This window comes from Lygodium microphyllum, chromosome 8, assembly GCF_053477565.2.
Source record: "Lygodium microphyllum isolate KBCC chromosome 8, Lygodium_microphyllum_v1.1.10, whole genome shotgun sequence".
In the NCBI taxonomy this organism is placed as follows: domain Eukaryota; kingdom Viridiplantae; phylum Streptophyta; class Polypodiopsida; order Schizaeales; family Lygodiaceae; genus Lygodium; species Lygodium microphyllum.
Window position 1 is genome coordinate 59,075,405 of NC_141142.1, and position 144,179 is coordinate 59,219,583.

General features: G+C 41.3%; 2 protein-coding genes and 1 long non-coding RNA gene across 14 annotated transcripts; 1 reads left to right on the forward strand and 2 right to left on the reverse strand.

The window, feature by feature from the left end:
* The first annotated feature begins 20,574 nt into the window (after positions 1-20,574).
* Positions 20,575-25,315, forward strand: LOC148032349 (uncharacterized). Of its 2 annotated transcripts, none has more exons than XM_087682981.1 (3): positions 20,575-20,869; positions 21,007-21,110; positions 24,927-25,315. In XM_087682981.1, exons 1-3 carry the CDS (start codon positions 20,638-20,640, stop codon positions 25,140-25,142), a joined length of 552 nt encoding a protein of 183 aa, XP_087539107.1. In that variant the 5' UTR covers positions 20,575-20,637; the 3' UTR covers positions 25,143-25,315. The 2 variants fall into 2 exon arrangements, with proteins under 2 accessions (XP_087539107.1, XP_087539108.1); XM_087682982.1 differs by lacking the exon at positions 24,927-25,315 and adding an exon at positions 21,235-21,782 and having other exon boundaries at positions 20,590-20,869.
* LOC148032350 (uncharacterized) lies at positions 23,279-113,091 on the reverse strand. 2 transcript variants are annotated; one of them, XR_015691617.1, is made up of 4 exons: positions 112,180-113,091; positions 23,864-25,837; positions 23,666-23,767; positions 23,279-23,570 (listed from the first exon to the last, which is right to left on the reverse strand). It is a non-coding gene; the product is annotated as an uncharacterized LOC148032350 (long non-coding RNA). The 2 variants fall into 2 exon arrangements; XR_015691618.1 differs by lacking the exon at positions 112,180-113,091 and having other exon boundaries at positions 23,864-25,997.
* Positions 113,092-117,211: 4,120 nt separating this feature from the next.
* Positions 117,212-118,388, reverse strand: LOC148032351 (uncharacterized). Of its 10 annotated transcripts, none has more exons than XR_015691616.1 (3): positions 118,147-118,388; positions 117,917-118,017; positions 117,212-117,714 (listed from the first exon to the last, which is right to left on the reverse strand). XR_015691616.1 is itself a non-coding variant. In XM_087682988.1 (3 exons), exons 1-3 carry the CDS (start codon positions 118,316-118,318, stop codon positions 117,632-117,634), a joined length of 291 nt encoding a protein of 96 aa, XP_087539114.1. In that variant the 5' UTR covers positions 118,319-118,388; the 3' UTR covers positions 117,212-117,631. The 10 variants fall into 10 exon arrangements, 7 of the variants coding, with proteins under 7 accessions (XP_087539114.1, XP_087539111.1, XP_087539115.1 ...); XR_015691614.1 differs by having other exon boundaries at positions 117,212-117,708; positions 117,917-118,020; positions 118,147-118,387; XR_015691615.1 differs by having other exon boundaries at positions 117,917-118,020; positions 118,147-118,387.
* Between the last annotated feature and the right edge of the window lie 25,791 nt (positions 118,389-144,179).

A 144,179-nucleotide genomic window follows, 5' to 3' on the forward strand; every position in this document is an offset into this window, starting at 1 on the left:
ATCATATGTTACCACTTGCAAATACCATGCCTGAGTCTCGTGATGATACATGATATGTTTTACGAAAGCTTGGCATGGACAACAATAGCATCCATGCATGTATCAACAATTGTATAATGTTTCAAGGAGAATATGAGACTATGGAGACATGTCCAAAGTGTGGTGCTCACAAGTATCGATAGGACTTACAAGGGTAAACCATCCCTCAAAAAGTTCTTAGACACTTTCCGCTTATCCCCCACATAAACCACATGTTTCATATGTCTGACATGGCGAGCTTGACAACGTGGCATGCGCAGAATAGGTCCACAGATGGAGTTCAACGAATATCAGTGGATTCACGCGCATGGATCCACATTGACTCTACCTTCCCAGGCTTTGCTCGAGAGCCAAGGAATCTTTGGCTCGGTCTTGCAATGGATGACGTGAACCCATTTGGTCTGCGCTCAACTTTTTACAGTGTGTGGCCTATAGCCCTTGTCAACTACAATATCCCTCCATGGCTTTCTACGAAGAAAGGACATCTCATCCTTAGCTTACTCGTGCCCGACCAATACAAAGTCAAAAACACTACAAGATATAGGCCTTATACAAACGTTAAAAGCGACGAAAATGCAAATAACAAAATTTTCCCTCGTCGTCACAAAAAGCTTCGTTATTGGCGACGCCATAGAACAGTTGGTATTAGCGTCGGTATTAGTGACGGTTTGCGATGAAAATAACGATGCGAGTAGTAAAATTTGCGACGCTAATAGCGACGGTAACAAGGAATTTTTTTTTGTGGCAGGGCAGCAAGCTGCCTTGCCACATATAGCACTATGTGCTTTATTAGAGCCATACAAAATAGTTTTTGCACTTTGTACAATGTGGTTGCAAACAAAAACAAAGTATACTGAAATCATAACACTGATACATGAAATAAATACATGATCGCATAATAAGCGATTGGTACAATCATGACAAGATATCACTAATATATAGAAAATGTCTACATAGATTAGGCGACCAAAAAATAAAGGTGTGTGAGCTCCAGGGATCCAAGGGCGAGCTACATATCCTCGCCTTCCGAAAGCTCGTCCCGCCACAAAGGAGCATCGAATGGACTTTGCAAAAAACGAAACAAAAATACATTAGTCCACCATACAATAATGCATTCTAATTAAACATGGTAACTACGGACAAGAAAGATGAGTGACTTACAGGGCTGCCGCGTCTATACAATCGGTCGATCAATGAAGTGAGATCGTGCCTCTCTGCATATCGAGTCTCAAGGTCGGTCGGATCACAATTTGTAATGGAGTGCTGCAAAGAAAACAAAATGCTAATTGTTAGAAACATGATTGTCAGTACAAAGGATATTGTAAAAAAATAAACAAGTAAAACAAAAGAAAAACTTACAAAGTCCTCCAAATATGTCATGTGGCCACCACTCCCAAGATGATGGATCACTCCAGCCTCGAGTCGTGCCCTCGCTGCCTTGTGCTGCTGACTCCAACGTCCTAGAGAATCTGTAGCCTCCTCCCTCAGTCGGCGCCAGTCATCCACATCTAACCACTCGGGCTTTGCAGCCCCACTCTTGATTACCTTGCGTGCGTTGGATCGTCTGTATGACATATATGCACGCATGCAATCCATCATCCAGCTCGTAGAAAATCTATCTACTGAGGTTGGAACCGGAAACTCCTCATGCAAGGATGCTACTATGTAGTCCTTGCTCCCCTCCAATATGTTCTTCCAATGATCTAAGACGTGTTGAAAAACGTGTTGGCACAACTCTCTCATGCGAGTCATCACCCTCCTCCTCTCATCATTCATGATGATGGCTCCTGACCTATCATCGACTAGATATCCATATCCCCCTAGGGTTTGCCTAAGATGGATCCTCTCCCATCTGTGTCCACGCTCCTAAGCATATCAAAGAGACCCCTGTGCATCCGGTGTACCGACCGGGGTAATATCTCTCGGAGTGGCATCCATAGGGGTGCCACTTGTTGAGGGCTAAGCAAAAGCCGGAGTAACCAGAGTAGACGTCCCCATAGGTGTGACAAATCTTGGAGGTGACGCAACTCCAGCTGAATGACGAGATGGAGATACCTGTCTGTGCGTCAACAACATCCACCTGAGCCTGAGCCACGCTCCCTGGAACCGCCACGAGAGCGAGGAGTTGCACCTGTATCCCGTGTCGACCGTGGGCTCACTGCATCTATATCTCTGTAGCATCCCCCTGACCTTGAAGCACTCCCTCCCTCTGGCCCAAGTCTAGAGCGTCGATCTCGTCTGCTCGAAACTGAAGCATCCGATTACGCTGAAGTAGATCTAGCAGAGCGCCCTCACGAAGACCGAGATAGCTCCTGGTCTGCCATATCTCTGAATCTCGTGATCGAGTCTGGAGACATGCGTGTGAAGATATCTTGTAACTCCTCATCACTCATCCCTCGACTCATCTTGAAAATGTCACTTGCACAGACAAAAAATGATGTTAGAATAATCAATTTAAATCATACAAAGCACAGTAATATAAAATCTAAAAAAAAACCTCACTTAAAATGTATATCTTATGTACCCTTATGAGCGATTGGTCAACAAATTGAGTAAGTGGATGCTCCAAGTGTGAAGTATCCTATGGTCCCATGTCAATCTCCTGACACAACTTCGTATACATTGGAAGGTCAATAGACATGTTACCACAAAAGGATGAGTCCACCTCGTTCTCAAAGAATTCTTGGACTCTTGTATTTTCATCATTGTTAGCCGATGCTAGCTCTAAGCTTTCGGTGGCCTCCACCCCTTGCAATATCGACCTCTCTATTTGCATATTATCTTCATCTATACTCGGAACATTGCTTTGATCATATACTCTTGCACTTCGGGGAGTTGAAGGTATAACATACCACCATCGAGGTTGTTGGGGGTTTGGATAGAAGATTACATGTTCACAAATACGTACAAGAGAGTTTAAACCATTGTGACATAAACCATGTCGTAATACAAGTAACAAACAAATGAGTCTATGCACCTGTTCACAATGGACCGGCAACACAAAGGTGTCGCGCAAATCTATCCATTTTTTTTCAGAATCTATTTTGAGAAATCCAGATGGACCTCGTCGAACTATTGCTCCAACTTTTCCAAGTACCACTTTGAACCATTTCACATCGAATTGTATCATGGAGAAGCTATAGTAATCCGCCATAACAATACTTTGCAAGTTTCCAAAATACTCCATCTCATCCACAACCGTATTTGGATCCGTTCCTCGTCGCCAGCTCTCTTGCTGAACCTTGCCATGATACCACAGTCCATTGTGGAGCGCGTTTTGTTAATACGCTCCACGCAAAAATATCGTCCGCGCGACTATGCTGCACTATATATTTTGTACTGTACATTGAAACACTCAAATTAGATGTCGCATATAAAATTTAGATGCGACAAATTCTAAATACCTCATCACCTTTGGACAACATCTCCTTGAGAATTCCCACTTCTCCATTGAGATCTCTGTCCCTTCGCGAGACGCTGTAATCAAAGCTCCATACAACCATCGCGTTGACATAAACCACGGTATCTCCTCCATACCCTCGGGATATAGAATTGGTTTCAATGATGCGTACTATGTCAAAGTTCAGCTCGCGCTTCCTCTCGATCTTGCCTAGCAATCTGGTACTTGGCAAGCCACATCTCCATAGAGGCATGGTGCAACATACAAAAGCGATTGACCTTCTCCTCCATTGAGGCATCCATTTTTTTTTCCACCCCATTTCCAACCACCATATCTCTAGTCAGTCTATCATTGTCCTTCAGTGACCATAGCATTTCGTTATCTGGCTGGATCCACCGTTGGTAGCCATTGTGAAATGTACACTAGTGCCTCAGACACCAACCAATCTTCAGCCATGCTACCTTCTGGCCAAGCTCATTGTCACACAAAGCCTTTCAGGGTTTTCATGAAGCGCTCCAAGAAGAATATCCATCGTGTATGGACATGTCCAATAATCTCCACTTCATCTACAAGATGCACAAGAAGGTGGATTTGTATCATGAGTATGTTGATGGGCAGGTATTTCTCAAAGAGACATACCGTCTCCACTGCTCCCCGTCTTGCGGATTCAATAGAGGATGTCTTAATCTCCTTCTGTGAGATCCATTGCATCAAAGTTGACAACCTGTAAATGGCCCCATGTATTTCTAGAGTAAGACATCTTGCGATCGCGATCGGTAGTACAAATTGCCATAGATGAGAAAGCATTATGAATAATGGCTACACTCCAAATAGCAAAATGCGCACGCCAATTACAATCCATTCGTAGTACAAACTTGACATATCTTATGCCAGTCATGGGATTTTAGCCTTGGGTCGTATTTAAAAAATGTAGACCTGAGAGAACGCATCATACCCGTCGGAGTGCGGATAGACTTGACTACTTGCTTCACAATGCACTCTTCTTTAGTGGACAAAACCCAAGGAGTGCGAGGTAGCTGCACACGACCATTAGCACTCGACTGGGGCCAAAGCGCCTCCATCTTACCTACCTCCAAATCCATTCGCGCCCCTATAGTGTTTCTCTTTCCTGTGATGTGGTCCCATAGCAAGCTACCCACATTCTTGAAAATATGCATGGGATCCAACAAGTGGTTGATCTATAAGTGGGTCCAATATGGCAACTCATAGAAAACTGAGAACCGCCACATTCCGCTTGGATGTGATTCTGCGTGGACCATTTTCAGCTCATATCAGCTTGCGGAGTTCATACGCGTTGGAGGTGATCCAAGAAAACCTTCCTTGAGTTCATGATCCTCTGGCAAGAAAGCAGTGTGTCCTTGATATACCATCTTCTTCATGGTTCGTGACCTTCGGGAGTCTAACTGTGGCCCACACAATGGACGTGCATGATAATTTGAGGTAACCAGACCTGTTCCAACACCATGACCCAGTGAATACAAGCTTGAATGATATAAAATATAGATATTACCAACGAGAACGAAGGCCTGTTCACCTGAGCACTCTCCGAATCCCGGAAAGTCATGCATCGTCCATATGAGAATGGCTCGAATATTGGCTGACCGTTGACCATCGCGTCTGCTCATATCTTGCACGATGATCCTCTCGTCCCACAAGATCTTAAGCTCATCGATAATGGACAAAGATACACGTCCATATTTTTGACATTGTAGCGGTCGGGGACGAGTAAGCTAAGGATGAGATGTCCTTTCTTCGTAGAAAGCCATGGAGGAATATTGTAGTTGACAAGGACTATAGGCCACACACTGTAAGAAGTTGAGCACAGACCGAATGGGTTCATGCCATCCATTGCAAGACCGAGCCGAAGATTCCTTGGCTCTTGGGCAAAGCCTGGGAAGGTAGAGTCAATGTGGCTCCATGTGTGTGAATCCGCTGATATTCGTTGAACTCCATCTGTGGATCTATTCTACGCATGCAACGTTGTCAAGATCACCATGTTGAACGTACGAAACATGTGGTTTATGCGGGGGATAAGCAGAAAGTGTCTGAGAACTTTTTGAGGGATGGTTTGCTCTTACAAGTCCTGTCGATACATGTGAGCACCACACTTTGGACATGTCTCCATAGTCTTGTATTCTCCTCAAAACAGTATGCAATCGTTGATACATGCATGGATATTGTTGTAGTCCATGCCAAGATTTCGTAAAACATGTCGTGCATCATTACGAGACTCAGGCATGGTATTTGCAGGTGGTAATATATGATATTTCAATAACTTAAAAAAAATCATAAACACCTTGAAAAAGCACAAATGTTTTTAATAATAGTGCCGAAAAAAAAATTAACGTAGTATATGTACAAGGTACCCGAACAACTCGGTCACACTCGTATCACTCCACCCATATTTTGCTTGTACACTTCAGAGTGCAAACAGTGTTTTCAAGCGAGATACTCGCCACCCATCATATAATGGTATGGATGCTTCCTCTCAAGCAGATTAGAAGTCTCGATATCCATGGGAATCAATGCATCGATCATTGCCTTCATCTCAAGCTCCAAGATCTACAATCGCCTGATCAATGATCTCAAATTGAAACTTGCCAAATCGTCGTATGTGTTTTATAGACAATTGACGTTTTCGTCTAATTTCCAGCTTGCATTGAGAGCAAGGACACGGGATACGCTGATTAAGATACGCCTCGTGATCTTGAACAACAGGACCTTCATCGTTTTCCATTTTGTCTACGTTACAACAAACAAATTGTTTTTGTTATCATTCTTTTTTTTCTTAAATTGTTATCCTCTCCTTCCATCTCTCTCACATTTTCTACGCTATGACTACGACCACGACCATGACCACGACCACGACCACGACCACGACCACGACCACGACCACGACTATGACCATGACCACGACCACAACCATGACCACGACCACGACGACCATGAAGACGACTATGACCATGACTATAACTACGACCACGACCACGACCATGACCATGACCACGACGACTACGACCACGACCACGACCACGACTACAGCTACGACTACAACCACGACCACGACCACGACCACGACTATGACTACGACAACGACTATGACCACGACTACGACTACAACTACGACCATGGCCACGACCACAACCACGACTACGACTACGACTACGACCATGGCCACGACCACAACCACGACTACGACTACGATGACCACAACCACGACCCACGACCATGACCACAACCACGACCACGACCACGACCACGACGACCACGACTACGACGGCCACGACCACGACCACGACCACGACCACGAATACGACCATGACTATGACTACGACCACGACCACGACTATGACTACGACTAGGAGTACGACGACCACGACCATGACTACAACCACGACCACGACCACGACCATGACCACAACAACCATGACTATGGGTAGGTTGCACTCACTAAGAATAGGATTGGCGATTCACCTCATCTTCTCTCTATCATCAATAGAATTCTCCTTTACCATTTACAGCTCACCCATCTTCTCTCCACACTATTGCACACTACAATCTCTATGAAGGCATGAGATTGGGATCTCCACGATACCAAAGCATGATCTCTAGCTTGATGCTTGCATATATACTACTACTACTCATGGAATAAACCTTAAAATAGTTATTATGCTCAAATATATGCTTGTTAGAGCATAAATTTTTTTCTAAGACTATTCTAAGGAAGAAAGAGGGTTAATGATAAAAGAGCGTTCTTCCTTGTAAGTGATTTTATATTATATTTATTAATTAAAATTGATAGTTGAAGATGAGTTTCCTAAGAGATCTTGTGGTGATGTTGTTTTAGTTTTGCGAAGCATATATATGAATGATGTTGTTTTAGTTTTCTGTATTTGTCTTTTTAAGAAGAGATTGATTTTTATGGAATATCCAAAGTTATTTTTGGGATTACGTTATAAAAAATGAATGTTTTTCATACTGATAGGCTGATTGCCTTGGTTGTATATTTGCGTGGTGGAGGCTAGGACAAGCCCCATGTATGAGAGGTCTCTTTGCAACAAAAACATTATGCTAGGAGGCACAAGTATGCTAGGGCTCTCTAGCTATATATTCCTTAGGTTTGTTGAGGATCGGCCAAACCCCTATGAGCCTAGGATGAGCTTATTGTAAGGTCCTATTTACTTTTCTCTCTTTTTCTCCCTCTCTCATTTCCTCTCCCTCCCTCACCCTGACCCTTTCTTTCTCTCTTTCCCTATTAGGTTTAATGATTTTTCTCTTTTTCTCTCTCCTCTCTCTCTCTCTCTCATTTCTTTTTCTCTCTCCTCTCCCTATCTCATTTCCCTTTCTCTCTTTCTCTCCCTCTCTCATTTCCTCTCCCTCCCTCACCCTGACCCTCTCTTTCTCTCTTTTCCTATTAGGTTTAATGATTTTTATCTCTTTCTCTCTCTCTCTCTCATTTCTTTTTCTCTCTCCTCTCCCTCTCTCATTTTCTTTTCTCTCTTTCTCTCTCTCTCTCTCTCTCTCTCTCTCTCTCATTTCCTCTCCCTCCCTCACCCTGACCCTCTCTTTCTCTCTTTCTCTATTAGATTTAATGATTTTTTTCTCTTTTTCTCTCTCCTCTCTCCTCTCTCCTCTCTCATTTTTTCTCTCTCCTCTCCCTCTTTCATTTCCTCTCTCTCATTTCCCTTTCTCTCTTTCTCTCCCTCTCTCATTTTCTCTCCCTCCCTCACCCCAACCCTCTCTTTTTCTCTTTCTCTATTAGATTTAATGATTTTTTTCTCTTTTTCTCTCTCCTCTCCCTCTCTCATTTTTCTCTTTCTCCTCTCCCTCTCTCATTTCCTCTCCCTCCCTCACCTTGACCCTCACCCACACCCTCTCTTTCTCTCTTTTCCTATTATGTTCAACATTTTCTCTCTTTTTCTCTCTCCTCTCATTCTCTCTTTTCCTTTTGCTCTCTTCCTCTCCTTCTCTCATTTCTTCTCCCTCCCTCTTCCTCTCCCTCTCCCTCCCTCTTCCTTTCCCATTTCCTCCCCCTCTCCCTCTCCCTCTCTTTCTCTCTCTTTCTCCCTCCCTCTCCCTCTCTCATTTCCTCCCTCTCCCTCTCTCTCTCTCCCTCTCTCATTTCCTATCCTTCCCTCTCCCTCTCCCTCCCTCTCCCTCTCTCATTTCCTCCCCCTCCCTCTCCCTCTCTTTAATCTCCCTCTCTTTCTCTCTCTCTCTCTCTCTCTCTCTCTCTCTCTCTCATTTCCTCCCTCTCCCTCTCTCAATATACACAAATTATACAAAAAAAAGAGAGAGAATACACTCTCCCTCCCTCTCATTCTCTCATTTCATCCCCCTCCCTCTTCCATTTCCTCCCTCTCCCTCTCCCTCTCCCTCTCTCTCTCTCTCTCTTTCTCATTTCCTCCCTCTCCCTCTCTTTATCTCTCTCTCTCTCCCTCCCTCCCCCCTCTCTCACATTTCCTCCCTCTCCCTCTCCCTCTCCCTCTCCCTCTCCCTCTCCCTCTCTTTCTCTCTCATTTCCTCTCCCTCTCTCAATATATATACACAAATTATATAAAAAAAGGTAAAAGAGAGAGAGAATGTACTCTCCCTCCCTCTCCCTCTCTTTCTCTTTCTCTCCCTCCCTCTCCCTCTCCCTCTCCCTCTCCCTCTCCCTCTCTTTCTCTCTCATTTCCTCTCCCTCTCTCAATAAACACAAATTAAACCCTAAACAAGTAAAAGAGAGAGAGAATGGACTCATCTTAAAGATTTGTAGGAGGGTTTGGCAGCTCCTCTTCGCGACGGCAACTCCTCCTCTTCTTCACGAACAGTGGCAGTGGCGGCGGCAAGCCTTCTTCCTCTCCCTCTCTCACCCTCTATGCAAAACGGTCTCTCTCTCTCTCTCTCTCTCTCTCTCTCTCTCTCCCTCTCGAAATGTTTCACAAATGCACGAAATAAAATGCGCTCGGGTTTCGGACCGGTTTTTTTCTCTATGGGGCGTCACTACCTGCCGTCGCTATTTCTGCGTTTCCTTGTAGTGAAATATGGACGTGTATCTTCATCCATTAGTCAATGAGCTTAAGATTTTGTAGGAGGGGATCACTGTGCAAGATATGAGCAAGCGCGATGGTCGATGGTCCGTCAATATTCGAGCCATTCTCATGTGGATGATGCATGACTTTCCGGGATTCGGAGAGTGCTCAGGTAAATAGGCTTATGTTCTCGTTGGTAATATCTATATTTTATCTTGTTCAAGTTTATATTCACTGGATAGAGGTGTTGGAATAGGTCTGGTTACCTTAGGTTATCATGCATGTCCATTGTGCGGGCCACAGTTAGACTCCCAAAGGTCACGAACCATGGAGAAGATGGTATATCAAGGACACACTGCTTTCTTGCCAGAGGGTCATGAACTCAGGGAAGGTTTTCTTGGACGACCTCCAACACATATGAATGCCACAAGCTGGTACGAGCTGAAAATGGTCCACGCGGAGTCACATCCAAATGGAATGCGACGGTTCTCAGTTTTGTACGAGTTACCATATTGGACCCACTTACAGATCAACCACTTGTTAGATCCCATGCATATTTTCAAGAATTTGGGCAGCTTGCTATGGGACCACATCACAGGAAAGAGAGACACTATAGGGGCACGAATGGATTTGAAGGAGGTAGGCAAGATGGAGGCACTTTGGCAGTAGTCGAGTGTTGATGGTTGCATGCAGCTACCTCGCGCTCCTTGGGTTTTGTCCACTAAAGAAGAGCACATTGTGAAGCAAGTAGTCAAGTCTATCCGCACTCCGACGGGTATGATGCGTTCTCTCAGGTCTGCATTTTCTAAAGACGACCAATTATCAGGGCTAAAATCCCATGACTGGCATAAGATATGTCATGTTTGTACTACAAGTGGATTGTAATTAGTGTACGCATTTTGATATTTGGAGTGTAGCCATTGTTCATAATGCTTTCTCATTTGTGGCAGTTTGTACTACCGATCGCAATCGCAGGATGCCTTACTCCAGATATACGTGGGGCCATTTACAGGTTGTCGACTTTAGTGCAATGGATCTCACAGAAGGAGATTAAGGCGTCCTCTATTAAATCTGCAAGGCGGGGAGCAGTGGAGACAGTCTGTCTCTTTAAGAGATACCTGCCTACCAACATACTCACGATAGAAATCCACCTTCTTGTGCATCTTGTAGATTAAGTGAAGATTGCTGGACCTGTCCATACGTGATGGATGTTCTTCTTGGAGCGCTTCATGAAAACCCTGAAAGGCTTTGTGCGACAACGAGTTCAGCCAGAAGGTAGCATGATTGAAGGTTGGTTGGTGTCTGAGATGCTAGTACATATTTCACAATGGCTACCAACGGTATATCCAAACAACAAAATGCTATGGTCGCTTAAAGACGATGATAGACTGACCAGAGATGTGGTGGTTGAAAATGGGGTAGAAAAAAGAATGGATGCTGCAATGGAGGAGAAGGTGAATCGCTTTTGTATGTTGCACCATGCCTCTATGGAGATATGGCTCGCCATGTACCAGATCGCTAGGCAAGATCGAGAGGAAGTGCGATTTGAATTTTGACGTAGTACGCACCATCGACCGATTTGATATTCCGAGGGCATGGAGGAGATGCCGCGGTTCATGTCAATGTAATGGTTGCATGGAGCTTTAACCGCAGCATCTCTAGCAAAGGGGCGAAGATATCAATTGAGGAGTTGAAATTCTCGAGGAGATGTAGTCCAAAGGTGATGATGTGTTTAGGATATGTCGTATCTATATTTTATATGTGACAACTAATTTGAGTGTTTCAATGTACAGTACAAAATATATAGTGCAGCGTAGTCATGTGGACGGCATTTTCACATGGAGCATATTGACAAAATGCGCTCCACAATGGTCTGTGGTATCATGGCAAGGTTCGAGCAGGAGAGCTGATGATGAGCAACGGATCCAAACACGGTTATAGATGAGATGGAGTATTTTGGAAACTTGCAAAGTATTGTTACGGTGGATTACCGTAGCTTCTCCATGATACTATTTTATGTGCAATGGTTCAAAGTGGTACTTGAAGGAGCTGGAGCAACAGTTCGATGAGGTCCATCAAGATTTCTTGAAATAGATTCCGAAAAAAAATGGACGGATTTGCACGACACCTTTGTGTTGCCAGCCCATTATGAACAGGTGCATAAACTCATTTGTTTGTTAATTGTATTATGACATGGTACATGTTACAATAGTTTAATCTCTCTTATACGTATTTGTGAACATGTAATCTTTTATCCAAACCCTCGACAACCTCGATGGTAGTATGTTATACCTTCAGCTCCCCGAAGTGCGAGAGTATATGATCAAAGTGATGTTTTGAGCATAGATGAGGACAATATGTAAATAGAGGAATCGATATTGCAAGGCTCGGGTAAGTTACTCATGAATATATGTGTGCATCACGTGGATTCAAAACAAGGTATTTTTAAAATACAATTTTTCACTTACTCAATTCGTTGACTAATCGCTTATAAGGGTACATAAGATATGCATTTTAAGTGAGATCATTTTTTAAAGATTTATATTACCGTGCTTTGTATGATTTAAATTGATTATGCTAATATCATTTTTTGTTTGTGCAGGTGACCTTTTCAAGATGAGTCGAGGGATGAGCGATGAGGAGTTGCAGGATATCTTCACTCACATGTCTCCAGATCAGATGGCGAGATTCAGAGACATGGCGGACTAGGAGCTGTCTCGGACATCACCAGGCTGCTCTATTAGATCTACTTCGGCGCGATCATATGCTTCAGCTTCGAGTAGACGAGGTCGACGCTCCATACTTGGGCCAGAGGGAGGGAGTGCTTCAAGGTCAGGGGGATGCTATAGAGATACGGAGGCAGTGAGTCTGCGCGGTCGGCATGTCATATAGGTGCGACTCCTCGCTCTTGTGGCGGTTCTAGGGAGCGTGGCTCAGGTGGTTGCTGTGGAGGCACGGACGTGGTTTCTCCGTCTCATCGTTTTGCTGGAGTTGCGTCACCTCCAGGATTTGTCACACCTGTGGGGGCGTCTACTCCAGTTACTCCGGCTTTTGCAGCCATCTACAGATGGCACCCCTATGGATGCTACACCGATAGATACTACCCTGGTCGGTACACTGAATGTACAGGGGTCTCCTGGATATGCCCAGGAGCGTGGACGCAGGTGGGAGAGGACCCATCTTAAAGCATACCCCAGAGGGATATGCCTATCTTATTGATGACAGGTCAGGAGCCATCATCATGAATGATGAGAGGAGGAGTGTAATGGCTCGCATGACAGAGTTATGCCAACAAGTTTTTCGGCATAATGTCTTAGATCATTGAAAAACATACTGGAGGGGAGCAAGGACTACATAGTAGCATCCTTGCATGAGGAGTTTTTGATTCCAGCCACAACAGATAGATTTTCTACGGGCTGGATGATGGACTGCATACATGCATATATGTCACATAGATGATCAGATGCACGCAAGGCACTCAAGAGTGGGGCTGCAAAGCCTGAGTGGCTAGACGCGGACAACTGGTGCCGACTGAGGAAGGAGGCTATAGATTCTCTAGGACGTTGGAGTCAGCAGCGCGAGAGGTAGCGAGGGCACGACTAGAGGCTGGAGTGGTCCATCATCTTGGGAGTGGTGGCCATAGGACATATCTGGAGGACTTTGTAAGTTTTTCTTTTGTTTTGCTTGCTTATTTTTTTGCAATATCATTTGTACTGACAATCATGTTTCTAATAGTTAGTATTTTGTTTTCTTTGTAGCACTCCATTACAAATCGCGATCCGACTAGCCTTGAGACTCGATATACAGAGAGGCATAGTCTCACTACATTGATCGACCGATTGTATAGACGCAACAGCCCTATAATTCACTCATCTTTCTTGTCCGTAGTTACCATATTTAATTAGAAAGCATTATTGTATGGGGGACTAATGTGTAGTTGTTTCTTTTTTTATAGAGTCCATTCGATGCTCCTTTGCAGCGGGACGAGCTTTCAGATGGTGAGGATATATAGCTCGCCCTTGGATCCCTGGAGCTCACACACCCTTCTTTTTTGGTCGCTTGATCTATGTAGACATTTTCTATGTAGTAGTGATATCTTGTCATGATTGTACCAATCACTTTCATTATGCGATCATGTATTTATTTCATGTATCAGTGTTATGATTTAAGTACACTTTGTTTTTGTTGACACGAGCATTGTACACAGTGCAAAAACTATTTTGTATGGCCCACAATTTTTTTCCCCTGTTACCATCACTATTAGCGTCGCAAATTTACCCTGCATGTGTCGTTATTTATGTCGTTATTAGCATCGCAGAGTGTCGTTATCAGCACCATTATTTGCATCGGTATTAGCGTCGCATTTGCGATGCTGATACCGACACTGATATCGGCTATTCTATGGTGTCACCACAATAACGATGCTTTTTGCAATGACGGGGGAAAATTTTGTTATTTACATTTTCATCACTTTTAATGTCGGTATAAGGCCTTTATCTTGTAGTGTTTCTAGATTGGGCACCATGTATTTACCCATTGAAAATGACTTTACTTCTTTCGGGAGTTGGCTTAGAGTACCCACCGCAAGGGATTGTGCCTCTTTTTTCTTGGGAAATATCTGTTTGACATCTTATTCATCTTCTAATGTGCCATCCATTACTTGATTGGAGGAGTTTGCTAAGACTTCAATGGAGCTAGATCCATTACCGTTTTGCAAGCCATATAACTTCATTACCACTTTGTTGGATTCTCTACTTGGGGTTATGGTTCCTTTGAACCAATCTGTACTTGCTCTTGCTTCAAAAAGCTGTGGTCTTTCCAAAAGCAAAGGATATGAGGTCTTGTAGAAATTTGGTTTTACCACCAAATAGTATCTTGTTCTTAGGGTTATATTTACATATGGAAGAATTCCCAAAGGCTTAATTCTGCTATGGTGTTTGCTAGTCATATAAACCATTGTGTAGGTTGCATATCTTGCAATCCTAACACTACAAGAGGGGGGAGGGGGGGCTAGCGATGTTGACGAGTGTCGCATATGCAATGCCAAAACATCGCTATACGCATCGTTATATGCATGCTGCATTGCGATTCGCTTAAGGATACAATATGTGACATTTTTGCATCGCTTATATGACATATTATGCGTCACATATGCGTTAGCAAGCGTCGTTTAAGCGACTCAAAAAAAGGCATCACTTAAGCAACACTCAGATGTTTTTAAAAAAAAATTTGCATGGCACTCCTCACACGCTCTCACTCACACACATAACTACTTTCTCTCTCTCACTCACACATATTTGGACTATCTTTCTCTTATATACACATACAATTTCTCTCTCTCTCTCTCTCTCTCTCTCTCTCTCTCTCTCTCTCTCTCTATCTCTCTCACTCACACACATACTTGCTCTCTCACTCTCTCTCGCCCTTACGCACACATACACTTATTCACACACACACACACACACACACACACACACACACACACTCTCTCTCTCTCTCTCTCTCTCTCTCTCTCTCTCTCTCTCTCTCTCTCTCGTGCATGCAAACACAACATTGAGTATAAAACAGACGTGCTCTCATACAGAATGACACATACATCGATCACTTACGCAAGACACAACATGGATCATGATATGTACTTTCTTTTTTATTTTTTAATTAGGGATTAAAAAAATATCAAACATGAGAAAATTCACAAAACTTTAAAAAACACTTTATCAAACATGAAATGATTCACAAGACCAAAACTAAACAGATATATATATATATCAATATATATACAATGTCATGGAATGTGTTACATGAATCTGATCAAGTATGTGGGAAAGAGTGGGAGAGGGGAGCTAGTGATTAAATGCACTATCCGATGATGTGCTGTCTGCATCTCCATGGGGCCTCAGTGGCTTTAGAGGTACTCGTGCGGCAACAGCTCGGGTCCGCTTCTCATCTATCCTCTTGCCCCTCTGCCTCCTCTCAGGCGACAACATCCATATCTCTCTCACCATGAATCTCTTGCATCAATAAAGATCAAGTATTGAAAAAAGTAACAAATTGAAGTATTTAAAAAATACTTGAAAAAGTATCTAAAAGTAATAGAATGGATACTCACAAAATGGCGTGTTGGAGGAAGCCTCCTCTGAAGGGCTATGTACCCCTCAGAAGTTGTTGTGTGAATTTCTGCTGCCATCAGGGGGATGACTGTAATCTTTTGTCTATTCAAAAATAGATCCAAAGTTAGATTATTTTGGTTATTTTTCTTTCTTCTATGCTTCTAATTTCATAAAAAATAAAAACCTATGGCATATACTTACAAAATTAGCAACAAAACCATCTCTCCCCATGCAACCCAGATGAGATGTATGTCTGCTCGAGACTTTGGCCATTGTTGCCTCCTATATCAATTCATTGAAATCAAAGGACAAATGATATTATACAATTTTAACTCTATAGAAAATTTGAAGTCAAAATACTTCGATAAAGCGATTAAAAAATATACTCTTTGTTGTGGATATGTCACTCGTAAACAGTACTCCCGACAGAAGTATGTCCATGACTCCTCGAGAAATCCAATATGCCTCTTGTTGCTGGGATCATGTGTATACCTCCTAGTTGTGTTTAAAAAAAGAATGTCAATATACTATTTTGATTTTATATTTCTTACATTAGTACATGCGCTCTATTTGTGAGTCAATGAATAAAAAAGATCAGCACCAAGTTTAATCTCTTTTATCTCTATTTATGCAGATTCAAATTCCTCTCGTACACCATCACCTCCCATTATAGTCATGGTGGTCATGCGGCATTCATAATTCTAGAGAGTGCTCCTTCACGTGAATTAGATTCTTCATCTTATCATGAGGAGGAGCGAATTCTATGTTGGTGTGATATATGTTTAGGCTTGTATTGGAGGCCGTGACACTAGTGTCATTCCCATGAACCAGAATATGGTGTTTTGTTCATGCACCAATGCCAGCACAACAAGATCGGCCTATGATTAGTGTTCTTTACATCCTATTTACATTATTTTCATTTTTTTTGAAGATACATATTAGTAATCATCACGTTACATATGTAGGAATATGCAACTTCATTTGATGGTGAAGATGACATCTATGACCGAGATGCTCATCATTCTCGTACACGGCTTGGTCAAGAAATCCAATTGCTGCAACTTGATATCTTACAATAGCCCCTACCTCGTGGCTTTGAGAGTGTGATGTCTCATGATTATGCATTGCCTGATCATCTACGATCTCTTGTGCAAACGTACGATCACATGCTCTACAAAGGATGGTAAGGAGGATCACTTCCTAGAGATGGAGAGACTTTTAGCTTTTGGGGCACTCACTATATGATAGCTCCTTCTAGTATTCCAGATGGAGGGCGTGGCCTCTTCATTGCACAATACCTACAAGTTCCACCTGATTTAGAGGTGACACTTATGTGCTTTTGCGAACTCATATATGGATGGGGTCCATGGCACCAACTAGTGCGGTATACTTTGAGCATGAGCACTTATGGTATGTGCATCAATGCAATGTCTCTTTCAGATAGAGGCATCACTCATGCTCAAGGACATAAACTTTATGTAGATGGGAGACCATACACACAAGGAAACATGACAGGTCTAATTAATAGCAGTCAAGGAAGAAGCGCAAGAACCAATTGCATATTTGTGGAATGTGAAAATGTTCATGAACTAGGATACATGAGTAGAGATGTTCTAAGACATATTCTCGTCAATGCCATTAGATCATTGCGTGTCGGTGATGAACCACTGGCGAACTATGGATTTCGCAGACCTGCAAGAGTATCTCCACCTTTGGATTGAAGTTTGGATTATTTACTTCTCTTAGGATGGTCCTTTTCCTTGGATCATCCCTTTCTATGTATACTCGTTCAACTCTCTATATATGGAAGGATGAATTGTGTTCTAATTTGTTTTTTCCAGCTTCCTCAATCTTTACATGTATATTTGAGAATAACGAGATCTTTGTTTAATCAGATTGTCTCCTTGCTTAATGATGAATATAGAGAATGATGTGACAGGTTCTAGCTTATGATATAGAGAATGATGTGTGCCTACCTCTCATGGCACCTCTCAAATGCCAAATTAGTATATGAGACTCCTTCGCAAGAGTGATCCAAAAAGTTATGATAGTTTGAATAAACTTTATGACACGGATTTTGGAAAAGTGCACGAAGACTTCAACAATGATGATGACATGGCATGGACGGGTTTATTAATGATTATTATAAAGAAGGTGAAGTAGGGGAGGATGAAAGCTTTCTTAGAGCTGAAGCACTTTAGCAAATCTACGAAGGCTCAAAATTGTCACGATTTAGTGCAACTTTACTTATCTTGGAGTAACACATCCGTTTCAGCACTATTAAAGTAAGCTACTTCTCAATGTTTAGTGCGTTATTTAACAAAATCTAAGAGTTATGTTTGCTTGAAATGCTGCAGGCTACTATCAAAAAAGTTTTTACCTACAAACAATGTCCTTCCTACATCAAGAGACGAGGGGAAGAAGATGATCATTAAGCTTGGATTGGACTACAACACGATTCATGCATGTCCCAATGATTTTATTTTATACAGAGGTGAATATGAGAATGAGGAGAGATGCCCAAAATGTGAAACATCACATTACAAAGATGTAAGTGGAAAGATCCCTCGCAAGGTGGTTTGACATTTTCCATTGGCTCCCTGTATACAACATATATTTCAAACCCCAGAGTTAGCAAGACTTATGGATTGGGGAGCAAAGAATGTAAGTACATATGGGATTATGCAAATTTCCTTGGATTGTCTTGCCTTCAAGAATATCAATTCAAAGTGGCCAAAATTTGAACAAGATCCGCGACACATTAAGATGGGTGTTGGATTGGATGGTGTGAATCCTTTCTCCATGCATTCAAGTAAATGGTCCACTTGGCCAATAGTTCTTGTGAACTATAACTTGCCACCATTTATTTGTTTTAAGAAACAACACCTAATTTCGTCCCTCATAATCCCAGGAAAACATCGTCAAAGACCTTAATGTTTATTTGGCTCCTCTTATCGATGATCTCATAGTCTTATGGAGAGGCATAGACGTGCTTGAGGTGTCAAAACAAGATGACAAAAGAAGGTTCAAGTTCGTGGAATTCTAGCATGGACTATACATGACTTTCCTGGCTATGGATTTCGTTCAAGTATTCGATTGTGATTTAAGTAGCACATGTGGGACTATTTTCATATCAATTTAATCTTTCATGATCATGCTAAATATTTTACTATGGATGCAAGGTGTTCAACCAAGGGTTATAAAGCTTGTCCCTTATGCACTGATTGGTTGAAATCTACGTATAGTAAGCATCTCAACAAGAACATATATCTTTGGCATAGACGATTCTTGCCTAAAGATCACACACTACGTCGAAAGACAAAAGCTAGACACTTCAATGGAAAGGTTGAGAGTGGCCGATGTCCAATACCGATGATGCCTATAGATTGGTACAAAAAGTGGACGAAAGGACCTATCATCGAACGATCCAAAGTCAGATCTTGCAAGTGATGAAGATGATGAACGTGGTCAAGGACAAAGTTCTCTAGCTCCCTCTATCTCTATATGGTTTCTTCTAGAGTATTGGAAGGATCTAAAGATTTTTCATCTTCTTGATCCTATGCATATATTTAAGAACGTAGGACACTCTTTATGGAAACATCTCATTGGTTTGAAGGACACGGAGCTAGCCAGAAATGACTTAAACGAGCAAAATTGCAAGGGTGCTTTATGGCCTCGAGTCGATGAAGAGACAGTAAGAAAAGAGTATGCACATGCACCATGGGTGTTTACCCCCACAAAGATTTCAATGATCAATCGTCGGATAACGGTCTATTCAAACACCCACATGATATGGTACATCATTGCAAAACATATTTACTGTGGATGACATGAGTCTTCCCAACTTGACAACACATGATTGGCATAATTTCTTCAAGGTAACTCTTATTTTTTTCGGTCCGTAGCTCATTGTTGTCCTGATAAGTCATCTGACTGTATTGTAAAACAGATGTATGCAGCATGTCCTCCCTCTTGTCATCAATGGTTGTCTGATGAGGGGTGTTTGCGATGTTATCTATCACTTGGGGAAGCTCACAAGGTATGTCTACACTTTTCACATGCCTATATCTATGCTTGGAATGGGATTTCACTTATTGTTCATCTATTTTTTTAGATGGATCACATCTAAGGTACCTATAGCCATATTTGGCGATAAGAGGTGATTTTTTGCATGAATTATAGCCAAACTTTTGCCTTTTCGACCTCTTTTATTGTGAAATTTTAGCCTTTAAAAAATTCACTATTTGTGATGCCATAGGGCTTGGTTTTCAATCATGAATAAGGAATATTAGGTGCCTTCTCTTGTTTTGGTGACTTTGAAACTAGCTTTTTCCCCAAGTGTGCAGCAAAATGAAAGTGACCCTCCTACAATAGAAAGTGAATAAAAAATCAAGGAAAAAGCACACAAAGTCTATGTGTATGGTTATACAAGTACATATACTTATGACGTGTACCATTGGCTTTATTGGTATGGTCCCATGTCCATGCATTCAAACATAAATTTAGATATTTTCCATAAATACATGATATGGATTGATTGAGAGATTGCTGATATAGACCATTTTTGCACCTTTGTTTTACTCATATCAAGGTGTGATCGCTTTCGTTCCTTGCATCTAGTATTAGTCCTTTTTCCATGAGCTTGTTTAAGTTGGGCATGAGTTGAATATTGGGGTACGTGAAATATTTTTATATTAACATGGTTCCTAATTAAATTTGCATGGACTTTGAAACAGACAGGGAATCCAAGTGGAATCAATGGTGATTGGCCTTAAAAAAGCCATTACCTCCACGATAATAAACAAGGGTCCTTTGTCGATCTAAATAGAGCGTAGAATTGGTCTTAGCCTTAAAAACAAATAAATCCAAAGCTACTTACAAAACTAATAATGCCAAAGCCATGACTCGGTCTTTTGAGCCCATTTTTGTTTGTGGGGTTATTTATTAATTACATGTGCGACTCTTAAAAATGAATGACGGAGAAGCGAACCTTACATATAATATATACATGCAGAAGTCTCTGTAATATGTATTGCCTGTTGAAGTATTGATAATGGCGCATCCAGCTCCGTGTAAGGGTCTCTTGGTGATCACATTCTCTGTAGCAATTATGGAGATTGCGCTACTGCCAATCCTCCTAATGATCTGCAGTACCTGCGCGGCTGCTCACGACGCGCAGATGCTGAACGTTGCCATGGCCGGCGGGCGGCACCCTGACTCTTATCAGGATATCCGATCGCTCGTGGTACCACAACACCATGGCAGGCACCGGCCGATCACTCGTGGTATATTGTGTATTTCTCCTCGCTGATCTCTAATTTCTACACGTATAATATAGAAGCTAGTGCTGCTGCAGCAGGTGCTGCGCCTTCTAACCTCTTCCTTTTCTCTCTGTCGCAATGATTTTGTACGCTTGCGGCAGGGCATCATCACTATCAATATCAAAGCCATGATGATGATCGGCTCATCACGATGAGCTTCAAGCCTCACAAAAGGCGTCAGCTGGAGCGTTCGTTGGGCACTAAGGTAATCGTCGACTAAGTGTCGTAAGGATTAGTGAAGGAGGATCGGGTTCTTTGATTTAATTTCTAGGTTATATTATTGTGGTGACGTTGATACGTTACGTTGTCTGTATGATATCGCGATACAGGAAAGACGACTAGTCACTAATGGCCCCCCAATTCGGAATGCAATCCCTCCAGCAACCCCCCCACCCCCCATTTCAGAATGAACTTCCAGGATGAGCATACTTGAGGGAGGGCCGCCCAGTGTTCGGAAAAATATCCCTCAGAAACATGACTCTTCTTAAACCGGCAGATCTAAGAAACTTGGGCAATTTCCTTTTTTTTAAATAAACTAAATTATTTTAGAATATTTCAAAAGTTTATTTTACACGATAAAATCCCTCTAAGTTTAAGGCTACTTAGGTTCAGACATAGGGGCAGGCTCTACCCAACCAGCCTCTTCCCCCCCCCCCCCCCCCCAAGTGCGCCTAACCACTTCCTACTATGTGACATAGCATGTCCACATATCGTGGCAAAACTTGCTCTTACTTGGTCCCAGAATGCAAACAAGATTTTCCTTAAATGTTTGGTGGCCTGCTTTTAGGCCTAATGCACCGACATGTCACCTCACTCTTTGTTCTTTTTTCTTCTAATAAAATAATAGATTGCCAATCATCATTCTCTTTCTAATCAATTTGCTCTCATAATTTCTTTTCGACTCTTTACAAATCGTCCGCTTTTGTCATAAAAAATCTCTTCCGCATATCTCGTGTGAACTTAAGGGCGGCGGGGTAGGGATACCGTTGGATCATAGGCACTTGGAAATGCATTCCCGAACCATCAACTTCTAGCACCATAATGTGATCGGCCCAAGTTCAATAGGAAATTCTCAAAACCAACTCGCTCGGTGATATTAAGCAGAGTCATCCACTCACTTTCCTAAATAGTGCTTGAGGCTCCTTTCAATTCCTACAATCTTTGTTTGACGTACATAAAAGTATACTAAGAGTGCTCACTAGGGCCAAATAGCTTTGAGCCAAAATTTTTGATCCTTTTCTTAATGCAATGTGTTTTATTACTATTTATTTGATGGATGTAACACCCATATTTCACCTGAAGGTAGAAACACCCCAAAGGGTAATGCACTGCAAAACCACCCAACTAGTTAGTAGTTAGGAGAGTATTTGAGTCTCAAGGGGCTCATTGCATGCAAACTCTCTACATCATGTGAGTTCAAGGTATATTTTAAAATATCCTTATTCGTAAATTTTCTCTAAATAAAGCACATTCCTTTTCAATTGAATCTATGAAGAGCCCTTTTATATGAGACTCTTTTGCATGTCAAATATGTGTACAAAAGGTATTCTAAAAGTCCATTCCTTTGGATCCGCATTATATATGTAGATATTTTCGAGTGACCCCCCACGACTGAGTTCTACTATTCTTAAATGACTTATTCCTTCCTTACTAACTATAGTCACTTTAAAACCTGACCATAAAATAACTATAGTCACTTTAAAACATGACCATAAAATAACTAGTAAATTTGTGAAGGATGTATTTCCATTAAATTTCTAGTCAAAACTAGAATCTATTCTTTTGTGTCAGAGGATTGATATGACTCTATTTTTGACTTTTTTCTTTGGATTTTGGGTGATTTTCGTATGATTTGAACGATGATTGATTGGTTTGGAAGTGTTTGAGAGAGTTTTAGATCATGTTAAATCGGTTTGAGAAGCTCATGATATTTTTCAATGGACACTACAAGATATAGGCCTTATACCGACGTTAAAAGTGACAAAAATGTAAATAACAAAATTTGCCCCCGTTGTCACTGATACCCATGCAAATAGTGACACTAATAATGACACTGATATCGACTGTTCTATGGCGTCGCCAATAACGACGCTTTTTGCAATGATGGGGGCAAATTTTGTTTGACGCAAATAGCGACGCTGATAATGACGCTCTGCGATGCTAATAACGACACCAATAACGACGTGTGCAGGTAAATTTGCGACGCTAATAGCGATGGTAATAGGGATTTCTTTTTGGTGGCACATATAGCAATGTGTTCTTTATTTGGGCTATATAAAATAGTTTTTGCACTGTGTACAATGCTCGTGTAAACAAAAAAAAAGTGTACTTAAATCATAACACTGATACATGAAATAAATACATGATCGCATAATGAAAGTGAATGGTACAATGATGACAAGATATCACTACTACATGGAAAATGTCTACACAGATCAGGTGACCAAAAAAGAAGGGTGTGTGAGCTCCAGGGATCCAAGGGCGAGCTATACGTCCTTGCCATCCGAAAGCTCATCCTATCAAGATATCACTACTACATAGAAAATGTCTACACAGATCAGGTGACCAAAAAAGAAGGGTGTGTGAGCTCCAGGGATCCAAGGGCGAGCTATACATCCTCGCCATCCGAAAGCTCATCCTATCACAAAGAAGCATCGAACGGACTCTGCACAAAAAGAAACAACTACACATCAGTCCACCATACAATAATGCATTCTAATTAAACATGGTAACTACGGACAATAAATATGAGTGACTTACAGGGCCGTCGTGTCTATACAATCGATCGATCAATACAGTGAGACCATGTCTCTCTACATATCGAGTCTCAAGGCCGGTCGGATCGTGATTTGTAATGGAGTGCTACAAAGAAAACAAAATACTAACTATTAGAAACATGATTGTTAGTACAAAGGATATTGCAAAAAAATAAGCAAGCAAAACAAAAGAAAAACTTACAAAGTCCTCCAGATATGTCCTGTGGCCGCCACTCCCAAGACGATGACCACTTTGGCCTCTAGTCGTGCCCTCGCCGCCTCGCGCTGCTGACTCCAATGTCTAGGAGAATCTGTAGCCTCCTCCCTTAGTCGATGCCAGTCGTCTGCATCTAGCCACTCGAGCTTTGTAGCCCCACTCTTGAGTGCCTTGCATGCGTCGTCCGATCGTCTGTGTGACATATATGCACGCATGCAATCCATCATCCAGCCCATAGAAAATCTATCTGCTGTGATTGGAACCGAAAACTCCTCATGCAAGGATGCTACTATGTAGTCCTTGCTCCCCTCTGGTATGTTTTTCCAATGATCTAAGACGTTGTGCCGAAAACTTGTTGGCACAACTTTCTTATGCGAGCCATCACCCTCCTCCCCTCATCATTCATGATGATGGCTCTTGACCTATCATCGACAAGATAGTCATATCCCTTTGGGATATGCCTAAGATGGGTCCTCTCCCACCTACATCCACACTCCTGGGCATATCTAGGAGACCCCTGTACATTTGGTGTACCGACTGGGGTAGTATTTATTAGTGTAGCACCCATAGGGGTGCCACCTGTAGACGACTGAGCAAAATCTGGAGTAATTGGAGTAGACGTCCCCACAGGTGTGACAAATCCTGGAGGTGACTGATGCCAGGAGACATATTTCACGGTGGATTCCATGCCACGGTGGATTCCATGCCACGGTGGATTCCATGAGGTTTTACAGTGGATTTCGCAAACTTTGATGAGACTGGGGCTCATACACAAAGTGGATTCTTTGTGCGAGAAGTTGATGGGGACGCCTGTCCTTTTCGGACGTTTCATTAATTTAGTGTATACATGGGTGATTCCGTAGCGGGTGATTCCGCAAAATGCATATTAAATTAATAAACGTTTATGAGTTTAGAGTGCGCACTCGTAATAAATTAAGGTTAGGATTGATTTCTAACCAGTTGATTTATTTATGTAGCTGAAGACTGCTAGGTATTCACTTTTGTTGGTTTAATTGTATTATTTTACTAACGATTGTGAATGCTTCAGTTGATGTGTAGAGATAGCAGCAGTGGCAGAGGAAAGCATTGGAGGATAACGACTATTCGATTTATTGACTATATTTTGATGGATGCATACCTTAGGCATGGCACCTATATTTTATCACGCCTATTTATTGAGGTGTTGGATATTTATTATTATTTTGTATGTGCATGGGCGCACGATTATGTTATTTCTACTTGGACATTGTATTGGGCATGCTAGACTCTTTGGGCACCGCCCATTAGCTTTATTCCTATTTTGTGTTAAAGCAAACTCAAAAGCTAAAAGCTTGCTATTTTGTAATTTGGGCTATTATTTGAGCTTGAATATAATTAATACATAAAACACATGCTTTGTGTAGCGCTCACACAAGGCATGGGGGGAGATTGCACCCAATTGGTCTCTTGTTCATATCGTTCATGTTTTTTACATTGAATTTTGTGCAAAAAGTAGAGTTCTATTGTTCTTGGGGACCTTCCGGCATTCACTACGTGAGCATACAGCATCCGATCTGCGCACCAGTGATGCAACTCCAGCAGAACGACAAGATGGAGACACCGCGTCCGTGCCTCCATAGCAACGACCTGAGCCACGTTCCTTGGAACCGCCACGAGAGCGAGGAGTCACACCTGTATCCCATGCTGACCGTGGGCTCACTGTCTCCGTATCTCTACAGCATCCCCCTGACCCTGAAGCACTCCCTCCCTCTGGCCCAAGTCTGGAACGTCGACCTCGTCAGCTCGAAGCTGAAGCATTTGATCGCGCCGAAGTAGATCTAATAGAGTGGCTTGACGATGTCCGAGATAGCTCCTGGTCCGCCATGTCTCTAAATCTCACCATCTGATTTGGAGACATGCACGTGAAGATATCCTGCAACTCCTCATCACTCATCCCTCGACTCATCCTGAAAAGGTCACCTGCACAGACAAAAAATGATGTTAGCATAATCAATTTAACATCATACAAAGCATGGTAATATAAATCCTAAAAAAATGATCTCACTTAAAATGTATATCTTATGTATCCTTATAAGCGATTAGTCAACAAATTGAGTAAGTGAATGCTCCAAGTATGAAGTATCCTATGGTCCCATGTCAATATCCTGACATAACTCCACATACACTAGAAGGTCGATAGACATGTCACCACAAAAGAATGAGTCCACCTCGTTCTCAAAGAATTCTTGGACTCTTGTATTTCTATCATTGTTAGCCGATGTTGGCTCCTCTATATGCTCCAAGCTTTCGGTGGCCTTCACCCCTTGCAATATCGACCCCTGTATTTGCATGTTGTCCTTATCTTTGCTCGGAACGTCTCTTTGATCATATACTCTCGCACTTTGGGGAGCTAAAGGTATAACATACCACCATCGAGGTTATCGGGGGTTTGGATAGAAGATTACCTATTCACAAACACGTACAAGAGAAATTAAACTATTGTGACATGTACCATGTCGTAATACAATTAAGAAACAAATGAGTTCATGCACCTGTTCACAAAGGGCCGGCAACACAAAGGTGTCACGCAAATCCGTCAATTTTTTTTTGGAATCTATTTCGAGAAATCCAGATGGACCTCGTCGAACTGTTGCTCCAGCTCCTTCAAGTACCACTTTGAATCACTGTACATCGAATAGTATCATGGAGAAGCTATTGTAATCCACCGTAACAATACTTTGCAAGTTCCCAAAATACTCTATCTCATCTATAACTATGTTTGGATCCATTGCTCGTCATCGGCTCTCCTGCTCGAACCTTGCCATGATACCACAGTTCATTGTGGAGCGCATTTTGTCAATACGCTCCATGCGAAAATGTCGTCCCTATGACCATACTGCACTATATATTTTGTATTGTATATTGAAACACTCAAATTAGTTGTCGCATATAAAATATAGATACGACAATTCCTAAAGATGTCATTACCTTTGCACTACATCCCCTCGAGAATTTCCACTCCTCAATTGAGACTTCCACCCCTTCGCGAGACGCTGCGGTGAAAGCTCCATGCAACCATTGCGTTGACATGGACTGTGGCATCTCCTCCATGCCCTCCGGATATTGAATCGGTCGATGGCGTGTACTATATTGAAATTCAGATCGCGCTTCCTCTCAATCTTGCCTAGCGATTTGGTACCTGCATGGCGAGCCACGCCTCCGTAGAGGCATGGTGCAACATACAAAAGCGATTCACCTTCTCCTTCATTGCAGCATCCATTCTTTTTTCTACCCCATTTCCAACCACCACATCTCCGGACAATCTATCATTGTCCTTTAACAACCATAGCATATTGTTTTCTAGATCCACCGTTGGTAGCCATTGTGAAATATGCACTAGTGCCTCAGACACCAACCAACCTTCAGCCATGCTACCTTCTGGACGAGCTCGTTGTCGCACAAAGCCTTTCAGGGTTTTCATGAAGCATTCCAAGAAGAACATCCATCGCATATGGACATGTCCAGCAATCTCCACTTCATCTACAAGATACACAAGAAGGTGGATTTGTATCATGAGCATGCTAGTAGGCAGGTATTTCTCAAAGAGACAGACCATCTCCACTACTCCCCACCTCGCGGATTCAATAGAGGACGTCTTAATCTCCTTTTGTGAGATCCATTGCACTAAAGTTGACAACCTATAAATGGCCCTGCGTATTTCTAGAGTAAGGCATCCTGTGATCGCGATCGGTAGTACAAACTGCCACAAATGAGAAATCATTATGAACAATGGCTACACTCCAAATAGCAAAATGCGCATGCCAATTAAAATCCATTTGTAGTACAAACCTGACATATCTTATGCCAGTCATGGGATTTTAGCCTTGATAATTGGTCGTCTTTAGAAAATGCAGGCCTGAGAGAACGCATCATACTCGTCAGAGTGTGGATAGACTTGACTACTTGCTTCACAATGCGCTCTTTTTTAGTGGAAAAAACCCAAGGAGCGTGAGGTAGCTACATGCAACCATCAGCACTTGACTGCGGCCAAAGCGCCTCCATCTTGCCTACCTCCATTAAATCCATTTGTACCCCTATAGTGTTTTTCTTTCCTGTGATGTGGTCCCATAGCAAGTTGCCCACATTCTTGAAAATATGCATGGGTTCCAATAAGTTGTTGATTTGTAGTGGGTCCAATATGGCAAGTCGTAGAAAATTGAGAACCGTCGCATTCCATTTGGATGTGACTCCGCATGGACCATTTTCAGCTCGTGCCAGCTTGCGGCATTCATATGTGTTGGAGGTCATCCAAGAAAACCTTCCCTGAGTTCATGACCCTTTGGCAAGAAAGCGGCGTGTCCTTGATATACCATCTTCTTCATGGTTCGTGACCTTCGGGAGTCTAACTATGGCCTGCACAATGGACATGTATGATAACCTGAGGTAACCAGACCTGTTCCAACACCTCTATCCAATGAATAAAAATTTGAATGGGATAAAATATAGATATTACCAATGAGAACGGAAGCCTATTTACCTAGGTACTCTCCGAATCTCGGAAAGTCATGAATCGTCCACATGAGAATGGCTCGAATATTGGCAGACGTCGACCATCGCACTTGCTCATATCTTGCATGGTGACCTCCTCCTCTTGCAAAATCTTAAGCTCATCGACTAATGGATGAAGATACACGTCCATATTTTTGAGCCGGGGACGAGTAAGCTAAGGATGAGATGTCCTTTCTTCCTAGAAAGCCATGGAGGGATATTCTAGTTGATAAGGACTATAGGCCACACACTGTAAGAAGTTGAGCGCAGACTTAATGGGTTCACGCCATCCATTGCAAGACCTAGCTGAAGATTCCTTGGCTCTCGGGCAAAGCCTGGGAAGGTAGAGTCAATGTGGCTCCATGCGCGTGAATCCACTGATATTCGTTGAACTCCATTTGTGGACCTATTCTGCGCATGCCACGTTGTCAAGCTCACCATACTGGACATACGAAACATGTGGTTTATGCGGGGGATAACCGAAAAGTGTCTAAGAACTTTTTGAGGGATGGTTTGCCCTTGCAAGTCTTGTCGATACTTGTGAGAACCACACTTTGGACATGTCTGCATAGTCTCGTATTCTCCTCGAAACAGTATGCAATCGTTGATACATACATGGATGTTGTTGTAGTCCATGCCAAGCTTTCGTAAAACATGTCGTGCATCATCACGAGACTCAAGCATAGTATTTGTAGGTGGTAATATATGATATTTCAGTAACCTGAAAAAAAATCATAAAGCACCTTGAAAAAGCACAAATGTTTTTAATGATAGTGCCCAACGAAGCATACGTACAAGGTACCTGAACAACTCGGTCACACTCGCATCGCTCCACCCGTATTTTGCTTGCACACTTAAGAGTGCAATTAGTGTCTTCACGCGAGATACTTGGTACCCATCATATAATGGTATGGATGCTTCCTCTCTAAGCGGATTAGAATTCTCGACATCCATGGGAATCAATGCATTGATCATTGCCTCCATCTCAGACTCCAAGATTGTAGGTAGGTTTGGAAGGTTGCTTGTCTCCTCTAGTATTGATGGTATAGATTGGCCTTCCAAGTGGTGGATTGGCTCAGGCACTTCATCCATCGCACGCCCACGAACTCTTCTAACTTTTCGCAAAGGGTGCACTCCTCCTTGGGACGAGATGTCACCTCCTTGGATAGAAAATTTGCCAGCCACACCCAATCTTCTTGTATATGGTATTCAATTAGCTTGCGAGTATAATGCATGATTGATATTAACTTTTCTTACCGTTTGCTGAAAATCCAAGATTGCATGATCAATGATCTCTGTTTGAAACTCACCGAAGCATCGTACGTGTTCTATAGACAATCGACGTTTTCGTCTAATTGCTAGCTTGCATTGAGAGCAAGGAAATGGGACACGCTGATTAAGATACGTCTCGTGATCTTGAACAACAAGACCTTCATCGTTTTCCTTTTTGTCTACGTTACGATAAACAATTTGTTTTTGTTATCAATATTTTTTTCTTTCTTAAATTGTTTGAGAAGGGATTTCTTCTCTTGTAACTCAGCAAAAATTAACGTATGTAAAGTCTCCACCCACCCACCCACCCACAGATTAATATATATATGTCGGAGTGTTTCCCATCTTGTGGTGTTGCACCGGACCTCGCCACCACTCTCTTGTTATTTTTTATCTATTCATTATCTCCTCTCCTTCCATCTCTCTCTCTTTTTCTCTTTCCTTATTATGCTGTATGTTGATTCACTCTCTCTCGTTCCTTCTTCTTTTTTCTCTTCCTCCCCTTCTCTCATTTTCTTTAACGATCATGGCTACGACTACGACCACGCTATGACCATGACTACGACTACGACTATGACGACCACGACCATAACTACGACTACGACCACGACCATGACTACCACTACCACTACCACGACTACGACCACGACTACGACCACCACCACTACCACTACCACTACCACTACCACTACTACTACCACTACCACTACCACGATTACGACCACTATAATAAACAAGAAAAGAAGAAGAAGAAGAAAAAAAACTACTACTACTACAACAACAATAAACAAGAAAAGAAAAGAAAAAACTACTACTACTACTACTACTACTACTACAAAAAACAAGAAAACTAAATAACAATAAATAAGAAAAGAAAAAAAACTACTACTGCTACTACTACTACAATAACAAACAACAACAATTAATTTCCTTTTCTCTCTTCCTCTCCCTCTCTCATTTCCTCTCCCTCTCTTTCTCTCTTTCCCTATTATGTTTAATATTTTTTCTCTCTCCTCTCCCTCTCTCATTTTCTTTTCTCTCTTTCTCTCCCTCTCTCGTTTCCTTTCCCTGCCTCACGCTCACCCTCTCTTTCCCTATTAGGTTTAATGTTTTTTCTCTCTTTTTCTCTCTTCTCTCCCTCTCTCATTTCCTTTTCTCTCTTTTTCTCCCTTCTCGTTTCCTCTCCCTCCCTCATCCTTACCCTCTCTTTCTCTCTTTCCCTACTATTAGGTTTAATGTTTTTTCTCTCTTTTTCTCTCTCCTCTTCTTCTCTCATTTCCTTTTGATCTATTCCTCTCCCTCTCTCATTTCTTCTCCCTCCCTCACCCTCTCCCTCTCTTTCTCTCTTTCCCTATTATGTTTAATGTTTTTTCTCTCTTTTCCTCTCCCTCCCCCTCTCTTTCTCTCTTTGCCTATTATGTTTAACTCCCTCTCCCTCTCCCTCTCTTTCTCTCTTTCTCTATTATGTTTAGTGTTTCTATCTCCCTCTCCCTCTCTCATTTCCTCTCCCTCCCTCTCCCATTTTCTCCCTCTCCCTCTCCCTCTCCCTCTCCCTCTCTTTCTCTATCATTTTCTCTCCCTCTCTCAATACACACGAAGTATACCAAAAACAAGTAAAAGAGAGAGAAAACTCCCTCTCCCTCTCCCTCCCTCTTTCTCTTCCTCTCTCTCCATCTCTCTCTCCCTCTCTTTCTCTCTCATTTCCTCTCGCTCCCTCTCCCTCTCCCTCTCCCTCTCTTTCTTTCTCATTTCCTCTCCCTCTCTCCATACACACGAATTATATAAAAAACAAGTAAAAGAGAGAGAGAAAACTCCCTCTCCCTCTCCCATTTCCTCCCTCTCCCTCTCCCTCTCCCTCTCCCTCTCTCATTTTCTCTCCCTCCCTCTCTCTCTCTTTCTCTCTCATTTCCTTTCCCTCTCTCAATACACACGAATTATACCTCATTTCCTCTCCCTCCCTTTCCCTCTCCCTCTCCCTCTCTTTCTCTCTCATTTCCTCTCGCTCTCTCAATACACACGAATTATACCAAAAACAAGTAAGAGAGAGAGAGAAAACTCCCTCCCTCTCTCTCATTTTCTCTCCCTCCCTCTCTCCCTCTCCCTCTCCCTCTCCCTCTCCCTCTCCGTCTCCCTCTCTTTCTCTCTCATTTCCTCTCCCTCTCTCAATACACACGAATTATACCAAAAACAAGTAAAAGAGAGAGAGAAAACCCAAAAGTAAAGCAAGAATGGACAATGCACTCACCGTAAAGGCTCGAAGAAGGGTTTGGCGGCTCCTCTTCGCGACGGCGACTTCTCTTCACCCTCCGTACACCTCATCTTCTTCTTCGTGAATGATAGCGGTGGTGGTGGCGGTGGTGGTGAGAAGCTTTCTTTCTCCCTCTTTCTCTCTTTATCTCCCTTTCAGCAAGATGTTCGCTCTCCCTCTCACTTTCCCTTTCGCTCTTTCTTTCATGAATGCGCGTAAAATGACGTGCTCGGGTTTCGACCCATGTTTTTTTCGTCTGGATACCGTCGCTATTTGCATTGCTATAAGCTATTAGCGACACAAATAGCAACGCTGCTATTTCTCATCATAAATGGCCATTGCTTTACCATCATATCCTTGTAGTGGGAGATATGATATGGTGAAAGGTTCTATTAAGTGCTTGATAGGTTCTGTTTAGCTTATATTTTGTTTTAATTTCTTTATGTATGAAAGGTTGGAATGATGATTGATGGATTTTAAGGGTTTTGAAAGCTTATTGAATGATTCTTGATGGTTTTGAATGGTTTTAGTTGAGTTCAATGCTTTCTGATGACCTTTTGTGTAGTACTATAGACCTTTTGTTAAGCTTCTTCTGTAGAGTTTTTGTAGATCCTTTGTATGCCTTTGTAAGTGTTTTGTGCGATGAATGTGTAGCTTGGAAAAGTTTTCTAGCCTTTGAAAGAGATGAATACAAGTTCAAAATATCTCATAGAAGCGAAAGAAGTAGTTGATGTTGAAGACTCAAGTAGAGACTAAAGTGATAGACTAAAGTGACAGTGACATTTTTGAGCTATGAAAGGATAATGTAATGTCTTTGGTGACCCTTCATATTAGACATATCTCTTGGGAGGGGTATCCATGACCAAAGGGAGATTATGGAGTGTTATTCTTCATTATGTCATTGTACTATTGAGAGGGATCATGTGTGAGAGAGATAGAGAGAGAGAGATAGCCAATTTTCCATGAGAAACCTTGTATCTACATCAGAGAGACTATGAAGACTATAAAGATGATGAAGAAGAAATATATGTGATGCTTTCCATTCAAAGTTGATCTTTATTTTGTGTTATCTTGTTCTTTTTATGGATTTGATGAATAATATGAAGAATGTGTTGAAGTTCTTTTGTGATAAGTCGGTGGGAGAATTGCTATACGATGTTGCGTGAAGATTTGAGAAGATTGGTGTTGTTTTTCTTATTGTGGTTGCTTAAAATATGAATAATATGCTTGTTGATGATACAAAATAGATTTTCTTATAGTAGATTTCCCATTTTTCTTAGATACACCTTGGGACTCTATGTTTTTTGTATGCAACAGTGAGGGAAAATAGCCATCAATAAGCACCAATATAGACGAAAAATGGAAGAAGTGGCACTGTTGAAAAGAAAGAAAAGCAATGGAAGATTGGAGAATCCATGTAACTATTAAAGAATTGTCATTTCTCACTAAATTTAAGCATGAAGGTTTTGAAGAGCAAATGCAAGAGGAGTTCATGAACTTAAGTCAATCTCCCAATGAATGAGTGAAAGCATATGTCTCTAGAATGGAATCCATAAAGGAGAGATGGACAAATGCTTCAACCACCCTGTAAGTATACTGTGTCCAAATTCGGGACAACAACCAGTTCACTATTTCTAGTCTGCAAATAAGCTCCAAAACTGAGCATTTAACACTCCCATATCATGATCATGTATATATAAGTGTTGCTACAATATTTGCCAAGCATCTAGTATGATTGTCTCTGCCGAGTTGTCTGCATCATTCCCAAGCATTTCTTGGCCAAATAATGCCTTGTTTTAGTGTTGAAAATTCTAAGACAGATTTTAGCTTGCTATTACCATTTAAATATGAGTGTTTATGGATGTCAATGTTTGAGTTATAGAGGAGATGACCAGCAAACTGGCGCAATTTATGTAGGTCATATTTTTTATCTTCCTGCTATTTTTTCCCTCAATGCTTATGCAACAGAGCTCATTCAAGCAACAGAGAATTCCTCTAGGAAGCCTCAATAGGTTGTGAGCTGATAAACCACAAGAAACATACCTTCCAACTGATCTAATGGCTGCCAACACATGAACTTCTGCAAGTCAGAGTGCAACTCTTGATTTCAGGCTCTAGCTCTTGCAAAGCCGTTGCCAATGCCACCACCAAGCCTTCAGGCTTCATGCTTTGATACCATCTTCAAGATTCAGAGGGAGAGAGAGACAAAGACATGGAACTATAATAGAGAGTTGTGAACTCCCATTTTTCTCTGCTTCTCATTATTCCATAATGCTTACTAAAGTCTAATCACACATAAGTGAACACACACTAGGTCACTAACTGACCGTACCACTAATTGTGGTTGAGTCTGGCTGACTCGGTTATTACAACATACATCTAGAGTGACAGCTAAGATGACAACTATCTAGATAAGGTTGGTCATGTTGGTAATACTAATCACGAGTTTGATTCTCAACAAGCTCTAGGAGATCTAATGCTTGGAGATTGCTTTCTGAGTAGTGCCAGACAATGAATTTGCTTATTTTCTTAGGTTCTATTAATACATAGTGCTTTGATTCATTGAGCTTTGTCTTTATCTTGTGTGCCTCTCATCTATTCTTTTTCTTATATTCCATCTCCTATTCTCTACTTCCTTCTCTCTCTGATCCCCGGTGGATATGGTCTTTCGACTAAAACCCCTCTCGTACCGCTACGTGGACATAGTGTGAAAAAACTCTAGAGTGCATTATCATTCAACTTTCTTATTGATCTAGAAAGTCAATGCAATATTTGTCATTAGTGTCAATGTCCATAGTGTGGATGGTTAAAAATTACTAGATTTTTTAACAAGTTTAGCCTATTTTTGATATTTTGGATGTTTTTTCTTGTAAATATTCTAAAAAGTTATGAAAACTTCTAGAATAGGGTGGCATGCAAAATGCAAGTTGCTTTTTCAATCAGTTTTGGAGATCTCATGCAAAAAGAAGGGGCTTTCTGTTGAGAGAGAGAGAGAGTACGAGAGAGATACACAAGACATGCTCCCAAAGAATGATTCATATTGATGTAGAGTTAGTATATATAGGTGAGACCCAAGTCAAGTGAGAGATGATATATATAGTTGTAACATCCCCACTCAAACAAAGGTCTCTAGCTGCGAGTGAAAAAACCCTTGGGGAGAACAAGGGAAAAACCCGAGCCCCTACACATACCTACGATACAAAAATAATTTACTATAAAGTTTTCTTGAATACAATGATACATGCCTCAACCAGTGAGACAAGAACTTGGAACAATACCAAGTGCATATCTTAATGAGCTAAAGCGAGCTTCACTAAGAGCTTTTGTGAAGATGTCTGCAACCATTTGATCACTAGGACAATGCTCCACCATAATGGAACCTTTCTTGACTTCATGTCGAACATAATGATAATGAATAGCAATATGCTTTGATTTACTATGTTGTATATAGTCTTTGGTAAGACTAATAGCACTTTGGTTATCGCATCGAAGAGGTGTACTAGATGATGAAGGATGTCCCAAATCTGCAAGTAGTTGTCGAAGCCAAACTAGCTCGCGAGCTGCTAATGATGCAGCAACATATTCAGCTTCAGTTGTAGAAACCGCAACACATCGTTGTTTCTTGCTGGACCAAGAAACCAAACATCCATTTACAAAGAAACAATTCCCACTTATAGATCGCATGGATAAGTGTGAACTTGCCCAATCAGCATCTGTATATCCAATAAGGTCAAGAGAAGTTGAAGAAGATAAAGAAGAATCCTCTCGACGACGATAAATAAGACCAAATTCCTTAGTACCCTTAAGGTACTTAAGAATACGTTTTGCAGCACTCCAATGAATAGTGGAAGGGGAAGAAAGATACTGTCCCAAAAAGTTAGCTGCAAATAAAATATCTGGTCTTGTGTTTAAACCAATAAATTGAAGACAACCAACAAGATTAGCAAAAGGTTGATGAATGGCTGATTCTTCATTGTGTATTGTAGATGTACCCTTGGTAGAGCTTGAAAGAATGGGAGTGTTGGCAGAGTGCGCATTTGTCAACCCAAACTTCTTAACAATATCATTAATAAACTTTGTCTGGCGAAGAAGAAGAATGCCTTGTTGTCAGTGTCGTTGAACTTGAATACCCAAACAAGAATGTATCTCACCAAGATCCACCATTTCAAATGCAGTCGATAATAGCTTCTTCATAGCATCCAAGAAAGCAATATTATTTGACACAAGAATAGTATCATCAACATATAGAGCAAGAATAATAAAATATTTGTCCTCCCTTTTGATGTAAAGATTTGGATCAGCAAAACATGCAACAAAACCTTTAGATGTGAGGAACTGATCAATCTTAATATACCAAGCACGAGAGGCTTGCTTCAATCCATATAATGCACGATGAAGCTGGCATACAAGATGCTCCTTTCCTGCAATCATAAAACCTTCAGGTTGCTCCATATAGATTTCTTCTTTAAGATCTCCATTGAGAAAAGCCGTTTTAACATCCATTTGGTGAATTTCTAGATCAAATAGTGTTGCAAAAGCCAGAATCATACGAACAGTTGTGGAGCGCACAACGGGAGAAAATGTTTCTTGATAATCTACTCCTGCAATCTGTGAGTAACCTTTTGCAACAAGTCGTGCTTTGAACTTATCAAACGAGCCATCAGCTTTAGTCTTGGTTTTATAAACCCATTTACATTTGATAGGAACACGATTTGGGAGGAGTTCAGTAAGAATCCATGTACCTTTGGAGATTAAAGAATCGTACTCAGCTTGCATAGCTTCTTGCCATTGATCCCTTTGAGATGAATTGATAGCTTCCATATATGATATTGGATCCTCTTGGATAGACATAGCATCATCAAAGACATCATATTCAATAGAATAGAATCCATGCTCTATCTCAATAGGAAGATCAACATAGATCTCCAAATTTTCATCAATCCTCTTTGGAGGTGAAGGAGGTTTATGATCATCAGAATTAGTAGAATCACAAAGCAAGTAAGGAAATGCACTAAGCAAAGACTGTGTATCATCTGAAACATCTGACGACCATGTGCCACCCATAGTCTTCTCATCAAATATAGCATCACGACTAATGATAACCTTTTGAGAAGAAGGATCATAAAATTTGTAACCTTTGGAATGATTTGAATAACCAAGAAAAATAACCTTCAAACCTGGAGGATCCAACTTATGTTGAGTGTCCTTGGGCACATGAATATAAGCAATGCAGCCAAATGTGCGAAAGTGAGAGACTGAAGGTGTCTTCCCTGTCCAAATTGTTATAGGAATTTTACCAGCAGGCGCAGTAGTTGGAAGATGATTTTGAATAAAAACAGCTGTTAGAAGTGCTTCAGTCCAAAACTTTCGAGACAAACCAGAGTGTATAAGCATGCAACGTATAGCATTAAGAATCGTGCGGTTTTTGCGCTCAGCAACACCATTTTGCTGAGGAGAATAAGGAACTGTAAACTCATGATGAATACCTTGATCCTTACAGAAGTCATCAAATAGATTGGATACATATTCACCGCCATTGTCACTGCGAAGCGTCTTTATAGAGAATCCAGTTTGAAGCTCCACACTTATCTTGTATTGTTTAAATATAGGTAAAGCCTCAGACTTATGTCGAAGAAGATAGACATGTGTGTACCGTGAGAAATCATCAATGAAAGTTATAAAATATCGATATTGAGACTTTGAGGCAGGAAAAGGACCGCAAATATCGGTATGAACCAAATCCAAGAGAGCACAGGAATGTGATGAAGTAGAAGTGTGGAAAGGCGAACGATGGTATTTTCCAAGTGCACAATACTCACATATTCCCATACGTGGATGAGATTTAAGATCCATACCTTGCACAAGACCATGACGATGAAGATCAAGAATTTTGGCAAAATCGAAGTGTGCAAATCGTTGATGCCATAATTTGCAATCTACATCTCCAGGGGCAGTAACAACATTTGCAACTGTATCGTTCAATGATAGCTCAAATAGATTACCATGTCGAGGAGCCACTGCTATAGTATCCCCGTCTTTCTCTATACGACATTGATTATGATCAAAGCCAACAAACAAACCAAGATCAACTAGACGAGCAACAGAAAGAAGATTTCTTTGCAAATCTAGAACATGAAGAACTCCTCTTAATATTCTAGTGGATGAAACAGTCCCCAGATATAAATCACCCACTCCTTTGACTTGACAAGTCGTATCATCCGCAAGGTAAACAAACTTCTTGACAGGAAGAGAATGATAATTGTGAAGCCACTGCGATTGATATGTCATGTTTCCAGTGGCACCTGAATCAACGATGAATAAAGAACCATCATGAACATGAAGTACCTTTTCTGGAGAGATATCATAATGGACGAAATTGAGCTCCTGATGAGTATGATCATCATCAGTTGAAGTTTGTTGAACAATATAAGCTCGAGAACGTTCTTCATCATATCTTCGTTTATAACAACGACGAGATGGATGATCTGTATGTGCACAATAATCACAAGAAGGAAAACTTTTGGACGAGCGAGGTTGCTTTGTAGTAACTCCATGCTCCTCATCATATTGACGTGCCCAGCAATCAGAAGCCACATGACCTTTCTTATCACAGTAAGAACAATGTTTGTTAGAATAAGCAAGACGAGAAGATTTACTACCTGGATTAGAGCGTCCACCCTGCTGAAAACGTGAAGCAGGACGCTTGTGAGCAACAAAAGCAGCATCAAAATCCCTTTGTTCGCGAGTGACCAAAACAGCATCAGATTTTTCCAAATGATGCTCATGACGTTGAGAATATTCAATAAGAGATATACATGCTTTATCAAAGTGGATATCATCCTTGTTAGACAAAATAGTGATGATATTGTCATATAAAGGATCTTTGATGGTATGAAGAAGTTGAGTAACAATCTGATTTTTAGCAACAGGAGCGCCGGCAGCACCGAGCTGATTGATAATGTCTTTAAAAGCCTCGATATGAGAGTGCATAGAAGTATCAACCTTATATTGAAGATTCTTCAAACAAGTTTGGAGATATAAAATTTCGGTGACCGATTTCTTCTCAAACGTTGAGATAAGATACTCCCAAATAGCATGAGAGGTTTCCAGATGAAAGACATCCAACATAAGTGAGTCAGGAAGTGCAGACAATATATAACGACGAGCCGCTTTGTCACGACGAATCCAATCAGTATGATCAATTTTCCATTGTTCAAATAATGGACCATCAGTAATCACATAATTGTTATTCATCACATCAATAGGTTGAACTGGGCAAGACAGGTCGCCCAAAACAATATCAAATAATTCGTCACCTTCAAGAATTAGCATCATCTTTGCTTTCCACCCAGGAAAGCCTTGTCCTTGAAAGAAGGGAACCGAACGTTGGCCAGACATATATCCATTAACAATTACGCAATTGGCCATGCCTGTATGTCGAGAGAAAACAAATAAGATGAGATTGCAGAATCTGCAAACCATGATCAAGACGAGCGTAGTTGAGACGCATGACAATCAAAATAGGGATATGCACGTAAGAACGGCGAAAAGTATTGAGTGACTAAAAAGAAAGCCCGAAATAGAGAGGCGTAATGTGCAATACGAGATGACGCATATAAGAAAAGTGTTATTTCGGTCGAGCAAAGAACGTGAACGATAATAAAACATTGCTAAAAATAGCAAGATGTTTGCTTGTCGTAATCAACATCATTAACGAAGATGAGCGATTAATAAACTGTAATTGGGGATTAACGAACTGTAATTAGAAATACAGTTTTAAATAAAGAATCGCAGATTCGAGCAAAATTGCTGTCTTGAATCCTGAACTGTCATAACTTTTGATCCAGAACTCCGATTGACAAGCGGTTTTGACAGGATTCGAGAGCACGACGAGAGCTACGCAGCTGGATTTGGTTTTGTTTTTAAAGACAAAATTAACTAATACTTCTAATTTGAACAAGTTCATGTATCAAATCATCACTTGTGCAAAGAATTCAATCAAGTATAAACAATGAAACAACTTATCTTCCTTGTTGTTACTACACATCCATAGCTCTGATACCATGTTGAGAGAGAGAGAGAGTACGAGAGAGATACACAAGACATGCTCCCAAAGAATGATTCATATTGATGTAGAGTTAGTATATATAGGTGAGACCCAAGTCAAGTGAGAGATGGTATATATAGTTGTAACACTTTCGAAATCACACGAGGTGGAGTTGTAGTTTACATGCGACAAAAAACACTCCAAACTGGGAGAAGGAGTGATTTGGAAGAATTCTGAGTAGGTATCCTAGAGTTTTACCCCCCCCCCCCCCCCCCCCCCCAACAGAACCATCAAATTTGCAGTCTGAGTAGCAGAGAAGAAGCTAGTATTTGATGCACATTTTTGGTCTCAAGGGAGCTCTAGGAGATCTAATGCTTAGAGATTGCTTCTAAGTAGTGCCAGTCAAAAAATTTGTTTATCTTCTCAGGTTCTATCAATACATAGTGCTTTGATTCATTGAGCTTTGTCTTTATCTTGTGTGCCTCTTGTCTACTCTTTTTCTTCTATTCCATCTCCTATTCTCTACTTCCTTCTCTCTCCGATCCTCGGTGGATACAACCTTTCGACTAAAACCCTTCTCCTACTGCTACGCGGATACAGTGTGAAAAACTCTAGAGTGCATCATCATTCGACTTTCTTCTTGATCTAGAAAATCAATGCCATATTAGTCATTATAGTGTGAATTTCCATAGTACGGATGGTTTAAAAATACTAGATTTTTGGACAATTTTACCATATTTTTAATATTTTGGATATTATTTCTTGTAAATATCCTAAAAAGCTATGAAAACTTCTAGAATACGGTGGCATGCAAAATGCAAGTTACTTTTTCAACTAGTTTTGGAGATCTCATGCAAAAAGAAGGGGCTTTCCAAATCACATGGGGTGGGATTGTAGTTTATAGAGAGCAAACAGTACTCCGAACTGGGAGAAGAAGAAGGAGTGATTTGGAAGAATTCTGAGTAGGTGTCTTGGAGGTTCACTCCCCTTTCGGAGCCAATAGAACCATCAGATTTGCAATCTAAGCACTAGAGAAGAAGCTAATGTTTGATGTACATTTTTTGTCTCAAGGGAGCTCCAGGATATCTAATGCTTGGAGATTGTTTCTGAGTAGTGCCAGACAAGGAATTTGTTTATCTTCTCAGGTTCTATCAATACATAGTACTTTGATTCATTGAGCTTTGTCTTTATCTTGTGTGTCTCTTGTCTATTCTTTTTCTTCTCTTCCATTTCCTATTCCCTACTTCCTTCTCTCTCTCTCATCCCTGGTGGTGGATAGGACCTTTTGACTAAAACCCATCTCGTGCCGCTGTCCAGACATAGTGTGAAAAACTCTAGAGTGCATCATTATTCAGCTTTCTTATTGATCTAGAAAGTCAATGCCATATTAGTCATTAGTGTTAGTGTCCATAGTATGGATGGTTAAAAATTACTAGATTTTTGGGCAAGTTTAGCCTATTTTTGATATTTTGGATAATATTTTTTATAAATATCCCAAAAAGCTGTAGAAAACCTCTAGAATAGGGTGATATGCAAAAATCAAGTTTCTTTTTTAGCTAGTTTAGAGATTTCATGCAAAAAGAAGGATTGGCGAAATGAGTGACACATGATCACACTCCACCCTTCTTTTCCTCAAATAGTAAGTTCTCATTATTTATTTTCCACAAATCTCAATCCTTGATCTCATTGGCATGTTACCTTAATAAACTTTTTTCATGCCCCTTTCTTTTGATAGGTATGTAATATCACTATTGCCATTGGAGATCCAGAGATGTTATATTATCTTGACCCACTAGTATTGAATCCTCTATAGGGGGACAATGTCTCATGGATGAATGCTTTGAAGTAGTGGAGTTACATGTCCACCAATGATGTGGGAGTTGTTTTCATTTCATACCATTGGTAGTAAGTGCTTGATTAAATAGCATTACTTGTTTGCATACACCTATTTCTTTTACCTTTATTTTGGTGATTTATCTTGTTTGATGATTGAATAGGTCCCACTACTAGACTCTAATATTGTATGATGTGCATCAAAATATTTGTTATTTTATAAATATTGTACAATTGAATAGGTCCACTATGGAAGAGTCGTAATTGTAAGTATCTACATCTCTCTTTGGGATTTAGCTCCTACTCTTTGAAGTTGTCATCCCTTAACTAACTTCACTTGTATCTCTAAGGCTAGGTGTAAACTTGTGGCCAATAGAGAAGGGCATTGTTTTTGTAACAACCCTTATGCAACTTGACTACAATAAATATTATGCACAAGACCCTCGAGACGTGAGCTAGCGATGGAGGAAGTGCCTCAACATGTTTCTCCTTCTAAAGGTTATATATGGTCTTCCAAGTATGAGTGGTTTTTATGATGCAATCTTGTTTTTCTAGTCAAAGCTTGCAGCTTATAATTTCTTCATTAGTGCAGGATATTGATATAGGGATCTACTCAAAGTTTTAACTAAAGAAACTCAAAGTTAGCATCATTCAATTTTTTGCATCTACAATTTCCAAGTGTCATAGAAAGGAGATGTTACGAGAGAGAGAGAGAGAGAGAGAGAGAGAGAGAGAGAGAGAGAGAGAGAGAGAGAGAGAGAGAGAGAGAGAGAGAGAGAATGCAGAGGAGATGTGAGAAAGAACAAGAGCAGATGAGGGATCTTCAAGAGGCAAAAGATGCCATACGAGACTATGAGATTACCATGGAAGACATTTATCAATGGGCTGAATCAAGAGAAGCTGTAGAGAGGGGGTGTAAGTGGTGAAGAGTGGATTGTAGAGATTGGAAGCTCTTTGGCATGATATGGAGGAGGCATGTCAAGCCTCCTAGCCCTAGCCACAACATCACCCCCCATCCTAACAACAACCTCATGGCCCTTGTGGGCAATAGAGCTAGCCTCTTGGCCAAGTTGGCTCTCGAACATTCAGCCCCACCTTTAGACCTCTAGCCTCAGGATGAGCTTTTGGATGGTGAGGATATGTAGCTTGCCCTTGGATCTCTTGAGCTCACACACCCTTCTTTTTTGGTCACCTGATCTATGTAGACATTTTCTATGTAGTAATGATATCTTGTCATGATTGTACCAGTCACTTTCATTATATGATCATGTATTTATTTCATGTATCAGTGTTATGATTTAAGTACACTTTGTTTTTGTTTACACGAGCATTGTATACAGTGCAGAAACTATTTTGTATGGCCCAAATAAAGCACACAATGCTATATGTGGCAGGGCACCTTGCTGCCCTGCCACATTTTTTTTCCCTGTTACCATCCATATTAGCGTCGTAAATTTACCTGCACGTGTCATTATTTGCGTCGCAGAGCATCGTTATCATAGCTTCGCTATTTTGCGATGCTGATACCGACGCAAATAGAGACGCTGATAACAACATTGGTACCGATTGTTCTATGGCATCGCCAATAACGACGCTTTTTGTGACGACAGGGGCAATTTTGTTATTTACATTTTTGTCGCTTTTAACATCGGTATAAGGCCTATATCTTGTAGTGTTACCTAGATACCATATTGGATAAAGTCATTGGCCAGAGGATGTATTCCTTTATTGATTGTTTCAGTAAAAACAATCAGTGTGCCTTACTCTAGAAGAGTAAGCTAAAATTGCTTTGATCATTACTGCATGGGGAGTATGTGTATGCACATTGATGTGGTTAGGTGTCAAGACTGCGCCAATCTCCTTTCAAAGATACATGTAGGAGATCTTTGGGCCCTACCTCATAGATTTCATGAGGGTCTTCTTGGATGATTTTAGTGTACTCGAAATACATTCCGAAAAGAAATGGACAGATTTGCACGACACCTTTGTGTTGCCGGTCCATTGTGAACAGGTGCACGAACTCATTTGTTTGTTATTTGTATTATGACATGGTACATGTAACAATAGTTTAATCTCTCTTGTACTGTGAATAGGTAATCTTCTATCCGAACCCTCGACAACCTTGATGGTGGTATGTTATACCTTCAGCTCCCAGAAGTGTGAGAGTATATGATCAAAGCGATGTTCGGAGCACAGATGATGACAATATGCAAATAGAGGGGTTGATATTGCAGGGGGTGGAGGCCACCGAAAGGTTAGAGCATGTAGAGGAGCCAGCATCGGCTAACAATGATGGAAATACAAGATTCTAAGAACTCTTTGAGAACGAGGTGGACTCATCCTTTTGTGGTGACACGTCTATCGACCTTCTAGTGTATGCGGAGTTGTGTCAGGAGATTGACATGGGACCATAGGATACTTCATATTTGGAGCATTCACTTACTCAATTTGTTGACTAATCGCTTATAAGGATACGTAAGATATACATTTTAAGTGAGATCATTTTTTTAGGATTTAGATTACCGTACTTTATACAATTTAAATTGATTATGCTAGCATCATTTTTTATTTATGCAGGCGACCTTTTCAAGATGAGTCGAGGGATGAGCGATGAGGAGTTGTAGGATATCTTCACGCGCATGTCTCCAGATTAGATGGCGAGATTCAGAGACATGGCAGACTAGGAGTTGTCTCGGACATCGCCAAGCCGCTCTATTAGATCTAGTTTGGCGCGATCAGATGCTTCAGCTTCGAACAGACGAGGTCGATGCTCCAGACTTGGGCCAGAGGGAGAGAGCGCTTCAGGGTCAAGGGGATGCTATAGAGATATGGAGGCAGTGAGCCCGTGGTCGGCATGGGATACAGGTGTGACTACTCGCTCTCGTGGAGGTTCCAGGGAGCGTGGCGAGGTGGTTGCTGTGGAGGCACAGACGCGGTGTCTCCGTCTTGTCATTATGCTGGAGTTGTGTCACCTCTAGGATTTGTCACACCTGTGGGGACGTCTTCTCTAGTTACTTCAGCTTTTGCTCAGCCGTCTACAGCAGGTGGCACCCCTATGGGTGCTACATAGATAGATACTACCCCGGTCGGTACATCGGATGCTAGGGGTCTCTTGGATATGCTCAGGAGCGTGGACGCATGTGGGAGAGAACTGATCTTAGGCATACCCCAGAGGGATATGCCTATCTTGTCGATGATAGGTTAGGTGCCATCATTATGAATAACGAGGGAAGGAGGGTAATGGCTTCCATGAGAGAGCTGTGTCAACAAGTTTTTTGGCACAACATCTTAGATCATTGGAAAAATATACTGGAGGGGAGCAAGGACTACATAGTAGCATCCTTGCATAAGGAGTTTTCGGTTCTAGCCACAGCAGATAGATTTTCTACCGACTGAATGACCCACTGCATGCGTACATATATGTCACACAAACGATCGGACGCACACAAGACACTCAAGAGTGGGGCTGCAAAGCCCGAGTGGCTAGATGTGGACTACTGGCACTGACTAAGGGAGGAGGCTATATATTCTCCAGGACGTTGGAGTCAGAAGTGCGAGGGCACGACTAGAGGCCGGAGTGGTCCATCATCTTGGGAGTGGCGGCCACAGGATATATCTGGAGGACTTTGTAAGTTTTTCTTACTTATTTTTTTGCAATATCCTTTGTGCTGACAATCATGTTTCTAACAGTTAGTATTTTGTTTTCTTTGCAGCACTCCATTACAAATCATAATCCGATCGGCCTTGAGACTCGATATGCAGAGAGGCACGGTCTCACTACATTGATCAACCGATTGTATAGACGTGGCAGCCCTGTAAGTCACTCATCTTTCTTGTCCGTAGTTACCGTGTTTAATTAGAATGCATTATTGTATGGTGGACTGAGGTGTAGTTGTTTCTTTTTTTGCAGAGTCCGTTCGATGCTCCTTTGCAGCGGGATGAGCTTTTGGATGGCGAGGATATGTAGCTCGCCCTTGGATCCCTGGAGCTCACACACTCTTCTGTTTTGGTCGCCTGATCTATGTAGACATTTTCTATGTAGTAGTGATATCTTGTCATGATTATACCAGTCACTTTCATTATATGATCATGTATTTATTTCATGTATCAGTGTTATGATTTAAGTACACTTTGTTTTTGTGTACACGAGCATTGTACAGAATGTAGCTGCCCTGCCACAAAATTTTTTTCCCCTGTTACTGTTGCTATTAGCGTCGTAAATTTACCTGCACGCATTGTTATTTACATCATAGAGCATCGTTATCATAGCTTCGCTATTTTACAACACTGATACCAACGCAAATAGCGACGCTGATAACAACACTGGTACCGATTGTTCTATGGCATCGCCAATAATGACACTTTTTGTGATGACGAGGGCAAATTTTGTTATTTACATTTTTGTCGCTTTTAACGTCGGTATAAGGCCTATATCTTGTAGTGTTACCTAGATACCATATTGGATAAAGTCATTGGCCATGAGATGTATTCCTTTATTGATTGTTTCAATAGAAACAATCAGTGTGCCTTACTCTAGAAGACCAAGCTAAAATTTCTTTGATCATTACTGCATGGGGAGTATGTGTATGCACAGTGATGTGGTTAGGTGTCAAGACTGCTCCAATCTCCTTTCAAAGATACATGTAGGAGATCTTTGGGCCCTACCTCATAGATTTCATGAGGGTCTTCTTGGATGATTTTAGTGTACTTGGAAAGGCCACACTTCACCTGATGCGCCTCTATGATTTTAGTGTACCTCTATGGATTTACCTGATGTACAGAAGGGATCCTGGTGCTCTTTTACAAGAGTTCTAGGGGCGCCTTGTATTTAAAAATGCACTTTTTCCTTTGAATTGATTTTTGAGGCCGCCCTTGCACTCTTAGATCTCCATCTTGCTTCTTCCTTTGCATTCGGATTCTACCCCCCTCCTAGACAAGTGCTAGTTCCATGGCACTTACATGGCTTTGCTAATGAGGAATTGGTTCTTGGTTGGTAGCCATGGGCCTTGTGTGGGTGGGGATTGGGTGAAAAGCTTGGAAAATGATTGTGTTGTTGGGCATCAATGATATGTTGCATGGATGGCGGGGCCTCCAATGTTGGTGGTTTGTAGCATTCGTCATTTTCTGGAAAAGAAGAAGTGTGCTACCTAGGGGGTGTGTCTATCTTACCATGTGGTGCATTGTGCTTGTGTGAGTGGAATTGGGAGCTTGGTCTCACCATAGGAACAGGGTGGTGTCTCACACTTGAGGACAATAAGGGAGGTGTGGTGGGTGTGGCTTAGGGAGACAGAGGTCTTAACCGAGTGTGACCTCCCTATGTATGTCCTGCTCTTGATGTACCCTAAGCATGTGTAGTGGGGAATCAAAAGGGATAGGGGGTTAGAGACGGAGCCGGTTGACTGAAGCCATTAAATGCACCAAACTTGAGAACCCCTAGATGCAATGCTTGTGGCCTATGTGAAGTGAGGTGGTCTAACTGCTTTTCTTGTGAGGTGCTTCACTTTCCTCTTTGTTCTTTTTTTCTTCTTTTGTTTTTTTTTTTGAATTACATGGTCACGACGAGAGCTAGTCTTCATCATTTGAGTGGCGGTCACAGGACATATCTTGGGAGTGGCGGCCACAGGACATATCTCGAGGACTTTGTAAGTTTTTCTTGCTTATTTTTTTGCAATTCCTTTGTATAGACAATCATGTTTCTAATAGTTTGTATTTTGTTTTCTTTGCAGCACTCCATTACAACCCCTCAATGAGCTAAAAGGGGTAGATCTGAGTGTAGTGACTCACAACATGCCCATGACACCCAATGCAATACCGATCAAGCAGTGACCCTAACCAATGAATCCCAAGCACACTCACGCAGTAAAAGAAGGGATTGATAAGCTATTGAGAGTAGGATTCATTTATGAGATTGAGCACACTAACTGGGTCTCACCCATAGTGATAGTGCTGAAAAAGAATGGAAAGATCAAAGTATGTGTCAACTACAAGAAGGTAAACACTGCTACGAAGAGAGACAATTATCCATTGCCATACACACTGAGCACACGCTTGAAAGAGTGGTTGGTAAAGAAGCCTATAGTTTCCTGGATGGCTTCTTGGGATACAATCAGGTGCAATTGCATCCTGATGATAGACATAAGTTTACATTCGCCATTGAGTGGGGTGTCTTTGCCTACATAGTCATGCCCTTTATGTTGACTAATGTACTAGCTACCTTCCAGAGGCTCATGTGTGCCATCTTCAAAGACATGCTTAGGAAGGAGTTAGAGGTTTTTGTAGATGATTTGTGTGTTCACTCTTCATGGAAGGAACACTTAGATAAGCTCTGAACAGTCTTTGAATGATGCCGGTTATATCGCCCCCCATTGAACCCCTTGAAATGCCAGTTTTGGATAAAGCATGGATGCATCCTATGGCATGTGGTGTCAAAAAGCCGGCATTGCCACAAACTTCTTAAAAGTCAAGGTTATTTTTTATCTTCCACCACCATCCGATTACAAGGGAGTTCAATTCTTCCTAAGCCACACGGGATACTATCGACGCTTTGTGTTGGACTATACATTGATTGCTAGATCTCTATACAAGTTGCTGATTATATTTAAGTGGAACGAGGAATGCCAACATGTATAAGAGTAATTGAAAAAGGCTCTAACCACTGCACCATTTCTACAAGCCCAGACTGGACAGTCACGTTCCATGTTCACATCGACGCTTTGAAATTCATTGTGGGAGCTGTGTTGTGCCAACCTGGTGAACACAACCTAGACTGTCCAGTGAGATTTGCTACCAGACAACTCACTGATATTGAAATGAACTAAACAACGGAAAGAGAAATCTTAGCGATGGTATTTGTTGTAAAGAAATTTTAGCATTATCTTTTGGCCATGCCTTTTACCTTCTTTGTTGACCATCAAGCATTGCTTTATCTTATCAATAAACCTTGCACTACGGGATGCATTGCTCGATGGTTACTTTTGCTTTTAGAATTTGACTTCTCTATGGTGGTATGCAAGGGGAAGTAGCATTATATGGCTAATCATATGTCTCATACCCACATGAGAAGCTGTTGGATAGGGCATCTTGGACGAATTTCTAGATGTGCATATGTTTTACCTATCTAGCATGAGATATTTATTTAGAGCTAATCTGACGCCATATTGGGAGTTAGACAAAATAGTCCAAGTGCTTGAGCACAGACTCCTTGATCAACCTATCAACAAGAGGGCCCGACTTAGGCAACTCATCCTTAAGATCCAACCCTATCAGTTGATAGCATGCCAACTTTATAGACTAGGGAAAGACGGGCTGCTACATAGATATGTGTGTGAGCATGAAACGCATGACATACTGGTAGAGGGACATGGCAAGATTACAAGACGATACTTTCGCGAAGATACAAGAGCCCACAATGTGTTGTAGTCTCAACTGTGGTGGCCTACTCTCTTCCCCGATGCACAACGATTTGTAAAACACTGTGACAAGTGCCAATGGACCAAGGTCTTGATTTGCAAGGATCAAATGGAGCTAACCCCTATCATTGCAAGACAGCCTTTCAAGAAATGGGAAATTGACTTCAATGGGCCGATTCGTCTTGCAGCACAATATTTGCAAGCCAAATACATCATCGTTGCCATTGATTATCTTACGAAGTGGACTGAAGCATGAGAAACTTGAAAGAATGATGCTAGGACCAAGTTCTAATGGGACCAACTTATCTCATGATTCAACTGCCCCATCGAACTAACTAGTGACCAAGGCACGCGCTTCATTAATGAAGTGATCGCTCACCTCTTGTCTACCTTTGTAATCATCCATCAAAAGTCTTTGAGGCGAATGCCCAGACTGAGCCTACTAATAAAATCTTAATGAACGTCCTGACCAAAGTAGCCTCTAATTCATGTAGCGACTGGGATAACAAATTGATGGCAGCTTTGTGGGCCTACCACACAGCCTATAAAACGATTGTAGGACAGACTCCCTTTAAGTTGACCTATGGGAATGAAGCAATTCTACCCACAGAGTTCTTCATTTCTAGTCGAAGAATTGCTCTTCAAGAGAGATGGGATGGAAAGGAGGCATGGACAAAGTGCCTAATTGAGCTCAAACACCTATTGAAAACTCAACTTCTAGCCACCCATACACTGATATGTGAGGATGCAAGACACAAAAGCTAGTTTGACAAGCATGTGAAGCAACGAGATTTCAAATAGGGAGGCTTAGTACTCTTGTACTCAATCAAGGGTCATAAACAAAAGATGAAGTTTAGAGGGCTAGGGCATTTCAAAATCCACGCCATCAGTAGAACCGGTGTAATGTGGAACTTGAAACCATAGAGAGAGAGGACATATGCTTCTTCAATGGAAGTTGCATCAAGAAGTACTATCCTCCCACGTACCCATTACATGAACCTACAATGCTAGACGCAGAAAATAGTACGCAGCCATGATGTCGTCTTCCATGAAGACAAGATGCACAGGCAGGCTGAGAAGGTGGTTGAGATCCGCAGAGTGATCTTTCAGGAGGAGCCTAGAGCTCCAGTACAGCCAGTAGTACAGCCTGCAATAGTTCCTCCACAGGGCCAGGGTGTTGGACAGGCAGTTAGATAGGCAGCAGAGCCTGTGGTGAGACAGTCTGCTAGAGATAGATGTCCACCTGACATATTTCAGCCCTATATGCATTATGTTTTGGTTACAGATGCAGGAGAGCCTTTGACTTATGATGAGGCTATGCGCAGGGGTGACAGTCACTCCTGGGAGAGGGCTATGCAGTCTGAGATAGACTCCCTGCATAAGAATGAGACTTGGGATTTGGTTGCCTTGCCTAAGGGCAAGAAGGCTTTGCCATGCAAGTGGGTGTACAAGCTGAAAAGTACCCCTGGACACCCCAAGCCGGCATACAAGGCTAGATTGGTAGCAAAGGGTTTTAAGCAGGAACATGGTGTGGACTTTGATGAGGTCTTCTCTCCTGTGGTTAAGATGACCACCTTGCACTTAGTCTTGGCTTTGGTTGCAGAGCTTGACTTAGATCTATATCAGATGGATGTCAAGACGGCTTTTCTACATGGGGACTTGCATGATGAGATCTATATGGATCAGCCTAAGGGCTTTGCAGAACCTGGCAGGGAGCACCTAGTGTGCAAGTTGAAGAAGAGCTTGTATGGCTTGAAGCAGGCACCTAGGGAATGGTATCATAAGTTTAATGCCTTTATGCAGTCACAGGGCAACAGCAGGAGTGCTATGGATCCGTGTCTTTACACGAAGAAAGCCCGTGATAGCAGTTTGCTTATCTTGGTACTCTATGTTGATGATATGCTGATAGTAGGGAAAGCTCATGATGAGCTAGATGCTCTTAAATCTCAGCTGAAGAAGAGCTTTGAGATGAAGGATTTGGGACATGCCTCACATATACTTGGGATGCGCATTAAGCGCGATAGGCATCAGGGGCTTTTGTATCTCTCACAGCGGGAGTACATTCATAAAGTCCTTGAGCGCTTCCGCATGCAGGACGTAAAGCCTATTGGCTGTCCATTACCTTCTTATGTGAAGGTATCACAGGCCGATTGTCTGCAGACAGATGAGCAGAGGGCCGAGATGGCCAAGATCCCTTATGCTTCAGCCGTGGGCAGTTTGATGTATGCCATGATAGCCACTCGTCCAGATATTGCGCATGCAGTTGGTGTTGTGGCACGCTATATGGCTACACCTGGCAGCAGACATTGGGATGCTGTGAAGGGTATCATGAGGTACCTAAAGGGCACAACAGATATGTGTATTTGCTATGGCAACCAGGACACAGGGGTCGTGGGGTACACTGACTCCGATTATGCAGGACATGCAGATAGTAGGAAGTCCACTTCTGGCTATGTATTCACCTATGCTGGAGGGGCTGTCTCTTGGATGTCTAGGGTTCAGAAGTGTACGGCTTTGTCTACCACTGAGGCGGAGTATGTTGCAGCCACTGAGGCTTGCAAGGAGGCCATATGGCTAGGCCATCTAGTTGCTGACCTTGGGATTGATGCTATACCTACACTGCATTTGGATTCTATGAGTGCCATTCAGTTGGCTAAGAATCCAGTTTTCCATGCGAAGACAAAACACATTGAGGTGAGGTATCACTTCATACGTGGTGTTGTGGAGGACAAGTCTGTTGACCTTGTCAAGATCTCCACTGACGAGAATCCTGCAGATCTGCTCACGAAAAGCCTCACTACTGAGCGCTTTGCCTTCCTCAGGAGATTGATGGGCATTGGATGAGATGTTGCCTTTCCTCATCCCTTGTACCTATGTACATTTGTACTGTCTTTTCTTTTTTCTTTTCTCTCTCACTAGGGCAGATTTGCCTTTAAGTGGGAGGTTGTTGGGGGTAAAGGCGCCTCCGCCGTGCCCCCCCGTGTATTACTACACTGACAGTACCCGCCACTGCACACTGCAAGTGGCGGGCGCCCGTCACATCACTTTATTCTTTATTCTTTTAGTGACAGTTTGAATAAAGGAAGGCCCGGTCACACATTGTGACTGATGGAGTTCCCATTTCTTGTCTCTCTCTTTCTTGCTCTTGCTCTCCAGCCATAGCTCGCGTGCAAGCTTCGATCCTTCTCACCTTTCAATACATGGATATGGGTATCTAAAGCCAAGATGGCCAAGGGCACTACTCAAACATCGCCCTCAAGCTTGACCACCCAAAGCATCAAGGCAAATCAAGTACACATGCCACAAGAGACTCAAGTTGTGAAACCCATAGAACCTCAAAAGCCTAGGCCAACAAAACCTAAATCAAGCTATCAATATAAACTACAGCCCGCTACTCACAAGCTACCTCAACTTGATCCCACTTGTGCCCTTAAGGCCTCAGAAACATCTAGCAAGGCAACAGTTGCAACTCCAACCAAGCCCATCGAACAAGAGGCCAAGCCACAACCTCAAATGCAACCCAAGGTGCAACAATCACCTAATGAACTATCTAGTTCAGCAATCAAACCCCAACCACCAATTGGCCTTAGATGCTCTTATGAGCAAAGATCAATTCTACCATTGGTGGTGGCAGACTTAGCGGAGAATATAGGGGATGACTTGGTTTCTTGCCTTAGATGCTTGGATGCTATCTTATGATACTTGCTAAAAGCTATGACATGCTAGATTTAGGTCTTTTGGACAAGCCTATAATGGAAGTTCATACACTCCCTTGTTCTTGAGAAGAATCAAAATTTGTATTCATTAAGGCTTTGGAAGTAGCTAAGGAGCTAATTGCCAATGAGATATCCAGAGAACACGCACAAAACTGACTCCTCATTACATCCTATCACAAGAGCACTATCCTTGCCCCACAGAGCGAGAAATCGAGAAGTTAAAATAGCTCATTAACATGAACTCCTCTTTCTAGAGAAAATGGCATGCTCTCTGACTTCAATGGGAGCTAGAGGGCTACCAAATCATGACTAACACTGAGCAATGACGTATCATCAAAACCTCCGAGTATAAATCCCCTTATATAGCTCCAACTTCCTATAGGGTGTTGACTACCATTCGTAACCAACCCCTAAAAGAGAACCTCCTAACCCACCCGCATTTAGATCAAATTCTGACTGAGAAGGAGTTACACATTCAGTGACTTCCTCACAGATGTTCTCGCCTACATCACTCAAGTAGGCATCCATCCTTTCGACATGGACCGCTATGCTAATCTAGAATACTATCCAAACTTCTATGCTTGGCTCATGTACAAGTAAAGCACCAAGAACACATGTTGAATGCCCTTGACCTCTCAATCTCTAATCCTAGGAAGGATTTTTCTCATTCCCAAGGGGAGAGGGGGTAATAAGGTGAAGTAAGGTAAAACCAACAAGTGAAATCAAACATGTAAGGGGAATGAAACACTCAAGGAAAAATTTAAAGTCTCAATCAATGTCCAAAATAGATAAAAATCAACTTGTGATTGAGAAAAAGTGTCATTAAACTTTGGAAATGAATAGAACTGCTCAAAGGAAAATTCTCTTTTTGTGCTTAAGCATGTTCTTCTTTCCATAAAAGCATGATCAACTCCTCCTTATCTTCTAGGAAGAAAATGTATTAAGAACGCTAATGGTGAACCATGGTTTCATGACAGGAGCTAAAGATGGCAGCACAACAAGATCGCACCCACCATCTTCCATTCATAGACGAGGAAAGAGCAAACTATGGCCTTTTCCTTAAAAAGCATGCCTATAACCATCTTAAGTTTTGAAGCATCCACAATATTGCAGAGGTGATGGCTAAGGAGGAGATTGCAAAAAGGTTCGTGGAGCAATGCAACATAGCCAAGCACCTCAAGAATTTTGGATAGGATCTCGACCAAATGTGTGGAATTTTTGAGGACCTACAACCTTGACAGGAAATGTGGGATGGTGACTATGGGGAGGGAAGAAGGAGCTAAGCAAGTTCAAATTCAGCTTAGTAAGGTCTTGCTGGAGAAGGCATTGGGTTTGGAATCCAAGGTGGAAAGGGGATAGAAGAGGGACATTTATGCCATGCCGAACATAAAGAAGGAGCAAGTCTTGACAAATGACAACATAAGCATTCATCAAGAAATCCTTGAACCAGAAATCAAAATGCAGGCAAAAGTCATCCATTCCCTCTTCTCCAGCAAACAATACAACTCCCTCATGCATAGAATCAGTGTGCCCATGTTGGAGAGCTTAGCAGCTCACTCATTGGATAAAATAGATTGAAGCGGCTATGTGCAGAAAACCATTGATGAATCCACTAAGGCACTAGCCCTGGGAAGCAAGCTAGCTACTGCTAGTGGGGAATCCTCAGCATCAAAGGGAGTTGACATGAAGAAACCATCATCCAAAGCCTCATTCATCGGGTATGGGGGAATTTTGACCTCTCTCATCCAAGAAATAGTAAAGGAGGCGCAGAATGGAGAGGAAGGAGCTAATGAAACACCTGGAAGGTCACCTCCCCATCATGAATAAGAATAGTCAAGCAAGAGAATGATTAGTGAGGAGGAGGGAGAACAAGAATCCCAATCTAGAAAAAGGAAACCAAAAAAGCCCAAGAAAAAGCCGACGCAATAGAAGGCAGACTTGCTAAAAGCGAAGAAGGAGTCGAAGAAAGAGGAAGAGCAAATAAAGAAGAAAGAGAAAGAAGAATCGAAAAAAGGTGAAGAGGAGAGAAAAAGAAAGGCTATTGAAAAGGAGGAGGAATTGAAGAGGAAGGAAGATAAGGACATTGTGCTAGCCACATGCTTTGTCCATTACTGAATAGCAAGGTAGGCAAGACAAGCTAGGTGCCTTGAGCCCGTGAAGAGATGAAGGCCCAAGATCGAGTGCACATGTACCAAAAATGACACCAGCTATAGTGACTGAAGGCAAGGGCAAAGCCCTTATCGACCCCATCCCACCCCTCTTGATACCCACTACTACAACAGCATTGCCTTCTCAAGGCACCCTGGTCACAATAGATGCTAGAAATCTCATGGCCTCGGTGTAGTATTTTGTCAATAAGGAACTCACACAGGGGAAGAGTGTGGAAACCACAACTATTGGGCAAAAGAAACCAACTGTAGCAGATGCATACCAAAAACAAAAGAGAATGGAAACCTCCACGACTCCCATCTCTACAACAATATCACCAACTGCTAATTATGATGAGTATGTCAAAGAGTTTCTCTCGTAGTTGGAAAAAGATAAGGAGGAGAAGAAAATAGCAGTGGCTGAGTTGGAAGCTGAGAAGGAGTCGGTGGATGTCTTCTAACTGGAAAAGACCAAACAGGTGGCCATGTGCCAAAAGGAAATATACAAGCTAAGAGAAGAGCTCAAAAGAAGGAGAAGACAAATAGTGGGAGGCAAGGCTGGCTGAAGAAAAACATAGCTTCATGAGGATGCAACAAAACATTGTGGAGCTTGGAGAGGTATGCAAAGAACTATAACAAGAGCAAACCCTCAAATTGCACAAAGAAATAGAAAAATTGAAATAGGAAGCAGCCTTGGAATAGGAGGAACAACAGAGACTAAAAAGAGAAATTGAAGATCAAGAGCAGAGACTCATGGTACTAGCTCGAAGGCAAGGGGAAGGCCATGAAGAATTGAAAAAGAGAGTTGAAGGCTGGGCAAACCACAACAAGAAAAAAGTCCAAACCTTGGCACACCGTCTAGCTCAAGTAGAAAGAGATAAAGTGCTAAAGCTGAGAGCAAAGTAGAGGCCACCCAAGTGGCCTTTGAAACCTAGCAATGCGCCTTCCTCAACACCTTACTAGACGTCACTCAAACAAAGGAAGGAGAGGCTATGGATGCCATAAATAAAAAGTTGGAGAGTACATGCAGGGCCCTGCGAGAAGGCCTACAAATGCCACCACAACCCTTGGGAGTCAACCTAACCCTTGAAGAGCAACAAAGATAGCCATGAAAAATGTGATCACTCGTGAGTTGTGAGGCTAATGGTCATCCCTTGATCTCTTCCTAGGTGTAGTAACTTTATTCCAGGGTTAGAAAAGGACATACTAGGGTGCATTAGTGGTCATCTCTTGGCCTCCTCCAAGGTGTAGTTTGCCTACAAAGCCTAACTATCCATTTGGTCATGTATCTCTTATTAAAGTTCAAAGTTCTTGTAGGCATTGGACTTCCCATAAGTGCCTTGATGAAGTGTAAAAGTGAAATTCTATTTTGGTGTGAATTTCAATCTCATACTGCTTGCTACATGCAAGTCTCGCATCCGATCTATGCAACAGTGACTTTCAAGATTAGCTTACATTTAGGGCTTCTCTCTCTCTCTCTCTCTCTCTCTCTCTCTCTCTCTCTCTCTCTCTCTCTCTGTCTCTCTCTGTGGATATTGTTGAAATATGCAAGCTCATAGTATCTGTACACTTGCAAAGGAACAAGCCTTAATAAGCCAATGTTAAAGTGGTAATCTATTTGGAATGATATGGGGTCATGGGAAAGGTCAAAATGGAACCAATTATGCTACTAAGAATATTAAAGTGGAAAGACTTATATTCTTTCAATATTCTCGGGAGTTGGTCTCTATAAAAAAAGTAGTCAACCTACATGTGGAAGCCTCTACCAAATGGGATAAGATGGCTATGTTTACAATTCACATGATAAAGTTGAGCACAAATGATGATATTCTTAGCCTTTTGAGAGATGCAAAGAATCTCAAGGAAGCTTGGGAATGAAAAATATTTACTAGTCAAAGATCACTCCAAAGAAACCCCCATTGAGAGATGAAAACACTAATCAAACAAGGAAGAATGGAGAATTTGCTTCAAACTTTATCAAGAAAGTGAAAAAAACATGAGCAATTGAAAGTTGTGGGAGATTAGATGATTGGCAATAAGATCACAACAAGCATCATTCATGGATTGAAGAAAACATATGAAGGTATTATCCAAGGCCTTATGATTCCTAGAGGTAAATCATCATTGGATGAGATGGAGAAAATACTTATAAATAAGGATCATCAATAAGTAGCAATGAAGAGCATCCATGGAGCAGCCAACACTTCAAGCATTTTATAAACTTAAGATGACAAAGCTCTAATCACTACAAGAGGGAGAGGAAGAAAAAAAGAAGTCAAGAAAGATACCAAAGAATAAGGGAAAGTACCCACTCTAATCAGGCCAACTTTAATGAACATGAAGAAGGAACAACTACCTAAAAAAGAGGTGAATACCCTTCCTTGGGTAAATTGACCTCCTTAACCTTGGCGGGTCCTTCTATTGGTTCGCTGGGTTGCCCTTAGCATTTGGATCCTAACGAGATCACTACCCTATTGTCTTTTTTGAACTCCATGAATTGCTTTGGTAGGTCTTGTGGCTTTCTTTGCTGATCAGAGTATGGTTTCTTGGGATGCTTCCTCTTTTTCTCCTTCAGCCTTTGGTACCTTAGGTGAATGGGTAGGTCCCCTTTGGTGCATCTAGTCTCAGGAGGTTGAGGTATTTCGAGATCACCGTCTAAGCTCACTTTTGACTTAGAATCAAAATCTCTGTCTTTGCTAGAAGAGGAAGTCTCTCCTAGAGGTCGCAGCTCAGAGCGTGAATCCATCCTGAATAATGGTGTAGCACTTAATTGGACTAAGCCTGCTTGCTCGTAATTTATGGCTCTTATGTGCTCCAACCATGTGTGGTCGCAATCCATGCACATGAATCCTTTCTCAATCCTATAAACATTCTTCTTGCTTGGTTTGGATTCTGCTCATATCTGTTCTATCCTAGTCTCTTGGTGTCGTATTCTATGGTATCCATCTCTCCTTTGTTTTGGTCATCATCACTAAGGGAACAATAGTCCTCATATTCATTGTTAGAGCTATCTTCATTCAACTGCTCATCATCTCCTAAGTCTTGACATGACTCCTCCTTTTCATTGGTGTGACTAAGGCCCAATTGTATATCAAGTTTAAGTCGTGCACTTTGGTTCATCGCCACTTAGGTTTGTCCAAGATATCTTGGAGAGGTTTAAGGTTAGCGTCTGGGTTGCCTGCTAGCTTGTTTGTTAGATGCTTTAGGATCTCAAAGAGTTCTTGCTTGTTGCTTGGGATATGGAATTTGATAGGGTTTGGTCATTCTTTTGAGCTCTTAGCCATCATATGCAAATTGGCATTGAAGGATCTATCTTTGGGCTTACTGACTGCCTTAGCAGCCTGCTCATAATCCTCACCGTCTGAGAATGGAAGATCGATAGTGGGTGGCTAGCATGTACATCCAATCTCACTCATCTTCTAGACAAGGGATATACTTAGTTAATGGCCCGTAAGATTTTCTAATCTGGGTATCACCTTTCACCATGGCTGAGATGGCATCTAGGTCGACTAGTGTTATCTTCCAAGTGTCCATCTCTACCCTCACTTCTTCTGCTCTATTTCCTAGTAAGATTAGACCATTACCCTAGTCCTCTATCACCTGTGCATTGTCCATCTAGGGCCGGCCTAGCAGGATGTCATAGTCTACCCCCTTCATGACTATAAAGTCAACGGAGAATTGGACTCTTGTGATCTTCAAGGGCCAAATATTTAGCACTTTGAATGGCCTTACCTTCATTCCATTAGCTAGGGTGACATTAAACCTAGCATTATGAATAGGCGGGTTACCCCAAGCTTGGAGTACTGTGTGGCTAAGCACACTAACTCCTGTCCCCGTGTCTACAATTTCCTTTCTTGTGGTATCTTCGAGAGCTAAGACTAGGAAGACAAAATGCATTTCCATGCCTTCCTAGAAACATTGATGTGCAAGGATTTGGGCATTGAGAGTAGTGTTACACTTGGTATTTTCATCTCTACATCATGTTCATGCAAGTCAATGGCAACGTGCTCCATCAAACCTTCAACCCATTGTTTCAACTCTTGCCACAGCATCGTATGCTACCTAAGTAGATCTCCTAGGCTTAGCATCATAGGGGTGGTCACTAGTGTGGTGAGGAGGTTGCTAGCTACTTGCTTTTCTCCAAATCCTGCATTTCCAGGCCAATGGCCTTGATTAATAAGCTAGCCTATAGCATTTGAGCTATGTTTAAGCAGCACTGCTTGTGGTGGAGTCGTGTCTCTCGATTTTGGTCATGGTGGTGAAATTGGTGTACTTATGCTTGAGAGATCATCGATGTCATCTTCCAATATGGGCTTAACGCCTTTTAGGTGTTCTTGGGCCTCTTGCATCCACTCCTTTATTTTCTCAATGGCTTCAAGTTGACACTTTGGGTTGGGGTATTCCCCTACCTTCGCAGTTCCCTTATCAGCCCGTCTTAGGAGCTGACATTTCTGCCTCTGCATTTGACACCTTTTTTCGGCAAGCAGTGTTGTAGCACTCCCTGTTTAGCATGACCTTTGCGTCAGGTTTGTTTTTCCTTTGCCTATGACTCTTTCTTCCAATTGAGGCTATGTCTAAGTTGCTAGGCCTACTTTGTCTGTATGGTGCATGTGGGCCATGGCATATAACGAGATGGGCATGGCCTCCTCGTCGAGTTTCTCGACACCAAACAATCCCAATGGGAGTGATGGGATGATTGTCAAACTAGAGGATGGTTTTTGTCTAGGGCAGTCGCCAAAGAGATGAGTGATTCCACACTCCACGCATCTAAGATCTGCCTTGTTGAGGTTGGCCTACTCCCTCTCGGGGTAGTGCGAGGAGATATTTCTTGGGTGACCGCAAGTCTACCAAGCGCGACTCTTGGGCCTACCCTCCTATGCCTCTATCTCTACCTCTACCTCTACCTAACCCCATCACCGATATTGATCTGTAATTCATAAGGACCATATTACCCTCTTCATCATACGAGACGTAAGGGTTCACATAAGGTTCTTCGTTGTTTGGCTCCTCCACATAGTGGACTGGAGCATCGCTTAGTGGATGGGCTACATAGGGTCTAGGTGGTTTGGGTTTTCCTGTGGGGTTTATCTGCATCCTAGGAATGATTGGTTTAGTGTCGTTGGGTGTCGGGAGACCTAATGGGGCACCCCTTCCGAAGAGGGTTGGTGGCCTATTCACTAGGTAAGGATGATTGTAAGGTTGCCAATATGGAAGTCTCCTTGGCAATCTACAATTCATGGCATTGTGGCCGAACCTACTGCAATTTGTGTAGGTCGGGACCTAGGGTCCTGACACTCAGCTAGCAGGTGGTTTCTCGTTCCTGACTTGGGTTAGCGCCCTTTCCTTTGTCCTGGATACTTGGGCCTAATCTTTCACTTGATGTTGAAAGAGTTTTTAGGTTTAATATCCTCTCAGCTTGAGGTCTTGGAGCTTCTCTCCTTGAGCTGGCGTCCACTCTAATGGCCTCTTCAAAGACCCTAGTTAGCGCATCGTCTCATTGCAAACTTGGCCTTATAGAGTTCTTCACCTTGTATCCCATTGATGAAGACTGTAGACACCGCTCTCTCCGTGGATCATTTGTTCATTGGGATTCTCTTAAAGAGACTCCTCACATGGGTCACATAATTGCTGATGTCTTTCTTATCTCTCTGTTTCACATTCATGAGTCATACAATCAGGTTGTTTGAGTACCCAGCCTCTAAGAATATCTTGATGAAGAGATTCTTGGGGTTATTGAAGTCATTGCACTTTGCGGCATCTAGGATGGTGTACCAAGTTCTTTCCTTATCACCTAAGCATAGGCCGAAAGCTTGTGATCTTGTTGAGCAATGTTGGTGAGGTTGTTAGCTTCACAGACTTGCTCGAACTACTCTATGAAGCCGTAGGGATCGTTGTCTAACTGGTATTTTTCTAGTTACTTCGCGACTACAAGGATTTTGCATTGGCTCTTGGAGCCCTAGGTCCTAATCTTGCAAGCAACGAGGTTGCCATTGTAGCGGTGCTTCACTCGATGAAAGTGTTGTCTAGCAGTCGCTTCATGAGAAGCTCACTCAGCGTAAGATCTCCTTCCAATGCTTTTTCCATCTCAGTATCAAGACTTGTCCTATTCTTGTTTGCTAGTACTAGCACTCACAGAATCTCATGCACTTTCTTGCTCTGCCACAAGCTCCTAGCTTGTTGTTCGTGATTGTAGGTCAGTAAGTCTTGCAAAGCTTCCCACACTAGTCTCCCCTTTTCTTCTAGGTCTACTATGATATCCTTGGATGTCCTACCGTAGTGGTCTTATCCAGGTCTGTAGATCGTAATTGGTGACTAGTTGCTAGATCTCTATCGAGAGACTGCTTAGGTCAAGGTCTTTGTCCATCCATGGTTAGTGCTTGTCTCTACCATGTCAAGGATCTCTCTCTCATCTAGGTTGTTGATGAGATTGATTAGATTGGGTAGATCCACTTCTTCAATGGTGTCTACCCTTACTGCATCTGGCTTCTCTGTTGCGTTTTCGCTTGGTCCTATGCTTGGGGTTTTGATCACCCAACTATGTCTCCAGGTCTTCTTCTACTGGTGGGTTCATTTTAGGGTTACGTCTAAGTACATTCTGTTGAGATGGCAAGCTCAACACATGTGGACATGGATGATGGACCGCCTGGTTAGATGGGTCCACACGTCTACACTTAGCACGTCGGTGGTCATTATGCATCTCACATGGCCACTGACTCATTACTTATTATATTTAGGTTGTTACACCTATTTACAGCTGGCATAGTTATAGCGCCAGTCGACTAGTGTAGTCAGTTATACATTGTTTGACTTAGTAGGCCACTTTCCTTTTATGTTGTATCTTATCTATACTTTGTGTACATTGTAAAGTGTGTGGAAGAAGAAGAAGAAACCAGCAAGAAAACGTTTTGGCCTCCATCTCTCTTCTTGTCTCTTGAGTGAGCTTCTCCTTGTGCATTCTGTGTGTGTTCGGCGCAGCATCTTGAGCAACCCCCTCCACCACGCGATTCTTGACATGGTATCAGAGCCGCGCCATTGAGAGAGGCTGATTTCGAAGGTTGAAGCAAAGGAGAAGAAGCAAGGTTCGAGCAAGCAAGCCACGGGTAAGAAGCTCTCCCATCCTTCAACTCTTTCTCTTGGATAGTGTCTGTGGAGGCACTAGAAGCAGGGCAGAGGAAAAATCTCAGATTGCAGTGAGATTTGGTGTGCGCGAAGAGCGCTGTGTATTTTGCAAACGAGCCCTTTAGGGCTTCACCGCTGTTATTTTGGGCATCTGAGGCCGTTTCGGGGCCCGTTTTAGAGCCGCAAAGTTGCGGACAGCAGTTTCAGGGTACGTTGTGACTTGGACTGTATTGACCGAAAGTGAGTGCGCAGGTTACAGATTTCAGATCTGTAAGTTCAAAGGTGTTTACCAGTGAGTAAACACAAGGTTGATCTGCAAACAGGTTGCAGATTGCATGTATTGTTGAGCAGACAGTGAAAAAGGCTATCTGGTGTATTGCTGTGCACTACAGGTCCAAGGTTGCAGAAGATTTGCTTGCTGTTGGTATTAATTTTATGATAATGGCAGAGAATAGTGGAAGCCCCATCATTGAGAAGCTCGACAAGAACAACTACCCTTCATGGAAGTTCCGTGTCACGAGCTTCCTTATTGGAAAAGGCCTCTACGAGTTCGTTTCAGGTGAAGAAAAGGAGCCGGAGATGAGTGATCCTCCAACTGCAGAAGAGACAAAGGCACGGAAAGAATGGAATGCAAAGGATAAAAAGGTCATGTATTGGTTGTCTACAGTAATTGACAATAATATGCTGGGACACATTAGAAATGCAGAGAATTCATATGCAGCTTGGACCATACTTGAAAGTATGTTTTCTGTAAATACAAAGGCACGAAAGATTCAACTCAAGCAAGAGTTGAATACATTAAAGAAAGGGAAGATATCTATCAATGAGTATGCACTGAAGGTAAGAAGCATTGCAGATGCATTGGCAGCGATTGATGCAATGCCCGACGATGATGATTTGGTGTCATCTACCTTGGGTGGACTTAACAATGAAAAGGCTTGGAAGTCTTTTGTAACTTCTGTATATGTCAGAAAGCCATTTCCAGATTTCGATGAGTTGGTCTCTCTAATGATCGCTGAAGAAATCAACATGCAGAGTGAGACATCTGAAAGAAGTGGTGAACAGGTCCAGGCTTTCTACTCCAGTTCAGGAAGGGGACGTGGTAGGTTCTCTTCAAGAGGCCGTGGTACAGGACGTGGTAGTGATAACCAACAAAATAGATTGAATCAGCAATTTGGCGATATGCAGGTTTCAGGAGGTCGTGGTAATTTTAGAGGCAGGGGGAGCTTTAGAGGAAGAGGTGGATGGCAGAACAGAGGTTCTAACAACTCTGGTATTGTGTGTCACTACTGTGGCAAAACAAGTCATACTGCAGCCCAATGTTATGCTAAGAGAGATGATATCCGCAGTGGTAAGTTGCAGCAAGGAAACTATGCATCGTCTTCATGACAGAATGAAGACAAAAATGAACGTTTGTTCGTTATGCAGCATATGCTGAATGCTGTTACAGGAAAGGGAACACATGAAGATGTTTGGTATGTTGATTCAGGTGCATCCAATCATATGACCAGCCATGCAGAATGGTTTGGAGAGATGCAGGATTTGCAGAATGCAGGTTATGTGCAGACGGGTGATGACTCATGCCACCCAATTTCACACATTGGAAAAGTTCCCTTGTCCTTGCATGATGGTAAGACAAAGAGTCTTTCAGATGTATTACATGTGCCATCTATTACAAAGAACTTGGTGTCAGTCGGTCAAATGGTAGAGCAAGGACTGCAAGTCAGATTTAATGCAAAGGGCTGCTTTGTAGAAGACTTCAATGACAAGTGCAGGTTGGTAGCAAAGGGAAGTAGAGTTGGACGTATGTTCACTCTAGATGCTGGAATTCCTACTATGAATGCTGCTATGTATGCCAAAGGAAAAGGTGTTGTTGCAGACATTGAAATTTGGCACAAACGCATTGGACATGCAAATGTACAAAGGCTGAAATTAATGCAGTCCAAAGGGTTGGTTACAGGTTTGCCTACATTTAAAGTTGCAGAATTTCAGAAGGTATGTGAAGCATGTCAGTTTGGTAAGCAGGCAAGACAACCCTTTTCACATGACAGAGATGTAAGTAGAAACATCCTTGATGTTGTTCATACAGACATTTGGGGGCCTACACAAAATGTATCTCTTGGAGGTAGTTCATACTTCGTCACATTCATTGATGATTGTTCTAGAAAGCTGTGGGTATATTTTATGAAGGAAAAGAGTGAAGCTTTTGAGCACTTTAGAACTTTCAAGGCTGCAGTTGAAAGAGAAACATGCTTGAAAATAAAGTGCTTGAGGTCAGATGGAGGGGGAGAGTACCTCTCCAATGAGTTCAGTGATTTTCTGAGGTCTCATGGGATAAAGAGACAGTTCACATGCAGGTATACCCCACAGCAAAATGGGGTTGCAGAAAGGAAAAACAGGCATATTGCAGAAGTTGCACGTGCCTTGATGGCTGAAAAGAATATGCCTAAGCATTTTTGGTCTGAGGCTGTTCATACTGCTGTTTATATTATGAACAGAACTCCCACAGCTGCAGTTCATGGTATGACCCCCGAAGAATGTTTTACAGGTAAGAAGCCTGATGTTTCACACTTGAAAGTATTTGGTTGCATTGCATATGTTCATGTGCCAGATGAGTTGCGGAAGAAACTGGATCCAAAGGCTGAAAAGTGTGTCTTTATTGGATACTCTTTAGAGCAGAAAGGGTATCGCTGTTACAACCCTGTCACATGTAAGTTCAGAGTGAGCAGGGATGTCATCTTTGATGAAATGAGCAGTTGGTATGCATCTAGTGGTGATGCATTGGATGATGATGATGATCATGACACTCATGTGCAGGCTGAAAAGCAAGAATCACGAACTCTTAGTGGACCAGAGACATCATCTAGTTGTCCTTGGTCTGGGAGACTAAGGAGTAGCTCTACATCTTCAGGTGCATCTAGTAGCACTACAGGTAAAGACAAAGGAAAGAGTAAAGTGTCAGAAGGCATTGATGTAGTTCTTGATGGAGACTCCAGTGGCTCAGAGAGCTTGGATGATGAGCTTGGCATTCCTTCAGTGAGGACTCTAGGTGTGCAGAGTGCACGCGTTAATGCAAAGACTCCATTGAGTGATCCAGTGGTACGCAAGTCTAGCAGGGTGAGATACCCTGTTAAAAGATTTGGTTTTGAAGGTTATGCAGCTCACCATTATGCTTATATGGTGAAACTAGTTGAGGATGTTGAGCCCACATGTTTTGAGGAGGCTGTTGGTCATGCTCATTGGGATGCAGCAATGGATGAGGAGATGGCTGCATTAGAGGCCAATAAGACTTGGGATCTAGTATCATTGCCGAAGGGAAAGAAAGCTATTGGATGTAAGTGGGTTTATAAGATTAAGCACAATGCAAATGGTTCTATTAGTAGGTACAAAGCTAGGCTAGTTGCAAAAGGCTATGCCCAGACATATGGCATAGATTATGATGAAACCTTCAGTCCAGTTGCTAGGATGGCAACTGTCAGATGTGTGATTGCTTTGGCAGCAGCCAAAGGTTGGAGGTTGCAGCAAATGGATGTAAAGAATGCTTTCTTGCATGGTGATTTGCAGGAAGAAGTGTATATGGATCAGCCAGCAGGTTATGAAGATTTAGAGCATCCCACGTATGTGTGCAGGTTGAAGAAGGCACTCTATGGGCTCAAGCAAGCACCTAGAGCATGGTCTAACAAGATTAGAGAGTATCTTGTCAATATTGGCTTTTATGTTTCTGATGCTGATCACTCACTTTATGTGAGAAAGGGAGATGCAGGTTTGGTCATCATAGTCATCTATGTGGAGGACTTGATTATTACAGGTGATAGTGATAGTGGGATTGCTGAAGTCAAGGGCTGTTTGAAGATGAAGTTTGAGATGAAGGATTTAGGTGAGCTAAGGTACTTCCTTGGCATTGAGGTGATCAGATGTGATGATGGTATATGGCTGTCCCAAAGACAGTATGGCTTGGATATGTTGTCCAAGTATGGTATGACTGCATGCAAACCACTTTCAGTCCCGTTGGAGCAGAATGTAAAGCTGAGTGCTGATGTTGGGGATGAGATAGAAGACCCTACTATGTTCAGGAGGATAGTGGGGAGTTTGATCTACATGACCATTACAAGGCCAGACTTGAGCTACTCTATTGGTCTTGTGAGTCAGTTTATGCAAGTACCTAGAAAGCCACATTTGGATGTAGTCAGACGCATATTGAGATATGTGAAGTCCACATTACATTATGGACTTTTCTATGAGGTAGGTACAGATGTACAGGTATTTGGATACACAGATGCAGATTGGGCTGGTAGTATGTCTGATAGAAGATCTACCAGCGGATACATGTTCTCTCTTGGTAGTGCAGCAGTTGCATGGAGCAGCAAAAAGCAATCTACAGTTGCTTTGTCAAGTACAGAGGCTGAGTATAGAGGTGTTGCTATTACAGCATGTGAGGTAGTATGGCTGCAAAAGCTATTGGCTGATTTGGATGTCCAGGTGGAAGGTCCAGTTGTCATTTATTGTGACAACATGAGCAGTATACAGTTGGCTAGGAACCCTGTGTTCCATGCCAGGACAAAACATATTGAGGTACACTACCACTTTGTGAGAGAGAAGGTACTAGGAGGTGAGATTGACTTGGTGTATGTCAGCACACAGGATCAGATAGCTGATATCTTCATGAAGGCATTGGGTACAGAGAAGCTTCAAAAGTTTCGAAGCTTACTTGGAGTTGCAGAGATGCAGTTGAGCTTGAGGGGGAGTGTTGAGATGGCAAGCTCAACACATGTGGACATGGATGATGGACCACCTGGTTAGATGGGTCCACACGTCTACACTTAGCACATCGGTGGTCATTATGCATCTCACATGGCCACTGACTCATTACTTATTATATTTAGGTTGTTACACCTATTTACAGCTGGCATAGTTATAGCGCCAGTCGACTAGTGTAGTCAGTTATACATTGTTTGACTTAGTAGGCCACTTTCCTTTTATGTTGTATCTTATCTATACTTTGTGTACATTGTAAAGTGTGTGGAAGAAGAAGAAGAAACCAGCAAGAAAACGTTTTGGCCTCCATCTCTCTTCTTGTCTCTTGAGTGAGCTTCTCCTTGTGCATTCTGTGTGTGTTCGGCGCAGCATCTTGAGCAACCCCCTCCACCACGCGATTCTTGACACATTCCTTGTTAATTACAAACAATCCTAAATTTCCAGTCACTTAATGTGTCTGTATACTCTCTTTCGTGCACTATGTGCAATCAAGCTTTTGGATTTTCTTAGGTGTACTTCAAGTGCTGGAAAATAGTATGAGTGCGAAGGTAAAGTGGCTATGTGGCTCTTGCACTCTCGTTTACGAATTTGGCTTGATAGGCTATAAGTGGTATCTCTAGACATTCTCACTGGTCCTAGGGTTTGTGCTACATTGTTCAACTCGATTGAGATCTGTTTAACTCACTCTAGTGCTACTAGTGGCTTGAACTACTAGTTGATCGGCTAGAGTTTCTTTCACTTCCGTGTTTCACTGATTTTCTTATTTCTCGTGCCAGAAAGGTTTTTAAAGCATATCTATGACCTTCGGGGATTTGCATGGCAGTGGTTAGGGGGGTCAGTTAGGGTCTCTAGGTTAAAAATTTGGAAAAATCCAAATTCCACCTAGTAGGTCCGAATTGCAAGGACTAAATTGATCTCTTCCTACAAAAGAGCACTCTCTACATTAGGAAAGTTTAAAATAGTAGCAAGAGCATATATGGCAGTGCAGAAGTGTAACGTGTCCGCTCATCCACTTGTGGGACATGTCTTAGTAGCCCATCGGGAAGAGAATCTAGAAAGCACCGCCTGGCACTCGCAAGGAATATCACAGGGTTTGCAATCTAGGTCTTCCCGAGTCTGCCCCGAGCGGAAGTATCCTGCCTTCCCACTTAGGATCGACCAAAAGTCAGGGTTTCTTTCCTATCAGCAAAGTCTTTAGGAAGTAGCTAGCGTTGAGCTCCAGATGAACCACTTTGCGTAGGAACAACAAAGTCGAAGCGGATTTATGCTGCACTTGGTTCATGGAGAATGGGAAATGAGAGGGATGCGAAGCTCAACATCCTTGCCCATAAGGCATAGTCCCATTCCGTTCCCCTAAAACAACATAAATCAGGATTCTAATTCTATTGGTGCTAGGTCTTCACAATCTCATTATCACGTCTTTTGAGAAAAGATCCTAGCTAACCGGGACCACCCTTCCGTAGGACGGACCCAAGTCTCATTCATCGCACTTTCCTTGGGTTGCTTGGTTATCTAATTACCTACCACATTATGTTTGACATGCAAAATAAACTTCCTTAATTAATCAATTTAAACATAAGTTCCTTTACATAACTTAGGCACTCACACAAAAACAATGTCAAGCAAGTTGCTTTTTCAAATATATGATATTTATTTATCAGTCTTGGAATACATCAAGAATCATGCTCGAAGGCTATCCTAGTAATCAACAAGATTGCTGCTCCAAGTTTTGCTTGTAGACTAGTACACGGGCCTCGAGATCCCATCTCGAGTCACGTCGGCCTCTTGTGCTGGATCCGGAGGCAAGGAATTTACAATCAGAGCCTCCCCTAGCACCCAAGCATCCTCCCGCTCCAAGCAGCACCCATGGAGAGACCTCTCGCGACGGGTTCGGTCCATATACCTGGCACGGCTAACAACCCCCTTGGATAGGGCCATGCAAACAGTTGGAGGTAACTGAACCTGCCTCTCCCTCCAGGCTTTTAACGTGAAACATTAAGTGTTTTTCCTTGAATTAGTTCCTTGAGCAAAGAAGTTTAAACAATGTACCTAAGTGTACAATCACGATCATTTTAGAGGTTGTTTGTATGACCAACTGCTAAGGTGTGATCCCTTTTTCCCGGATGCTCCCAGCATCCGATCCTGGATTGCTCGCAAATTGGTGAGATTCCAAGGGCTTGGCAAGCTAGGTTGCTTGTTTTCACTTTTCCTTCGGGTTAGGGTTTGTACCCTACCGATTCTAATTATCGTTACCTTAGGTCTCCTTGTAAAATAGGTCATGGAAAACCCCGTTGTCCTCGGTTGGTCAACTTTCTGGTTATCTCCTAGGTCCCTTGAAGTACCTATGTGCCTTTATCTTTGAGCTTAATTGATTAAGATTGCCTATCCCTTTGACCATGGCTGGTCGAGATGGTTCTATTTAGAACAGTTCCTACTCTAACTTAACTATAATCTTCTTAAGCCTTCTTAATAATGCTCACAAACACTAAGCTCTTACCAATCCCTCTTGAAGTCACCAATAACTTGTCATGGGATTCATGGATCTCAGTCCCATTTGGTAAATTACAAGCAATATTGAATTTTTCCAACAACTTTAATGCATGCAACGTAATGCCATGCCTTCATTTCAATGCTTACAATTTTGCTATAATCCATACGTTATTTTAATCCACACATGCGAAGGTACTTTCTATAGATGCAATCTTAGCATTATCCTCTATGTAACATTTTACACGATCTATAACCTTCTTGAATGGTCTAACTTTATGTGATCATTGTATGAGTCTAGTTGCACTTTAATCTTTTCTGCAGATTGTTACATGTACCTTAGAATTCATCTTGCGACATGGATATGCACTTTGTTTCTTTCAATGTTCTTTGAGATGCATTTTAAGCAAGAACTTGTGCAAGGAGTAATGCACTTTATGCAAGAATTTATACAAGAATTTTTGGTAATTTACGATGCAGTTTCTAATCAATTTCACCTATTATGATGTCATCCTACAATGTAGATTATCTTGTTCATTACATACATCACAACTATGTTCATACCTAGGGAATTATCAAACACGCAATTAATGTGATGCATGTGAATATGATTCTTCACCGTGATGATTATAACCTACGATTTAATAATAGAGCAACCTAGGTTTGGAGTGATGCCGTGATTCCCGTGGTATTGGTGCCCGATGAACCGTTTGCGGTTGCGGTGCCACCTTGATTCGAACCTCCATCCACACTTATAGGGTTTTCGGCCATCTTTGTGGAACTACGCTTCGGGGCCATACTCAAAGACACGTGAACGAGTGATAGACTTCTTGTACTCTTCTATGCAAGATTCTTGCCACCTTTCCTTGAGTGGAGGAAGAGATTGAAGGGGGAGGGGCGTATTATTGGGAATTCTTCTTCTTCTTCTTCTTCTTCTCTTCTTCTCCTCTCTCTCTCTCTTCTTCTTCTTCTTCTTCTTCTTCTTCTTCTTCTTCTTCTTCTTCTCCTCCTCTCTCTCTCTCTATTCTTCTTCTTCTTCTTCTTCTTCTTCTTCTCCTCTCTCTCTCTATTCTTCTTCTTGTTCTTCTTCTTGTTCTTGTTCTTCTTCTTCCTCTTCTTCCTCTTCTTCTTCTCTCTCTCCCTCTTCTTCTTCTTCTTCTCTCACTCTCTCTCTTCTTCTTCTTCTTCTTCTTATTCTTCTTCTCTTCTTCTCCTTCTCTCTCTCCCTCTTCTTCTTCTTCTTCTTCTTCTTCTTCTTCTTCTTCTTCTTCTTCTTCTTCTTCTCTCTCTCTCTCTCCCTCTTCTTCTTCTTCTTCTTCTTCTTCTTCTCTCTCTCTCTCTCCCTCTTCTTCTTCTTCTTCTTCTTCTTCTTCTTCTCTCTTCTTCTTCTCTCTCTCTCTCTCCCTCTTCTTCTTCTTCTTCTTCTTCTTCTTCCCTTCTTCTCCTTCTCTCTCTCTCTCTCTCTCTCTCTCTCTCTCTCTCTCTCTTCTTATTCTTCTCTTCTTCTCCTTTTCTCTCTCTTCTTCATGATGAACACGGGGGGAGGGGGGGTGTCTGCGCTGCCTAATGATGGCCATGGGGGGGGGGGGGGGCAAAGGAGGGGGAGGCGTGATGATGACCAAGGAGGAGGGGGCTGTGGACTGCCGATGAGGGGGGGGAGGGTTTTCTTATATGGTGGGGGAGGTGGTAATGGGGGGAGACGGCTGTTCACAGTCGCCACCCTCCACCTAGGGGGGACTGCATGCCCCCCCTCTCTACCTCTTACTCACTCACTCACTCTCTCTCCCCGCCATGCAATCGGCAGGGGGAGAGTTAAAAAAATTGTGTAAATTTTAAAAATTTTAAGGGGGGGTTCTCATGGGGGAGAAGGCACAAGGGATATTACATCATCTCCCCCTTAGAGGAATCGACATGTCCTCATCTCAAGAAGACCTGGGGGTATTGTTGGTTGAGAGTATTTTTGTCCATCCAGGTGGCATTCTATTTGGGATAATCTTGTTACTGGATGAGGTATTCTCTCAAGGTCCTTGATCTCAAATGCCTCTCCCTAACATCTAGGATTCTATCAGGCCATAGCTCAAGGACTCCTTGGCTAGGCATTACAATTTGTTGATCATGGAATACATGATTCGAATTAGGTAGATACTTTTTCAATAGGCTAACATGAAATACATTGTGAATCTTTAAAGTTGCGGGTAGCTGTAGTTTGTAAGCATTAGGCCCTAGGCACTTTTGATGTTATAAGGTCCACAATTCCTCAGACTTAGCTTCTTGTACTCTCCCAATGATAGTGAAATCTTTTTAGGGCGTACATGGATGAAGACCATATCACCTTTGATGAAGGATCTGTCTTGCCGTTTCAAGTCAGCGTAAGCCTTCTGTCTATCCTCGGCAGCTTGAATATCTTGTCTTATTGATTTGATTTGATCATCCATGTCTTCCAGCATCTGTCTTGAAGCTTCTATCCTCAAAGTTGGATCTGAGAAGTTCAAAGGGGCACGACAATCATGCCCATACAATGCTTGGAAAGGGGTCATCTGAATACTATGTTGGTAAGAAGCATTGTAGGCAAACTCAACTAGTGATAAGTATTGAATCCACTTTTTGGGTTCGCGATAGTAGTATGCCCTAAGCATATCTTCAATGACTTGATTGACTCGTTTTGTTTGACAATCAGTTTGGGGATGGTAAGTTGTACTGAAACAGAGTTGAGTTCTAATAGCCTCAAATATAGCCCTCTAGAAGTGTGATGTGAAAAGAGAGTCACGATCACTAATGATTCTTCTAGGTAACCCGTGAAGTTTGAATATTTTCTTGATGAATAATCATGCGATGTCTGAAGCTTTATAGTTCATCCTGACAGGGATGAGATATGCGACCTTGGTGAGCATATCTATTACAACCATAATAGAGTTATATCCTCCCTGAACATGGGGTAGGCCAACAATGAAGTCCACACTAATGAACTCCCATTTCATTTGTGGAATGTCAAGTGGTTGCAATTTACTAGGCATTTTAACATGTTCTGCCTTAATGTGTTGACAATACAAACATTCGGTGACATATTTGAGTACATCTCCCTTGAGCTTTTCCCAATTTTTGATCGCATTAAGGGTCTTGGCATAACCAGGATGTCCTGAGAAAGGGGAGTCATGCGCTTCCCACAGTATCTTCTTCTTGAGAGTTTGGCTTGCAGGGATACATAATCTTGTCCTAAAGTAGACAAGTACAATATTGATGGAGAATTCTTGATACTTCGTTTTTAGCTTCGGGTCTTGATCCTTGATGGGGATCTCCCTTAGCAGTTTCTGATAGACTGGGTCATGATATGCCTCTTCTTTTGCTAGCTCAAGGATCTGGTTGTTTGGCATTGATACCTTTGTGGCTAGAGACCCTACTGTTGATGGATCTTGCAAAATGAGAGAATTTAGAAATGCCTTGCGAGTGAGTGCATTGGCAACTACATTCTCTTTACCATGCCTATATTTGATTTCAAAATAATATTATTCCAGCACTTTGATCCATCGACATTGCCTCATATTGAGCTCATTCTAGGTGAAGATCCATTTAAGATTCTTGTGGTCCGTTACTAAGGAAAATTGGTTACCTAGCAAGTAATGTCTCCAAAGTTTGAGAGTATGGATGACAGCCAACAACTCCAGGTCGTGGGTAGCATAATTCCTTTCATGGCTCTTCAATTTTCTTGAAGAATAAGCTATGGGATGACCTTCTTGCATGAGTACACATCCTAAAGCAAGTGCGCTAGCATCATTTACCACTTCAAACTCCTTACTAAGACCAAGAATTTTCAGGATGGGTGCTGATACTAAGATTTACTTTAGTTTGTCAAAGCTGGTTTGTTCAGTAGGTGACCATACAATTGCTACTTGCTTCTTTAGTAGATCAGTCAAAGGTGTTGCAATCAAAGCATATTCTTTGATGAAAATTCAGTACCACCCTGTCAATCCAAGAAAACTACATATTTCTTTGACACAAGTTGGTGTTGGCCATTCCAGAATGTCTCTGACCTTAGTTGGATCTATGGAAATTCCTTCCGTTGATACAATGAATCCCAGATATTCAATCTGTTGCTTGAAAAATATGCACTTCTTCTTCTTGGCATAAAGCTTGTGTGCTCTCATTGTTTCAAGAACAATGCAAAGCTGGGGTTCATGATCCTTTCCCTGTTTTGAGTAGACTAGGGTATCATAAAAAAAGACGAGTATGAAGTCATCAAGATAGGGCCTAAATATATCTTGCATTAACCTGTTGAAGGTAGTAGGAGCATTCGTTAGCCCGAATGACATCACTAGGAATTCGAAGTGTCCATACCTTGTACTGAATGCAGTCTTCAGGATATCTTCTTCCTTGATCCTTATCAGATAATATCCAGATCTGAGATCTATCTTTGAGAAGATCTTCGCCCCTTGAAGACGGTCAAGTAATTCATCTATTCTTGAAATGGGGTATTTATTTTTTATGGTGGCTTGATTCAATCCTATGTAATCAATGCATAGGTAAAGCATTCCATCTTTCTTTTTTTGGAACAACACTGGAGCTCCCCATGGTGAACTGCTAGGACGGATGTAGCCTTGATCTAACAATTGCTTGAGTTGCTATTTCAATTTGATAGCTTCTGGAATGGACATCTTATACAACCTCTTTGGAATGGAATTCTTCTTCTTCTTCTTCTCTTCTTCTCCTCTCTCTCTCTCTTCTTCTTCTTCTTCTTCTTCTTCTTCTTCTTCTTCTTCTTCTCCTTCTCTCTCTTCTTCTTCTTCTTCTCTCTCTCTTCTTCTTCTTCTTCTCCTCTCTCTCTCTCTCTCTCTCTTCTTCTTCTTATTATTCTTCTTCTCTTCTTCTCCTTCTCTCTCTCCCTCTTCTTCTTCTTCTTCTTCTTCTTCTTCTTCTTCTTCTTCTCTCTCTCTCCCTCTTCTTCTTCTTCTTCTTCTTCTTCTTCTTCTTCTTCTTCTTCTTCCCTTCTTCTCCTTCTCTCTCTCTCTTCTTCTTGTTCTCTTCTTCTCCTTCTCTCTCTCTTCTTCATGATGAACACAGGGGGGGGGGGGGGGCTGCCTGCTAACACGGAGGGGGGGCGCACTAACGACAAAGGAGGGGGAGGCGTGAAGATGACCAAGGAGGAGGGGGCTGCGAATTGCCGATAAGGGGGGGGGGGAGGGCTTCCTTATAAGGTGGGGAAGGTGGTAAGGGGGGGACATGGCTATTATAGCCGCCATCCTCCACTTGGGGTGGGCTGCGTGCCCCCCCTCTCTACCTCTTACTCACACACACACTCTCTCTCCCCGCCATGCAGTCGAAAGGGGGAGAGTAAAAAATTTTGTGTAAATTTTATAAATTTTACGGGGGGGTTTTCTCATGGGGGGGGAAGGAACGGGGGATATTATAGGAAGACATCCCATGACTAACTCATAGTCCCAAGCAAAAACAATGGAGTAACCTCATCATTGAAGGTAATGCCTTGCGAGGTCAAGTTCTTCAGGATAGCATGGAATTGGCTCAAATGAGCAGACATCGTCATATTCCCCTTCATGTGCAGATCCATAAGTTGCTTCAGCAATACATCTAACTTGCTCGAATTTTCTTGACATAGAGATTCTTGATCTTATGCCAAAGTTGTCGAGCACTCTCTACTTTCTCAACCACATTTTAATGCACATGTTCAGTGGGAGACAAGATGAGGGTGGACTTGCATAACTCATCAAGCTCCATCCATTCTTCATCAATCATAGTTTCAGACTGTGCTCTCGATGCAACCTTTGTGGTTTGATCTACAATTTCTACACCAATACCTGCCAAAGTTGGCTCTTCCAATAGGCATAATTCATACCATCAAGCTTAGTGATGTTGAAGATAGTAGTGTCAGTGGAAGAAAATGCCATACTCCAGTCCAAAACAGTGCAGACAATTCAAAATTGCTCGTTGTTTCTACTCTAAACAGCCAAAATACCACCAAAACCAAGGCATAATGACCATGAACTGATAGCTAATGATGCTTCCCACCAAGTATCATCAAAAGTATATAAAATTAGGATGATTTAGCATGAAAATTCTGCATCAGCCCATACATAAATGCTTGCTATAATAAATTACATCCAGGTACAATGAGAGCAAAAACTGTAGACAAAATAAATGCACCAAGTCAAGCACTATTTGTCAAAGCTTAATCGACATCAATTGTCATAAATCAGCAAGTGACAGTCATACGGAAATCAAGTAAACATCCAAGCATGTCAAATGAATCTGTCAGTAAGCTAGAACACCCCTTGTGTAATAGGGTGAAGTGTACACAACACTGGCAAGACTTGACACAAATAGGTGTATGCTTAGGGAGTGCAAAGCCCAAATTAGCCCAAGTACATTTGTGAGGACCAAGGCATATCAACCATGCAACATCCAAGTGAAGATCCCAATCTCAAGTATCCGAATACTTAAGTAGCATAAACCCACCTACTCTATGTTTGTCAAGCGTATCAAGACAATGCTCCCATTGGCACAAAATCCATAAATGTCAAGCAACAAAGCTCGAACAAAGCACGTAAGAGTGCACCAGTGACATCTATCCAGTATCAAGTATTAATGAGACATCCTAAGCATGTAGGCTCTGTAGCATCCATAGACATCAAGTACATCCAAACTGTAACTCTAGCAAGCCAAGAAATAGTCAAAGTAAGCTCTAGATGATCACATGCCAAGCCAAAGCAAGGCTCAGTAGCATCCAACTCCAAACAATGTAATGGGCATGTAGTAGTGGCATAGGCCAAGCATGTCAAGTCTGGTTAGACATGAGCAAAGTATATGCCATAAGTACATCAAATATGGAGATCCAAATGCTATGTAAAGCGAGCTCAAGCTCAACCAAACATCCGAGAGAAAATGCAAGCTCTATGTTGATTCTCGAGAGTCACTACATCAATGTATATAGTGAATCCAATAGGCATATCCAAACATAAGTAAATGAGCTTCAATCCATCATATTCTAGCAACAAATAAATGTCCAAAACCGAGCAAACTATGGTTCAATCCAAGCTCAAAACGATAGGCATACTTTCCCATCTGTATAGGCACCAACTTGGCATAATCAGGCATCAAATGATAATGTAGCATAATCATAAAATGTAATGACAGGGGGTTGCACTATTTTGGGCTGCCTGTGGACTGTATAAAATAGTCAATGGTTGAGAAAATTCAGCCCCAAAAGCATATCACATCATAGGCATACATTCCCCTAACATTCGGGGAGCATTCCGGACTAATCGGGCAACCAATGTTAATGCCAAAGTGGTCTAGACATAAAATGCTAATGTAGCACTATTGTTGGCTACCTATAAACTATGTATAATAGTCCCAAACTTGAAGTAAATCTCATCAATGCTCAATGCCAAGGCTCACTGTGTGCCTTGGTCACTGTGTGCCTTGGCCCAATGAAGTCAATTCTTCATTTCTCGAAAGGTTGTCTTGCAATGATAGGGGTTAGCTTCATTTGATCCTTGTGAATCAATACGTTGGTCCATTGGCACTCGTCACAGTATTTTACGAATTGTTTTGCATCACGGAAGAGAGTAGGCCACCATAGTTGAGACTGAAGCACCTTGCAGATTGTCGTGTCTTCGTTGAAGTGTCCTCTTGCAATCTCATCATGTGCCTTTGCCAATATGTCATGCATTTCACGCTCACACACATATCTACTTAGCAACCCGTCTTGCCCCAGTCTATAAAGTTGTCCTGTTATCAACTGATAGGGTTGGATTTTAAGGATGAGTCACCTAAGTCAAGGCCTTCTTGTTGATAGATTGATCAAGGAGTTCATGCTCAAGCACTTGGACTATGTTGTTTGCCTAATATGGTGTCAGATCAGCTCTAAATAAATCCTCTCGTGCTAGATAGGTGAAACGTATGTGCATCTAGCAATTCGTCTAGGATGCCTTGTCCAACGGCTTCTCCTGTGGGTATGTGAGATATATGATCAGCCATGTAATGCTGCTTCCCCTCGTGTACCACCACGGAGAAGTCAAATTCTAGAAGAAAAAGTAACCATCAAGCAATGCATCCCGTAGCATAAGGTTTATTAATAAGATAAAGCAATACTTGATGGTCAACAAAGAAGGTAAAAGGCATGGCCAAAAGATAATGCTAAAATTTATTTACAGCCAATATCATGGCTAAGCTTTCTCTTTCCATTGTTGAGTAATTCATTTCTATATCTGTGAGTTGTTTGCTAGCAAAGCTCACTGGATAGTCTAGGTTGTGTTCACCAAGTTGGCACAACATAGCTCCTACAGTGAATTTTGAAGTGTCAATGTGAATATGGAAGGCGATTGTCTAATCTGGGGCTTGTAGAAATGGTGTAGTGGTTAGAGTCTTTTTCAATTCGTCTTATACACATTGGCATTCCTTGGTCCACTTGAATATAATCAGTAACTTGTATAGAGGTCTACCAATCAATGCATAGTTCAACACAAAGCGCCGATAGTATCCCATATGGCCTAGGAAGCATTGAACTCCCTTGTAATCAGATGGTGGTGGAAGATCAACAATAACCTTGAATTTTGAGAAGTCCGTGGCAATGCCGTCCTTTGACACCATGTGCCATAGGATGCATCAACGCTTTACCCGGCATCGTTCAAAGACTGTTTGGAGCTTATCTAAGTGTTCGGATGTGGCATAGGATGTGACATTTCAAGAAGTTTAGTGAGAGGCGATATAACCGGCATCGTTCAAAGACCGTTCCGAGCTTATCTAAGTGTTCCTTCCATGTAGAGTGAACACATAAATCATCTACAAAAACTCTAATTCCTTCCTAAGTATGCCTTTGAAGATGGGACACATGAGCCTCTGGAAGGTAGCTATTACGTTAGTCAACCTAAAGGGCATGACTACGTAGGGAAAGACACCCCACTCAGTGTCAAATGCAGTCTTATGCCTTTCGTGAGGATGCAATTGCACCTGATTCTATCCCAAGAAGTCATCCATGAAACTATAGGCTTCTTTACCAGCCACTCTTTTGAGCATGTGCTTAGTATGTATGGCAATGGATAATTGTCTCTCTTCGTAGTAGCATTTACCTTCTTATAGTTGACGCACAATCTGATCTTTTCGTTCTTTTTTAGCACTATCACTATGGGTGAGACCCAGTTTGGGGCATCTCCCGTTCCTTGGCTAAATTGACCTCCTTAACCTTGGCATGTCCTTCTATTAGTTCACTGGCTTGCCCTTGGTATTTGGATCCTAGCAAGCTCACTACCTTATCGTCTATTTTGAACTCCGTGAATTGCTTTGGTAGGTCTTGTGGCTTTCTTTTCTCATTAGCATGTGGTTCCTTGGGTTTCTTCCTCTTTTTCTCATTTAGCCTTCGGCATCTTAGGTGAATGGGTAGGTCCCCTTTGGTGTGTCTAGTCTCAAGAGGTTGAGGTATTTTGGGATCACTATCTGAGCTCACTTTTGACTCAAAATAAAACTCTCTGTCTTCAATAGAAGAGGGAGTATCTCTTGGAGGTCGCAACTCAGAGGGTGAATCCATCCTGAATAATGGTGCAACACTTGGTTGGACTAGGCCTACTTGCTTGTAATCTATCGCTCCTCTGTGCTCCAACCATGTGCGGTCGCAATCCATGCGCATGACTCCTTTCTCGATCTTAAAAACATTCTTATTGCTGGTCGTATCTCTTCTATCACTTATCCCTCAGTGTCATATTCTATGGTATCCATCTCTCCTTTGTTTTGGTTATCACTAAGGGAATAATAGTCCTCGTATTCATTATTAGAGCTATCTTCATTCGATTGCTCATCATCTCTTAAGTCTTGATACGGCTTCTCCTTTTCGTTGGTGACTAAGGCCCAATTATATATGAAGTTTAAGTTGTGCACTTTGATCCATCACCACATAGGTTTTTTCGAGAGATCTTGGAGAGGTTTAAGGTTAGCGTCCAAGTTGCCTACTAGCTTGTTTGTTAGATGCTCTAGGATCTCAAGGAGTTATTGCTTGTTGCTAGGGATATGGAATTTGATAGGGTTTGGTCGTTCATTTGAGCTCTTAGCCATCATATGTAGACTAGCACTGAAGGTTCTATCTCTGGGCTTATCGACTGCCTTGGCAGCCTGCTCGTACTCCTTACCATCCTAGAATGGCAGATCGATAGTGGCTAGTATGTGCATCCAATCTTGCTCATGTTCTAGACAAGGGGTATACTTAGGCAAGGGCCTGTAAGATTTTCTAATATGGGCATCACCTTTCAGCATGATTGAGATGGAATCTAGGTCGACTAGTGTTATCTTCCAAGTGTCCATCTCTACCCTCACTGCTTCTGTTCTTTTGCCTAAGAAGATTAGACAATTACCCCAGTCCTCCATGACCCGTGCATTGTGCATCTAGGGCCGGCCTAGCAGGATGTCATAGTCCACCCCTTTCATGACTATAAAGTCAATGGAGAATTGGACTTTTGTGATCTTCAAGGGCCAGTTCTTTAGCACTTCAAATGGCCTTACCTTCATTCCGTTAGTTAGCCTGACATTAAACCTAGCATTCTCAACAGGCGGGTTACCCCAAGCTTGGAGTACTGTGTGGCTAAGCACACTAACTCTTACCCCGTGTCTACAATTTCCTTTCTTGTGGTATCTCCAAGAGCTAAGACTGGCAAGACAACATCCATTTCCGTGCCTTCTGAGAAAGCATTGACGTGCAAGGATTTAGGCATTGAGTGCAACATTACACTCGGTATTTGCATCTCTACATCATATTCATGCAAGTCAACAGCATCCTTCTCCATCGAACCTTCAATCCATTATTTTAGCTCTTGCCACAACATCGGATGCTATCTAAGCAGATCTCCTAGGCTTAGCATCACAGGGGTGGTCACTAGTGTGGTGAGGAGGTTGCTAGCTACTTGCTTTTCTCCAAATCCTGCATTTCTAGGCCAATGGCCTTGACTGATTCATTGGCCCATAGCATTTGAGCTCTGTCTAAGCGGCACTACTTATGGTGGAGTCGCGTCTCTCAATTTTGGTTGTGGTGGTGAGATTGGCATACTTGTACTTGAGAGATCATCGATCTCATCTTCCAATATGGGTTCAATGTCTTTTAGGTGTTTTTGGGCCTCTTTCACCCACTCCATTTTCTCGATGGCTTCAAGTTGACGCTTTGGGTTGGGGTATTCCCCTACCTTTGCATTTCCCTTCTTAACCATCTTAGGAGCCGATGTTTCTGCCTTTGCATTCGACACCTTCTTTTTAGCAAGCAACATTGTGGCACTCTTCATTTTTAGCGTGACCTTTGTGGCGGGTTTCTTCTTCCTTCGCCTACGACTCTTTCTTATAATTGAGGCCACGTCTAAGTTGCTAGGCCATGGCAATGATATGCCGGCCTGCTTCATCTACGCGCAGGCCATGACATGCAATGGGATGGGCGTGGCCTCCCCGTTGAGTGTCTCGACACCAAACAATCCCATTGGGGGTGATGCCACGATTGCCAAACTAGAGGATGGTTTCCGTCCAGGGAAATCACCAAAGAGATGAGTGATTCCACACTCCACGTATCTAAGATCTACCTTGTCACGATTGGCTTGCTCCCTCTTGAGGTAGCACGAGGAGATATGTCTTGGGTGACAGCAAGTCTGGCCCAACACAGCTCTTGGGTCTACCCTCCTACACCTCTACCTCTACCTCTACCTAACGCCATCACCGCTATTGATATGTAATCCATAAGGATTAGATTGCCCTCTTTGTCATACAAGACGTAAGGGTTAACGCAAGGTTCTTCGTCGTTCGGTTCCTCCACATAGTGGATTGGGCTCAGTGGATGGGTTACATAGGGTCTAGGTGGTTTGGGTATTCATGTGGGGTTTATCTCCATCCTAGGAATAACTGGTTTAGTGTCATTGGGTATCAAGAGACCCAATGGGGCTCCCCTTTCGAAGAAGGTTGGTGGCCTATTCACTAGGTAAGGCTGATTGTAAGGTTGCAAATACAGAAGTCTCCTTGGCAGTCTACAATGCATGGCATCATGGCTGAACCTAGTGCAATTTGCGTAGGATCCGGACTTAGGGTCTTGGCACTCAGTTGGCAGGTGGTTTTTTCCACAATACACACATTGAATGTGAGGGCATGTTGGTTGTCTCATCATCTCTTGTAGTTTGGCTAGCTCCATCTTCACCTCCGCTAGTTCTTGACTTGGGTTAGTGCCCTTTCCTTTGTCATGAGTACTTGGGCTTGATCTTTCGCTTGATTTGAAGTTCTCTTAGAGTTTTTAGGGTTAGTCTCCTCATATCATGAGGTCCTGTAGCTTCTCTCCTTGAGTTCGAGTCCACTCTAATGGCCTCTTCAAAGACCCTAGTTAGCGTGTCTCGCTACAAACTTGAGTTGCTTTCCAAGGCCTTGTAAAGTTCTTCACCTTGTATCCCATTGATGAAGACTGTAGACACCTCTCTCTCTGCGGGTGGTCCGTTCATCGAGATTGTCTTAAAGAGACTCCTCACATGGGTCACATAATCCATGATGTCTTTCTTATCTCTATGTTTCACGTTCATGAGTCATACAATCAAGTTGTCTGAGTACCCAGCCTCCAAGAATCTCTTAATGAAGAGATTCTTGAGGTTATTGAAGTCATTGCACTCTGCGGCATCTAGGCTGGTGTACCAAGTCCTTCCCTTATCGCCTAAGCATAAGCCAAAAGCTTGTGATCTCGCTGAGCAAGATTGGTGAGTCCGTTGGCTTCACACATTTGCTCAAATTGCTTTATGAAGCTATAGGGATCGTTGTCTGGATGGTATTTTTCTAGCTGCTTCACGACTATAGGGATTTTAGATTGGCTCTTGGAGCCCTAGATAACTTCTAATCCTACAAGCAATGAGATTTCCATTGTAGTGGCGCTTTGCTCAACGGAAGTGTTGTCTAGCAATCGCTTCATGAGAAGTTCATTCAGCATAATATCTCCTTCCAGTACTTTTTTCCTCTCAGTATCAGGGCATGTCCTATTCTTGTTTGCTAGCACTAGCAATTACTGAATCTCATGCACTTTCATGCTCGGATGCAAGCTCTTGGCTTGCTATTCCTAATTGTAGGTCACTAAGCCTTGCAAAGCTTCCCGCACTAGTCTCCTCTCATCTTCTAGGTCTACTATGATATCCTCGAACATCCTACTGTGGTGGTGTGTCTGGGTCTGTAGATCGTAATTGGTGACTAACTGCTAGATCTTTATCGGGAGACTGCCTAGGTCGAGCTCTTTGTCCCATCCCATGGTTAGTGCTTGTCTCTACCATGTTAGCAGTCTCTCTCTCTACTAGGTTATTGATGAGATTGATTAGATTGTGTAGATCCACTTCTTCAATGGTGTCTACCCCTGTTGCATTTGACTTCTCTGTTGCATCTTTTGCTTGGGGTTTTGATCACCTGACTATGTCTCTAGGTCTTCTCCTACTGGTGGGTTCATTTTATGGTTACATCTAAGTATGTTCCTTGTTAATTACAAACAATCCTCAATTTCCAGTCATTCAAAGTATGTGTATGTGTACTCTCTTCCGTGCACTGTGGACAATCAGGCTTTTGGCTTTTCTTAGGTGTACTTCAAATGTTGGAAAACAGTATGAGTGTGAAGGAAAAGTGACTATTTGGCTCTTGCATTCTCGTTTACATATGTGGCTTGATAGATTGTAAGTTCAATCTCTGGCCATTCTCACTGGTCTTAGGGTTCGTGCTGCATCATTCAGCTCGATTGAGATCTATTTGGGGATCTATGACTCACTATGGTGCTATTAGCAGCTTGTTTCTAAATATCCTTATTTGTGAAATTTTATTGAATAAAACAAAACCCTTTTCTATTCAATCTATAAATAACCCCTTTATATTACACCCTTCTATATGTAAAAATGGTATTTAAAAAATAAATTATTTTAAACCCACGCTATGCACACATATATTCATGAGTAACTTACCCGAGTGTGGTTGTCTGAGGGTTGAATCACCGAATAGCCAAGGGCCGAGTCAGGTGGGCCGAATACCAAGTTGGTCCAAATGGTTGATTCGACCGGGCGGGGCGGAATGTCAGCTTGTCCAAGTGGGGTTGGGACGAGTGGTGAATGTTCGAATGGTATTGGACCGAATGGCCGAACACATGAGGACTAAATCGTTGTCACTTGGACGGGCTGAATGTGGCATGATTTTGGCAGATAGAACGACGAATAGATCAAATGGCACAATTTAGGTCATGCCACATAGCATGCACCTCTAGATCAAAGATATAGATAGACGCGAGAAGAGTTGTGTGTACTTGTAATGCCCAAAAAAACACATGGGTGAAGCAGTCAATCCAATGCGGGCAATGGGTCTCAATGGAAGGAATTTCAGTAGATCCAACTAAGGTCAGAGACATATTGGAATGGCCAACACCAACTTGTGTCAAAGAAATACGTAGTTTTCTTGGGTTGACAGGGTGGTACAGAATTTTCATCAAAGAATATGCTTTGATTGCAACACCTCTGACTGAAGCCAGCTTTGACAAACTAAAGTAAAGCTTAGTATCAGCACCCATCCTGAAACTTCTTGGTCTTAGTAAGGAGTTTGAAGTGGTAACTGATGCTAGCACACTTGCTTTAGGATGTGTACTCATACAAGAATGTCATCCCATAACTTATTCTTCAAGAAAATTGAAGAGCCATGAAAGGAATTATGCTACCCACGACCTAGAGTTGTTGGTTGTCATACATGCTCTCAAACTTTGGAGACATTACTTGCTAGGTAACCAATTTTCCTTAGTAATGGACCACAAGAATCTTAAATGGATCTTCACCCAGAATGAGCTCAATATGAGGCAACATCGATGGATCGAAGTGCTGGAAGAATATTATTTTGAAATCAAATATAGGCATGGTAAAGAGAATGTAGTTGCCGATGCGCTCACTTGCAAGGCATTTCTAAATTCTCTCATTTTGCAAGATCCATCAACAGCAAGGTCTCTAGCCACAAAGTTATCAATGCCAAACAACCCGATCCTTCTTGAGCTAGCAAAAGAAGAGGCATATCATGACCCAGTCTATCAGAAAATGCTAAGGGAGATCCCCATCAAGGATCAAGACCCAAAGCTAAAAACGAAGTATCAAGAATTCTCCATCAATAGTGGACTTGTCTACTTTAGGACAAGATTATGTATCCCTGCAAGCCAAACTCTCAAGAAGAAGATACTGTGGGAAGCGCATGACTCCCCTTTCTCAGAACATCTTGGCTATGCCAAGACCCTTAATGTGGTCAGAAAGAGCTATTATTGGGAAAAGCTCAAGGGATACGTACTCAAATATGTCACGGAATGTTTGTCTTGTCAACGAATTAAGGCAGAACATGTTAAAATGCCTAGTAAATTGCAACCACTTGGCATTCCACAAATGAAATGGGAGTTCATTAGTGTGGACTTCATTGTTGGCCTACCCCATGTTCAGGGAGGATATAACTCTATTATGGTTGTAGTAGATATGCTCACCAAGGTCACATATCTCATCCCTGTCAGGATGAACTATAAAGCTTCAAACATTGCATGATTATTCATCAAGAAAATATTCAAACTTCACGGGTTACCTAGAAGAATCATTAGTGATCGTGACTCTCTTTTCACATCACACTTCTGGAGGGCTATATTTGAGGCTATTAGAACTCAACTCTGTTTCAGTATAGTTTACCATCCCCAAACTGATTGTCAAACAAAACAAGTCAATCAATTCTTTGAAGATATGCTTAGGGCATACTACTGTCGCAAACCCAAAAAGTGGATTCAATACTTACCACTAGTTGAGTTTGCCTACAATGCTTCTTACCAACATAGTATTCAGATGACGCCTTTCCAAGCATTGTATGGGCATGATTGTCATACCCCTTTGAACTTCTCAGATCCAACTTTGAGAATAGAAGCTTCAAGACAGATGCTGGAAGACATGGATGATAAAATCAAATCAATAAGACAAGATATTCAAGCTGCCAAGGATAGACAGAAGGCTTACGTTGACTTGAAACGGCAAGACAGATCCTTCGTCGAAGGTGATATGGTCTTCATCTGTGTACGCCCTAAAAAGACTTCACTATCCTTGGGAGAGTACAAGAAGCTAAGTCCGAGGAATTGTGGACCTTATAAGATCAAAAGTGCCTAGGGCCTAATGCTTACAAACTACAACTACCCACAACTTTAAAGATTCATAATGTATTCCACGTTAGCCTATTGAAAAAGTATCTACCTAATCCGAATCATGTATTCGATGATCAACAAATTCTAATGCCTAGCCAAGGAGTCCTTGAGCTACGGCCTGATAGAATCCTAGACGTTAGGGAGAGGCATTTGAGATCAAGGACCTTGAGAGAATACCTCATCCAGTAAAAAGATTATCCCAAAGAGAATGCCACCTAGATGGACAAAAATAGTCTCAACCAACAATACCCCCAGGTCTTCTCGAGATGAGGACATCTCGATTCCTCTAAGGGGGAGATGATGTAATATCCCTCGTGCCTTCCCCCCCATGAGAACCCCCCCTTAAATTTTTTAAAATTTAGACAATTTTTTTACTCTCCCCCTGCCGATTGCATGGTAGGGAGAGAGAGAGAGAGAGTGAGTAAGAGGTAGAGAGGGGGGCCATGCAGCCCCCCTAGGTGGAGGGTGGCGGCTGTGAATAGTCGTCTCCCCCCATTACCACCTCCCCCACCATATAAGAAATCCCTCCCATGGCCATCGTTAGGCAGCGCAGGCACCCCCTCTGTGTTCATCGTGAAGAAGAGAGAGAGAAGGAGAAGAAGAGAAGTATAAGAAGAGAGAGAGAGAGAGAGAGAGAGAGAGAGAGAGAGAGAGAGAGAGAGAGAGAAGGAGAAGGAGAAGAAGAAGAAGAAGAAGAAGAGGGAGAGAGAGAGAGAAGAAGAAGAGAGAAGAAGAAGAAGAAGAAGAAGAAGAGGGAGAGAGAGGAGAAGAAGAAGAAGAAGAAGAAGAAGAAGAAGAAGAAGAAGAAGAAGAAGAGAGAGAGAGAGAAGAAGAAGAAGAAGAAGAATAAGAGAGAGAGAGAGAGAGAGGAGAAGAAGAGAAGAAGAAGAAGAAGAAGAATTCCCAATAATATGCCCCTCCCCCTTCAATCTCTTCCTCCACTCAAGGAAAGGCGGCGAGAATCTTGCATAGAAGAGTACAAGAAGTCTATCACCCGTTCACACGTCTTTGAGTATGGCCCCGAAGTGTAGTTCCACAAAGATGGCCGGAAACCCTATAAGTGTGGATGAAGGTTCGAATCAAGGTGGCACTGCAACCACGAATGGTTCATCAGGCATCAATACCATGGGAATCACGGCATCACTCCAAACCTAGGTTGCTCTATTATTAAATCGTAGGTTATAATCATCACGGTGAAGAATCATATTCACATGCATCACATTAATTGCGTGTTTGATAATTCCCTAGGTATGAACATAGTTGTGATGTATGTAATGAACAAGATAATCTGCGTTGTAGGATGACATCATAATAGGTGAAATTGATTAGAAACTGCATTGTAAATTACCATAAATTCTTGCATAAATTCTTGCATTACTCCTTGCACAAGTTCTTGCTTAAAATGCATTTCAGAGAACATTGAAAGAAACAAAGTGCATGTCCATGTCTCAAGATGGATTCTAAGGCACATGTAACAATCTGTAGAAAAGATTAAAGTGCAGCTAGACTCATACAATGATCACATAAAGTTGGACCATTCAAGAAGGTTATAGATCGTGTAAAATGTTACATAGAGGATAATGCTAAGATTGCATGTATAGAAAGTACCTTCGCATGTGTGGCTTAAAATAACGTATGGATTATAGCAAAATTGTAAGCATTGAAATGAAGGCATGGCATTACGTTGCATGCATTAAAGTTGTTGGGAAAATTCAATGTTGCTTGTAATTTACCAAATGGGACTGAGATCCACGAATCCCATGACAAAGTCATTGGTGACTTCAAGAGGGATAGGTAAGAGCTTAGTGCTTGTGAGCATTATTAAGAAGGCTTAAGAAGATTATAGTTAAGTCAGAGTAGGAAATGTTCTAAAGAGAACCATCTCGATCAGCCATGGTCAAAGGGATAGGCAATCTTGATCAATTAAGATCAAAGATAAAGGTACATAGGTACTTCAAGGGACCTAGGAGATAACCAGCAAGTTGACCAATCGAGGATAATGGGGTTTTCCATGACCTATTTTACAAGGAAACCTAAGGTAACGATAATTAGGATCGGTAGGGTACAAACCCTAACTCGAAGGAAAAGGGGAAACAAGCAACCTAGCTTGCCAAGCCCTTGGAATCTCACCAAGTTGCGAGCGATCCAGGATCGGATGCTAGGAGCATCTGGAAAAAAGGGATCACACCTTAGCAATTGGTCATACAAATGATCTCTGAAATGATTGTGATTGTACACTTAGGTACATTGTTTGAACTTCTTTGCTCAAGGAACTAATTCAAGGCAAAACACTTAATGTTTCAGGTTAAAAGCTTGGAGGGAGAGGCAGGTTCAGTTACCTCCAACTATTTGCATGGCCCTATCCAAGGGGGTTGTTAGTTGTGCCGGGTATATGGATCAAACCCGCTGCGAGAGGTCTCTTCGTGGGTGTTGCTTGGAGCGGGAGGATGCTTGGGTGCCAGGGGAGGCTCTGGCTATAAATTCCTTGCCTCCGGATCCAGCACAAGAGGTCGAAGTTACTCGAGATGGGATCTCGAGGCCCGTGTATTAGTCTACAAGCAAAACCTCGAGCAGCAATCCTGTTGATTTACTAGGATAGCCTTCGGGCATGATTTTTGATGTATTCCAAGACTATGATAAATAAATATCATATATTTGAAAAAGGAACTTGCTTGACATTGTTTTTGTGTCAGTGCCTAATTTACGTGAAGGAACCTATGTTTAAATTGATTAATTAAGGAAGTTGCTTTTGCATGTCAAACATAATGTGGTAGGTAATTAGATAACCAAGCAACTTGAGGAAAGTGCGGTGGATGAGACTTGGGCCCGTCCTACGGAAGGGTGGTCCCGATTAGCTAGGATCTTTTCTCAAAAGATGTGATAATGAGATTGTGAAGACCTAGCACCAGTAGAATTAGAATCACGATTTATGTTGTTTTAGGGGAATGGAATGGGACTATGCCTTATGGGCAGGGAGGTTGAGCTTCGCATCCCTCTCGTTTCCCATTCTCCATGAACCAACTGCAACATAAATCCGCTTCAACTCTGTTGTTCCTACGCAAAGTGGTTCATCTGGAGCTTGACGCTAGCTACTTCCTAGAGACTTTGCTAATAGGAAAGAAACCCTGACTTTAGGTTGATCCTAAGTGGGAACGGCCAGATACTTCCGCTCGGGTCAGACTCGGGAAGACCTAGATCACAAACGCTGTGACATTCCTTGCGAGTGCCAGGTGGCACTTTCTAGACTCTCTTCCCAATGGGCTACTAAGACGTGTCCCACAAGTGGATGAGCGGACACGTTACACTTCCGCACTGCCATATATGCTCTTGCTACTATTTTGAACTTTCCTGATGTAGAGAGTGCTCTTTTGTAGGAAGAGATCATTTCAGTCCCTGCAATTTGGACCTACTAGGTGGAATTTGGAATTTTCTAAATTTTTAACCTAGAGACCCTAACTGACCCCCTAACCACTGCCATGCAAACCCTTGAAGGTCATAGATATGCTTTAAAAACCTTTCTGGCACAAGAAATAAGAAAATCAATGAAACACTGAAGTGAAAGAAACTCTAGCCGATCAACTAGTAGTTCAAGCCACTAGTAGCACCAGAGTGAGTTAAACAGATCTCAATCAAGCTGAACAATGTAGCACAAACCCTAGGACCAGTGAGAATGTCTAGAGATCTAACTTATAGCCTATCAAGCCAAATCCATAAATGAGAGTGCAAGAGCCACATAGCCACTTTACCTTCTCACTCATACTATTTTCCAGCACTTGAAGTACACCTAAGAAAATCCAAAAGCTTGATTGCACACAGTGCACGGAAGAGAGTATACACACACATTGAGTGACTGGAAATTTAGGATTGTTTGTAATTAACAAGGAATGTACTTAGACGTAACCCTAAAATGAACCCACCAGTAGAAGAAGACCTGGAGACATAGTTGGGTGATCAAAACCCCAAGCATAGGACCAAGCGAAAATGCAACAGAGAAGCCAGATGCAGCAAGGGTAGATACCATTGAAGAAGTGGATCTACCCAATCTAATTAATCTCATCAACAACCTAGATGAGAGAGAGATCCTTGACATGGCAGAGACAAGCACTAACCATGGACGAAGAAAGACCTTGACCTAAGCAGTCTCTCGATAGAGATCTAGCAACTAGTCACCAATTACGATCTACAGACCTGGATAAGACCACTATGGTAGGACGTCCAAGGATATCATAGTAGACCTAGAAGAAAAGGGGAGACTAGCGCGGGAAGCTTTGCAAGACTTAGTGACCTATAATCAGGAACATCAAGCCAAGAGCTTGTGGCAAAGCAAGAAAGTGCATGAGATTCTGTGAGTGCTAGTACTAGCAAACAAGAATAGGACAGGTCTTGATACTGAGAGGGAAAAAGCGTCGGAAGGAGATCTTATGCTGAGTGAGCTTCTCATGAAGCGAATGCTAGACAACACTTCCATCGAGTGAAGCACCGCTACAATGGCAACCTCGTTGCTTGCAAGATTAGGACCTAGGGCTCCAAGAGCCAATCCAAAATCCTTGTAGTTACAAAGTAACTAGAAAAATACCAGTTAGACAATGATCCCTACAGCTTCATAGAGTAGTTCGAGCAGGTCTGTGAAGCTAACGGCCTCACCAATCTCGCTCAACAAGATCACAAGCTTTCGGCCTATGCTTAGGTGATAAGGAAAGGACTTGATACAGCATCCTAGATGCCGCAGAGTGCAATGACTTCAATAACCTCAAGAATCTCTTCATCAAGATATTCTCAGAGGCTCGGTACTCAAACAACCTGATTGTATGACTCATGAATGTGAAACAGAGAGTTAAGGAAGACATCAACAATTATGTGACCCATGTGAGGAGTCTCTTTAAGAGAATCCCAATGAACAAATGACCCACGGAGAGAGCGGTGTCTACAGTCTTCATCAATGGGATACAGGGTGAAGAACTCTATAAGGCCAAGTTTGCAATGAGACGATGCGCTAACTAGGGTCTTTGAAGAGGCCATTAGAGTGGATGCAAGCTCAAGGAGAGAAGCTCCAAGACCTCAAGCTGAGAGGAGCAGTAGGTTCGGCCACAATGCCATGAATTGTAGACTACCAAGGAGACTTCCATATTGGCAACCTTACAATCAGCCTTACCTAGGGAATAGACCATCAACCCTCTTCGTAAGGGGAGCCCCATTGGGTCTCCCGACACCCAATGACACTAAACCAATCATTCCTAGGATGGAGATAAACCCCGCATGAATACCCAAACCACCTAGACCCTATGTAGCCCATCCACTAAGTGACGCTCCAGTCCACTATGTGGAGGAGCCAAACGACGAAGAACCTTACGTGAACCCTTACGTCTCGTATGATAAAGAGGGTAATACGGTTCTTATGAATTACAGAACAATATCGGTGATGGGGTTAGGTAGAGGTAGAGGTAGAGATAAAGGCATAGGAGGGTAGGCCCAAGAGTCGCGCTTGACAGACTTGCAGTCACCCAAGAAATATCTCCTCGCACTACCCCGAGAGAGAGTAGGCCAACCGCAACAAGGCAGATCTTAGATGCGTGGAGTGTGGAATCACTCATCTCTTTGGCGATTGCCCTAGACAAAAACCATCCTCTAGTTTGACAATTGTGCCATTACTCCCATTGGGATTGTTTGGTGTTGAGAAACTCAATGAGGAGGCCACGCCCATCTTGTTATATGCCATGGCCCGCATGCACCATGTAGACAAAGCAGGCCTAGCAACTTAGACGTAGCCTCAATTGGAAGAAAGAGTCATAGGCAAAGGAAAAACAAACCTGATGCAAAGGTCATGCTAAACAGGGAGTGCTGCAATACTGCTTGCTGAAAAAAGGTGTCAAATGCAGAGGTAGAAATGTCGGCTCCTAAGACAGGCTGATAAGGGAACTGCGAAGGTAGGGGAATACCCCAACCCAAAGTGCCAACTTGAAGCCATTGAGAAAATAAAGGAGTGGATGCAAGAGGCCCAAGAACACCTAAAAGGCGTTAAGCCCACATCGGAAGATGACATCGATGATCTCTCAAGCATAAGTACAGCAATTTCACCACCATGACCAAAATCGAGAGACACGACTCCACCACAAGCAGTGCTGCTTAGACATAGCTCAAATGCTATAGGCCAGCAAATCAATCAAGGCCATTGGCCTGGAAATGCAGGATTTGGAGAAAAATGAGTAGCTAGCAACCTCCTCACCACACTAGTGACCACCCCTATGACGCTAAGCCTAGGAGATCTACTTAGATAGCATCCGATGCTATGGCAAGAGTTGAAACAATGGGTTGAAGGTTTGATGGAGCACGTTGCCGTTGACTTGCACGAACATGATGTAGAGATGCAAATACCAAGTGTAACACTGCTCTCAATGCCCAAATCCTTGCACATCAATGCTTTCTAGGAAGGCATGGAAATGCATTTTGTCTTACTAGTCTTAGCTCTCGAAGATACCACAATGAAGGAAATTGTAGACACAGGGACAGGAGTTAGTGTGCTTAGCCACACAGTACTCCAAGCTTGGGATAACCCGCCTATTCATAATGCTAGGTTTAATGTCACCCTAGCTAATGGAATGAAGGTAAGGCCATTCAAAGTGCTAAATATTTGGCCCTTGAAGATCACAAGAGTCCAATTCTCCGTTGACTTTATAGTCATGAAGGGGATAGACTATGACATCCTGCTAGGCCAGCCCTAGATGCGCAATGCACAGGCATAGAGGGTAATGGTCTAATCTTCTTAGGAAATAGAACAGAAGAAGTGAGGGTAGAGATGGACACTTGGAAGATAACACTAGTCGACCTAGATACCATCTCAGCCATGCTGAAAGGTGGCTTGATTATTCATCAAGTTCTAAAACTTCAACTCTATCTCCTACATTTAGGATGTGATGTTTGAAAGTGTTGGGCCTCGGGTTGGTTCCTAGATGGTGGTGTTTAGCGTTTAGGTACCCATTTTAGTTGTTCTTTAGTGTTCTTGCTTGTGTTTCCCTTGGGTTGTAAGCAGTCGGTCTTGAGAGGGTGGGATAGGTCATGACCCCCCTCCTCAGAGTTCGTGCTAGATAATACTATTCACTCTCATGTTGATAGGCACCTGTAGCATGGGGGGTAGTACATACAATGGGTGGGTTGGGGGGTAGTACTTCTTGAGACAACTACCATTAAAGAAGCCTATGCCCTCTCCCTCTAAAGTTTTGAGCTCGACATTTGGGATTCAAAGAGAGGCTATAGATCCTACATTGTTCAAAGGCTACGTGGAGCTTAGCAAGGTGATCTTTCCAAAGCTGGAGTGCACCCATAGATTGTCGACAAATACTTCCAGTTCCTCTCACCTAACCATGTCCTTGAAGATGGTGCATGTTAGATGTTGGAAGGTAGCATGAGCATTCATAAGCCCAAACGGCATGACTAGGTTGTATACTCGGACTTGGTTGTAACGTGAGAAGCCATCCAAGAAATTGTAGACCTCTTTTCCTAATACTCTCTTAAGCATGTGTTGCATGTAAGGCAATGGGTAATTATCTCTCTTGGTTGCATCATTGACTTTCTAGCTTGTGGTTCACGCACACTTGGATTTTTCTGTTCTTCTTCAAGGCAATCACAGTGGGTAACACCCAGTGTGTGTGATCAATCTTGTAGATGAATCCTACCTTCAATAGCCTATCGATTTTCTCCTTCACAGCGTGAGCATGCTTTGGATTCATTGGGTAAGGTCATTGCTTTACTGGCATTGCATCAGGTGTTAAAATATTGAGGATGCATACTAAGGTGGATCACTGATGAGCAAATAGACAATCATAATGAGGTATAAGTAATGACAAAGAAGAAAAAATTATATTATCCAAACATAATGCAAGTACAACTAAATGAGAATGATTGATCATATGAGTTTGGGGATGAGTGCCTTTTATAGGCTTACAGCAGGTGGTATTGGCAGGTGGAAAAAGATAAAAAGGGACCATGGTATTCACCAATTGTGGTTTTAATAAACCATGCATACATGACTTAGTCTAAGTCTTTATTTGAAATGTGATTATTTGCCTTGTTGTTCATTCCAAAGAGGCCATAGTGGGTGTGACTGCACATTTCTCAACACCCCTCCTCAATTACAACCAAGAAAGACACTGAGTATAGAAAGGCTATCATGAGTAGAACCTTGCTAGTGTAGACATGGAAAGAAACAACCATATAAAGCTAGAGGTTGTCACAAGGCCTCACTAAGTGTATAGAGGCTATAGTGTGCAAGGGTTACATGAGGAGTACAAGAGCTTATGGTAAGAAAATTAGGCAAGTGCGCATTTAAAATCTAAAAAAGTCTATCAGAAAATGAGCTACAAAGGAGAGACTAGTGGTGAGTCCTATCCTTTTGTTCTTGGGCTTATTATTATTATTATTCTTCTCCATTGTTGTACTCATCTTCTTTGACTGTCGCAAGATATGCTCTTTGAGATCTTTTCCTAGCATGACAAAAATTCTCAATATTCCCATTTTTCTTACAAAAATCACAAACTATGATCTTCTTCCCTTTGTCCTTCACATAGAGGAGTTGTTGGTCTCCTCTTGGGGTGCTTGTTTCTCTCTTGCTCTTGATCATCTTTTCCTCTTCAAGGAGAGAGGATTTGATATCCACAAGCTTTGGCTTGGCATGTTTATTAATGTGGTAGACACATTATCATACTCAGGTGGAAGACTCTTGAGAAGTACTCCAATGCAAACGTATTCATCCATCTTCAAGTTGATTCCTGCAAGTTGTGTTAACAAGATTTCCATATAATTCAAATGACTTGCAAGTGACATACTACTTTTCATGTCAAGCCTAAAAAATTCAACTAGTAAGCCATATTTGGAGGATTTTGAGTGAGCTCCAAATAGGGTTTCTAATTGATCCCATGTTGCTTGAGAGGTTCCACAATCATCAACATGATGAATGTAGCTGTGATCAAGTTCGAGCTTGATAATAGCTTGAGCCTTATCATCATTTTTATCCCATATTATTTAGAGTGCAGCTTCCCTTGGTTTCTTCTCTTGACCACTTGTGATTGACCACAAGCCTTTCTTCATCAGGATCAATTTGATCCTAGTTTGCCATGTATGGGACCCAACACTATTGAATCAGCATGAGGATGAATCTTTGCCCATTTTGTTGGCAAGAGTAGTAGCAAATAAGAGTTGAATTTGAGTGTGTCAAAGGACACAAGAAGATTAGTGTTAACTAACACTAGTTAATATCAAGAGATACTCGGTGGTAGGATAATGTGAGGAAGGGAAATAGGAGAAGAGGAGGAGAAAAGAGTAGAGGTGAGAAGACTAAGAAGGAGAAGAACAGAAGGAGGATAGAAGAAGGAAAACAAGAGTTGAAGAAGGGAAAGGATAGAAGATGGGAAGAGAGAGAGAAATCAAATAAAAGAAGATAGAAAGAAGTGAGTAGAGGAGTAAAGGAAGGGAAAGGGAAACTTGCAAAAGGAAAAGAGGATTAGCACCAATAGCTACCTATGTTTTTTGCAAGAGTACTCTTCTATCCAACAAAGACTCTATCTACACACCACCCCCCAGAGGTCTCTAGCACGCATGGTGGATGACCACACCCACCCCTATATTGCAAAGAATCCACCAAACGGTTCAAGGTTCTCAACCATACCCTTCAAGACCAATGAAGCTAGGGAGGCTAGCATGTAAGAGTCTCATATTTGTGATAGCCCCAAAGAGACAATACTCTAGAGTGAGAAGTGTGGGAGCTAAAAATAGAGCCTCAAGCATGGACAATGCACCAACTCTCACAACAAAATCCTAGGTTCTTTTTGTAAGCTAATATTGGTTTAATATAAGGAATAGGAACATACCAAAATTTCTTTCAAATTTTAGACAAAAATTTTATAGTTTAGCAAATAAGAAAGTTAAATTTTGAAAAGAAAGAAATTTTAGAATGATATAGAAAATATTATTTTAGATTACAAATTTTAGAAATAAGGATAGCTACATATAATCACAATGCATCAAATAGATTCACACCTAAAAACAAAAAAAAATTCAATTAGGATAGGAAATGATGTAAAATTGTAAGACGTTGGGAAGAATATATGTTTAGTGTAGAATTAATAATAATACCTTGTCACACTGACACAAGTATAAAAGGGAGAGACATGTAATTTCCCACATCTTTTGGAACATTAATACATTATTGTCTCTTATCTTACCTTCTTGTTTACAGCTTCTATGGCTTCTCTCTCTTCTTTTCTATCTTTTTCTCTTCATTTCTAGTCTTTCTCTCTCCTCATCACTTATTTCTCTCTCCTCTACTCTTCTTTCTCTCATCTCTCAGTTCTCTATGGTATCATAGCATAGGCTTTTGGTCCATTTGATTTTCTCATTTTAGTCTTATTTTCTCCAATTTTCCTCCATTAAATCTTGGAAGCAGGTACATGAGCCACATGGCAAGTATTTGCAGGTGTTCTACTTGATGTAGAGACTAATTTTTTAGCTCTGACAAAGATCTTGGAGATACTTGGCCAAATTCTAGCTAAAATAGCACATCATGTGTCCATTACAAGCTATTTTGAAGGTAACTTGGTAAAATAGGGGCTAACTAGACTTGGAGGACTTAAACCTCAATTACTTTTTGGAGTAGAGCTTTCTTCTCCTTCTCTTTCAAGCTTTTGGCTTAAGCTTTCATGGTGGCTACCAAGAAATGCAACATCCTGCTCTCCAATGACCTTTTCTTCTTGTCGACTAGGGGGCAATGATTCTTCAGCCTTTGAGCATCAAATACAGCACCATAGTGTGAGCAGTGATGAAGCACAAGCATTAGGAAACATCCCAAAAAATGTGCCAAATTTTGTATTGAATTTCTACTTTTGGTCTAGTCCACAACATGCAACAATCACTTGCCTTCATATTGCTTATCATCTGAACTATTGCTTGGCATTGTACTACTTAGTAGCCAGGGATAAGACCTTGAAAGCCACTAATCTTCATTTCTTTTCTCTAAAACCCTAATACATAGTAGGGCAACCATAGCTTCAAACCGAGAAGCTTCAACTTCTTCAATATTTGGCTCTGTCCGGCCTTCAAAGCTTCTTTGCCATCAATTTGGAGTAGGATAGACTTCAAGATTGAAGGCATTGCAATGATTTCAATATATTAAGGTTCTTGAGGCTCATATTGAAGGATTATTTTGGGGCTTTTCTTCAAGAATGAAAATTTCAATAATTCATATCATGTTGATTGATTAGAGTAGCATGTTACCGCCATGTTGATATTCCCACCAAGGAAAAAGGTGGATGCCGTAGGGGGGGGGAGGGGGGGGGCAGAGATAGTGGGACAATAGAGAGGTGACCCTCCCCCACTATTAAAGATCCCGAAGGGGTGCAACCAACTGACCTCGGGGAACTTTGCCCACCTCCAAATGATTTAGAGCCCGTATAGGTAGTCTTTCCTATTATTTTATCCCTCACACATGTATAGCGAGTGGACAATTGAAGATTGAAGCACTCTCAAAGACTCAAGTACCTTGAAGATCAAAACAGGATGAAACATGGATTTTGTAGGACACTTCAAGGTATATAAAAGTTATTATAGGTACCATCTTCATCACTGAATCATAGATGCATGTACTAAAGGTTGCCCACAGGTCCTATCCAGCTCCCCATAGGGCTTATAATCCATTAGGTACTACCATTTTGCTCTCATAGGTGGAAATAGGGTACTTACATGTTAAAATAGGGTGCATGCTTGGACAATTTAGCCTCAGATATTGAATTGTAATTTTTTTTTCCTGAACTTGTTATGACATGCTATAGCTCATCTTGAAGAGGGCATCATTGGCTCCATTTTGAATCAAAAAATTTGGTAATTTGAGTTTTCTAGCTCAGGTTACAGCTAAGTTTTTGATAGGGGGTACTGCAGGACTGCAATACTATGGCAAGTCATAAGGGAAAGAGTAAGTCCCAAGATGAATATGCTCAAAAAATTAGAGATTCTATGCTATGCATTCCCGTCACAGCTATTTAGAACCCCCTTGTCTAGGGTTGGCAGCCAGCTGGGGGTGGTTTGGTGCGCCCTCCAAAAGTTCAACCTGATTCATTATTCCCATTTCTTTAATGAGTTTGGCGTTATACAATCTTTTACAAGTGGCGTTCCTAAATTTACAAGCACAACAATGGTGCAGGCGAGTGCTCAGGACATCTACTAAGGTGGAGTCCCTATCTTTGACGCTTAGCATTTGCCCTTCTTGCCTTGGCGGAAATCTACCAAATCCTCTAAGGGCTAAGGAATACCTTTTTTTTTCAACCCCACTCCTATGTGATAGGAACGAGCAATTATGCAATTGGATCTATATTTGATAGTTCTCGAATGGTTAGTGTTCTAGCTTGCTAGCCTTAAGTCGAGGGTTCTTGTCTTGGAAAAACAACACTCGAAAACTCTTGTATTAACATGGTGATATCTTCAAGGTTGTTTCAACTTTATCGAGGCCAGATGTAGAATAGAGACCAATGAGTGTTTTACTTGTCTCAAGGTCCTCCTATGAATGTAATAATAGATTAGCCCATTTACCTTTAAACCCTAAATAAGTCGAGTTAAGCCCTATCCTTGTGTATATAGGATTTATCTCATTGAACTACCATGAGCAATTAATTTTAACGCTTCATATGCGTGTCCTTTAATTATCTTTAAGATGAGTCACTATCAATGCAACTGAAATCGTCCGTGATACCACGTAATCTAGATACAAGTCCCTATCTTAAGACAATGATGCAATGTAGAGTTCTACTCTTGGGAATTCATTTCAAGGCACTTATGCAAATCATAAATAGAGACCTGTATTTGTCTTTCGTGCAAGGAACATGAAGTCATCAGGCCAAGTGCAAGTGCGAGCTACTTCTCTCTAAAGGTTTACAAGAGCCTAATACCCGACCTAGTATTGCAATGACCTAAACATACTTAATCATTATCATAGAAACTCATGATTCTCATGGACGATTCAATCTTTTACTCCTACCTTTCCAATTTCACAAATTTTGTGATAAAAAAGTACGATTTTTGCTTATTTATGGATATGCTTTATCGCCCCGATAACCCATTTTTCAGTTTCTTTCACCTCTTAAGCATGCCAATGCTAATGCATAAATCCAATGCACTACGAGTTCAAACAATAAAGTCCTTGATTTCAATGTGCAAAAATGCAAAATATTTTGTGCAAGTTGTTCGTTCTAAGTCATGGCAAAGTGCAATAAAACACAATTTTTCAGCATGCTTGAATAATGCAACCTAATTGGTGGTTAGTTAACATAGATTTTCACCAGAACACTTCTCCCTTCCCAATGAAGTCGATCCATGTTTTTAAGAGTTCCCATCAAAGTAGGATTTATGGGTGCACCTGGTTACCGAGTGACACGGCTCCTTGACCCGCAGCTCCATTGATTGAAGCGGGATTCGCACTTGGACCTTGCTTTCTTGGGAGGCATCGTATAATTTTCGCTTTCTTGGGAGGCATCATATAATTTTTGCTTTTTCTTCATGGCTACACACCTAGGCTACAGGAGAGTTGATTCCTTGTGGAAGGAAATTGTTAGTGGGGTCCCTCTCACTTAGCTTGCTGAAGATTGTATGTTTGCTTTACAACGTATTGAAGCCCATTATAACCGACACAAATCTTGGCATGATAGACATTTGAAGTTAAGACTTAGAAGAAGTGCATGAATCTTTTCGAGTCAATGGTCTTCGCTTGAAATCTTTTGTGAATTAATTGAAAATTTTGAGTGGATGATGTGGATATACTAGTTAGAACGTTTCTTTTTCTTTGTTTATTTTGGTGTTTTGTTTTGTTCTGTTGGGGGACAATTTTTCATGGGATGTAGGTATGGAGATTCTCTGGATGGATGCTCTTACCCCTCATCCTAACGTTGATAGTCTTGATCCTGGACCTTATAGTGTTCCACAATTTCAGATGTATGAAGGATTTTTATATGGTCCACAAGGTGAGGCATGTTGTGGTACATCTTTTGTAGTTCTCTTTTGTTTACAATACCATCTTTAGTTTAGTTGTCGGCCTTGTCAGCAACATCTTTATGTGCATGTCCATTTATTGAGTTGGCAGTGCCGACGTTATGGTCACACTACCATGCAGCAAGCTATTGGGTAGGATGACGTGGGTAGGGGGGGTAACGATTACTCCACTTCCCCTCCCCCATACTCTACATGGCATCAGCCATCCACCAGGCTGCCTTGATGGGAATAAGGGAGGGGCTCCATACCTTACCAATCGCCCCCCCCCCCCCCCCCCCCCCCCCAATACACTATAAAAAGGCCCTTAGGACTAACAAGGAGGGGGATTATGATCGTGATTTCTCCATGCTGTGTAACTAGAGAGAGAGAGAGAGAGAGAGAGAGAGAGAGAGAGAGAGAGAGAGAGAGAGGAAAAGAGAGATTAAGATGTGAGAGAGAGAGAGAGAGAGAGAGAGAGAGAGAGAGAGAGAGAGAGAGAGGAAAAGAGAGATTAAGATGAGAGAGAGAGAGAGAGAGAGAGTGGGGGGAAGGTCCCCTCTCCCCCAGACTATAAAAACCCCCCTTTGGGGGGAGTAATGGACATGTAGGAGGAAGGGAGAGGCTGCGTCGCTGTAGGAGGCCGTCGTGGAGAGAGAGTGGAGATCGCCACTTGCTTCAAGCCGCTAGCTGCCATGCGTGCCCCCATTGGACATCAGTCACCATCCTCACATGCCGCCTGTTGCTGGACACCGTCCCTTCTCTTCCACTATGGGCTTTTCCTTTTCCACGTAGGTCTAGCACCCTCCTTGAAGCTTCTTAGGAGCTTTTTAGAAGATTCTAAGGGGGCTTCTCTAAGCCCCCCTTCCCATTGGATCTCCATAAGTCCATATTACCCCTTGGATTTAAAGCCCTTACCCCCCGAGCTTCGAAGAGGAAGCCTATAAGGCCTTCCCATTAGTTCCCCAATAAGCCCTTTTCGGGACTTTGAAGGAGAGGAAGCTACAAAGCCCTTCCCACTAGATTTCCCCCATAAGCCCATCCCTATTTTCCCCTGGGTCTTGTATAGAAGAAGAGGATTTCCTTAAACCCAATGTCCATAAGATCTTTAACCCCCGGGATTTTGAAGAAATTAAGTATAAAGCCCTTTCCACCAATCACCCACAAGCCCCTAGGCTTGGGATTTAGAGTTCCCTTTTTCGCAAGGCCCCACAAAACCATTCCTAACCCCGGAATTTCAAGGTGAAGAATAGCTTTCAAGCCTCCATTGCCGCAAGGGCCTTCACAAGAATCCTAAGGCCTTCCAAAGCCAAATTCCGCAAGTTGGTACTTCTATCAAGGATCCGTACCTCAAAGGGATTTGCGCGTACGAGGGAGACAGCCAAAGATCATAAGATTACAAGCCAAGGCAAGAAGTTCGAATCCACGAAGGCAAACTAGAAGCCGAATTCACAATGGCCCCTAAAAAGTCCCAAGCCGCAACCGTAGGAGAATCATCTCCTAATATTCATGTGGATATTCCACCGAATCCACAAGTCCAGGTTTTCTTCATATTTTTGATTTACGTCGAAGTATTGCAATTATGCATGGTTAATTCATGGAATTAGGATGCACTTATGCTTGTCAAATCCACCTAGTTTGATGCGAATGAAATTACATTGGCTATTTTTAAAAGAAGTAACTCACGATTGAAGATTGGTCATTTGTATTTTTCAATGGAATGAACGAAAAAGAACATAAGATGTCTATGCATTTTTAGCAAGTTGCTTTTGTGCATTGCAAAGTAACAAATCTAGAACAACTAATGACTATCATTACAAAGTCGAAATTATTGTAGTACACCTTTGATTATGCATGGAAAGATTAAGCCACATGTCGCAATCTTTAGACAAATCTTCTTCGTAATGATTCATTAAAAAACAAAGTAGTTATCAACCATAGGAAATTGCAAGGCATTGGAAGATTCTAAGGGCTGCATGAAATAGGTTAACTCTAGCTTCAATTGGCATAAATCTCATTTAACTGCGTAGTAGTTAGGAAAGGTTGCGTAATGCTCATTCAGCGTACGAATATTTCATTTAGAAATGTAGTTAGGGAAAGGCTGCATGGTTCATTTTAACATAAAACCTTAAAAGCTTAGTAGCATGAATCATGAATGCATGTCCTAGTAGGATCAATGGAAGTTATGCAAATTTTAACATGTGCTTGGTCTTAACAAGAAAAGTTAGGGATTGCGAATCTAGAGGAAATGAATCGCGTGCTTACGTGAATTATGACGTAATGCAACTAATTTTTCCCCTCTTTGATCAAGACAACATCCTTAGGAATGGTTCGTCCTTGTCGTAAGACCAGTAAATTGGATTACCCAAAATACCTAAACCACAAAGGATTCGTATAGGATGGTTAAATCGATACAATATACTCCAAGTGCTAACCAGGGTTTAGCATGCTAAGGACTTGACCGAGTTTCGCACTTGTTGCCAAGTCGAAACCCTCATACCCAAAGGTCCTGCCCACATTCACAGAATGTAGGGACAATTGGATGTACTTGTAAGAAACGATCTACGGTTTGTACCCTAAGGATCACTCATTCAAAAGATGAAACTCAGATTGAGTTGGAACCCCTAGGACCGAACGATGTCAGCTTAGTGCAACCGGGAATGGATTGGATATTAAGACACCCTAAACCCTGCTTCTTGTCTAATTATGATTCCATGACCAGAAGACGCCGTTCGATGGGTGAAATAATCCCATGGAATAGATGCGACACTTGTGCAACAAGTTGTAATGTCGCATGATCTTGTGGTTTGATCACAAGAGAATGGCCAATTCCTCGGAATGAGATTGGCAGATTCTTGCGCAAGTTTAACTTGCAAGAGGATGAGTAGTCATCTTGTTATATCACCTTTCTTGGGAAAAGTTGCCAAGATAAGGGAATTAGATATTTGCTTGGAAGCAAATGACCAATCAATAATTTGGAGCAACATAGTTGCCATTATTTAATGTTAATAGAACCTAAGGTATTGGTTAAGTTGGGTTAATAGGGTACGGCCCTAACCCAAGGACATAAGGGTTAACAAACAAACCCTTGGGGATCTTGCCAAGTCAAAATTTATCCCGGATTGAATGATGGATGCATTCGGAGAGAAGGATTCACTCCTTAGCAGTTGGCCAAATAACGACCATTGGAAATGATTGTGCTTGTAACAGTTTAGAGAGCACTGTTTGCTTTGTTTGCTCAAGGAACTAAAGGATAAAAAGATATCTAATGCTTCAGGTTGAAGGCCTGAAGGGAGAGGCAGCCTTAGTTACCCCCGACTGTCTGCCTAACCCTAACCAAGGGGGTTGTTAGCCGCGCCGGGAATGTGGACCGAACCCGCCACATGAGGTTTCTTTGTTGGGCACTACTTGGAGCAGAAGGATGCTTGGGTGCTAGGGGGGGCTCTGGCTCTAAATCCCTCGTCTTTCGGGCCCTCCACAAGAGGCCAACGTGACTCGAGATTGGATCTCGAGGCCCGCGTACTAGTCTACGATCGGAATCTTGGATTAGTGATCCCTGTGGATTGCTGGATAGCCTTCGGGCGGATTATGGATAAGCCTGCAGGCTGGACTTTATGAATGTATTCCAAAGATAAATATGATAACCTCTTGAAAAGGAACTTGTTTGACAGTGCTTTTCTATGTCAAGTGCTAAGATTACGTGAAGGAACCCGTGCCTAACGGGATAATTAAGGAAGTTGCTTGATGCATGTCCAACTAAATGTGGTAGGTAATTAGACAACTAAAACAACCTGAGGAAACTGCGGTGGATGTGGCCATGGGTCCGTCCTACGGATGGGTGGTCTCGGTTGGCCGGGAACTTTTCTCAATCATAAAGAATAGCAAGGAGATCTTCTTAAAGGAAATGAATAGCAAGGGCGCTGACCCAGAGTCTAGGTTATAATAATCCCGATTTATGTTATTTTAGGGGAACGGAATGGGACTATATGGCAGGGAGGTCGAGCCTTGCATCCCTCTCGTTTCCCATTCTCCTTGAACCAAGTGCAGTGTGAATCAGCTTCGGCCCTGGCGTTTCTGCGTAAAGTAGTTCGCTTGGGGTTCGACGCTAGTCGTTGTTTAGGAAATGACCATTAGGGGAAACCCTAATTCAAGTCGGTCCTAAGTGGGAACGGCCAGAATACTTCCGCTACATTGCAGACACGGAAAGTCCTAGATCACAAACCCCATAACATTCCATGGGAGTGCCGGGCGGAGCCTTCTAGACCTCTTTTTTGATGGACTGCTAAGACGTGTCCTGAAGGGAACAGGTGGACATGTTACACGCTTCCATCGGTTTTAAATTCTTGCCTAAAATTTGTATTAATCCTATTCTTTTCCGCACTTGACATGTCTTTTAAAATTGCTCTCATTGGCGACTGTGGGATAGGGCAACTTAGCCCGTCGAATCCCACAAGAATTGATTTGCATAAACAATAACCAAAGAAAGCATCAAGCTGCCACAAAAAAAAATATATTCAATAAATCACAAGCATAGCTCATAGCCTATCCCCTGACAGAATCAAGGCATGATAATCAACAAGGGATAGGTCCAACATAATCTGACAGAAATCCAGAGCAAGTCACTAACCAACTGCTCTAACACGGATTGGTTAAAAAGCCTATAAAAGAGGTCACCCTAGTGGTGGTTTAAACTACCTACCTAACGTAGGACAACTGGACCAGAACCTCCTACTAGGTGAGGAATCCTATAGCCTGGTCATCAAAGTTTCTTCTTATAGCACATTTCCTTTCAAGATTTCCATACTTGAGTGTGTAAAAAGGAGGGAGCTGAGCATAGAGTGACCCAAGGAGAACAAGGCATTGGCCTCAAGTCTTGACTCAGTACCCAAGAGCCTACCAAGCTCTTGCGAGGCAACACTTAATCCTTTTCTTGTTGCTCACTTTTATTTCTGCTCCAGTCTTCCTTTCTTTTCTTTTCAGCTAGCTGTTAACCCTAGGAAGACAATGCATTGGCCTCCTCAGGTTTAACTTGCTAGGGACCTACCAGGCCTCCACAAGACGATAATCAACTACTTGTAGGAGTTTTCTTCCTTTTCCTTTTCTTTTCTTATTGAGGGGTTAGAACCCCTTTTTACACACCTTTATAATTTGTTATCTTTAGATAGGTTCAACAATTTCTCTTCTTTTCTTTAATGTTTTGCCACGCTTCTCTAACTACCTCACACTAGCACGGACTCCTAGGATAGCTGCCTAGCAAGCAAGAAGGACAGGGTCACAAGGACTACCCTCTATCATAGGTCTTTAATGCCTAACAATGTCCTAACATGAGGTAGACAACTACTCAAATCTCCCCCAGATATTCGTAACCAAATCCTAGGACTTCATGCCTTGATTGCTAGCCCCCAACAAAGGAAAAGAAAGTAACCCCCACATAACATTATTAGCTTAACGGAAAACCTCAGAAAGGTGACAATACCACCTGGAATGGCCAGAAGAAGCTTCCCCACAGTAAAGGCTCCCTCCAGGCACTTTGTTCAATCTGTGTAATGCAACCACTAAAATAGAAAATCATTAAACATACCTGCACCAAACATGCATACAGCTCTCTTGGTCTAAAGAGATATAGCATTTCACAACCAATAAAATCGACTCTCTTGGCCTTATGAAGTAAAACATTTTACAACCATCCAACACAACGTATTGTTAAAACCATCCCTCGGTCCTAAAGTTACTCCATTAAAGCACAAAATCAACCAAGGATAAGGCCTCATACGCCCTACACTAAGTGCATCAGGTTATTAGCTAACCCCCTACATAAATAGCAAGGGGCATCCCATGAATATGACGATACACAATCCTATGTGTCCATGACAGAGTAGGAAGGTGCTCACTTGCTACCTAACTCATAACCCAAACTAACCCATTGGTGGCCGAAGTATGACATATTAGCAGAATCCCATAGTAGTCCAGGGCTAATGTTAGGAGGTAAGTGTAAGGGCTCCTCTGGACCACAATTGAAAAATATATCTTCCACGAAAGCATAGTTTGCCACGGAATCTACAAAGCGATTCCATTGTCGAGGAACTAATTGACAAGTCACCATCTCAAAGATATGTAACATATCCAAGGATGCATGATGGTATATCCGTTGTTGGAGCGTTTGGGGTTGAAAGTCTACCACGGGGATAAGCGATAGCAGCGTGAAGGGAGATTCAAGGAGAGGAGTAGATGGAAGAGAAGGGGTTTAAAGAAATAGAAGATATAAAAGAATACTCATAGAGGTGAAGCTTGCCAATTTATTTTTGCATATTGAGAAGATAAATTGGGAATCAAAAGAGTACACAAAATTTCGGACAAAACTAGAGCTTTGAGAGGGAACAAAGAAATGCCCAGAAATAGGCATATACTTATTCAAAAATGATAAAAATTTACAAGAAAACTCTCGAGTAAAAAATGTGTCTTTGGTTAAAAAATAATCTTAAAATATGATGTGTACGTAGTTTTATATCATTTTTTAGCTTCCGCCCTTTTAAGACGCAAGAATGAGAATGATTCTAATATATTTTCATGTTGAAAAGTCATGAGGGCATTAAACAATCGTGTATTAATTGTTGGCTCCGTTTTTACAGAAAATAGAATTGTATTTTTTTAGCTATGAGGATTTTGAGAAAAATTAACCTTATCCTACAGTTTGAGAATAAAATAATAGATGAAATTTATTGAAAATAAAAATATGAGATTTGCTTGATTGTAGAATATCTCTTATTCTAATATTATTTTGGAATCTCTTTTTAGAGAAAGAGAGGTGAGAGAAACCCCTTAAGGGGCAAAAAAGAGAATCCATATTTCTCCTAATGCTTCTGTTGGCTCCAAAAGGGGGGTAAAATATTAGGACACTTGAACAGAATTCTCCTAGATCACTCCTTCTTCTCCCAGTTCGGAGTGCTATTCACTGCCTGAAAACTACAATCGCACGTCGCACGATTTTGCCAATCCTTCTTTTTACATAGAATTTCCCAAAAATAGGTGAAAGCCACTTACTTTTTCCTTACATGTCATCCTATTCTAGAAGTTGTCTACAACTTTTGGATATTTACAAAAAATAATATAAAAAAGATGAAAATTTGGTTAAACTTGTCCAAAAATCTAGTATTTTTGAACCATCCACACTACAAACATTGACATTAATGACTAATATGGCATTGGCTCTCTAGATCAATAAGAAAGCCGAATGATGATGCACTCTAGAGTTTTTCACACTGTGTCCGCATAGCAACACGACACCGTAAGATTGGATCCCACACACTATAGTTCCCATTTAGCTGATTGATTACTAACTGCGAATCACCTTTGACCAATAATCCAATAATCAACGGATACCACCACATCGGGCTATATTCAGCCCCATGACCAAGACCTTGTATTCTACCATGTTATTAGTAAAATAGGGTCCTAAATAGACTCCCATCTTCATGACAACCCTATGTCAGGGATCTTTAATGACCACACCAATGCTCGCATGTTTAGCGGGCCTTCGGGAAGCTCTGTCAAAATATAGAGTATAAACCCAAGCTTCATTGATAGGCCACGCTATAATAATAAGCTCACTCATACTTATGATAATTAAAATCAAGGCGAGATAGGGGATGCATGACTTCTTCTTTGTTGAACTTGATAGGAACGCTAGTAAAAAATCGTTGTGACAATGGTGGAAGTAGACCTTAATTTCCCATGTAAAGGATCCGTCTTGCCACTCAGTAACCTGATACCCTTTGCTCCACAAGATTACTCGACCTTGGTGGTAACGTTGCTCAAGATACGGATGCTCTAGATAGGGAATCATGCATCCCATCTGCTCGTCTTGGTACCCACTGCACGTTAAGGCTGAATCCTGAAGGATCTGCACAAGCACCAAGCCCCACGTCAGCCCTTACACATAGTAAGACTTTAACTTATTAAAGTTAACTTTAGTCTTAAACTCTACCCCCTGCAAATCTGCTAGAAGGGCCGTAGAGCCATTCTTTTCTAAATGTACAATCTTGTATGGTCCATCCCATTTGGGTTCTACTTTTCCTGGAAAGAAATCCTGACGGGCATCATAATACAACACTAACTGACCTTTACAAATTTGTACTTCTTAGCCCAAAGATCATGAAGGGCTTTCATTCTCCTCTTCCCTACTACTTGATGTAGTAAAGCTTGCAACCAAATCTCATCAAGATGTGCCAAGGAAGTGTATCATTCCTGTAACGCTTCTTCCTCTCCCAACAAATGAATGAGGGAAAAATGTGCAGTGGGGAGCTCTATTTCTAGTGGCAAAACGCACTACTCCCCATACACGAGCTTGAACGAGGTGTGGCCTATGGATCTCTTGAATGTTGTGTTGTAAGCCCACAGTGCCACATATAATTTCTTATCCTAGTCGTGGTTGCTTTTTGATATAATCTTAGACAAGATTCGTACCAATTGTTTATCTGTACTCTGAACCTGACCGTTTGCTTGAGGGTTATACAAGGTAGTCTTGTTGTGCTTAATCCTCGAGGTTTCAGTCAGGGCCACTATAACCTTGTTCAACAAGTGTGTCCCTCAATCATACACAATCTCCTTTGGTAGACCGAAACGGCAAACAATTTACTCCATAATGAAACTAGCCATCTCCTTAGCATTGTCCTTCACCGTTGCTCAAGCTTCAGACCGCTTTGTAAAGTAGTTTGTTGCTACAATAATATACTTCTTTCGCGTAGTTGATGAAGGGTATATTGGTTCCACAAAATCAATACCCCATTTTTCAAAGGGTAACATAACCAAGATGGGATTTAGAGGTCACCTATGATTTTCTCTCGCATCATGTCTTTGACAAACATCACAATGCTTAACATAACTGAAGCCTTGGAAAATCGATGGCCACCAATATCCAACACAAAGAGATTTTTGAGCGTTAATTCGACAATAATTTTTATTTCCACATGTTGAATCATGGCACTCAAGAATAAATGGTATCTCATGGAGTACTACACAATGACGGTAGATATTGTCTACTCCTCCTCGATACAAGACACCCACTATAATCAAAAAGTGTAATGCTTATTACTTGATCTTTCTCTTTTCAGACTGCGATAAAGCAGTCCCAAATCCTCCTATAGATAAACAATGCGTTATAGTTGCATACCAGGAAGGAATAGAAGCTGTATTGATTTTAAATAGACCTTCGATATCACTTCCCTCAACCAAAATTTCCTTTGGCTCCCAGAAATCTACAAGAAATTTTACAATACCATGTATCTTTCGTGGCTTGCTCCTAATCTCATAATCAAACTCCTGCAAAGTGATTAACCACTTTGCTAAATGGTCAGGTGGCTGCAATTTGTTTAGCAACAATCTAAGTCCTTCTGCCTTCATAAAGAATATTATCTTCTCATAGAGAATATAATGCCTAAATTTCTTCGTCGCAAATACCATTCCAAGGTACAAATTTTCCATGTAAGTATAATTAATTTCACATACCCCCAATTTCCTACTAGCAAAAGCAATTGGGTGATACTATTTCTTCTCCCAAATTTGAGCTAAACAGTAGCACCTGATACTATGCATTGTGGCTATTAAAAATATATAGAAAACTTTAGCTCTTCTGGGTGCTTTTAGGATTGGCACTTTTGCTAATTCCTACTTCACATCCTCAAAGGATACTTGACAGGCTTCATTCCACTCAAACATAAAGTTAAAAGATAGGAGGTTTGTCAATGGCAATGCTCTTTCTGCCAGTGCATTGATAAATATTTGATAATATCCCATTGATGATAGAAAGTTGTGCACCTCTTTTGGAGTACGTAGTGCGCTCATAGAGACTGTTATATTTATCTTTTTAGGGTCAGTCACAGCTGAACTAACCACATGGTCGAGTAACAACCCATAGGGAACTCCAAATATGCACTTTCTAGGGTTAAGAGCAATGAAAAACTATCTACAATCCTCAAAACAATTGTCGTTCCCTTGTGGTGGCTACCCCCAAATCATCAATAAAAACTTTTAACTCCTTTGGGGAGATATCACTAAAGGTCTCATTAGTTGTTCATTGCTAAGATCCAAGCGCATTGCATAAACCAAAGGCCATCACATGATATGCAAAGGTACCACAAAGACAGTAATACATGTCATTTTTAATTTGTCTTCCTTCCCAATAGCCATTTGGTTATATCTAGCAAAGCAATCCATAAACGAATAAATTTCCCTACTTGCTAATTGATCCAAAATCTGATCAATGAATGGCAATAGTTAATAATAATTAATTGTCTACTTATTAAGCTCTTTGAAATCTATGCAAAGCCGAATCTATTTATTATTAATATTTCTAATAATAACTGATAAACACCATTCTACCGAAAATATCAAACCAGCCATTTGTAGCTTTGTCAATTCTTCAAATAGCTCGTCCCTTAATTCAAAAGGCATACGCCTTACTTTCTATTGCACAGGGTGGCTACCTTGCCTCAAAGGAATCATATGAATCGCCAGGCTGGGAGGAACGCCTCTCAGCTCATCATAACTCTAAGCAAAGATATCATGAAATTCTTGAATCAAGGACACACAATCCTTCCTTTCTTCTAAACTGAGCATGGACCCTAATTTAATTGGCTGTGAATTATTTATCGTACCAAGGTCAAGCTCAATTACATCTACATCCCTTATCCTCTCCTCAACTTCTATTGGCTCATTCAATGTCACTTGGTAGATATCTTTCGTAGTGGACCCCTCATTGGATTCGTCACTTGATGACGTCTCACTAGCAAATGGCGCATCTAGCTTATCAAACTCTGATAAAGATAAAGGAACTCTCTCACTCTAAGGAGATTCAGGATAAGTATCTACTATTATGCGTCTAGCACCTCGACCAAAGATCAATCGACCAACGAGTATATCAACATGATAGTCTGCTGCAATATCCATGGCCTGCCTTAGCAACACTTGATAGCTAGATCTCCAGAATGCATTCTACATTGGCAATGGTCACATGGAATCTAGTAATGCAACCTTTAGGTTGTCTGAAATTTTCATCAGCCATTCAAAGGATCGTGGAGGCATCTTTTTTTAACTCTAGTCCCAGCCTCTCCATCAATTCCAAACTCATAATGTTGACAAAGAATCCTGTGCCCACAATAGCATGGTCCACTAGTATTCCATCAACATATGATGCTACCTTTTCGAACAATGCTTTTCAGTATGCTCAAACCAATCGTCTCCTACTCATGCTATTCCCAAGGGCTCAACAATATACCCAGTGCATAGAATCTTCTTAAACTCATTGCGCACTCTTGAAGACAACTTAATCAATCGTAGAAGATTTACATCTATCTTAACTTCGCAAAGAGAACTTGCTAAATCAAATTTATGATAGCTAGCAAGAGCTCACTTTTCTTACCAGACCATTCTTTCCTTTGGTCTTCGAATCGGCTTTGGTGCTTCTTTCTTGGCTTTTGCCTTCTTCTTTGGTGACTCCTTATCCTTCTTGAGGTCAGCTTTACCATCTATGACCTTGAGAGGTCTGCCTTTCATATTGGGATTAAGAACTTGCGTCCCCTTATCATCTTGCTTAGGGTTTCCCTTGATAGATTTTTCATTGGCTTTGTCAACCTCTTTACCCTTTTGACCTCTCATAATAAACCGTACGTTATAAAAGCTTCAGTGCCACTGATGCAAATAGCTTCTATGAGGCATACTCCATTGCCACTAGGTAGCTCCTCTACCATGGCTTTCCCTCTTTGTAATATTTGTTTCGATCCTTCAACTTGTTGGATATTATTCCCGTGCGCTCAATGATTAATTGGACCTGGCTATTTACTTCCTTGCTGGAGAGAGCTAATCTCACTCCAATAGGTACCAGCTAAATGGCGGGACTTTCCACATATGTCACATTTGACGTTTGGACACCACATCACTTAGAACTGAATCTTGAGGGGCACTCGCTTCAGGGGGTCGACACCCTATCAAGTTTTGCTACTTCTTAAGGACATTAACATCAACAGCTATTTGTCTATATTGTTCACTAACCATATCAGTATTGTGCTTCATCATATCCTTAACCTTGCCAAGGACATTTGAGGCACTCGAATCATAGCCGCAATCGTCTACCTGTCATTCCATTGGTCTAACCACTTTATTAGAGATTGGCTCTTGATTTCCTGGAACAATGGTAGGATTTATTATTGGGCTTCCAACAGTCAGTGGAGCCATTTGACTAGTCATAGACATGGTCAGACTAGGAGAAGCTGGCAACATGGACACATTTAGAATTATGCTTCCTCTCTTATTAGGAGGACTCATGGGCATCCCTTGACCTCCGTTTGTCAACGCTAAAGTATTTCCAAATCCTAAACTCAGATTCCAGTCTAACCTAGAGGCATAAGCTGCTTGTAATTACGATTCTACCTCTTTTGCTTGTATAATGGCCGTATCAATGTCAGCAAGAGCAATATTTCTCAACTGCACTTGAATGTTAAAGTATAACCCATTCACAAAATATTGCAACTCAGCAGCATTGAAATAGGGATATAGGTTTGCAATTTTTGAAATACCTCCATTTTCTTGGCATGCCCATGGACATTCTCGTGTGGTTCTTGATGTGTAACATGAAGGACATGTAGCCAATACTGACCTCCCCTTTCACGGGCAAAATCTATTCAAAAGGATGCAAAGAATAAGTTGATTGTGGTTATGGTTCGAGCCTCCACTGTAGCTCATCCTTTCAAAGTCATATTGAAGAACATCATCAAGTATCCCTCATCTTGAATCCAACAGCTAAACATCAACTTTTGTTAGTCATTGATATTATGAAAATCTTCATCTTCCTCTACTAACCCATTAAAAATGGATAGAGGAAACCCTAAGGCTGGAAAATCTGTCGTCCCAACAGGAATTGCAATGGGTGATGCCGCCATGGTAATGATCGGATGGACTGATTGAAAGGGGGGAAGTACTAGAGCTTCCTCCCCCTAATGGACTGTGTGCCAAGCTAGGGTTACTAAGACCCCGTTCTTATAAGGATATCGGGCCACTCCTTTGTAGAGAATATCTTCTATTTATTTTGGCCTACTGTCTAGCTCGCTCAGCTCTTTTTTCCTTTTGAAGCTCGGCTTGGCGGTCTTGTGAGTCTAGCTTATTAATTTTTGGCATACAGTAATCAATTGATCCCAATTGACCAAGATATAGAAACCTCCACTTATTAGCGGTTCTCAAAAAATGCACCACCTATCAGGACTTAAAACGGAGCCGACACTAGGGCTATAAGTACTAGGCGGACCTCTCTGTACTCAAGAAACCACACCCCCTCAGTCTCATGGCCAAGAGTATACAAGGGCCAATGCCCTAACTTCTATCGTAAATCTAGCGTTTGTTTTAAATTGTAGTCCAACAATTAAACCCCACACTCCTCAGAGGGAGTCCCTACACATAGATCAGTATAGAATACCTTGTAATAACAAACATAAGGAGACACCCCTTCGGCTAAATGTCGTGGCCCCATTGCAACTCTCCTAAATTGAGAGGATTGGCCCCTCGATGCATCATGCTAACACAAATAACATAGATGTAACAAAATCCACTCTTATTTTAAAAGATCCAGGAGATAGAAATTTCCTCACTTGAAAAACTTCCAAGGAACCCAAACATCTAAACCTACAGCTTAGGTGCCTCATAATTCAACGTGGGTCATGTATAAGAAGCCAATTGCAATGCATCCAGGAGTTACCATGTGATATGGGCAATGCAACTGTGAATGCCATAGTGCTCAAATAATTTATAAATTAGCGTTGTGCAATGCAACAAAAATTTGTTTTAATGATTTCAACCTATATTGCTAAGGGTCAGCCTTGAGCATCCTCGTGCGGCCTAACCCCTTTTAAACTTAAATTATAAGCTATCTTATATGGCGTGCACAAAAAAAAGACCTAAATTTAAAATTATTTTAGTAACTAATAAGCATCAAAACCCCACTTCCCCCCTACCGTTTAGGTTGTGCTTCGTTGATAGATGTAAAGAGCCATTTTTTCATGTATTTTTATTGTAAAAAGTAATAAAAATAGACTTTAACATGAAGACATAGTAGAAATGAGGCTTAGCCTTCATGTTATAGCCATGTCATACATTCACCGATATAAAACATATTTTTTCCTAATTTTCTAGCACAAAAAACTAAATTTTCTTATTTTTTCATGATTTTTCTTCATTTACTTCAATAAAATTTATGATATTTTTGATTTATGAATTGGGACTGATCACAATTATTGAGTATTTATTTTTTATTCATTTCTACCCCATATGAATCCTAAAATCACAATTAAATTTTCAAAATTTATCATTTTTATGAAAACTGCTTAATTATGGGTTTTACGTATTTTGTTTTAAATTGTTAGACGACCCAATTTTTTGGTTTTCTTCAATATTTTTGATAAATCTCAACATTTGCAATCAAATGAATCCATTTACAAACAATTTCATCAAACACATTTCATGAAAGGAATAAAACGAGTGCTTATGCATAAAAACTCGATTTTGGAGGCGCATAATTAATGGTTGGGAGACCTCTAACTCTTAATTTCTGCCCTTAACGCTCTCTCTAACTCTAATCTACAATCTCCTCCATCTTGGGACACTTATTCCAATAGCCTCTCGCATCTGATTCCTTCTCCTTCTTGCATTGAATCATGCACATGAACAACCTCCAAGATGAGAGAGAAGGGAGGATGTAAGAGAGGGGGATTTAATAACGGGGAGATACTAGTTACAATTGCTGGTATATAAGGTGAGAGAGACTTAATTTTTCATTATCTGATAAATATACAAGTCTTCTTTCTCCTTCACCTTGCTCTCCAAGCTTCCATGTCTTCCTTCCCTCTCTTCTAGTCTTTCTCTCTTTATTTCTAGTCTTTCTCTCTCCTTGTAACTATCTTTCTCTCTCTTCTGCTCTTCTTCTTCTTCTTCTCAGTAGTCTTCTCTCTCCTCTTTCTCTCTCCCAGTTCCTCTCCTTGACAGAGGAGAGAGAAAGACTAGAATTGCCACTTTCTGATCAGGCAGCCATTGTACGAGTGGAGACCAATGTCGGAGAGAAAAAGATTGGTGGAATCCATTGCATTGCTATGATCTATGGCTTACTTTCAACCTGTCATTTCCCCCCTCCAAAAAATCAGTGTGAGGAAAAAGGCGTCGTTTTGGCTGGTGCCACCATTTCAAAAAAGCCCCCCCCTCTACCCCCCCCCCCTAACAACATTTTGATTTTTAATTGGGGGCCTTTGGCCCCCCAAAAAGGCATGCCCAATCTTTCAATTCTTCTTGGCCCTTTTGGCCTCTTTGAACCATCCGACTTCACATCTCGACCGTTTCAAAATTTCTGCATGATTGACTTGACATCTCGAATGGCCAAGAAGCTTTCTCTTTTCAATCCAGTGGTTGAAAAATTTACTAAAAATCTGCAACTACCGCAACAGTCAAAGTTTTGCATTTCCATCTTCCTTGGTTTTAAAAATTGTCGAATCTTGAGGTTCCGCTTCCTTCAGCTTTAAATTCCCACCTAAATTTCTCATTAATTTGCTTCTTTTCTACACTTGACAGGTCTTTAAAAACCGCTCTCACCAATTTCAAAAAGATAAAGATTATTGTTGCTATGTGTCCACCACATACTTTTAAAGAAGTGCATAGCTTTCTATCGTCAATCGGATATTATCAAACAAGTTATTAATGCACTGGTTGAGAGGACATTTCCATTGAGGAATCTATCGTCCTTTAACTATTTGTTTGTTTAGAGTGATTTGTCTCAAGTATCCTTCTTCGAAGATGTGAAGCAAGAATTGGCAAAAGCACCAGTCCTAAAAGCACCTAAAAGACAATTACATTTTCTAGTCTCACAAATTAGGGATATCTGAGATTAATTATACCTACATGAACAAACTGTATCTTGGGATGGTCTCTGCAGCGAAGAAATTCAGGCACTATATCCTATATGAAAAGGTCGTATTTTATACAAAGGTAGAGGGACTGAGGCTATTGTTCAATAAGTTGCAGCCACTTAACCACCTAGTGAAGTGGCTAATAACTTTGTAAGAGTTTCACTATCAAATTAGGAGTAAGTGACTGAAGTTGCAAGCTATGGTTGAATGTCTTGTGGATTTTGAGGAGTTGAAGGAAGTGACCTCAATTGTCTATTCAAAATTGATATGGCCTCCATTCCATCTTGGTATGCTGCCATAATGCACTTTCTATCTATAGGAGAGGTTAGAGCCTCTTTGTTGAAGGATGAAAAGAGAAATATTATGCAACAAGCCTTGAAATTTACCTTTTTTGCAAGATGCATTTGCATATGTCAAAAGATGTGATACATGTCAAAGACATGATAATAAGGAGAATAAGAAGTGTCCACTGACTTCTATCATGGCTATATTATCATTTGAGAGGTGATATATTGATTTCATTGGACCTATACATCCTTTGTCAACTACACAAAAGCGTTACATCATTTATATGCTGACAGACTATTTTATGAAACGGTATGAAGCTCACTCTATGATGAAGGATAATGCTAAGGAAACGACTAGTTTTATTTTGAAACAAATTGTTTATTGTTTTGGTCCACCTAAGGAGGATGTGTTTGACCGTGGAGCACATGTTTTGAATAAAGTGATTGAGTCTTTGATAGAAGCTTTGAAGATTAAACATAATAAGACCACATCTTACAACCCTCAAGTTAATGGGCAAGTAGAGAGTACCAATAAACAACTTGTGGGGATTTCATCCAAGACTATATCTGAAAGTTAACGTGATTGGGATAAGAATTTGGATGTGGATGTTTGGACTTATAATACGACATTCAAAAGAGCTATAGGTCATACCCCTTTTAAATTAGTATATGGGGAAGATGTGTTTTACCTTTGGAGATTAAGCTACCTACAATAAAATTTTCTCTAAACCATTCTCTAGGCTTCTCAATAAAAAAATTTCAATAGATTTTTTAACCTGGAATTCAAGACTCTTAAAAAGGTTATCCAATAAAGAGATTGTTGTAGAATCCATAGCATAATAATTGCATCTTGATGTGTGCCTTCTCAACCTATGAGGCACTCATAGTCCTCCATCTTAAGGTACATGAAAAAATATTTCCCAATGTTATGAAGAGCTTCATGTCAGCAAAGAAATGTGGTTGTTCTTCAAATATTGGATCCACAATGGATCCTTGATGTGGAAAGAATGTAGTGCAAGATAGAAATGGGAATTAAAGGATTTAAGAGACTCGTTTCATAAAGATGCATGGATTCTCTATGGTTTGTTTACATGGGAGATTATATTTAAAAAAATCTTGAAGTGTGACTTTAAATCTTAGGGATGAAGCTTCAAATGAGATCAAAGATCAAGGGATCCACACTAGAACATAGTCCTTATGTGCAAACTTATACATGTTCATATGTAAGGTGATCAAGGGGAATGTGTAACATGATCAGGGGGAGTGTGATACAGAGGTTTGTACTTCAAAGGCCTCTCCATAAAGATCATAAGATTTATTGTTGCTATAACACATATGCTAGAAAATAAGAAAAGAAACAATATATTTATGCTAGAAAATAAGAAAAGATAAGAGATTTATTTTTGCTATAACTCTTTTGCCAAAAAATAAACTGTAAATCCATTGGTGCTACATGGGATTTAAATTCATATGCTCGTGTTGTAAGCCAATATACACACCACAAGAGCATCCTACATCATGTAGTTTGTGAAAGGCTAATTTTAGTAGTTACTTGATGTTGGCTAGAACAACCGTGATAATTCCTATGTCTTGGAGTTCTTGAATCGCATCGTCTGCGGGGGATGTCCATGAGGTTCATGATGGGACCCATCCAGTCATGTGTAAGGTTGCATCTCATGAACCAATAAGAATACCCACTTGATATCTATGGAGAGCCTTTAAGAAGAGTCCAATGGGATTTGTGATGTTTCTCAATAATCTTTTCCCGCACACTAGGGCCCTCAACTTCTCAAGTGTGTTCATTGTGAAAGTTCATCCTGAATATACATCTGAGAACGTATCAACGTCACTCCAAGATAACCTAGACATCAAAGAACTGATTCTGAAGATAGCAGTTGGCGTTCTCCTCTCTTTCTCTCTCTCTCTCTCTCGCACGCACGCACGCTCATACACACACACACATATATCTACACACGTATACATATCTTAGTATATATGCGTACATATATCTACACACGTATACATATCTTAGTATATATGCGTATGCAGGAAATGGTCTTTCTGCTGCACAGAGAGACGATTACCTTCGTGCCTGGTGCGCGATCCAACTGCGGCCTTTCCTGACGCTTTAAACCCATCATGAGTCGATCATCATCATGGCTATAATATTGATAGGGATGATGCCCTACTGCAAGCGTACAAAATCATTACGACAGATAGAACTTACGGCGCATGATGCAGCATCACTAGCTACTATCATTAATGATCATCAGATATATAGCTGAAAGAGAGCGATTAGAAGCACACAATATACCAGGAGTCATTGGCTGGTGCCTGCCGTGACGTTGTTGTGGTACTGCGAATGATTGGATATAGTGATGAGAATTAGGGCGCCGCCCGGCCATGGCAACATTCAGTATCTGCGCATCCTGAGCAGCAGCGCAGGTACTGCAGATCATGAGGATTGACAGTAACTCAGTCGCCATTGCTAAAGAGGATAGACACAGCTGAATGCACCATTATACAAGGCTCCTGCGTATACTGCAAGGCTCGGTTCTCTATCATTCACTTTTAAGAGTTGCCTATATAATTAATAAATAACCCCGTGACAAATTAGAAAATGGGATCAAAGACTGAGTCATAGCTTTTACTTTGTTTTTAAAGCTAATATACCCTGGTTTTCTTAGAATACATACACCGATGAAGACCTCTTGTTTGTGATCGAGACAATGGCCTTTTTTAAAGCAATCATAATTCATTATTCTACTTGGATTCCTTATTTGTCTTACTGTAAGGAGCTGAACTAGGGGCATATAAAAGGTGTGAAAGACACATGTATAGTTATCCTTTTTTTTTTGGTAAATTATACAATTGTGTCTTTTCACCTCTCATGCTTCCCTCCTATCCTTTCATGGTCACAAGCCATCTCTCTCTTTCTTTCCTAATATTTCTCTCTCCACTTCTAGTCTTCCTCTCTCCTCATTTAGTATTTCTCTTGCCTCTACACTCTCTTTCTTTTACTTCTACAGTCTTCTCTCTCCTTTTCCTCTAACCTCTCAAGTCCCTTTATTACAAGTGGTATCAAAGCTCAAGTCTTTGATCTATTTTTCTTTCCTTTTTTCATATCTAATCTCATTTTACTCAAGAAAATTCTATTTTAGACAAGTACTATACATGCATGACATGGACTAAGACTAGTAGGACAACTACAGCTAGAAGATACCATATCTGAAGACATTTAAAGGAGATTGGGACAAATATTGAGGCACTTAGGTCAAAATAGCTGGTCCTCACTTAGTTTTAGGTCATTTTGATAGTCATTTTGAAGAAAGCGGCTTCACTTAAGTTGGGAAGACTTAGACACAATTACTTTTCAAAGTTTTCTTCTTCTTCTCCAACTTTCCCAAACCTCTTCCAAGTTTCATGGCAAGCCAAAGGTTTCATTTTGCTCCTTCGTCTTCACCTATTGACATCACAAAGTTCTTGGAGCTAGACCTTCCTTGCATGATTTAATGGAGATCGAGTACCAATTTATGGAGTGTTTAAGAAGCCCTTGCTTCAAGATAGTAGAAAAAATCTTCATTATTTTTAGTAGGAAACTCCATTTGAATAGCTTGATCATCAAAGAGATCATAGCCATGGAAATGTTTTTGTCAAAGGCCCTTCATGTGATTGAGATTTGAGTTCTACCTTCAGTTTCTTTTGACTTTTCTTTATTCTCAGAAACCCTAGATAGGGCAATTAGCAAGCTTCTTACGTCAGTTTTGGAGGAAGAACCCCATAGTTGAGACACGTGAGCCAAGGAAAGGAGCACATTCAAGATTCACGTGACCTTCTCCAGGTTGCTGTAGACATCATTGCCTTAGAATCATTATCATTTAATGGGAAACTTGATGAGTATTTGGAGCAGACTTTTTTCCCTTCTTCTTCTAAGCTTCCCCTGCAACATCCATGGAGCAAATCCATTCTATCTTGTGATATCTAATTTCAAGCAACAAAGTTTATAATCGTGAGATTTTAGGCTTGGCAACATTTTGTCATCGTTAAAAGAATATTTTAGTAGGTTTTGGAGCAAGTCTAAGTAGCTAGTTTCCACTTTTGGAGCAAGCATATGAAAGCACATATCTTGAAGTGAGGCCACTAAGATCCATCTAGGTCTAAATGAGATCCATCTTAGTCTATAGAAGTTAGTATGGCAACCATCTTTCGAATGCTCTACAAGCCTTGGGATCAACCTTTCAACGGCTAAAATAGAGATTTCATGTGGTCATCTGTAAATCAATCAAGGATTATGAAGTCATTTCCAAATCAACGAACTCACATGTGCGCATCCAATGTCAATGGGGACTCATTGGCTATGATGTGCTCATGGCCAAGCATTGAAAGCATTTCTAGAACAACCATGTGTGGTTCTAGGGACTTTTGTGCCTAATCTAGCAGTTATAGCACAAATGAACTTAATGACAACTTTAAACTGTCATTCTAGTCTTGGCCCTTTACTTTCATTATAATCATCCACAAGCATAATCGAGAACTCCCTATTTTGAAAGGAAAGAGAACCAACTATGTAGAGGCTCTTTTATTCATCATAAGCTGGTAGCGTGCAATCCAAAGTACTCATTTGATCTATAGTGTTGCACAAGCTCCTTATGGAACTGCAATTTCCAAGGTTAATGGTTTGCTAATAGCTCTAGCCAAGGTAGAACTTGGTGGTGGAGAACCATAAGTATTAGAGATCTTATGTGCATGCCAAAGAGCTTGGTTATGATGATGAGTTAGAGTTGGATAATGAGGAAACATGAAGATAAGACATAAACCTTAAGAGAAAAATGAATTGAGTGCAAAGTAGGGTAAAAAATAGCCCAACTATTTGTTAGAGCTTTTCTTAATCATTGGGCTAAATTTTTAGGCTTGAAAACTCAAAAAATAGCCTATACATACAAACATTTATATATTTTGATCTCAAATTTGACAAAAAACAACTCAAAAAAAGAGTTTTTGCTTAGTATTTAGCCAATTTTCTAAACTCTTCATCATTGATTAACTAAACATTCACCAACCTATCTACAAACTAAAAATCTTGGGGAGGGGGTTCTATTATTTTTTACCCTAGTACAAAGAGCTTCCATGTGAGGATGAACACTTATGGTGCTATGAACCATTTTTCTCATCTAAGTATTGAAAAAGTCATGTCAGACATATGGGACTCTTCATAATATTATATGGTCATTCTAGTCAACGATCATTGTACAAATCTCATGAAGGACTTTGATCTCAAGAAGCACTAAATGCTTGTGTAAGAACTCGCTCAATATGATTGCAATGTATTAGTGACCTCATAGATTTGAGGTTTTCAAGAAGATTGTCGGATGACAAGTGACCCTTGCTGTCATTGAACACTTCAAGTGCAAGCCTTACACATTCCCACCTACTATGAAATGGCTCTGATAAAATCCCACTAGTGAATGGAGACACCTTATAATTGATTCTTGTCATATGTGAAGAACAAAGCATGTGCAAATATAATTGCTTCTTGATTAAAAGCCAAGGTATCAATGCCAATAATAGATAGGTCACATTTGTAGTGTAGTTCACTACAACAAAAAGGCTCCATAGACGCGCTTGTAGACGCAATATTTGAATTGTGAAAAAAAATATCGGGCGCGTTTATTAACGTGTCTATTTCCACGTCTACAAAATCGCGTCTAAAAGCGCGCTTATGATCAGAGTTACATGCACACTTAGACGCGCATATAAACGCGCTACGTAAATATATAATCATATTTATAAAAAAGTGGATATATTCATATTGTGCATCTATACACGCGTGTATTACTCACTTGATACACGTGCCTCTGCAGATATACGTGCTTCGGCCGATCCATGTATCTCAGTTGATCCCTGTGTAGGCAAAGATGTGATAGGTGTCCCAGACATCACACTGAAAATCTCATCTGTAGTGGGAGGGCGACCAAGATAATTGGTCATCTCCCCCATGAATTGCTCCTTGTTGAATGGGGTGTTGGCAGATCCAGGATTCCACATCTACACAAGAAAAATCATATTACCCTGTGTAGATAAAACATATTACATACAACATCTATACCTGCATGTCTGTGTGCTTCTATACCTGCGTCTCTGTGGGTGTCTATCAGTGTGTGTATCCTCGCGTGTACACTGCAGAGCACACGCGCCCGCACACGCGCTCAAAGACGCGCCCCCAGAGAAACATTTTTCGCGTCTATATCTGCGTCTACACTGAGATGTAGACACGCTATCAGACGCGCTCGGTCGGCTGATTTTAGCAGACGACTGCCATTATTGATTTACAAAATGCAATACATAATGGAATCACAAATCCTAAATACACAGACAGAGCAGAGAGAGAAAGAGAGAAACAAAGAGAGAGAGAGAGAGCTCTAGAGAGAGAGAGAGAGAGAGAGAGAGAGAGAGAGAGATTCACCTTGGGTGTTTGGTGTGGCGGGTGGTGGCGCTTCTTCCTTTTTCTTCCTCTCCTTGGTAAGTTACCCTCCCTTGATGCTTGCTTACTTGCTTGCTGCTTCTTCTTGTTCTCCTCTCTCTTGTTCTCTCTTTCTTCCTCTCCTTGGCTTTCCTTTTTCCCTTCTTGTGTGTTTGAAATGAAAGAAGAGGTGAGTCATGAGGAGGTGAGGCATGAAGAGACTAGGTGAGGCATGAAGAGACTGCATGTCGGCTAAACTCAAGCTTTAGAACCGCAAAAAACATAGGAAAGGAAAGGCGTAGTTTGAAAAGAAATGATTTAAGTATGATTTGAATTTTAACGTGTGCGTCTATTTTTGCGTGTATAAGCGGATCTATTTGCGCAGATATATAGACGCAAAATTCTCATCTATTTACACATACGTTTACACGCGCTTATAGACGCTGTGATAGACGCGCCCGACTTTGCGCGTCTAACATGCGCGTCTATGCCTCGTTTCTGTTGTACTGGTTGCAGACAAGTGCCTATACATTAAGCATGATGGTATCATAGTACTTGAGGCAAATCAAGCTTTAAAAACATTCAATGTTCTTGTGATAGGGTTTATTGGCAGATTGGAAGAGTAGAAAGGATCAAACTTTCTTGTTGAGGAAAAGGAAGATCAGATATTATTGTTGAGGCAAAGGAACCTTCACTGTGCTTACTCTATTGAAATCCTTTGTGTAATATTTTCAACTTGCCTACCCTTCACACACTAGGTGTAGCTTTAGCTTTGGATGTACCAACTTCAAAGTAGTTTCATAATTGCAAGGATCGCCCCCCTTCTATGAGAAAATTATATTTCATCTTCACTTATTTTGATAATATTAGCCTCATTTTAGATTCTTAGAACACCTTCTCATGCTACTTCTGTTGATGGCCACAATGGCAATATAAGATTATGGTCATATGATAGAAGAGCACCTACCTCTTTTGCTATCTTCATGGCAACCATATGTACACTTTTACATGGCTTAGTTATAAGGCTAATATAACTATATTGAAAAACTTCCTTATGGATTAGGTCCACATTCAACTCACTCTCATATAGTAGCATATTTGTGCTTGGATTTTCAAAAACCATGAATTTTTATTGATTGTCTACCACGATATCACTTGGGAAATAAATGCTAAGATTAGAAGGAGCTAATGAGGGTGTATTTGTAGCTCATGCATTGTGCCATTGGTGTAGAGTTGAGAGTGGTAACATTGAGCAACACTTTTTGAGATGGTCTTTTTGTAAGGATACCTCACATAGATTTTGATACAATTTAGAGGTTGCATTAGCATCATACACACCAATACCAACTCTTGCACAAGCTTCTCATTCTCAACATGTTGATGCTATCGTTGTTTTGAAGCGAAGATTCACCCTTAAAGGTTTGAGAGGAAGTTGTTGTATTGTATTTGACGGAAGTATGAGAAGCTACGATTGTTATATTTGATAGCAACAATATTGTATTTGATAGAAGTAAGAGAAGCTACAAGATTGGCTGCTATATTGGTGGTAGCATCAAAAGCCTATGGTACATATGGCATATATCCTAACAATGCATATAACCATTTGATAGGCATTGCAAGCTAGCTTGCTTAGTTTGGATAGAACTTCAAGTTTGGCCTTGGTCTGTTTGAGCTTCCTTCTAAGCAAATGCATGTACCAAATGTCAAGAATGGTGAAATTTTAGGGGGGCATTACTCTTGTGCTTAGACTTAGAAGAAGATTAGGTGAGAGCAAGTGAAGAAATGTTTACAAGCAAGTCTAAAGTGAATCTAGATAGTAGAAACATGCATGTGCTTGAAGACAACGTGATGTTTTAGAATAGATTTTTGCAATTTTAGGTCTTATATCTCTACACCAAGTGCAGATTTGGTTGGAAGCCTATTAAGAAAATCTAAAAATCATATTGAAAATGGTTTGGATGATGTGATGGAAACTCTAAGTATGAAGATCATGTTGAAGTGAAGTATGCATCAATACCATGAATTGAACTTGCAAAACTATTCATCAACATCAATTTTGATGATGCAAGATGCTTACCTTTGATTGTAAAATCAATTTCTATAGAATGTTTCAAAGCCCTAGATACTAGTCTAGCTAAGTATGCATTGCTAGTCTCTCATGTGTTAGTCAAGTACATTTTGGTTGATGAATTAAGGCATAGGATTTAGCTTTTTGCAAGCCAAATAGAGAGACCCTTCCACATAATAACAAATTTTTCTTTGGAAAAAGATGCATTAGACATGCACTTCCTGCTTCTCCTCTACAATTTCAACAAGAGACTACTAATGGTAGACATGAAGGACCATTCAAGGATGCTTCTAAATGCTCTATGTAGTATGCATTATGCTCCTTATCAAATGATGCTTTATTACTTTAACTTATTTTTGAATGTTGGCCGATAGACAATTTCAATGGAAAGAAACCTGACTACATATTATAGTGTCATGAGTTTTCCTAGAAGCTATTTGTATGACAATGAGTATAAAAAGCCATCTCTCTCCTTTCCTATCTTTCTTTCTCCACTTCTAGTCATTCTCTCTCCTCATTTAGTCATTATCTCTTGTCTTCACTCTCTTTCTTTCACTTCTATAGTCTTGTCTCTCCTTTTTTGCTCTCCTCTTAGGTCCTTTCATTATAAAGTGGACAACAATATGATAGATCTATTGTTGATCTAGATGATGATGATATGGGTAAAATCTTGTCTAAAGCTAATAGAGCTAGACATTCAACTAGTGACCAGATAAGGGAATTGTATGCTCAAGGGTTATGTTACAAATATGATGCACTAATGTGCTCCAATCATAAAGACATGCAGGGCAAAGAATATAAAAATATTATTGGTAGTTGAGTATTCAGATGAAGATAGTCATGCTAAGGAAAATTTTGATGTAGGTTAAGAGAAAGATAAAGGGTTCAAAGTAGTAGCCTATCAAGATTCTGAAGATTATACTAAAGTTACTTGAAGATCAATGTGAGGAAGATTTTGCATATCATGACTATGAGAAAGACTATGATCATGGGTTTCTATTTGATTTGGTTGCTTATGCTTTTGTGATCCAAAAGTACATGCATATGATTCCATGGATGATGATACCTATGGCTTGGTAGTCATGAATTTAATGCATGGACAAGATGACACTTTTCATTAGCCATAGCGATCAATGCAACTAACATTGCAGTTTGTCACAGGACTACTCTATATTTTGGACCGTAATTAATATTGATTTGATGATAGAGGAGTACAACTTATATGGTTTAAAATTTCACAAAAAGAGCCTCATTTGGAGCTATCATACAACTTGATTGGATCAACCTATCAAGAAATATTGCTAATTTAGTATCTTAGGGTCTGTAATGGACAACATGGTCACTTGCCCATTAGAAGAGCTCTTACTTGACGACTTGGTGACCAACGCTTTGCCTTTATGGCTTATTCTAGATGTATATATATAGCTTCTGGTCCTTAGTTTTTCATTCTTCAATTCTCATGTCCATTTTTTGAAGATTATGGAGTCTTTTATCTGTCTATATCCTGACCCTCACTACAACATATAGACCCAATAGCAACGTTTAAAGCGACGGAATTATTCATGGAAAAGATTATCCTCGTCATCGCTATTCGCGACACGATCGATTCGTCGCTATTAGCATCTCTATTTGCATCGCTATTTGTGTCTCTATTAGCGTCGCTATTTGCATCGCTAACCTAATTAGTGACGCTAATAGAGACACTAATAGCAACACAAATAATGACACTAATAGAGACACTAATAGCAACGATTGCAGAGTAAATTTTCGACGCAAATAACAATGATTACAAAGGGGAAAAACATTAGGTGGCAGGGCATGCAGCCCTGCCACCCTTCTAGCTATATGTACTAAATATTCTTACATAATTCATTTGCCAATGTCACTTACACCTAATGTCTAAAAATTGTGTATCCGATTTTAAAAAAAAACTGAATCAATTCGAAAATGTATTTCACAAGAAGCTTTTTCATCACTTGCTTAGGCCCGAGAAGAAAAAGAGCTTGTGATTGCAAAAGCTAGATATAATCAATTCAAAAAAATATTACTCAAGGAGCTTTTTTTATCACTTGTTAGGCCAAAGAAGAAGAGCTTCACTTCAAACTTTCATTATAGTTAGGACCCTGAGGTATGAACTCAGGTAAGTTACTCATGAATATATGTGTGCATCACGTGGGTTCAAAATAAGGTTATTTTAAAATACAATTTTTTACATACAAAATGATATAATATAAAGGGGTTATTTATAGATTAAATAGAAAAGGATTATGTTTTATTTAGAAAATTTTTATAGATAAGGATATTTATAAGTAGACCATGAACACACATGATGTAGAGGATATACATATAGTAACTTCCCCGAGGGTATGAATAAGTCCCATTGATCTTCTACTCACTCCAGCTTATTCCAAACTTGTTCAAGTATTTTTGGGAAAGTATTTGGACATTTGTAAGAGTTATACCATGGTGTTGGAGCCAAAAACACTTATGTAGGAAGTAGTAGTGTCTGTAGGCTCTACTTTTTTCTTCTTATTTTTACCTATTTCTAAGTCATCTTCTTTCTTGTCTTCACCCTCAATCTCAATGGATGGAGGTGTTTTAAGATAAAAAGAATCAAGCTCATCCTCCCCCTTCTCAAACTCCATTTCTTGAGCTCAAACTAGTTGATATACTCCAAGTAGATCCTTGAAATGAACAAATTTCTCTTTACCAAGTGATTTGGTAAAGATATCTGCTACTTGGTCTTTTGTCTTCACATGAAGTAGATCAATCTGTCATGCAAGTACCATTTCCTTAATGAAATTATAATGAACCTCTATGTGTTTGGATCTAGCATGATAGACGGGGTTGCTAGCCAGCATCACATTATTGAGATTCTCACAATGCAATGTGACTTTGCTATCCAACTGGATACCCAAATCATGTAGTAATTTCACAAGCCAAACTGCTTCGCATGCCGCTAAGGTTGCACCCCTGTATTTTGCATAAATTGGCTAATCAGCTCCACTACATAACTCAAGTCAGGACTAGTAATAGTAAGGTAAATCAGGCTGTCCACCATCTGTCTGTACATAGTGACATTCTCGATCTTAGTCCCAACATCAACTGCAAGTTTAACATTTCAATCCAATAGTGTTTCCATGGCTTTACACTCCATCATGCTATATTTAAGCAACAAATCATGAGTATATTGTTTTTGCAACAGCCATATATCTTAAGATGTAGACACAACCTCAATCTCGAGAAGTACTTCAGCTCACCAAGATCCTTGACTTTGAATTCAGCCTATAACATTGCTTTAATTTCAGAAATCCCATGATCATCATCTTCAATGATGATCAAATCATCGACACAAACCACCAGAAAAACATAACCATGCTCTATCTTCTTTGTAAACAGGTTGTGATCTACATGACCCTCAGGCTGCTTCATATACACCTCAGGTTGTGTACATAACCCTCATGCTGCTCTAGGTATACCTTTTCAAGCAAGTCACCATTCAAGAATGCATTTTTTTCCTCCATCTGCCATAATTTTCAGCTCTTAGAAGCCGCTAATGTAATGACTATTCTCATCGTTGCCATCTTGGCAACCGAGCTGAAAGTCTCCTCATAATCTAGGTCATATTGCTATGCATATCCCTTTGCAACTAGCTAGGCTTTCTACCTTTCCAACGAACCATCTGACTTGAATTTCTCTTTATAAACCCATTTGCTTAAAGACATCAAGCACCTCATCCTTGTACTTTAGAATGTACAACCATGTGTATCGACTAATATCATCTATCCAACCGACAATAGATTCTTGCAAATTCTGTTCTACCATCTGTCGAACCAACAATAGATTCTTGGTAATAGAAGGCATATGTAGTACATCATGTAGACTCTTCTTTCTGCCATCATAGCTGTAGCAGTCTACCTTCCTACTGGTGGGCCATCCTGCACTCGTGCCCAAAATCTTTCCATCCCTTTCAGCTCCAAATCTTGCATGACTTCTCGGACAACCTTATGAAAAGATCTTTTCGGTATGAGAAACTTGTATCTGCGTTGGATTCTCCTTATCTCTCGAAGGGTGATAGTGCCCGGTTTTCATCTCCTCTTCTTCTGTGGTGGTCGTTGTGCTCTATGGGGAGCACCTGCTACAAGCTCAAGATGGAGATTTGATGCTCAAATAGGGCTTCTTTTGAGTTCTTTCGCTTGATTCTTGATCTCTACCTTTGATGAATATAGTATGGACAACAAAGATAGAGTTTCTCTTAGATTTGGGACAATCTCTACACCATGTTTTACTACTTTAATAAAATTTTAATGACAATATTGAAGTGCTTTTGATGAGCTATAGAGGGTATTTACAAGGATTTATTCATTTTAATTCATATATCTAGTCTATAGTGGTGGAACCTATCATATTCCATCAACAAATTGATGATACATGAGATGTCGAGGTTTTATCTACAACTTTTGAATTATATTCAATAGATATTATTCATGTATTAGTGTGTATACAGATCCATATTCTCAATTTGTGTTAGGCTATTGTCCCAAGGATGTGTATATGCCTTTGTCTAGGGCATGTCTATCGAATCTATAATATATGTACTGCACATTGATCGCTTTGTTGAGCTATATGAAATGAAGTCACTTGGTTTCATCTCTATTTGTCTTTATTAAATATTTTAAATTCTAGATTCTCTTTATTTTAATGCTCTAGGTGGCGGGCCTTGGCGTGAGGCCTTCCCATGGCCAAGAAACAGTGACATGCTTGCTTGGTGCCTGCCATGCAAGCTCAGGGAGGGAAAGATGGAGAAGAGACAGAGGTTGGGGTGTGAGAATGAAGGAATAAAAGAAAGCAAGATGTGAAAATGAGAAAAATAATGAGCTTTTAACCCATTAAAACCCCAAAATCGGGTTAATGCAGTTTCATACGCACTATCCACCATCGTGTGATCGTAAATCCATAACCTTTTATAGGAATGTGGCGAAACTTCACATGTGCACTCGTTAGGTCCAAAGTTTGGTGTCTGAAGAATCCTTTCACACTTCTCTCCTCCTTCTCCTTCATGAGTTCCCTCCTTCTCCTTTGTAGTTGTCTCCTCTCTTTTAGTGGAGGCAGTGGCAATGGTAGTGGCAGCAGCAACCTCTCTCTCTATACATCTCTTCATCAACAAAAAGAAGAGAGAAGTAAAGAAAAGAGAAAAACAAAGAGAGAAGAGAGAATACACTTACCTTAAAGCTTGAAGAAGAATCCTTTCGTGCTTCTCTCCTTCTTCTTCTTCTCCTTCACGGGTTCCCTCCTTCTTGTTTGCAGTTGTCCCCTCTCTTTTTGTGGTGGATTGGCGGTGGCAGCGGCCTCTCCCTCTCTCTCTGTCTCTCTCAATCTCCCTTGCACATGTTGATCTCTCTCACTGTTAACCCCAACACGAAGAAAGCAAAAGGAAATAAAAAAGACGCAAGGCAAATGCAAAAAAGGTAGCCCCGACTAAAGAAAGAAGAGGAGAAAAGGCCAAAAGAGCAAGGGCAACCTTAAAAGTCCAAGGCAAATGCAAAAGGGAAAAGGTGTATTTTAAAATACAAAGGCACACCCTGAAATCTTGTAAAAGAGTGCCAGGCTCTCTCCTATGCAAATTGTAAAGATAGATGGGCAGTGGAGAAGAAGCAAGAAGGATAGGAAGGAAATAGAAAAAGAGGACCTAGGCCAATGGCCGGTCATGTAAAAAGGGGATGACCACCCAAGGAGGAGTAGGGCATGTATAAAAGCCAAAAAGTGGAATGAGAAGCTCATTCTTGTGTGTGGCCAAAAGTAGCTCTCCTCCTTCTCTTCTTCTTCTTCTTCTTCTTGCTTGCTTGAGCTTGTGCTTGAGAGAGGGAGTGTGAGAGTGTGAGGGAGTGAGTGTGTGAGGGTGAGGGACCGTGGGGTGGAGAAGCTCTCCATCTTCTCCTCTCTTCTTCTATTTTCTTCTCTTCTCTTATCTTACTCGCGGCGATGGAGCTTGGAGCTTGGAGCGGGAGGATCGAGCTTGCTTAAAGCTTGCACTTCGATCATGGAGCTATCGAAGTGTGCCGGAGAGGAGGCAACTCGATCGGCATGAAGGTAAGCTCACTACACCCGGTAGGCATGAGAGCGTGTAGGCTATGTGAGAGGTAGCCATTAGCATTCGGCTTGAAACACTTGAAGTAATAAGCGGTCCATGGGTCTTGGCGATTGAGTGTGAGCTCCCACTACATTTTGGTTTTGTTGTCAAGACCAACGGATTCAAGCCTTGAGTGCTTTCCCGCTCCACATCGAGCATTGAAGTAGGGTTTTTCCCAAACCGGTACTTGAGATAGGTAGGAAGTGAGGGGATTGAAGATGGTATTCGATCTCCTTGGCAAGTAGGTTTTTTACTTTTTTGAGGTTTATGTTGTGAGATGGAGTAGTTAGGTATTTACTTTGTGATTTGGATGCATTAGAGTAGGAGAAAAAAAAGAAAAACAAAGAAAATAAGCACTAGGGTTTCTACTGTCAAAACAGGGAAAGAGAGTTTGATTTGCTTGCCGATTTGTACTTTGGAGGTTATTTGCTATTCCAGGGGTATAGAATTCTTCATTCATGTCTATTCTTGCATTCTAGAAGTTTGTGTGACCCCTCAAGACCAAAATCACAAAAAACAAAGCATTATTCATCAAATCTGCCAAAACTGCGCCATGTTCGCTCCGTCCAAGTGACGGCCATTCTAGGCTGAACCCCACAATCGGCCCTCGGCACGGCTGACTCGGCCCAAAAACTCATTCGTCCTGGCCGGCTGACTCGACCCATTCACATTCAGCCCTTGGCCCGGACAACTCGGCCCTAACATCGACTCGGCCCCCATCCGAGCGATCCACTCGGCCCGGTCGACTCGGCCCATTCGGCCCACTCGGCTCACTTGGCCCTCAGCCCACACCCATTCGGCCCGTAGCCCGCAGCCCACTCAGCCCTCGGCCCACACCCATTCGACCCTCGGCCCTCGATCGGCCGAATTTGGGACTCTGCCCAAAAATTGCAAATTTTCCAGAATTCCATTTTGACTAGAAACTAAGTTTCCACCACCAAAATAGACTCCAGAAATTGTATAGAGCCAAAGGCACACCATAGATCTATCACTAGGATAAAATCCACAACAAATAATTCAAAAATTAGCTACTAGAGGTCCTCCCAATCATGAATGGTATTTACCGTAATGGCCCTTCAAGGCCGGGGGGGACTACCCCCCCCTGGAACCCCGCAGAGGGGGCTTTGCCCCCTCCGCACCTCCCCCAGTACGCTGGAGAGAAAATACGCTCCGCAAGAGGTCCTTTGGATTAGGTCCTAGTGTGGTAATGGCTTTACACAAGCATAGATCTTTACTTGCAAAGCAGCAAATAGAAGCCCATACCCAAGAAAAGACAAACAAAGACCCTAGAACCTCAACGGGCCAATCTAGCCATCAAGGGCAAAAAGGCCACACCACAAGAACACATGTACATTGTGTTCAAATTGCATCTAGTCAAAGCAAAATGCAACATCATCAAGTTATCAATGCGAGGATGACTAGACATGACAGTCCTGATGATAGATGTACCTTGAGCAGCGCTGCACAGACGACCCAAGACCTTAGTAGAGATTCCACATCTCACTTTGCAGCTAGGGACTCAAAGGCATGTATTAGAAGGCTTGAAGATGTAAACCAAGACCTGGAACATGAAGACATAGTGCCACCTGCTTATCTTAGGGTCAAACTCACTCCAAAAAGAGAGCATAGAGTTGGTGCGCAGATCGGATGTTGTACGCTTGCGTAGTGAATGCCAGAAGGTCCCCAAGAACAAAAGAACTCTACTTTTTACACAAAACTCAAGGTAAAAATCATGCACGACATGAACAAGAGACCAATTGGGTGCAATCTCCCCCCATGCCTTGTGTGAGCGCTCCACAAAGCATGTATTTTATGTATTAACCATCTTCAAGCTCAAATAATAGCCCAAATTACAAAATAGCAATCTTTTGGCTTTTGAGTTTGCTTTAGCACAAAATAGAAATAAAGCTAATGGGCGGTGCCCAAAGAGTCAGGCGTACCCAATACAATGTCCAAGTACAAATAACATAATCGTGCGCCCATGCGCATACAAAATAATAAATAAATATCCAACGCCTCAATAAATATGTGCGACAAAATATAGATGCCATGCCTAAGGTATGCACCCATCAAAATATAAGTGATAACTCGAATACTCGCTATCCTCCAATGCTTTCCTCTGCCACTGCTGCTATCTCTACACATCAACTGAAGCATTCACAATCGTTAGTAAAATAATACAATTAAACCAACAAAAGTGAATACCTAGCAGTCTTCAGCTACATAAATAAATCAACTGGTTAGAAATCAATCCTAACCTTAATTTATTACGAGTGCGCACTCTAAACTCATAAACGTTTATTAATTTAATATGCATTTTATGGAATCACCCGCTATGGAATCACCCATGTACACACTAAATTAATGAAACGCCCGAAAAGGATAGGCGTCCCCATCAACTTCTCGCACAAAGAATCCACTTTGTGTATGAGCCCCGGTCATCAAAGTTTACGGAATCCACCGTAAAACCTCATGAAATTTACCATGAAATATGCCTCCTGGCATCATAGGTATGCGCCCATCAAAATATAAGTGATAACTCGAATACTCGCTATCCTCCAATGCTTTCCTCCGCCATTGCTACTATCTCTACACATTAACTGAAGCATTCACAATCGTTAGTAAAATAATACAATTAAACCGACAAAAGTGAATATCTAGCAGTCTTTAGCTACATAAATAAATCAACTGGTTAGAAATCAATCCTAACCTTAATTTATTAGGAGTGCGCACTCTAAACTCATAAACGTTTATTAATTTAATATGCATTTTACGGAATCACCCGCTATGGAATCACCCATGTACACACTAAATTAATAAAACGCCCGAAAAGGATAGGCGTCCCCATCAACTTCTCGCACAAAGAATCCACTTTGTGTATGAGCCCCGGTCATCAAAGTTTACGGAATTCACCGTAAAACCTCATGAAATCCACCGTGGCACGGAATCCACCGTGAAATATGCCTCCTGGCATCATACCCCCGGGGTGGGATAGCAATTGACCTCAATTGCTATTAGCTCAATGTGGAGCTAGCAGAGTGGGGAAAGCATTTAAGTCTCTAGCGTGCATCCATTGGGCTTCTTCTACAGGATGGTTCTTAAATTTGACTAGATATCTAGAATATCTTCGGCCAGTTCTAGTGGTCATAAAGTCAGTATCTATGATAGCTTCAGGTTTAAGTATTTCAGTCTCTTCCTCTAACAAAGGTGGGTTTTCGTAAACAGGGTGTACAGGTAATTGGCCTCTAAAGGGTTGTAATAAACTAATGTGAAATGTGTTGTGAATTTTCCAGTGAGGTGGTAATTCTAACTTGAATGCATTGTCATTAATTTTGTGAATAATCTTAAATGGTCCATAGAATCTAGGTGCTAATTTCACAATTGGATGTTTATCTACACTTTGTAATCTACGTTTTTCTATTCTCAACCAAACATAGTCATCAACTTTGAAATTCATTGCTTGTCTTTTCTTATTGGCTTGTTTGGTATATGATTGCTGGGCTTTGGCAATCATGTCTTTAACCTCATCAAAAATAGTATCGTGCATAGTAGCAATATCATCAGCACTCTGAATTCTATTTGATAAAGATGCAACAGGTGTAGACAATCTATAACCATAAATCACTTCAAACGGTGCTTTCTTTGTAGATGTGTGTGGTGTATTGTTATATGCAAACTGTAATAAATGCAAATGTGTATCCCATGTCTGTGGTTTAGAAATAGTGTAAGCACGTAAAAGATCTAAAATAGTACTGTTAGTGGCTTCTGTTTGTCCATTAGTTTCAGGATGAAATGCAGATGAGAAATCAATTTTTGTTCCTAGGTTAGCAAACAAAGTAATAAAAAAGTTGTTACAAAATCTAGAATCACGATCAGAAATAATAACTTTTGGTAATCCATGGTTAGTGAAAACAGTTTTCAAAAACAATTCTGCTGCCTGAGATGCGGTTAAAGTTTTCTTACATGGAATGAAATATGCTTGTTTACTAAACCTGTCTACTACAGTCCAAATCATATCATGGTTAGCTTTAGTATTAGGTAAACCAGTAATAAAATCCATAGAAATCTGTTCCCATGGTCTTGATGGAATAGATAAAGGCATAAGTAATCCATACTGTTTACCGTGATGTCTCTTAACTCTTTGACAAATCAAACATTCAGAAACAAAGTTAGATACATCAGTGTCCATATGTGGCCAATAAAAATCTTCAGTTAATGTACGTAAAGTAGATATGATACCTCTATGACCTTGATATGGAGGACAATGAATCTCATTCAAAACAAAAGATCTAAATGGAACTGTAACACATAGTCTCTTTTCATAAAACATGAATCCATCATTATAAGACAGTGAATCAATAGGAATCCAGTTATTTCCAACTAATTTATTCCAATCAGCATGAAAAGTAATGTCCTGATGATCAGTATCTTTCATAGGAGTTAGAGAATCAAATGATATAACATAAATATTATGAATGGTGGGTCTTCTACTTAATGCATCAGTCACTACATTTTCTTTACCTGGTTGATACTAAATAATGGGATGAAAACTCTGAATAAAGGCTGCCCATTTGATATGTCGGTCAGATATTTGGGGTTGGCTAAGTAAATGTCTAATACTTTGTTGGTCAGTCTTAATCATAAACTCAGAACCCATTAAGTAGTGTTTCCATTGCCTTAAAGCTTGTACTACAGCTAATAATTCTTTATCATATGTGGAATATTTAAGTTCGGAGGGTTTCAGTTTACAACTAGAATAGGCTATGGGATGATTATCTTGCATAAGTACGGCTCCTATTCCAGATTCGCTAGCATCAGTAACTACTAAAAATAATGGTCTATTAAAATCAGGTAGTTGTAATACAAGAGCATGGGTTAATGCATGTTTCAATAAGTCAAAGGATTTCTGTTGATTATCAGACCAATGATAAACAATACCTTTCTTTAAAAGTTTAGTCAAAGGAAAAGCAAGTAATGAAAAATTTTGCACAAATTTCCTGTAAAAACTAGCAAGACCTAGGAATGATCGTAACTCATGCACATTTTTAGGTATAGACCAGTTCAATATTGCTTCTATTTTCTTAGGGTCAACTTTAATACCATCTGATGATACAAGATGACCTAAATATTCAATTTCTGTTTTAAAGAACTCACTCTTTTCCGGATTAGCATACAGTTGATTATCTTTCAACAACTTGAAAACCAAGGACAGCTGTTCATAATGTTCTTTCTCATTTTGACTAAACACCAAAATATCATCAAAGAAGACAATAACACAATGCTGATATTTCAAAAATATACGGTTCATCATTCTACTAAATGTAGCAGGTGCATTAGTCAATCCGAAAGGCATCACTAAAAATTCATAATAACCAAATTGTGTTCTAAATGCAGTCTTGAATATGTCAGACTTATCTAATCTTACCTAATGATAACTAGATTTAAGTTCTATTTACTAAATATAGCAGATCCTTGCAGTTTATCCATAAGGTCATCGACTCTAGGAATTGGATACCTATTCTTTACAATGATCTTATTTAAAGCACGATAGCCAATGCACATACGATAGGTATTATTTTTCTTCTTTACTAACAAAACAGGTGCACCAAATGGAGAACTACTAGGTCTAATCAATCCTCTATTTAGTAATTCCTCAACTTGATTTTGAATTTCTTTTTGCTCTATCTGGTTATGCCTATATGGTGCTTTACAAGGTGGTTGTGTACTAGGAATCAAATCTATTTTGTGGTCTTCTGGACGTGAAGGAGGTAAACCAGGTGGTAGATCTTCTGCAAAACAGTCTTTAAAGTGTGCAAGAAATTCTTTATGCCTAGGGTGCATATGCTTTTCTTTAACTTGCAGTTCATTCACCCAAATGAGATAAGATTTGCTACATTTGCGTAATGCACGTTTAGCTTGAGTATGAGACAGCAGTGGAAAAGCATTAGATGCATGCATAACATACAATGTAATATGTTTTCCTTGAAAATTAATATTAATTGAATGTGTGGAATAATCTATATCAGGGTTATGCTGATGACGCCAAGGCATACCTAATATAATATCACTGGACTGTAATGGTACAACTAGAAAATTCCTTCTTTCAGTGTATTCACCAATTTGAATTTCTAAATCATGCACCTCTTGTGTTCCATTATACCTTGTGCCTAAAAATGTTGCTTTAATGCGATAATGCGTAGGAACAGTTTGTAACTTCAATTCTTTCACTAGCTTTGCATAAATAAAATCATGAGTACTACCATCATCATGCAAAATAATCTTTTCTTTTCCATGCACTAGACATTTCATTGTCAATAAAGAATGTGAAGTTGACATACCTGGTAAAGTATCCGAAGGAGTAGTAATGTCGTCCTCATCTTCCGTGAAATCAGGCATTTCTTCATGCTCGTCATCTTCCATTGCTCCAAGGTAGTTGATGTGGACAGGTGGCTTCTTCGATTGGCAATCAGCTGCTAGATGTCCAGGTTGATGGCATTTGTAACACACTATAGGTTTGGCTTTAGATACATTGTTTGCAATGGTAGGAAGTCTAGGAATATTAGGATTCAGCTGTGGAATTGGCTTGTGGTTTTGATTGGTACTGGATGGTAAAGCAGGCGGTTTTGCCCAAGTTTTACGGAAAGATGATGAAGGAAAATGACCTTGATTAAATCTTCTAAAATTTGAGTTGAATTGCTTAGATCCATAGTTACCATTGGTTTGAAATTGCTGTGGACGCTTGTCTCTTCCTCGAAGCTTGTCTTCAGTGTCATGAGCTAAAGAAATTGCGTCTTCAAGAGTTGCAGGCTTGAACATATTGACTTCAGCGTAGTAATGCCCAAGTAATCCAGACATATACTTGCACTTGTGAGTCGCTTCAAGTACGTCTTCAAGCATGCATAACTGGAGTAATTCATTCCAAAAGCGCTCGGTGTACTGAGGAATAGGCTCACGATCTCTTTGCTGAAGAAGGTCCCATTGCTTTATGGCTTTTTCATGAAATTGTGGAGGAAGGAAATTCTGCATAAACTTCTTCTTGAAATTCTCCCAGGTAGTGGGACAATCTATACTCTTACGAACCACGGTCCACCAAAGAGATGCTCTATCCACTAAATGATTAGTGACACACTTGATTTTATCTTTTTCTGCATATGTTTCCTCATGAAAGTATTCATTAAACTGATTGATGAATGCAATAACAGTTTTTCCATCTTGGGTGCCATTGAAAGTACGGAATTTGAAATTTCTTTTACTTATCTTTGTTTCTTTGCGGATGGATTGAGCTTCGAGAGTCGCGTCGATGGTACGTCGGATAAGATCTTTAGATTGTGGTTTCTCTTTGTCGGTAGTCGATCTTTGTAAATTAGCCAATTGAACTTGTAATGCTTGCCGGGCTCGTCGTTCTTCATCCAACTGCATCATAATTAAATCCAGCTTTTGCTCCATCGTAGGTTCAGGAAGATCGCCTTCAGCCATTAAATCATCCATATGTGGTTCCGTCATCCTGCAAAACTTCAAAAGACCTCACACTCTCAAAATCCAATTAGCGGGATGAGCGTAGCTCAAGATCGGGTATACAAGGCTTATATATTTTTGTGTGTGGCTTTCACAATCTTCGTCTTTGGCTATTGCGGGATTTGTAATCTTTGAAAAATCTGCGTTTTGATCTTCTGCGTGTGCTGAAACTGGCTCAGCAAGCCTGCGTATGCAAACAGTACCTTCCAAAGAACAACTTTACAGTTTGGAGTTTCTGCGCAGGAACAGTCCTTCTAGGAGTTTTGGATAGAAGTTAGTTCTGACTTCAGGTGACTTGTCTGACTTGCAGAGTTGCAGACTTATGTGACTTGCAGAATACCAGAACTTGCAGAACTTGAGTGACTTAGAAGACTTGCAAAATTGGTAAACTTTGTAGACTTGCAGAACTTATGTGACTTGTGTGATTGGAAGCTTAAGAGACTAAGCTTTAAGCTTAGTGAAACAAATTCGTCGAATTGTAGGGGGGGGGGGCATTTTGTGATGCGAAATTTTCACCAGATGCCGCCCTGTTGCCGTTTTTTTTAACGAGTTGAAAAATATAAGCTTTTTAAGCTTAAACTAAGCTTATTAAGCTTATGAAGCTTACTTAAGCTTTTAAGCTTATGGATTTTGAAGACTTATCTCTCTGTGTAACCACGACTTGTATGAGAGGATGTAGGAGTGGTCCTCCACTGTTGCAGGCCCGTCCTTCGCGATCAGAGGATGGAAACAAAGGTTCTTGACCGCCAAGAATCCACCCGTATCGACCGTTCGCGATGAGATTGACGGTAGAGCTCGATCGTTCCAGGAGCTCCGCCTTCGCACAAGATGGGTAGCGATTGGAAGCTCTTGATCTCAGCTTCGCTCTGATACCATTGGTGCGCAAATCGAATGCTGTACGCTCACGTAGTGAATGCCGAAAGGTCCACAAGAAGAAAAGAACTCTACTTTTTGCACAAAACTCAAGGTAAAAATCATGCACGACATGAACAAGAGACCAATCGGGTGCAATCTCCCCCCATGCCTTGTGTGAGCGCTCCACAAAGCATGTATTTTATGTATTAATCATCTTCAAGCTCAAATAATAGCCCAAATTACAAAATAGCAATCTTTTGGCTTTTGAGTTTGCTTTAGCACAAAATAGAAATAAAGCTAATGGGCGGTGCCCAAAGAGTCAGGTGTACCCAATACAATGTCCAAGTACAAATAACATAATCGTGTGCCCATGCGCATACAAAATAATAAATAAATATCCAACACCTCAATAAATAAGCGCGATAAAATATAGGCGCCATGCCTAAGGTATGCACCCATCAAAATATAAGTGATAACTCGAATACTCGCTATCCTCCAATGCTTTCCTCCACCACTACTGCTATCTCTACACATCAACTGAAGCATTCACAATCGTTAGTAAAATAATACAATTAAACCGACAAAAGTGAATACCTAGCTGTCTTCAGCTACATAAATAAATCAACTGGTTAGAAATCAATCCTAACCTTAATTTATTACGAGTGCGCACTCTAAACTCATAAACGTTTATTAATTTAATATGCATTTTATGGAATCACCCGCTATGGAATCACCCATGTACACACTAAATTAATGAAATGCCCGAAAAGGATAGGCGTCCCCATCAACTTCTCGCACAAAGAATCCACTTTGTGTATGAGCCCCGGTCATCAAAGTTTACGGAATCCACCGTGGCACGGAATCTACCGTGAAATATGCCTCCTAGCATCAAGAGTTGATGCTCTCATTGATGAAGGAGCAGATTTCAATATCTTGACTTACGAAGCATGGACTCTACTAGGTTAACCAGAGCTCAAACCGACTAATGCAACTCTTAATCCTTACGAGGAACACCCACAAGCACTTCTAGGGAAGTGCAGAATCCTTGTAACTATTGAAACAGAAAGCTTGCCAGTCATGTTCTATGTTCCTCCAAATAGCGAGATTTGTGGAAAGGAAATCCTCCTAGGAAGGCCATTCAAAAAGGCAACAAAGTGTGAAGCCGACTATATAGCACAGAGGATACACCTAACACTACCAAGTGTGAGGATAATCACGACTTTTAGCAGGGGTGACCTCACCAAACCTCGAGGGAAGGGCAAGGAGCATTCTAACATACCAAGCAAGCCTAGTAATGAGAGCAAGGAGTTATTGAAAGAGTTGATATAAGCATAGGTTGAATGGAGAGAACCAGTGATGAGTGAGGCCATACTTGAAACGAAAAGGCTAGGAGACAAGGCCAAGGATAGAGTTTGGACTTACAAATATCGTAGAAGACCACGAAAGAAGCCCAAGCCTTATAGATGAAGGCATCGATAAAGAGTTAGCACAATGCCACAATCGATATCTAAGGCATTGCTTTGTGCTCAAGGGTATTATGCAGGCAATCGATGGATTTGGGTACCAAAACCCCCTACTAAACCACCTCTGTCAGAAGCCCAAATTATGTCAAAAGCAAAGAGGCGTAGGAGGAAACCTAAACAAAAATCCAAGTCTTGAATAAAAAATATTAGAATGATTGGGCCCCTCATGATTGAAATCAAGAAACCAAACATGACCTATCAAAAATTAGATCCTCAGCCTAGCATGCTTAGCAAGCAGATATCAAAGGTAACTGTCGAGCGTGCATAAGGTCCACTAGTGTCCAAGGAGCCTTTGACTTCCCAAGAGGATAATGAGCACCACATGCACAACATTGCTCATGATAAGGCTGATTGCTCAACAAAGCTAATGACAGAATCGTCTAACAATCACGAGCAAATTCTCCTATCAGTGCCAAGTCCACGTAGGAGTCCCAAATCTCCTACATCCTCTTCACCTAAATGGACACGGGAAGCATGGCAACAACAGCCTCGTGCCGCTGCTCAACCTACATAAGTGAATGCGCAAAGGGCAACAAAAGACACGACCACTTCTGATCTACCTAAGGACTTGACACCGCAGTCTACCAATGGTAGCCAGTCCACTGAACTAGCCACCACTACTTCCAATCAGGGACCACAACAGTCACAACCTTTGGCCGTGACAACACCCATTGCTGAACATGTCCTTAGCAATTAACCTTTGGAAGAGATGTCACAACAAACATCATTGACACCTCCAATCCTTCCAAAGCACCTAAAGCCTAGGCTTGAGGATAAATCTCTCGAAGACTTGGCCAAAGAAATGGCGCATCTGACCAATGAACCAGCGATGAAGTGCATGGTTAAGCTTGATCACAAGCTGACAGCCATCACATGAGCATACGTCCATGTGGACATCGGAAGGCCAACACCAAAGCACACAAAGCTCATAGCTGAACCACTGACTTGGTATGAGCAGCAACATGTTTGTTTCTACTGTGCAGCTATTATTGAAGAAGTCATAAAGGACATCCCAAAAGCCACAGCTAGAGAATTGTGCCTGATACCCTCATTTTATACAACTCTATGTGAGACAAATAAGGAAAAGCTTGAAGAAATCAAACGAAAAGGGAAAGGACAAGGTACCTTTGCACAAAATTAGTACTCCAACCAAAGTTTGGCAGCCAAAATTGGCCACCGACTAATGACAGTTGCTGAGCAAAGGAAAGCCCTTTGGACATCAATACATGATTCCACGTACGTTGCCTCGACCTCATAGAGAGTGTTGGCAACTGCCCATGATGTCCAGCTTTCTACCACTGTCCAAAAACATCCCTTGTATGATAAAGTGCTTTTAGAAGAAGATCTACACGTGGCGAGCAGCATCCATACCATTATATGGTGGGTGGCGAGTATCTCGCCTGAAGACATTGCTTGCACTCTTAAGTGTGCAAGCAAAATATGGGTGGAGTGATGTGAATGTGACCAGTTGTTCAAGTACCTTGTAAATACCCTTCGTTGATTTTTTTCGGTACTATTATTAAAAACATTTGTGCTTTTTCAAGGTGTTTTATGATTTTTTTCAAGTTATTGAAATATCATATATTACCACCTGCAAATACCATGCGTGACTCTCGTAATGATGCACGCCATGTTTTACGAAAGCTTGGCATGGACTACAACAACATCCATGCATGTATCAATGATTGCATACTGTTTCGAGGAGAATACAAAACTATGGAAACATGTCCAAAGTGTGATGCTCACAGGTATCGACAAGACTTGCAAGGGCAAACCATCCCTCAAAAAGCTCTTAAATACTTTTCGCTTATCCCCCACATAAACCACATGTTTCTTACATCTGGCATGGTGAGCTTGACAATGTGGAATGCATAGAATAGGTCCACGGATGGAGTTCAACGAATATCAGCAGATTCACGCGCATGGAGACACATTGACTCTACCTTCCTAGGCTTTGCCCGAGAGCCAAGGAATCTTCGGCTTGGTCTTGCAAGGGATGGCATGAACCCATTCAGTCTGCGCTCAACTTCTTACAGTGTGTGGCCTATAGTCCTTGTCAACTACAATATCCCTCCATGGCTTTCTACCAAGAAAGGACATCTCGTCCTTAGCTTACTCAGGCTGCTACAAAGTAAAAAATATGGACAGGTATCTTCGTCCATTAGTCGATGAGCTTAAGATTTTGTGGGAGGAGGGGGTCACCGTGCAAGATATGAGCAAGTGCGATGGTCGGCGGTATTCGAGCCATTCTCATGTGGACGATGCATGACTTTTTGGGATTCGGAGAGTGCTAAAGTAAATAGGCTTCCATTCTCATTGGTAATATCTATATTTTATCTCGTTCAAGCTTGTATTCACTAGGTCGTGGTGTTGGAATAGGTTTGGTTACCTTAGATTATCATGCATGTCCATTGTGCGGGCCACAGCTAGACTCCCGAAGGTCACGAACCATGAAGAAGATGGTATATCAAGGACACACCACTTTCTTGCTAGAGGATCATGAACTTAGGGAAGGTTTTCTTAGACGACCTCCAACACGTATGAATGCCGCAAGCTGGTACGAGCTGAAAATGGTCCACACGGAGTCACATCCAAATAGAATACAGTGATTCTCAATTTTCTACGAGTTGCCATATTGGACCCACTTACAGGTCAACCACTTGTTGGATCCCATGCATATTTTCAAGAATGTGGGTAGCTTGCTATGGGACCACATCATAGGAAAGAGAGACACTATAGGGACACGAATGGATTTGAAGGAGGTAGGTAAGATGGAGGCGCTTTGGCTGTAGTCGAGTGCTGATGGTCGCGTGCAGCGACCTCCCGCTCCTTGGGTTTTGTCCACTAAAGAAGAGTGCATTGTGAAGCAAGTAGTCAAGTCTATCCGCACTCCGACGAGTATAATGTGTTCTCTCAGGTCTGCATTTTCTAAAGACAATCAATTATCAGGGCTAAAATCCCATGACTGGCATAAGATATGTCAAGTTTGTACTACGAATAGATTGTAATTGGCATGCACATTTTGCTATTTGGAGTGTAGCCATTGTTCATAATGCTTTCTCATTTGTGGCAGTTTGTACTATCGATCGCGATCGTAGGATGTCTTACTCCAAAAATACGCGGGGCCATTTACAGGTTGTCCACTTTGGTGCAATTGATCTCACAGAAGGAGATTAAAACGTCCTCTATTGAATTCGCGAGGTGGGGAGCAATGGAGACGGTCTGTCTCTTTGAGAAATACCTGCCTACCAGCATGCTCACGATACAAATCCACTTTCTTGTGCATCTTGTAGATGAAGTGGAGATTGCTAGACCTATCCATACGTGATGGATGTTCTTCTTGGAGCGCTTAATGAAAACCTTGAAATAATTTGTGCGACAATGAGCTCGGCCAGAAGGTAGCATGACTGAAGGTTGGTTGGTGTCTGAGGCGCTAGTGCATATTTCACAATGGCTACCAATGGTGGATCCAAACAATAAATGCTATGGTCGTTGAAGGACGATGATAGAATGACTGGAGATGTGGTGGTTGGAAATGGGGTAGAAAAAAGAATGGATGCTACAATGGATGAGAAGGTGAATTGCTTTTGTATGTTGCACCATGCCTCTATGGAGACGTGGCTCGCCAAGTACCAAATTGCTAGGCAAGATTGAGAGGAAGCGCGATCTGAATTCTAACATAGTATATGTCATCGACCAATTCGATATTCCGAGGGCATAAAGGAGATGCCGCGGTTCATGTCAACGCGATGGTTGCATGGAGCTTTGACTGTAGCGTCTCGCGAAGAGGCAGAGG

Coding starts and splice junctions, on each gene's coding strand:
- LOC148032349 (XM_087682981.1), top strand. CDS start 20,638: ATGGCGCATCCAGCTCCGTGTAAGGGTCTCTTGGTGATCACATTCTCT. Junction 20,870..21,006: donor GCACCGGCCGATCACTCGTG/GTATATTGTGTA, acceptor CGCTTGCGGCAG/GGCATCATCACTATCAATAT. Junction 21,111..24,926: donor AGCGTTCGTTGGGCACTAAG/GTAATCGTCGAC, acceptor TGAATGCTTCAG/TTGATGTGTAGAGATAGCAG.
- LOC148032351 (XM_087682983.1), bottom strand. CDS start 118,318: ATGGCGACTGAGTTACTGTCAATCCTCATGATCTGCAGTACCTGCGCT. Junction 118,021..118,146: donor GCACCAGCCAATGACTCCTG/GTATATTGTGTG, acceptor GTACGCTTGCAG/TAGGGCATCATCCCTATCAA. Junction 117,662..117,916: donor ATCGCGCACCAGGCACGAAG/GTAATCGTCTCT, acceptor ATACGTTCTCAG/ATGTATATTCAGGATGAACT.